The 144,179-nt window shown below is 46.5% G+C and overlaps 3 protein-coding genes across 10 annotated transcripts in view; all 3 read right to left on the bottom strand.

Annotated features, from left to right (window-relative positions):
- Positions 1-682: 682 nt before the first annotated feature.
- On the bottom strand, positions 683-116,745 carry LOC128134423 (protocadherin alpha-C2-like). Of its 8 annotated transcripts, none has more exons than XM_052772110.1 (5): positions 98,462-101,266; positions 44,035-44,093; positions 41,670-41,758; positions 2,980-3,081; positions 683-2,540 (listed from the first exon to the last, which is right to left on the bottom strand). In XM_052772110.1, exons 1-5 carry the CDS (start codon positions 100,964-100,966, stop codon positions 2,470-2,472), a joined length of 2,826 nt encoding a protein of 941 aa, XP_052628070.1. In that variant the 5' UTR covers positions 100,967-101,266; the 3' UTR covers positions 683-2,469. The 8 variants fall into 8 exon arrangements, 7 of the variants coding, with proteins under 7 accessions (XP_052628070.1, XP_052628069.1, XP_052628068.1 ...); XM_052772111.1 differs by lacking the exon at positions 683-2,540 and adding an exon at positions 40,441-40,472 and having other exon boundaries at positions 2,985-3,081; XM_052772109.1 differs by lacking the exon at positions 98,462-101,266 and adding an exon at positions 113,880-116,739 and having other exon boundaries at positions 683-3,081.
- Positions 116,746-128,681: 11,936 nt separating this feature from the next.
- LOC128134425 (protocadherin alpha-6-like) lies at positions 128,682-132,083 on the bottom strand. Its single transcript, XM_052772116.1, is given in 3 exon segments — positions 128,682-129,167; positions 129,169-129,264; positions 129,266-132,083. Coding segments are annotated over 3 exon segments (2,772 nt in total). The 5' UTR covers positions 131,758-132,083; the 3' UTR covers positions 128,682-128,983.
- A 10,203-nt stretch (positions 132,084-142,286) lies between these two features.
- LOC128134426 (protocadherin alpha-6-like) overlaps positions 142,287-144,179 on the bottom strand; it is a 3,423-nt gene continuing 1,530 nt past the window's right edge. Inside the window, exon 1 of the mRNA XM_052772117.1 lies at positions 142,287-144,179. This exon is cut by the window's right edge and continues 1,530 nt beyond it. Coding sequence (XP_052628077.1) covers positions 142,648-144,179 — 1,532 coding nt within the window. The 3' untranslated portion in view covers positions 142,287-142,647.

A 144,179-nucleotide genomic window follows, 5' to 3' on the forward strand; every position in this document is an offset into this window, starting at 1 on the left:
CTGTTCTATCAGATCTCCATACTGGAATGCTTACTTTCAGATATTCTGCTTTTGTCTACCAAGTCATGCAGGCATACAGTTCTCCTGCAGTAAGCACCTGCAACAAAGCCAGCATTGGCAAATTTTGTGTTAAAACAGGCAAATCAGAGACATACTGCTGCTTTTGGTTCATTCTGATAAACGCAAACCTTGGAAAACTAGCTGTGTATGACCACTGATGAAAAGTGAAAGAACCAGACTGGCCTGTATAGAGGAAAATGCAAGCACTCAAAAGAAAAAAAATAATCCAATTAAAATCTAAAAATAATCAAATGTTAAAGATTCGTGTAAGAATTAAATCTTTGTGCTGGATTTTTGCCAGAGGCACTGAGGAGAACTACTTTATGATGAGTACAAACCAACAGTATCCTTCTGTGTGTTTAAGTTACCACTGTAACTCCAGTTTATGAACATTATGGGAATTGTTGGATTAGTCACCAAATACAAAAGTAAGTCTGGATGTACTGGCATAACACACTTGCATAAAGGAACAGATCCCTCCCCAACTCTGAAGATTTTTCCTCTTGGCTAGCCTTTAAAACTGAATCAAGAATTCTCTTCCTCAAGTAGCATCTTTTTCATTGCCAGTAAGACAAGACTGGTAGCAAAAGAAAACTCTGAAGAGACCACATGAGGCCATTGGTGGTTTATGCTTCGAGATATGAATTCTTTTATTAGAGCTTTACCTTCTGTGATGTTTTAAGACTTGCTGCAGGTTCTTAAAAATGAATAGAAATTGTCTTATTCCAAACTGTCAGCAGTTTGGAAACTCAAAACATCCAGGACATGTCTCAAGAAATCCAGCTGTTCTCTTTGATCCAAGATTAAAGGGCCTGTTAGATATTTTAGAGCTATGTAGTTTCTTACACAGTTCCAATTAAGACGACACTTGAGCTTTATTCTGTGAACGTACAATAATGTAGAAAACCCCTTGGAAGTCCCTCATCAGCTATATTCTGTTTAAAAATACATGTATTGCTTTTATAGCAACATCCTCAACCACATTCAATACTCCATTTATACCCTTAGGTTTAGTAATTCACAGAGCTTTAGCTTCACAGATTCTTACCAATAAATCCCAAAATGCATGCATGGCTTGATTTAAGAAAGATATTTTACTTGTGTTTCATACACAAAAAACTGATAATCAACAGTGGCTTAAAAAATTAACACTACTCCACTTTTTCACAAGTGTACAAAAAGAAATAATGAATTTACATTCAACGGTAAAGCTTAAAGTCCACTCTAATAATAGTTGCATTGACATTCACATACACAAGCACAGAATAAATATTTCAGGATTCTTATAAGAGCATACAGCATACATACAGTACTTGAATTTTACATAATGAGTGTTAGTAGGGTCAGAAATTCATAATCTCATAGAAAAGTAAAACTAAAATCAAAAAAGGGTGCGTGGGAGGTAACACGAAGGTACTGCACAGAGCTAGCAGGTTAGTAAATCCATTTGTGTGAGGAGTTTGCTTCTGCTTCTTCATATTAGAACAGTTTGTTTGCAAAGGTGTATTCAAAGTGCAGATTAATGCAAAAAAAAAAAAAAAAAAGAGAGAGAGAGAAGATATTCTTGTATTTATTAATACATGCAAAAGGCAGCCCCCAAGTCACCCGACAGAATAAAGCTGTTATTGGCAAGTGGCCGATATAATACAGATGTTTCAGGCAATTTTTCTAAAGCACTTTAATAGCAGCAATTGTAATTCATAATGGCTCTAGATTGACTTCTGTTTGGGTTAAAGGGCATCATATTTCTTTAACATTTACAGCTATATTTCTTTATAAATAAATATCTCAAATAACAAATAGCATAGTTAACGTTTCTTTTTTTTCTCTCTTTTGCATAAGTGTCATGGAAAAACTCTGACCTTTTCAGAGACATAATGTGCAAAATAATGTCAGAGTGGAAACAGGGACACAGAGCATCACAGTTACATTCCTGGGATGTCAGCCCAGCCCTTCTTACACTCTGAGGGCTAGCCTTGCCAGGGTAATGCAGGGCTTTAAGGGTCAATTTTCCCAATGGCTTGCTTGGTAAGAGATAAAATTTATGGTATCTTAAAGAGCTGTAAATGTGAGGTTTTTATTTGCAGGAGTGTGTACAATACGTCATGTATAGGACTCAGTATTTCCACACAGTGACTTCTCAAGATTTGAAAAGTCTGGTCATCTCCTTTCAGACATTTCCTCCCCAGCCTGAACATCTTTGAACATTTGTGTTCATTAGGTGTTTCCTCTGTTGCATATTTACCAGCTCTTCTTGCATTTTATTATCTGATCTCATATCACCTAGCTGACATCTGCACACAAATATTTCCAATCAGATAGAGGGTGCACAACATTAAAACTTTTAAACCTGTCCTGTAAGTGTCATCAAGACAGGAGCACAGGAACCACAGTGCAGAGTCCAACCTCTCACTGGCTGTACTGTGAAGATTCTCCTTTTCGGCGTAGGAGAAAGGAAACTTGTGTCTGCTTTTTAGATTCTGAAAACAAGCCAGAGTGGAGAAAAAGAGTTAACACCAGACTTAATAAAGCTTTTAAGACAAAACCTGTTAAGCAATTTAGACAGACACTGTGAATTTCCTGCTGATTTTCTCAAGTCTGTACATACAGGAAATTTGTTAACAGTAGGAAGAAGTTGGGAGTTGCTACATAGGAGAAATCTGCCATTATTACAAAAACTGGCTAAGTGGGTTCTTTCAGTATAAACCCCTCACTGGTCACTGTTCTCAGTGGTGCTGTTGCCCTTTTCTTTTTTCTCCTGAGTCTTGTTTCCCTTCTTCTTTTTCTTCTTTTTCTTGGTCTCTTCCTTCTTGCCAAAGGTTATGAAGTCACTTTTGTCAATTTGGCTGTTTGGTGGCTCCTGCCGGATGGAGATGATTGCAGGAGATCCTGGGATAATGAATTTGTCTGGCAACTCACCAGGACCACCTTGTTTGGGATTGCCCGGTCCAAATTTAAAGGTCCAGCTGTTGCTGTTCACACCAGCTCCCACTGGGGGGGACACCTCTCCCGCCTCAGGTTCTGAAAAAGTCAAAATAGCAAGAAAAGCTTAAAGCACCATTAAATACAAGCACTCAGTGAATATCAGCTTCCTATTTGAAAGCTATGGCTTTAGTCTCACTCTACGTTGACTCTTGGTTGCCTGGCTGCTCATCTGGGTGTTACCGACTGGTTCTTCTCCAGCCTGCTCAATGCTAGGATGCACTGACTCACTCCACATACTGCTGGGCCCAACATGCTCTGGATCCCATGTTGTGCCTTAAAATACAGTTGTTCTCTATTTTTCTTTTGAATTTAAAGTGCATGGAATAAGAGATTGCTGTGATGCAGCCCATTGTAGTGTTTTATAGCATGAAACACAAGCATGTGTATTGCATAGCACAAGGGTATGTTTGAGGGTGTCAAGTCTTTTGGGATAAGGTTAGAGGAGTGTCTGGGGTAGGGGGAGTCAGCCTTGCAGTTTGCACATCCTTGCTGGTTATCTTAGCAAACCATCCTGTCAACTGTGTCCAGGATTCCTCATGGAGGGAATGAGTTGGTGCATCCCAAAGAGGAACCTGAGAACCAACTAGCATGTATGTATGTATGTGTGCAATGTGGCTGATCAGCAGACACTGCCCTAGAGCAAGAACAGGTGTGAACTGAATTGCCGGGGTAGAGATACCACAGGACTCCTTCAATCAGGGTGCAGAATCTGGTCTCAGAAATATTCATAGTCTTCTTCAAGGCGAGGGTCTAACAACCTGTTCCCTTTTGCCAGGAAATGGGGTGACTCTCACAAGATAGTTGTAAAGTTTTTCTAAACTATGAACTTATAAGCAAAATGGGAAATCAGAAAGGGCTGGTGCCAAATTTGTGGTAAGCTGTCAAGAATGGTTCAGAAGTAAATAACACTGCAGGGAGTTCTCAAACCGGGAAAGTCCTCACTATTATGTTTCTTTTTTCTTATTGTAATATCACAACATAAAGGCTGTCACCAGACTGGTGACTAGCTCTTGGTTCTTTGAATTGATATGGTAGAATGGTAGATCACAATATTTTATACAGGCAAATACAAAGTCAAGTTCTGTCCCCGGCTTTAGGCTTGCAGTATGAAGCAACTTTTAATTTTATTTCCATGATTTTGACAAGATTGAGCTAATCAGATTGAAATGTTTATGTATGTTACCCTGACAAGGACAATTTTCTAGCATAATGAATGCAACACAAATTGGGTTCTTCTATGAGAGAAAGTCTTAAAACTTGGCTGGTTTCTTTTTTCTTAAACTTTGAAAATTCTTTGTAATTTACGAAACTCCCAATTTTTAATAGGAACAGTATATACATTTTAGTGTCTCATTTTAAGTGTTTAAAGGATTGTGATCAGGGGAAAGCTCAATGCTCATGCATTGATGCTAAAACCTTCAAATCTGATGAAAATGTTCTTATTTACACTCTGAAAGTGCAGTATCACAAACATAGGACCTGTCACACTTGTAACACACCTACCCACGCGCAAATTTTTGCCATACCACACAAACAATGCCAATACCATCAACCTGATTAAGCCCCAGCATCATGTATTCTGCACCAGAGCTGTCCAGTTGAATAGGTAAAGATGTTTGGGGTAAAGAAGGAGGTAGGATCTGCATTACTACAAGGAAGGGTTGGAAAACCAGCTGAGAGGGACTCCATATCCCTTGGAAGAGGAGGCTAGGGGACAGAAAGAAGGAGAAGAAACAGAGAAATCCTAGGTCTCCTGCTGGTGAAAGAGGGCAGGAAGAGAAAACAAAGTAAACGATCTAAAGGGAGTTCTCCAACATTTTGCCAGACCAGAAAATGCTATTCAGTAAGCCTCAGCTGACTGCTCTGTACCTTTGTAGTAGTAATGAAGAATACTGCATTTACTTTTGCAGCCATTTCATGAAATGAACAGCATCACCTATACTTCTTATTCTTTTATGATTCTTCATCTTCTGTAATGTTGTTTGTACAATTTTTTGTATTTGTAAATTTTTTCGTACTATTTTGTGAAATAGAATGTGTCATACGTGCAGACCTAAGGCTCTCCTGGTTCAAAAGCTAAAGAACACTGCTTGACAGTCTTTCTCTTGCCTGGCAGCAAAATAAACACCACTGGAAAGCACGAATCCTTTTTAAGCTTTTCCATACTTACACAGTACGTCCATGTTACAGAGCCAAAGAAATGTGTATACATGACACATCAGAACTGTCTCTGAGACCATCTGTGTAATAGGTTTGGCACATGGAATCTTTGTGAAGGAGGTTGTATGACTGCTTTTACAATGTGATGTTTAACCAAGAATTAGAAGAACCTGTACACTTCTTTTCCCCCTAAGACTGTATTTAATGATGAAGAAGATTTGACTTTACGTTCTTTCCAGGAACTGCTGAAGTTGTTTTAGTGACCTTAACCTCCCTAGTCTCAAATCTCTTTTTTGAAGTTATTATTAATGTGGAAGTTCCTCTATTTTATCAGTTGTAGCTTTTCTGTAAATTTCCTACGGTCTTAACTATCAGCTTCAGATTTGTTACATGTTTGTTGTTGGTAATAACAATGTCCTAGCAAGCCCTTTCATACTAAATGCATTAATATGAACCAGCTTTCATTTCTGCTTAATCAAATATTTTGGTCAGATACCTTTTATATCGCTTTTGTTTCTTTGAGATGATAAATTACAAAGGTGAATGTTGTGTGTCTTGGCCTTTTTCCAAATTATTAATCAATTGTCTTTCTCCAGCAATACAAAAATGTGAGCTTTCACATTGTACATAATAAATTAAGCCCTATTTGACAAATAAATCCTTTCTCCTTCCCAACAAGCCCATGCAACATTCATTCCAAACAACATTGGCTTGGACCCAATGCTCTTTTCCTGTTCCTGGCAGGAAAAAAACAGCTGAAGGTGACCTCAAATAATTTTTGAACCATCCTTGCTCTGGCTGGGGAAAGCCCTGTAGCAGTGAATAGTCCAAAACCTGCTTTGAAGCGTACAGGGTTACAATAGTCTATGGACCGCAGTGCCACCACAGCACAGCTGAAACAACATGGTGTGTGGTCATGCCATTTTGACATGAGCATATTAGGCTGAAGACAGGACACAAGACAATGACAGTGACTTTATATTATTCATTTTACCACACAAATACAGTAACGTGCAAGAATAGAGGGTATCCTTAAGGTACAGTATCTCTTGCATGAAAACTCTTGCCAGTCTAACAGGGTGCACATACACGTCTGCATTATTGAAATCTAATTCAGAACAGGATACTGAGCCTTTAATCTGGTTCTGCCCAAACAAATCCACTCACCAGATGAAGTCAGTAATATTTATCACAAAGCCATCTGACATACTGTATCCAAACACAACAAACCCATCACATCTACCCTGGAATCAGGATTCTGTCAACTTAAAGACTATGGGGGTTTTCTTGCATTTCTATGTGTTTTTCTCCCAGCCCCCGAATATGTTCATTGTCCATACAAACTAAGCATTTTAATACTCCTTAATACTCAGCAAGCCAAAGGACACTAATTATCCTTACAGCTGTGTGGAGAGCTCACATACAAAAAGACAGAGTCAGACAGAACTTAATGAGTTAATAGCCATCATTTCCTACAAGTGGGGCTTCAAGAGTCTCCTCAGGAAATTTCCCTTCTGCGTGATTTACCTGATAACATGTGTGTTTATCTGTATTGGCAGGCTGGAAGGTCACAGTTCAGCTGTACTAAAAACATTGTATGTTTAGGCATTTCAGATCAAGGATAAATGTCACTTACCACCCAGTTTCCAAAGCTTCCTTAAACATCTCTTCTGTTTCTTATCAGCAGGAATTTAACAACAAAAACCTTCCACTTAGATGCTATTTTACATTTAACAGGATTAGTTGTACTTCTCTTGCATATTTTCTGGGTCTTATTGAATGCTTTAAAGTTGTATATTAAGCTTAGAGGAAAATCTAAATAAAGCAAATCTACCAGCTATACTTATAACACTTTATTTAAAACATTATACTTCTCTTCTTCCTACAGCTACACAGGGAGGTTTTGCCAGTGTTCCCACATAAAAGCGCAGAGTCTGGCCATTTCCTAGTGTAACTCAACGGATTACTTTGGAGACTGCCCCTTTGCTTTATTCTCAAGGAATACGGCAGTCTTCATGTTCAATGACCAAATGATTTATTTTTAAAATGCATGCATGCAGCAGAACACACAATCTAGGCTGCACCTGCAGCTTCTGATGCTTCTTCGCCTGAGTGTCTGCAAGCTAAAATGGGAAATGAACTTTTCACCCTTTCCATTTCCTCCTACTCTCACCAAAATACAAGTGTCTCAGTAGACTTTAAATGGAACCTAGAGCAACAGAGACTGCAGTCAAGTAGATCATATATTTAGTTGGGAGGAAAGGACTTCTAGGTTGTCTTTCAAAATACTACTTTTTCCATCCAGTGACTGTTGTCTGAAATGCACAGGCAGAATTACATACAAAAACCCCCCACATCCTAAAATCACCTACCTGAAAGCTTGAAGCAGTATGGTACAGTGCCTAGCTACTTTTGCCTCTTCCAGAGGCATTTACAGGTCATAGGCTGTAGCCTTCTACCTCTCACAGGACTTGAAAAACATACAAATCTCAGTCAATAGGCACTTGTTCAACAAGTCCTAATTGCTCTGAAAGCACCTGATTTCCTACACATTGTGAGATAGAAAGTGTCATGTGGATGTCATAGGCTCCAAGGTCCCAGAAAGGGAGCAGGTTGCAGGTGAGCTGTGTCACCTCGCTGAGCACAGAGCTTCTCTCTCCCATGTTGCAGGCAGTTCTGATCTCAGCACACAGGTTTTTCAGAGGTACCTAACTCTCCCCGTGCTCTGTGCAGGGAGCCCAGGCACTTACTACAAGGAACAGGGTCCCTGAAATTTAGCATGTAGTAGCTGTAGGCACCTAAATTTTTTTCTCAGATGTCATTCACAGAGTAAGGTATCCCTTTTCTAAATTCAGCCACCAAAAAAAGTAGGTATCCAATCTAAACTGTCTAATTTAGTTCTTGCTACAGTCTATAAAGAGAGACAAGCACCCTCAGAAGGCAGTTCAATCCACCTAGCTTAAACGCCTGGTTTTAGATGCACTGAATTTTCTTTGCTCCTCTCCTCTCTCTGCTGGAGCTGTATTACCTTTGCTTCTTGAGCTACAGATAAAGCCCAGACAGCCAATTTAAACTACACAGCTAACTCTTGGGTGCCTAGTGCAAAAGGAACTGAATTCCACCCTCAGGAGCAAGCTAAGCAGCATCAGGGTTTGGGGGATGCTGTACTGATGACCATGCCAAGGTATTAAAAAAAAAAAGTTTAAAACTAATCTCTTTAGCAGTGACAGCCACAAAAATCCTCTACGACTATTTGCAAGATGAGGCCACTTTCTCATCCCTAATCACTTTGTGGGATTTTCATTTAGGCAGGCACTGGCATCTTCTATTCAGAACTACCTGAGAAAGCTCAGCCATCTTGTTAAGGTTGCACCATTTCCGTCCCTTAAAAGGCCACATTTTAGTTATGACAGCAATACCACCAGTACAGTTTAGGTCTTGAATGACACTCTGCTGCAAAACTCCAAAGTACAGGTCTGTCACTGAGATTTACAGTGCTGTCTTTTCAGATGCAGCATTTGCAAATTCAGTCAATCGAAGGGTTGGCTTTCATCAGCTTGTAAAACCATCCGAACTGATATGTAAGTGGAACAAAGTCAAAGCGCTGAGTGATGGGTACAAACAGTCTGAAATTGAGATGTCTTCTAAATTTGGGGCAAAATGCCTGCTCACAGAACGTGTCATCACTCAGCCCACAAATCGATACCCTATCAGGTCTGGACTAAGACTGCAGTTTCTATCTCACTGACATTTTTCTCTCTTTTGGGGAGGCCATGTGTTTTTATTCGTGTCCCTGTATAGCCCCACAGCTCCAATCTGGTGTTTACTAGGAACAGGTGGTGCTCATTTCCCATAATGCGAGCTGGCCATATATTCTGAGTGTCATGTACATTGTCTCTACCTCCTATGCCTCTGCTGCTTTCTTAAAGAACCTTTGTCAGAAGAAGGCTAACTTGTGTTAGAACAGATGTGTCCCGGCTCAAGGGGGAGAGGAAGAAAGCATTTCTGTGCAGCTCTGTCTCCCTGAAGAGACATTTTTCACTGCATGACATGCTGAGCCAAGACAGCAGCTTGCTTTCACTCTGTTCCACCCCTCCCCACTCCCCACTTTGTCCCTGTCTTTAAAAATCTGGTAGCTCATGGACTCAGGAGATCATTTAGGTAAAAGCTTTCAATCAAACCATCTATTATTATTGAGTTTCAAGGAAATCTTTTTCCAACGTTTTTTTCTAGACACCAGAACATGCTGACTAAAGTCACCATGAGACTAGGAATACCCCATCGTTAATCACAGACCCTTCCATCCGCAGGTCAAAGTAGCAAAACACATTAATTAAATGAATTTATTTAAAACTGAGATCAGGCAATAAGCAGGAAGCAAATTGCAGAGAAAGCTAGTCATTAACCTGATTTCTCTCTTCTCTGCCTCCTCCACTGATGCTGTACTGACTGCAGCTTCTGCCTCTGGCAGGCTTAATGAATATTCACTGTTATAAGGAGCCTGACATTCTGCACTGATTCCGAAAGAGCATATCAAATGCAAACAGCATGCACTGAAAAACCCTCTCTGTGTCATTTGGAGGATCTCTGCGGACATTCTGGCTTCACTGATCATCCCTAAGCCTTTTTGGGATTAAAATGCCCATTTAATCTTTTTATTAAAAAAAAACCCCAAAACCAAACCAAACAAAACCCCCTCAACCAGAAACACAACAAAAAAGCAAATAAAAATCCATCATCAGCATAATAAAATGACAGATGATACTGAACTGAAAGACAGAGAAATGATTCAGTCAGAACAAAGTCGAACCATTTTAACTATTCGTTTCCCAAAAAATCCCAACGATCTCTAAGGACTACGTCAACTTGGAGTCTTAAAGAAAAACCAAATAAATCTCACTCTGCCCTTCCATCTGTTTGACCTGTTCTGCACTAACGATTCAGAGACAGGAGGAATGAACAAAATGAAAACTTCTCCCCACCAAGGAGCCTGTAGCTTTAATCCACTGCTTGGATTTAAAGTCACCAACATTAAACAGGGTAATTATAGCACATATGTTGTGGGAGATCTGTAACCCCCCACTGCTCCAACATGCAGATACAAAGCAGGAGGTGGGCACGGAGGTCACTTCCAGTTCAGTCTCAGGTTACTGTCCATGCTGACATTGAAATTGAATTTAAATAGAGATTATCGATCTCATTGTAAGAAAGCAATCTTACATGGCTGTGTATTAAAGCAATTGTCTCAGCTTCCAAATAGCTCTGCCAGCATATTCTGAGATATGTGAAAGCAAAAATTGATTTGCTTGCTACCACAGCCTGCTGTGGCCAGAGCACAACACAGGCTAAATGGCTTCTTGCAGCTGCTGAAGAAGCAAACAGAGCATGGTGTCTGCAGCTCCTCTCACTCTCTTTTCACTAAAAGAGGCTTTTCCTCCCACAAAAACATCAACTTTCTCAAGTAACATCCTTCTAGTGCTGTACTTGTGCCCAGTCCTGCTCCCACTGGTAGAATTTGGCTTGGAAAGCACCTGTTAGTACTTGCTCAGCACAAGTTTTAACATTTTCCTCACCAAACTGAGGACTAATCTGCTGCATCGCCGAGACAGCGTGCGCACACATCCAGGATGCTCCGAATCATCTTTCCAGCTCTAATCGGACACTGGACTCTGGAGGATGCAGCATGTGAATGTGTTGCAAGCAGAGGTTGTTAAGGAGAGACTATTCCTGCAAGATAAAGTAGATGGACTTTTATTTGGGCATCTCACCACGTCTGTAGGCCCCCAGTGACTATTTTTAAGAGTTCATAGTTGAAAACAGGAAAAAAAAACCAACCCAGATGATTTTCATTTTATAAATGCATTGTAAATATAGTGTGGACAGCTAAAGCATCAGCCATTCTGCCTTTGTTTTAATACAAACAGTAAGGTAAAGGGCAGTGAATCGTGCAGGAAAATGGGACTTGGTATTGGGGGGGGCACTGCTGTGCCCCTCAGTACCTGGGAAGGGACTGGGGAGAGGTGGTGTGGGCAGCGGCTGGGGACAATGTTCCCCTGAGGACCTGTGGTAGGTTGGCCTCGCTGCCACCTGCCCCACCTCCACAAAAGAAAAGGCTTTTCTTTGACTTTGTGTCAAACCAGGTGCTATGTAGCCTCCTTAAATGCCCTAAACTGAACAGACTGGAGCAGCAAACAGCTACCCAGACCTCTGCTGAGGGCTGATTTTAGGATTGCTAGGTGACACATCCCAAAAATGTGGACTTTGAGACAAATCTTTAAAAACTGGGATGTCTGATTTGTGGCTCAAGTCTTCCTCTGGATGTGACCAGGAGGGAGGTGGCATTCTAACTGCTTTCAGCTGACTGGTGCTGTGTGTGGGTGCTGCCTGCATTATATAAAGACATGAAATATTGCAAAGAGAGCAAAAGGCATTGCAGAAGACAAAGCTCTGAATGTCAGGAGGACAGGAACAGAGCTGTGCACTGCTTAGTCTGTATTATGGAAAGCCAATTCTGGTTACTGTTTTCTGTCAAATTCAAATAAAAAATAATGTAATTCTTAATATACAAGCACTTTTATGTGAAAGACAACAGGCTCACAGACCATCATAAATCCTGCTGTGAAGGTGAAAAGGAGGAAGCATTTCCTGGCTGCTGCTGCAGCCTTTAACAGCATTCTGCAGACAGTCAAACTCCGCCCGCCCCTTCCCCCCCCGCCCCGTCCCCTTGCTCTCTGCTAGATGAGCTATTGAACTGAGGCCAAGAGCACAGACTCACTATCTATCCGGTCGCCTCCTGCCACTGGAGGCCACTCTGCTTCTATGGGGTGATCACAGGATCAGCAGCTTGGACTCCTGTCTACAGCCACTACAGCCACCTTCTGCCTCAGCCCCCATCTCGATGGCTGGCTGTGATTGATTCCCCAAAGAAGGAAAATTTCAAGTTGGGGATTTCAGGTTACCTGACGGGAAGACAGAAGGCAGGATTAGATGTTCTCCTAGCATTGGATCTCCTGGACAGGACTAGCTTGTTTTTATTTGTGTCCACCTTGGAGAGTGAACACTCCTAAGAGAATTCAGTTCCTTCTGCTTCCCCTCAACAAAACTGTTCATGAAGTACCAGTCTCTACACTGTGAAAACCTTCTGCAGGTAAACTTACCTTAGCACAGTCCATATTACTACTGGTGCAGAAAGACAACAGAGCCCAGCATGGCTGCCCAAATCCAGTGCTGGCAGGCAAGAGACTCCCTACTTTTTAACTGAGCACAATTAACAGAAAGACAGTAACTATGGAAACTTGAAGCATCAATTTTAGTCTTTCAAAGCAGAACTAATTTTAACCAACTAATTGGATGCTTGAAGTGGTAGTGAAAGAAAAAGGGACACATGTCAGTGCTTTTAGAGGCATCTATTTTAAACATGAATGAATGTGTGAGCTTCACCACTTAGAAAGGATAGCCTAGTAATGGATCATGGACACCTAAGGAATAGTCGTGAAAGATAACTTATTTTTCTTTTTTCATCACCTATGTTTAGCTTACAGGCTTCAACCATTCCTCTTGTATATGGCTCCCATTCCAGCAGCCCAAACCATTGTAATCTCCAAGCCAGATGACTACAGTGTGAAGCTTTCTGCTTGGATCTTCTTTTCAAGAAACACACAAAGCTTCAGAGAGTAGAAAATGCAGTGCCTTGTCTCTCAGAGGTTGAAGGTGGCATTGTGCTCTGAACCTCAGAGCTGGAACCTATTTCCCTGGCTCCCTCTGGCTCTGATCACAAATAAAGGGATAATTTTACTGGAATTTTATGGATGAAAGCTGAAACTGCCCCTTCCTCTATCTGGACCATAAAGGGGAAGAAAGGATACTCTTACTGTTTAGTTTAGTTTGGGTTTGTTTTCCTCATGGGATTTCTTCATTTTAAAAATAAATGATATCATACAGGTATATAAAATTAATTTAGACCTACCTAACCCTTTCGCTGTCCTACTCTGACTAGTTTATCACTGAACCTCTGCAAACGTCTCCTCCTCTGAAAGCCAATTAACTAAATACTAATCAATCTCTATTTTGATTCTCACCGATATGGCTGTAAGCCAGTAACCTACCTAGGTGTGTTACTTTACTATTTTCCATGAGAAGGGCCTGTAAAACTGAAGGCATCGCAGGCCTCAAAACAGACTCTGGCAGTCACAGCCCTCTTTCCCTTCCACGATACGTGTGTTGCATTAGCAGCTTCCTATCATCTCCTATTAGGATCACATCCCATTATTATTCCTTTTTACTGATATGGGATGAATGGAGCTAATAATATTTCACATCAGCTAAAAAGGAATCTTAATTAAATGTGATGAGTAACTGCTAATACAATATGATAAGCCCCCTGGATAAGCACGCTACACAATTTCTCTATTTTTCAGAATCTTTTAAACATTCTCCGAGGAGAAAATGAAGGTGACCTTGCAGACTCCCCACATCCATTCTCCTACTGCAGAAACAGCTTTGCTCTTCCAAGTGGTTGCAAGGTCCACACTCGGAGGACTTTTTCTTAGGTTGTAGGTAAATCCAGATATTATGATCATCTCAAGTCATCTGGGTCTTTAACCCGTTAAAGTAGATTATTTTGGTACTGATGAGATGAACCAGACTGACTGCCCTGGAAGTCTGGACCTACTGTATCATGGCTCCAAGCCTTCTGTTTGTCCTTCCCTGCAGCTAAAGGTGTCCTCTCTTAATCGAGAGGACAGTACCTGCTTGAACCATACTACAAAAAGTTTGCATTAGGTTTTCAACAGAGGCATATCTGTGTAGTTCTGCTGATCTGCATGCTGTTCTGCTCTGACTGGCTGTTAAAAGCCAATTTAAATGTGTTTATGAACCTCCTAACTTGCTCAGTGCTTTATTCTACTTGGTCACAAAAATTGAAATCACAAACTGCTAGGTGATGTGCTGTAAAGGCCATATAATGTTGAAACAAAATAAATTTGACAAAGAGATTACTTGAGGGTGGATAATACACAACTATGGAATATTAAGGTATGGTTATCTAAGTAAAGATCAGATCAAAGTTGGCTTGAAATGGATGGCATCACATTGCAACAGCCATTTTAACAAAGTTACAGATGCCTTTTGTGTCTTGTCTCTAGGACTACAGTTTCTTAAATATTCATCAGATGGTAAGTTTTAAGTCTTGGAGGCTTAACAGATACAAAAAATGGGTAGAGCCATCTCTGTTAATTTTTGATCACTGTAACCTTTTCAGAATAGAGCCCTCATAACTCCAGTCTAAGAGTTAGTAAATGACCTACTTTATATTTCAATTATTTTGATTTTGATTTTATAGCCCCAGTCATACTTTAAGCCAAGAATTGTTCCCTTAATGGAACAATTGGAGAAATGACTCAGGCTTGTCCTTCCACGTAAAATGATGCTTTACATTATACTCAGGAACTGCTCATTTGCTAATGAACTCTCTTTCAAGAAAGGCATTGCTCAAACAGTTGTGGTAACATATCAGAAAGTTATTTATATAATATGCCTGCCATTTCACTTCTCTGAAGGAAATATTAAAAATGGAAGAACTGGCTTGAAATGAACTAGAAGATCAAACCTGGGAAATGAATTATTACATATAAAGTGTAATGGATGTAAAATGGATATCTGAGAGCAAAGTAAGGAAAATTAACTTCATTTCTATGTTATTGCTTAATGGAGGCTGACTTAGGAAAAAAATCCTATCTTGATTAAATTTTAGAAAATTCACATTTCTTACAGCTGTGATTCCTTTAGATGAAAAGGCAGGGAGAAAATCAAGGACAGACTGTATCTGGATTGATAGCACAGTTATTCTCCTTTCAGGAAATGTGTCATATGCCCAGGTAACTAGGACAAGCTGTCAAAGAATAGAGACATTTAAAAGATCTTAGTGTTTATAAAGGCTAAAAGGTGATGTTATTGCTTCTTGAATCCTTCACTTCAAAAGGAATTTTAAATTACCATCTGGTGGGATCTACATGTAGAATATTTTAAAAATATTTTAACACTGAATTAAACTTTAAACTTTTGTTTTCTCATTGCAGTTGTGCGTATATACATACATGTTAATATACAATTGGTTCATTTGTTTTGAATTTCTGTGATTGTTGAGGAGTTGACTGGCTTCTTAATTATTACCTACATGCTTGACATGTAAGTGCACTCAGAATGACGCATAGAGCAACTCCTGACAGTAACAGGGACCACCATGAAGTGTCAGCCTCATGTATGCCAGTCTGTACCATGGACACTGTGCAAGGCACTTCTTTAGCAGAAAGGAAACCAGTGACAGAGGTGTGTGCATTGACACATTCTTGGCATAAATTGTGTCCTGCTATTACTCACAGTAGTCCTTGCACAGATGTTGACATACATAATGTAAAGACAGTGTTTCTTTCAGAAACTGTAGGCCAAATCAGCTGCTTACACCTCAGGAACAATTTAAAGATTAATTTGAGTTGGAAATGTGAGGCGAGACCACATTATTTGCAATTCCATCAAAGCCATATGCAACCAGGGCCTCCTGAACCAGCTTTGTGCTTCCCAGGATGGGCCAAGCCCTCTCCCACCTCCAAGAACACCCCATTTCAGATTCTACATTCCCAGCATCTCTCCTCAATTACGCTGCTACCAGGTCAGATCATGGAGGAAAGGGCTTGTTACATTATAAACCCTGTATCTGGAACAGTAGCTTAAAGGGTATCATGTCCTGGTCCATTTTAAACCATGCAGACCACTCAAGTCACAGAGTCCTGATGTGTGGTGCAGCTCACATATGTCAGATCACATGATGATAAATGTATATTCCTGCTATACCAGGGAACTGTTCTCCCACTCAGGGATGCCCAGTGCCAGGCAAACCAACTCACCCACCAGCTCTCCAGATCTCTCATCTGACAGTATTTGGTGTATGAGTTGGCAACAGCAGCAATTCTTTATTGCAAAGGTGTGAGACCAGCATGTGTCAGCAGGGGAGCACAAAGCCAAAAGAGCTTCATTCTCAGACTGTGAAACCTGACAGTTCCATCAAGGGGGATTTTTGTCAGCTATTTCAGTATATTCCCTCACTGGAAAGGGAAAAAAAAACAAAAGGCAACTTCTGCAGCAAAATGCCAGTTGCCTGGACAGCAGCAAGAGCAGCCATGCATTAATCTGATATGCCCTGTCTCACTAAGCACTAGGTGTAAATGGCTGCAATCCTTACACTGCTTCACAGCCTCCCTATGATCCACAACTGCAGCACTGAACCTAATTTAAACATATTCCCTTTACACTGGACTTGAAGAATAAATGGCTTGGGGTAGCCAGCGGAAACACAGTTCATGACAATAAGGAGAAAAAAGCTCTATTTTTATCTCTTCCTGCTGACACATGGAATAGCACACACTTCATTCAAGCATACATGCAGCTGCTCAATGGCTGGAATTTCTGCAGTGGCTTAGAGACTGGAGGAAGTGCAGTCAAAGCACATATACTGTGTTCCAAGGAGAAGACAGCAAAAGGATGCTTTAAAATGCTGTGCTTAATCTAGTTCATTCTACTCACCAGAGAAGCATACAATTCTGAATTTTATTTTAAAAAATGTGTGTGCATATTTACTGAAACTAGCACTAATATTTAGTAACTCTTCCTGTAAAAACAGGTGCATGCAGATCTTCAACAAGCAGCTATTGACAATTTGTACATCAGCAATTATCCAATTTGCATCTCTAGTGAAACAACTCAGTGAACAGGCAAACGATTTGTATCTCTGTGGATGAGCAAATCTGCCAGTTGCTTAGAGCTGATGTGTCAGTGTTCAGGAAGGGACAATACCAGGAGAGAGGACAAATATTTAGGCTCAATAGCAAATACTGACATGAGCCCTATAGCCTTGCCTATAGTATCTGAGAGAAACAAAGAGCAGAAATAAATTATGATGGCTTTACTCTTTTTGTGCAGGGGCCAGAACTTTCTCTTTGGCACATAAATATTTTTGAGAGATACAGACACAATTTAAAAAAAAAAAAAAGGTGAAAGGGGAAGCCAACAATATGCCAACAAAACAACTGTTTATAAATACTGAAAATAATCTGTTAATTGCTCAGCTGCTCTCTTCAGGGCCTCAGTCATTCACCAAAGTATACCAAATGGTGCCAGGTGGGATGACTTTCTCCTTCCTGAAGAAGCTGAGATAAATTTACTGATCCAAGGCCACCCTAGGACCCAAAGTCACCTGTTTGGACAACTATATCTGCAACTGCACCCAAACCTGCAGAGCTTTAAGGCAAACCCTGCTATTTTTCCCCTCTATAAATAAGAATCAGTTCATACTCCCAAACACCCTTTCCAGTCCTGCCTGCAGTTCTGTTTTAGTGCTTGTCTTCAGAAGCCAAAGTGAATCACCCATTTCCTGCCCTCTAATCCTCAACTATCACAAGCCTTTCTGCAAATTTTCTGCTGCTTCTCCAAGTAATTCTGCTCTAGGCTCAGTACAAAAGCTGCATTAAGAAAGAAAAATGCTGAGCAGGTGGCACTGCCATAGTCTAACACACACAGAATGGAATCAAGCTTGTTCTCTTGTGGCTCTTGTATTTTAATCACAATTAAATAATGAAAGAGCATAAATTGCAGCCTGAATTTTCTCATGTAGCTTCTTCTACCCATGTGAGATTTTTGTGTCTCTACTCTCTGCACTGTGGGATCATGTCATGCCCATTCATCCTGCCAATTCTCAGAATATTTGTTGCTTTACTTAAGTATCAGTAGTTTTGTGAGAATCTCAGGTTTCACGGGGTGGGGGGGGAAGTTACTCTTGGCTGCTAATGCACCAGAAAGCAAATAAAAGGAACTCATTCTTTATTTAAAAAAAAAAAATCATAATTTTTAAAACAACCTGTACTTAAGGCTTAAGCTTTGAGTGTTCGGGATTGGCAGCATAGGACTGACTCAATGCAATTTCATGGTCTGTTTATCCATCCTATTGTCTACACCATCATGCATTTAATAACAGGTGCTCTCCCTTACCCAGGCATCTGTGACAAACAGAACATGCCATACATGTGTTACTGCTGCAGAGAAAGCAACTGCCTTCATAAATGTAATTCCAGTCAATGAAGAGCTCGTGTCTGAGAATCACAGAAATGAGTAATCAATAATCATGGTCTGCAAGAGAGAAAAATATCTTCCGCTGGCTTCCTTCAAAGCTGTGCACCGGTTTCTGGATTCTTTTTCAGTATTCCAGTATTATGTTGCTTCCCTAAAGGCTGTGTGGACCAACACTGTTATCCTGCATAACTGTATCTGGCACTTGACCTGAATATGTTTCTCCCGATTAGGCAGTGACATTCTCATCTGGAAATTCTGTACATTCAAACTGTTGTCTCAGCATAAAGGTGTGCCTGAGTTATTCTGAAAACCCAGCTGAATGTTTGCTTGGATGTACTGTCTGTATCCCCAAAACTTTAGTGATTAGTACGATTTGGAAGCTTTCACCTCCAGATTCCAGAATCTGCTGCAACTTACACCTCCCAGCCTAGGTGTTATGAAGTGATGGGTCTCTGTCAAGTGGTGGGAGGGACAAACCTCCACACCGTAAATAACAATTACAACACCTTTTTCCCTAACTGCTAAGAAATAGCCAGTGGCTACTAGCCTTGATTCCTCCAGGTCAAAGATGAAACACAAGCAGGTCTGCAAAGGAGGTAGAAATTTCCGCCCAGCACCTCTCCTCTGCAGTAAACAGGAGACCTCACTGCCAGGTACAACAATTTGTCCCCTTTTACAAATACTATATTTATCTCAACAAACAAATATTCCCCTTACCTTAATCCATGTTACATATTATTCATATTTACCATCAGAATTGCACAGTCTCAGACCACATGTTCTGTATGAAAAAAACCTGCAACAGTTGCCTCTTTTCAGATTGAAAAAAGGCCATTCAAAACAAACAATCCTCTCATCTCCTTAGTTCCCCTGTGAAAGTAGAAGGACTTTGTATACAGCCCAGAAGGCCAAAAACTCAGTATCTGGCAGAGCAGAAAGCAAGCTCTGCTCTACAGGAATACCTGTTCACCAGTTTCAAGAGTAATACTTTCAGCATCTGAGCTGACCTTAACTATTAACCCAACAGCAGTTGTGTGTCCAAAAGTCAGCACCAAGGATATCTAAAAATTTACAGTTCAGCAGCAGCACTATATGTTGAAAATTGGCTTGACTAGCATGCCAAAACTGTTGTAGAAAATTGTATTTATATGTTCACAAAAATTAATACCATGGAATTAATACAGCTCCACTTTTTTACCAGTAATTACGCTGAAGTGCAACATGGCCAGTTCTCTCATTTTGTGCTACATGATGGCTGCTAGACTTTTTGAAGGCTCAAATGCTGCTACAGGACTATATAATCTCAGAATGAAACAAAACTAAATCTATAATCCCTATGGCTTTAGGAAAAGGCTGGGGGGGTGTGGAAAGAGGAACAAAAAAGAATCATAACTCTGATGATGTAGAAAAAACAAACAAGAAGTTTAATTTTTTAAAATCAGATGATCTTTGGATGTTTGACTACTGAGCTCTGTACATGGGACTGGTAATAATTAGCTTTCAAATAACTTCGCAAGTATAATGCTCTGCACAGCTCAAAGGAAAGGTTCTTGCTGTGAAGCCAAAATGGTAGACCAAATATTTAATTACAGTTTTCTCCAATTACCAGCCTGTACCTCAAAAGTAGATGTATGAGCAGTCCATTCCAATCTTGTCCACTTTTGCCAGAATCCATGAACATACTACCCAAATCCCGGGCAGTAGTATCAAAGACTGTTGACATGCTTGGGAAAAAAAATAGTTTGGCCTTCCAGGCACTGTGTATCATTAAGGGAAGAGACATCAACTAGACTGAGAAATCTACATTCCATAAATAAGCTAAAAATAAAATTTAAAAAGATACAGGTAATTAGGAGTCTCCAAACAACCCTCACCATAACCTCAGCATTTTAGTTCTTCAACAGGAACAAGTACAGTTAAGAAGATGACTGGAACAGCCACTTGCTTGAGCAGTACAGAGTCTCACTTTCCATAGAAAGCACAGGCTAAACATGCATGTAAGATTTTCACTCATTTCCAGGATTCAGAAGAAAACCTGGGACTCGTCCACAACAGTAATTGGATAACCTGTTCATTTCAGTAGAAACAGAAAACAATGACATTTTGCAGAAGTCCAGGTCTCACTGGTCTTGGTCTAGGAGTGCTCCTACAGCATGAGATGCAGTGCATGAAAATAAAGCTGATTACCTAAGAGTGAGATACAAGTGCATGAAAATAGCACTGTCACTTCAACAGGATGGAAGAAAGAGAGAGAAAACTAGAGCAAGGTATTACCCGTACATGGATTACAGAAAAAAATTTATGGCCAAGTAGATGGAGAATTCACCAGAAGTGAAGGATCAATATACAAAGTTCTCCTCTATACTAAGAAATCATCAGAAAACCTGTAGCTAAAAGGGTTAATAGTATAGGAAGGAGAGTGGATATAGGCAGGAACTCTGAATGATTTTTTTTTTTTTTTTACTCTTTCAAGAATCTGGTCTTGTTGCATTATTGCAAGTCAACAATCTAAAGGGCTTTCTAGATACCGATTGGGAAGCACAGAATTTGGAAAGGCAGTTGGTGACACTATAAACTGCTTACTCCCTTCCTGTCCTTTGGTTTGGGCTTGTCCATTCAGGCTCTCGGTCCCCTGTGGCCTACTGGAGCTTTCAGATGTTAGCATTATTCAGTATAGGATTTCTTCTGCCTTCTTAAGCTTCAGCTTATCTGCCTGGCCAAATTTTCCTGTCTTGGGGCAGGTTTCATCTCACTTAGATACACTGTAAAGCTGAGTCTGCAATGAAAGGGAGATAGTTGGCTACATGCTTCCTACACTCATTTCTAGAGGCATTTCTAGGATATAATTTGGGGATTTTTCCCTAGGCTTTCTTTCTTTTCCACTAAAATGGTAATGCAGTGCCATTTCTTTAAATAGGTGCCATTCAGATGTCTTGGAGTTCCTCTATTGTCTGCATATATCAATACCAAAAAAATCTTTCAAGCCCTAATGCCCTTAAGCATTTACTCCCAGAAATGCCTATCAAAAGCTGAGACAAAGGCAGTCAGCTAGTCTGATGAGTCCTCTCATTCTGTCTGGCAGAACACAGTCCTTGCACCACAATCAGGAAAGTCTGCTTTGGGCAGATCAGTTTGTCCTCTGATGGTGGAAATAGCTGGTATTTTTTTCAGTGGGTTGTCAATGCTGATTCTCAGTTTACCTGCAAGTTTTTAAATAATTATTTGGCTGTGGATCTGCTTTTCTAATTTTAGTGGATATAGCAATTTCTTTTCTTCACAGACTGTGTTCTTTCTACAGTGGAATTACTACATCTGATAGCCATCTGCATTTCAGTAGTTTCATGAACTTCACAGTGGATTTGTTTTGACTTCAGCTTGCTCTTAGAAACATCCTTAGAGGGTGTAGGAAGGGCAGGAAGAACCCACGATGAGTTCTCCCTCCTCTCTTGTGAATATGCTCGTGCAACACTGCAACCACATGCAAGACTTACTCCATCTGCTATGATGAATTCCAGGCAATAGTGTCTCATGGTTAGTGGGTTTCTTCTCAACAGCCTGCAATTGCCCACTAGCCATTAAATAGTTCTGTTAATGCAACACAAGCATTTGGTCATGTTGTCCAAACCAATATTGCTGCTTATCAGTATTGCTGATTATATTGCAGCTGGCAGCACAATCCATCTGAAGTGGAATCAGCCATTGATCAAATAGACTGGCTGCACGTATGGCAGCTGAATGCCTGGCAGCTCTTTCTGACGAGCAGATCTACTGAGAATGTCTGGGTCTGCTAAAATCGTACCATAGGTCTCATCTTCATTGTAAGTTTCCACTTCACCAGGTGGATTGTTGTACCTAGTTGTACCTAGGCTGGATAGCTACAGTATCTAGACTTACAGTAAATGTTTCTACACACAGCGTCACTGCTTGTCTTCCCCAGCACAGGGCAAAGGTTATAGTCTTAAGAACACAGAAGTCATGGCTCAGTGTATTTTGGCCTTCATCTACACCACAGATGTCAGCAGTTCCAGTAATCATGATAGGTTATTCAAATAATAGTGAAAAAGGAACTTGGTGAACATAATTCAGCTGATCTGTTTTAGCTACCTGCTCTGGGAAGTGACAAACTAAACCTAACACGCCATTTCTCTCCACCAGAATTTGCTTGAGCTCACAGGTTTGTGTGACCAACTGGGTTGCTATCATTCACACCACAGGTGACTAAAGTTAAACCAAAAACCCACCCTCTGTTTTTTTCCTGATTCTTAGTTTCATACATGTTGATCTGGTACACTTGCTTTGTGTTTATGGCAGCCAAATGTTGATCCATCTCCTAAAGACCCGAGCATTTCTCTGATGGTGCATCTGGGTTTTTTTCTGAAAAAATTTTTTTTTTCTGAGTGGCCCCAAAACCAGATTCACTGACTGATGCAATGCTTATCCACACCTGAGGCTCTGCATAAGCAAACCAGTGAGCACAAATGGGAGAAATGTTCAGTATTTTTGCAAGTTCACTGCAATATGGAGGAGCCACACATGCTGAGCATAGCCTAAGTTGTTAGAGCATAGCTGTAACCCATCTGTGTCTCATCTCTCATTTCGGAAATCTGTGTCTCCAGTGCTGGAGTTCTATGTTCTTCATGCGGATATCTATTCAATATTCTACTTCATAGATATACTTGAAAAATAACATATTTCAGAAGAATTAATTCTGTCAGGGGACTGTACTTCTCAAACCCCTTATCAAATGCTTCATTATTCTTGGACATAGTATCTCTTTCATTGTTTGTGTTCTTCTTACTCAGATAATGAAAGTCCTTATCTTCCTTTTCTCTTCCTTATCTGTTATGATTAACTCTACAACAAGATCTGTTCTTGTTTCCTCTTTCTGCCACCATATTTTCCCAAGGTTGATTCTCTACAAGCACAACAGTCCTTTGTTCCATGCAGTTCCATGCATTTAGTTTGTGGTATCCCTACCTCTTTTTGTGCCAGTTCTCAAGCAGCAGCTGAGTGGAAAATTAAGTCTACACAAGCCTTTTCAAGCAGATTAGCTCCCTGAACCAACTAACTCTGTACTCAGAGGAGAAACAATGCTGATTTGAGAGAGGACTGGAATGTATGGCAGAAAGTAAAAGAAAAAGCAAAATAAAAAATTTCAGACTTAGACTGGCGTAAGCTGATATGGAACTACACAAAGCCCATCCATTTAGTCCACATAGACTCCCTGAAATGTAGGCAAGCTCTTCGCTGCTACAAGCCTCACTACCTTCCCTGCCAGCTGCCTCCATATTTCTTGGAATTCAAGCTGGGTAAGAGCAGGAAAGTATCCCATTGCCCTGAAGTTGAAAACTGACTCTTTTTTCAAATTATTGCAGTAAGCCTGCAACACAAGTAGGACTACAGACATCATTCAGCCAGCGGCGAGGCCAGCAGAGGCAACGGTAAGTCGGCGGCTAAGCGCTAGACTTCGAGGCAGACCGGGAGGTTCCCGAGGCCCAGGAGCGCCGGGCAAGAGCAGAGGGACCGTCCACAGCCGGCGGCTCTCGCGAGAGAGGCTGACGCGGCGTGGGCGTTGCCAGGGGCAACCGCGGGAGATTTAAACGGCCCTGAGGGGCGCCGGCGACCAAGGGCGTGGCGCGGCAGTTTGCGCGGGTAGGGCGCAGCCCCGCCTCTTCCCAGCTCGAGCAGGCTACTCAAGCGGTGGGCGTCGGCCCAGAGGGAGACCCAGGTAAGGTTGCCACTCGGGTGAAGGCCATTGTTAGGAAAAATGTGGTGACACAGACAGAGCTCCCATGTAAACGTGCAGCTGTCCAGGTGTCTGGCCACATCCAGGTGTCTGGCTGCAGGGAGTGCCTGAGTCTGTCACTGGTGACAGAGGGCAGCAGGGACACCTCTTGTGTGAGGTGTGACCAGGTGGATGATCTGCTCAGCCCGGTGGCAGAGCTGAAGGAGGAAGTGGAAAGGTTGAGGAGTATCAGGGAGTGTGAGAGGGAGATAGATTGGTGGACCCACACCCTGCCATCCCTGAGGCAGAGGCAGCAGATGGAGGCTCCGCAAGAAGCGGACGTTCCCCTGCCCTCTTGCTGCCAGGCAGGAGGGGACCTAAGAGATGGAGGGGAATGGATACAGGTCCCTGCTCGGGGAGGCAGGAGAATCCCCTCCCGGTCTCCCTCACCTTCCCAGTTGCCCCTAAACAACAGGTATGGGGCTCTGGGACTTGAGGACCAGGTCAATGAAGATCAGGTTGTAGATGAAGCCCTATCCAGGGAGGTGCCTAGGCTCAGTCGGGCAGCCCCACGCATTCTCACATCCTCTGAAAAAAGAAAAAGGAGGGTAATTGTCATAGGTGACTCCCTTCTGAGGGGAACAGAGGGCCCAATATGCAGACATGACCCATCCCACAGGGAAGTCTGCTGCCTCCCTGGGGCCCAGGTAAAAGACATTACCAGGAAACTCCCTGGTCTGGTTCGGACCTCTGATTATTACCCATTGCTGGTTGTGCAGGTTGGCAGTGATGAGATCGCAGAGAGAAATCCAAAGGCAATCAAAAGGGACTTCAGGGCACTAGGACAATTAGTGAAAGGGTTGGGAGCACAGGTAGTGTTTTCCTCAATCCCTTCAGTGGCAGGGCAATATACTGAAAGGAACAGGAAAACACACCTGGTTAATACATGGCTCAGAGGCTGGTGCTATCAGTGGAATTTGGGGGTTTTTGATCATGGGGATGTTTACGTGGCACCAGGCTTGCTAGCGACAGATGGTATCCAGCTGTCTCAAAGGGGTAAAAGAATCCTCGCTCGTGAGACGGCGGGGCTCATAGAGAGGGCTTTAAACTAGGTTTGAAGGGGGTAAGGGATGAATCTAGGTGCACCAGAGATGAGCCTGGGGGCAGCATGCCGATGTTAGGGGTGGATTCAATAGGCCAGTTCAAATGCATCTATGCCAATGCACGCAGCATGGGCAATAAACAGGAGGAGCTGGAAGCCATCGTGCAGCAGGATAGATATGACTTAGTCGCCATCACGGAAACATGGCGGGATGACTCCCATGACTGGAGTGCTGCAATGGTTGGCTATAAGCTCTTCAGAAGGGATAGGCAAGGTAGAAGAGGTGGTGGGGTGGCTCTCTATGTTAGGGAATGTTTTGACTGTACAGAGCTACACTATTGTGATAAGGTGGAGTGCTTATGGGTGAGGATGAGAGGGAAGGCCAATAAGGCAGATATTGTGCTGGGAGTCTGTTATAGACCACCCAACCAGGTTGAAGAGATAGATGAATCATTCTACAAGTGGCTGGCAGTAGTCTCAGAATCGTGTGCCCTTGTTCTCATGGGGGACTTCAACTTTCCAGATGCCTGCTGGAAATACAACATAGCAGTGAATAAACAATCTAGGACGTTCCTGGAGTGTGTGGAAGAGAACTTCCTGACACAGCTGGTAGGTGAGCCAACTAGGGGAGGAGCCTTGCTAGATCTACTGTTTACAAACAGGGAAGGACTGGTGGGAGGTGTGATGGTCGGAGGCCGTCTTGGGCTTAGCAACCATGAAATGATAGAATTCTCAATTCTTGGTGAGGCAAGGAAGGGGGTTAGCAAAACCACCGCTATGGACTTCCAGAGGGCAAACTTTGGCCTGTTCAGGACACTAGTTGAGAGAGTCCCTTGGGAGACGGTCCTGAAGGGCAAAGGGGTCCAGGAGGGATCGACGTTCTTTAAGAAGGAAATCTTAATGGTTCAGAACCAGGCTATTCCCATGTGCCGCAAGTCAAACCGCCGAGGAAAACAACCAGCCTGGCTGAACAGGGAGCTTTTGCTAGGAGTCAAGAAAAAAAGGAGAGTTTATCATCTCTGGAAGAAAGGGCGGGCAACTTGGGAGGAGTACACGGATCTTGTTAGATCATACAGAGAGAAAATTAGAAAGGCAAAAGCTCAGCTAGAACTAAATCTGGCCACTATTGTAAGGGACAGCAAAACATGTTTTTACAAATATGTTAACAGTAAAAAGAATCCCAAGGAGAATATCTATCCTTTAAGGGATACAGAAGGGAATGCAGCCACCAGAGATGAGGAAAAGGCTGAGGTACCTAATGCTGCCTTTGCTTCAGTCTTTAATAGGGAGACCAGTTATCCTCAGGGTACTCCACCCCCTGAGCTGAAAGGTGAGGATGAAGAGCAGAATATACCCCCCTTAATCCAGGAGGAAATAGTTAGTGACCTGCTATGCCACCTGGACACTCCCAAATCTACAGGACCCGATGGGATCCATTCAGGAGTGCTGAGGGAACTGGCAGAGGTCCTTGCCAAGACACTCTCCATCATTTATCGGCAATCCTGGTCAACGGGGATGGTCCCAGAGGACTGGAGGCTTGCCAATGTGACTCCCATTTACAAGAAGGGTTGGAGAAAGGATCCGGGGAACTACAGGCCTGTCAGCCTGGCCTCAGTACCGGGGAAGATTATGGAACTGTTTGTCTTGAGAGCACTCATGCGGCAAGTCCAGGACAAGCAGGGAATCAGGCCCAGTCAGCATGGGTTTCCAAAAGGCAGGTCCTGCTTGACCAACCTGATCTCCTTCTATGACCAGGTGACCCACCTAGTGGATGAGGGGAAGGCTGTGGATGTTATCTACCTTGACTTCAGCAAGGCCTTTGACACTGTCTCTCATGGCATACTCCTTGAGAAGCTGGTGTCTCGTGGCTTGGACAAGCGTACTCTTCACTGGGTGAAAAACTGGCTGGCTGGATGAGCCCAGAGAGTTGTGGTGAATGGGGTGAAATCCAGTTGGCGGTGGGTCACAAGTGGTGTTCTCCAGGGCTCGATGTTGGGCCCCATTCTGTTTAATATCTTTATCAATGATTTGGATGAGGGGATTGAGTGCACCCTCAGCAAGCTTGCAGATGACACCAAGTTGGGAGGCAGGGTCGATCTGCTTGAGGGTAGGAAGGCTCTACAGAGAGATCTGGACAGGCTGGATCGATGGGCTGAGGCCAGTTCTATGAGGTTCAACAAGGTCAAGTACCGGGTCCTGCACTTCGGTCACAGCAACCCCATGCAGCACTACAGGCTTGGGGAAGAGTGGCTGGAAAGCTGCCCAGCAGAGAAAGACCTGGGTGTGCTGGCTGACAGCCGGCTGAGTATGAGCCAGCAATGTGCCCAGGTGGCCAAGAAGGCCAATGGCATGCTGGCCTGTATCAGAAATAGCGTGGCCAGCAGGAGCAGGGAGGTGATTGTTCCCCTGTATTCGGCACTGGTGAGGCCGCACCTTCAGTGCCGTGTTCAGTTTTGGGCCCCTCACTGCAGGAAAGACATTGAGCTGCTGGAGCGTGTCCGGAGAAGGGCAACCAAGTTGGTAAGGGGCCTGGAGCACAAGTCTTATGAGGAGCGGCTGAGGGATCTGGGGCTGTTTAGTCTAGAAAAGAGGAGGCTGAGGGGAGACCTTATAGCTCTCTACAACTACCTGAAGGGGGGTTGTAGTGAGGTGGGTGCTGGTCTCTTCTGTCAGGTGGCTGGAGATAGGACGAGAGGAAATGGCCTCAAGTTGAGGCAAGGGAGATTTAGGTTGGATATTAGAAAAAATTTCTTTACTGAGAGGGTTGTCAGACATTGGAATAGGCTGCCAGGGAAGTGGTTGAGTCACCATCCCTGGAGGTATTCAAAAAGGGTGCAGATGAGGTACTCCATAATATGGTTTAGTGGGCATGGATGATGGTTGGACTCAATGATCTTGAAGGTCTTTTCCAACCTAAATGATTTTATGTTCAGGACAGAGATCAGCCTCCTAGTGCTCCATCCATCTTCCACAACCTTGCTTAACCATCACCAAAAAAGAAAGGAAAAAAAAGAGGAATAGCAGCAAAAATGTCACACTTATGATATCACTGTGCTTTACAAAGTAGGGATTTTTATTTTCGTTTCCTAGCAACTCTGCAGGCCAACTTGGCAGTGATTTTGTACTGAGCACTCGTTAACATAGGGTTGTTGCAGCTCTTCTCAAAGAGATACTTTGGACTCTTTATCTGCCTCTTTCTCTCCTTTAATGCACAAGTGGAGTGCACTCCAGGGCTGCCTGCGAGATTAGTATGAAGCAGGATGAAACACCTACATTTTACTTTTACCTACATTACATCCTCTGATGATTTTTCACTCCACATAAAGGAACTGTGAAGAGCTCTTAAACTAGTATTTAATTCAAATTAATTGGGGGAAATGAACAAATGGAAAGGAGACTTTGCAGATCAGAGTGAAGTTATCATCAAAGATCTCCAGCCAGGGCTGACTTTACATCATAGCTATAAAGGACCCAGATGCAGTTTCTACAATGTCTGTTACAAACACTTGCCATCTGGGAATGGTAAAAAGAGAAATACCAGGCAAGAATAAGGAGTTTAATTGTAAACCTTGATGAAGATTAAGCTTTTAAAATTATATTTGACATGTAATTTTAAGATTCATAAAAATGCATCAAGAAATAAACACTCATAGCATCAGTATTCACAGTTGGGAATATATTTTCCACTGGGAACAGCTACAAAGCTGGCAGAACGCCCCCAAGCTTCTCATCATGCTGTCTAGCCAACATGCCTCAGAAAAGATCAGAAGTTGACCTGAACGGATTTAGTCTGCATGACCCACTGGCCTCTCTGCCAGGGCTGCCAATTAGTTTCAGTTGTGATAGCGTTTCCTCCAATGTGGCAAATTGCCGGTGGGGAACCGGATTAGGATCACCAATGTATTCTTCCTGTCCGCCCAGAAGTAAGTAGTTCTCTTTCCCATTAACCAGTCTTCTAGATAGGTTTAGCTGCAGTTTGAAAGTCTATGCTGAAATGGATATACTGATTTGCAGTGTGGAACAACAGAAATGTGCTTTCTTCTGTCTCCAGACTTCACTGCTCGAAATAGTTTTACTATATAACTGCACCTGCACTCTTCAGAGTGGTAAAGACGGGGATACAGAGTGGACCACAGTGTGTGTGGTCCTTGTGAAACTCTGTAATCTTTCTTCCCCCTCAGGAAATAAGCTCAATTAAATGCAAAAGGTGATGTTCATCATGGTGTTTTATTTCTCCCAACTGGAGTGAAGCCTGGGAATAACTGGGGCAGATAACCTGACACTAATATTAATTTATTTTAATTCTTCTGTTTCCAGCTACGCATGTGGGAGACTACGCTACCTACTTAGCATAAATTTGCAGCAAGATAATAATCTGCCAAGAACAGGTAATTTTTGCCATGAAGAGATGACATTACACATTATAAGTAGAGAGAACAAATCCCTCAGAAACCTAAAGAGTAGGGTGGTGCTAGCACACTCCTCCTGCTGATAGTCTATGCGTGCCGCTGTTGCAGGTTGCTTCTTTGGGCCAGCTTGTCCTCTATATGTGACTGAATACATTTGACTCCAGGCATTTGGAAAGGACACTGCTTGCCATTACAGTCTGTCTGCTTATACTGTCTGAAATGACAATGGGAGCAGTTTGAAATGGTATGGTGAACACTGAAGACAAAGTATTCAGTTACTGTAGTTATTAATTATGACCACTTAAAACACCACTATAGGCATGCAAGTTGATTTACCACCAAGATGACAGCCTTCTGCTCCTGGGAGCATACAGGATCATGGAAAACTAATAGAGCACAAGATAGTGAAAAACTGAGAGTAGGAGGAGAATGTAATTTGCAACTGCAGATCCTGAGATGTGTTTAATGTGTAATGTTTCTTGGTAATGAAAAATCCAGTTTGGATTTTGTGTCTTAAAAGCAATGTTGTGAGGTCTGCAGGCAGACTTTGAAGGAAACCTGGGGGAGGAATTGTTCATTCTGCATTTTTCAGTATTATGATAATATTTTTAATATGGGTTTTGCCATTTTTCACTCACTGCCTTTGTTCAAAACCCCTCGGATTTTATTCTGAGTCTTACAACATACTGTTCTTCCTTTAAGCTCAGCTACCATATTCAAGTGATTATGTGCAACAAAAATATCAGAAAATTGAATCAAGAGAACTAAAGAAGGTTCAGGACTTTGTTGATTGTTTTTGAGCTCAGTCTATGGTTTCTTGATTTCCAAGTGCCTCCCAACATATTAAAAGTCTGAATGTGAAAAACCTGCTGAAATTACTTGAAGACCAGAGCTCACCTCTTGGAAATAACAAGGTATTTCTTTTTCAATGTTTGAATAACCTAGCTAGAATAAGCAATCCATAGGACCAGGCACTAGGCCAAAGAGGTGTGATTACAGGATAAGAAGGTATAAACTAAGGCAAAATCCCTCAGCCAGCTCTAGTAACCACAGGGACAAATGCAGAGAGGGAAGGGCAAAGGCCTTCTCTTGCCATTAATTGTCCAAGTGAGCCTAAGGAGATTAGCTGCACAATTAGGTATTTAATCAGTGCCACTCCCAGCCCAGGCAGCAGCCTGGCTTCTGTGTGCTTCAGTATTACATGCCCGAGGTCTGACCTTTACATGGAGATTGAACTCCCTTTGCAGCCCCTCAAATCCCACTCTATGCAACAGGGTAGCACACCCCCCCCAAGAGAGCCTGTGAATCCATCAGCACAGGATTTGCTTGCCAGTCAACAAATCTTACTTGCTTTTTCAACAGCTCCTTTTCTTAACAGTCAAAAAACAAGTCATGGGAGGCAGGCACAAGACAGAACTGGGCCACTAACAACAGCAAATGCTCTGTTCCTAGTAACAAACTCAATCAAAATACAAGCAATCTAATTTCATCACATTCAAACCATTACCAGTGAATCCTGTTCTAGCTCCGGTCTCCTTGATAGCGTTGTGGGATGAACTGCTGCTATTAACAGTTTTGCTCTGGTCACCTCTTGGTATGTGATACCGGCACTGCATGCTGAGCTGGGGCCCTTGTGCAGGCTCTGCACAAGGTCTCACAGGCTGCAGTAAGTCTTCTCTGCCTTCTCTGAACCTGTCCTATCTACCTGTGCAAGTAGAAGCAGCACACTATTTTTCTCAGCATAAACACATAGAAACAATTTCCACAAGACCACAAAGGGGTTGTGGTGGGTTTTTTTTTCTTCCTAATCAACCTATTTATTTTGCTAGCTGCGTGTGCATGCAAAGAGGGGATGCTTTTAGGGATTGGTGACTGCAATTATACAAGACAAGAGCAGAGAAGCTGTACTCAGGTTCATTCCCTCCACTGCCAGAGCCTTGATTTTTCTGACAATTAAATCCCCATAATGAAAGGGATGCCTTTGTGTGCTGCTGTTACTGTTTTACATCTCTCATTACGCCCTCTGAGTGCACACAAGTAATGACCGAATAAATTCAGAGTTTAGCTCTCAAAGTAAATTCAGCATCTCTAGGTCAATGTTACATAAACAGCCAGAATGTGTGCTGGAAAAATATGCACAGTATTGCAGTATTGGTCTCTCTGCTTTGTGCAGCCCAGTCCTATTCTGGCAGTCCCACCAAAGCAAGGATATGGCAAAGAGATCGGGGGGTGCAAAAGAGAGAAACATAACAGCCAAGAGGAATGGGAAGCAGCCTCTGCCTACATCTTTAAAAGCAGGGCTTCTGAGCTGCTAAAGGTCTGACATCGCAGGCAAAGGGCCTGTAAGCACCACAGTGAAACATGAAGGCTGAAACGATAATCCCATAGTGTTCAGGAAGCCCTGACCTAACGGGCTCTTGCTGGCTCAGCAGGCTGGAGAGGAGCAGGGAAGGATGGCCCTGAAACAAGGCTCACAGCTCTGTTATTCTTTGCTCACCCCTGCCACAGTGAGAGTATCTTGGGCCAGGTGGATGCTGATCCAGTCCTCAGCATCACCACAGAGCACTCTGTGATAAGAATAATTTTAATTTTTCTGCACCTTGTTTTTTTTTCCTTTTTAAAACAGGATAATGATCATGTCCTTTCTGTTGTGTTCCCAGACCTTGCCTGCCCTGCTCATTTAAGTGGTAAGTTCCTTAAGGCAACGCTTGTCTTTTGCTATTTGTATGGGCTTCGTGTAGCACTGTCTGACCTGAGAGGCACTGCCACACTATGACGTTAATAACAGATGCTGAAACAATGCCCAGTTACAAAAATAAACACATGAAAAATACATGCATAACCCTTGTGTACAGCAAAGTGCTGCACACAGACATCCATTAGGGGAAGATCACAGAGTAGTCTGTACTCCCTCAACCTCTTTTCTCCTTCCATTGCTGCAATATAAATACATTCCCGATCAAAATTTCTTAGAATTGCTTAGATCCTTCCTTATTTTATCCACCTATTTTCTATCAGATAGTGAATTGTATATTGCAAGAGATAACAGGGTTGAAATTCCTCTGGGATCATGAATATCTCTGGCTGTTTTAACATTTACTTGAGTATATTTTCTTTTAAAAAAAATCTAAAAAGAATAAAATTAAGCCCAGAGCAGTAGAGAAAGAGAAAACAAACAAACAAACCCCCCCCCCCTACAAAAGGGAGGCAATAAAGCAGTGGTAACCTCATGTGGAAACAATTTGATTACCATCAATTCCCTGAAGTACTGACCAGATAAATGCTTGTTTAGCTTACTTATAAGTTCTGACAAGATCACAACCCAAGGTAGTACAGCTGCAACTGAGTGATTTTTTCTATTTATTTATTGAAACCTCTGAGAAAATAATAGTGTTGGAAATCAAAATTCATGTCTTCTGAGTAGCTACAGAATATTACCAGTAGGCACGCAAGACAAACTCACTGGTATTGTTACCAAGATCACAAAGAAACACATGCCTAGAGCAATGGACAAGTGAAAAAGTTGCTTAGATTTGAAAATTGGACTTTATTTTATTTACAAAATAATTTCCTACCAGATGTCTAGGAACCAGTCACATCACCTGGCAAATCTATTTTTTTTTTGTACAAAGTGTTGTGTGTCCCCCGCCCTTTTTGCTCTGTTACAGCATCATTTGGGGTATGTCTAACTTCTAGATGGTAGGTTAATCAGGGTGGGAAACCTGATGAACTACCTGGAGTTTTTGGTGTTTGATTCAAAAGAGTTAACAAACTATTGGCCATTACAGACATAACAAAATTAACCATAATCAAGATCAGGTACTTTTCAAGAGGTGTTACTTTGTTCTTAAAACAAAGAGTACAGCTAGTAACAGCTATCAAATGAGAAACATTTTTTAGGTGCAACTGTTACTTCCATTTTGAGGAAGCAAAGAGATTATTACAGAAAAGGATGAATTAAGTAGACAAGGAGTTATTATCATTAAAATTTCTCCTAGCACCTAAATATAGAAATTATAGCCAGCTAGCTAGCTAAACTGCTTGTATGAAATCTCTTTATCACTCCTTAAAATGACAAAGTCTTGAGCTGCAGCAGCTTTTGTCCACAGTTTGGGAAGACCCGCTTCATATTACTCAGTCACAGAAAAACACTAGCCTTTTGACCCCATTACTGTTATTTTAGTCCTGGTTTTAGAAATGTTGCAGGTCTCCTGTGTTACCAGTATCTCAGCTGGAGCTATCAGTCTTACATGAACATTCAAGAAATCTGCACTGGAGCAATCACCCCATGTGGAGATCAGAAATTGGACATAGTCATATCCACTTTGGCAAATTCAACAACTGTCTCCAGTCAGGGACAAATGTGGCCCTAATCTAAATGGAAGGACTGCACATGGACAGGGACTTGACTAAATGACAAGATGCACAAATGCATTCTGCATTGCCTGGGGCTAATGAGAAAGGTTAATTCCTCTCACAAATCTTTACGGCAAGTGGAATCAAGAATTCTCCGCAGTATATGAAGACATAAACTCTTCCAAGACAATTTGCTTTCATAGCCAAAATGAAAACAAAGTCTTATTCTAATATATCAAGACAGACCAACCACACAACTTTGAAGTTTCCAGCATTAGCCTTTTTCAAATTCTGATGAGTCCTTTTTTTCCTTACACTGAGTCTTCACAGACTAAAGTATCACACACTATTAAATCTCTCATCCATGTCATCTAATTTACTTGGTACACTCCACTGAAAAATAATGGACCCTGTGATAAAGATCACAAATGCTATTTCACGTCAATCATGGGTTTTTTGCAGCTAAGAGGAAAATAACAAAAAAACAGAAAGTAAATTTAACATTAGCCAAGTCATGACTGCAGTTTTCGTATAATATAATCTATCTTTCCCTCCTTTCTTTGCCCACTCAGCTGAACAGGAATATAAACTAACCTACTCATTTACCTAGTCCTGGCTGCAAATACTGAAAGCCCAAACTCCTGGTTCAACTATAGTTTGCATGTGGTGAAGCAAATGAGTTCTTGGTCAGAACAGTCATCAGCCTTTGAAAAATAAGTATCAGTATGTCAAGCTGCATCTGTCATAAAAATATTTATTTTTTTGACATGTTCTTTTGAAAAATCTTTCTGATTTCAAAATGCTTTTCTTCAGCCCAAGCAGCATCTGAAATTATCAGTCCTCTCCAGCATCCATCAGGCTGTCAGAAATGAGAAGCATTTATCACAGAAAATTCTCAGTTCAGTAGGAAATATTGAAAAGGTGATGCGTGGCCAAGCCAGTTATCTACATTTCAGCAGTCCTGGAATAACAATACAGAAGGGAGACATAGTGGACAGATCAGCAAGAAGAGACCAGAGTCATTAGATGAAAGGAATAAAGAAGTTTTGAAGAGAAATAGGGAAGAGAGAGGTGCATTCTTGGCAAACAAGATAGGTAACAGGAAAGAGGTGAAAATGGAGGAAACAGAAGTGGAAAGCCGAAGAGCAGGAAGTATACAGGGAGTATCCTGGGAGTAAAGTGTGCGGGGAGTAGGAGCAAAACTGAGGACTGTGCATCACGTTGAAGGTCTCAGCAACTAGGTAGAATTAACTTGAGAATTCAATGACCAAGGTCAAAACATGAAATAAAAGAAAGGTATTTAGCCTTACATGGTTCTTGCAGATTATTTCTATTTCAGTATAGTGTCATTGCTCTGCATCTATAGGTTCTTCCCCTGGACTCTACTGAGCTAGTAGACATACTGCAGCTTTAAATAGTGATTTTAGTGTGCTTTATGGGGATGTTTTTCTCCATGATTACAAGCAGCTGTGAACCAAATCTCTATGATACTTTACTATGTAGGCTTAGGAACTAGTTAAACTGCTTATGACTTTCATTTTGGGGATTTATTAGATCACAGATTTGAAGACTAATTTTCAGGAGAAACATGAATAACTTGGCTGTTCCATATTTTCTCCTTTAAAAATATTACACATATTATCACAGTGTTTCTTAGACCACTTAGGGTATGTTTCTTAGGGCTGGTATTTTGACATGTAGATAATTCTGGTTTTGAAAGTTGGAATTATGAAATTCTATAGAAAACTGGTTATTAATTAAAATAAATATAGAGGATATAAAAGCGCACAGCTGCATTTTCTAGCTCCTTCCATTTTAAACAGCTGCAGCATTCTGCAACAAACCAAGATCCCAGTTTTGTATTCTGGGTTGCTAATTAGTTATTATCTTTTATAGCTTTAATCAATGAAGTGCTAAAGCTAAGCCAGACCAGTGTACTCTGCTGTTATTTGTAAATTAACCTTTACCAGTCTCAAAGCAGCACTTTCAGCCCCTGCACGTTTTTTGCAGTGACTGCTTGAGGAGTCATAATTAGACCCTTTTTCTGTAGGAAGAAGGTGAATAGAAACTCACTGACATTTAGGAAGAAATTGTTCTCCATTTACAACCACAGTGTAAAGCTGTATCATATGAAATATGTTGTACCTCAGGTCTCATAACTCTCAGAGTTATTGTCTTAGGCTCTTTCTCTTTAAACTGAATTTTTAGAAAAATACTTCAGAGGCCAAGAGCTTTGTGACAGTACTGTGCCCCCCTGTGAGCTTTTACTGGAGTGTTATGCCTGCTGAATTTCAAGAACAGTGCCTGTTGCAACAGTAAAGAGTCAACCTGAAAAAACCAAAATCACTGAGTCCATTTAACATCAGCACAGAAGGAATGGAAGACACAGACAGATCAAATGATTATTCCATGAAAAGAACAACTAACTGCAGTGTGGCTTTCTGTCCCCCTCATCACAATCTATTACCCAATCTTGGTGTGCCAATCTTCTTTCCAGTGACGTGTGCTCAGTAGTCACTTAAGAGTCTACATTGTGCCATTCCCAATGCTGTCTGCCTCCTGTAGACCTTCTAGCATCCTTTTCCAATTTTTTCCCCTACCAGGTCTTCTGTGCTCACCTTCCTATTCCAAGATTTCTACTGGTGTCCTCTCTCATGTTCTTAGATTTCTCTGCTCAGATCTCTCCTCTGTCTCATCTGGGCCCTTCACACACTGTTCTGTTGGAAGAAAGTGTCTCTTTCTGACAGAATGGTCCTATTAAAGTAGGATTTACTTGCCTGACATACAAATTAGTCTGTGAAATACAGAATTGTATATGCCACGACTTACACTAGATAATTATAATAATTTCTTCTCCTGTCAAGGCACTCCTGGACATTTTTGTTCAAATCCATGCAAGCATCCCTTTTCTTCACAGCTTTCCCACAGTCATTCCATTCACAACACTCTACCCCAAACCAGCAGTATAAAACTTACTAGGAAGACTGACTTGCCTTTCAGATAACTTTGCTTATTTGCCATATTTATAGTTGCTTCTCATTTAATTTTCAGTATTCATCACTTATTCTACAGCCCATGCCCCATCAATGGACTTCTGCATTCCAGATGATTGCAGCAGGAACCATCCTCTGAGAGCAACATAAATCTATTCCAGAGCAACTGTAGTTCCCACCATAAAATCTAAGAGTCTCTATAGTCTTTCAGGACAGTCTGAAAGTATACAAGCATGGAATATCCCTAGCTAGGGATGTGTAAAAAGGTCACAGTTAGGTGGGAGGTAAGGAACAGCAGGAAAAACTGAATAAAGAGAGGAAAGCTGTGACAGACAAATTTCAGAAGACAAATGTTGAAAGAGTCAGAGCAGGGGTGATGGGACAAAAGGAGCTATATGTCTTTGTATAAAGATTTTATATATATACAAACATATATATATTAAAAATATATACACACATATATACTTATATAGCACATACAGTCCTCTTCAGACCTAGAGTTGAAATCCATTCTTGGTTATAATATTCCTGTGCCTTTTCAAGTAGCTATGAAACCCACAGCTAACCTGTCTCTCCTGCTTATTTCCCTTAAGGAACAGCAGCCAATATTACTACTGCTGTTTACTTGGCCAGTTCAAGGGATAAACATATGCACCATGAATGTCAAGCACGGAGGACTGCCCATGTCGAGGTCAGTAGATTCTCACACAATGTAATTGCTTTTTTCAATAAAAACACTTTAAAAAACAAGGCTACCACCTCTCTTCCCCAGCTAATTACCTGGGAAAAGGAAACAAAAATGACAGATATCCTTAGAAGAATGTTACCACTGCAGAATCAGAAGCATAAAATTAGTGTATGTTAGGATGGCATTTGCCTATGCAACCTTAATTCAGTCCCTTGTGCATATTTGTAAGGCTAGACACTGAAATCCTGGCTTCATTGAAGTCAGAGGGCTATTTGCCATGGACTTCAGAGATGCCAGTATTTCACCCACGGTCTTCACCTACATGCTTACAAATTTCAGATGCAGATTTTTTCATCAGGTCCTTTCCTCTTGTGTTTACAGAGCTGTCTGAATTGAGGTCTTTTTTCCCCCTCTATATATGTGGCGTGTGGCCCAGTGCCTTATTTACTGCACGTATATAAAGCCTACATTGCATACAGGATTTAAAATTTCTCATGGATATTTTTCATCACAAAACCTTATAATTTTCCTGATTCTTATATGTGCTATGAAAGCATCTTTAGACTGTTTTTGTGAAGCACTTGCATTTCCAGTTCTGTTTTGTAGATTGGAACCAGGAGCATAGAGAAATACACACAGATTTGTCTAATGCCCACTAATTCTAAGCTCTGAATTATGCATAGGTCTGATTTATTCAGACATGTTCAGTGTTGTATGTTTAGAGCAAAGTTGCTGTTCATATTGGTTTCTATTATGAGCCCCCACCATTTCTGTAAATCAAGCTCCATTTATTCCGAGTTAGGCATCCAAAAAACAAAGTTCACTCAGATTAGTGGTCACCTATAGAAAGTCTGATATAATTGCCGAATCTGTCAAAGGACATAAAGCAGAAACCAGAAATCTGTCTGCATTTCCTGGACTCACTATACAGCACGTGGGGGACAAATGAGATGCCCCAGAGCTAAACCCAACATTATCCTCTACCCAGAGGGAGTTTAAGGCTTCTTGTCCCACCTCACTTGGAAGTGTCTTGACTACAAACCTACAAACTATTGGACTGGTGGATAAGAAAATGCAAAGACAATTTAAAAATGAACGGAGGTTCACTGTCCCCTGCATGGGTGAAATATGCAATAAAGTCAATAGGAGTGTTGTCAGTCAAATGAGGACCAGGTTTTGCTTGGGCAGCACATATTTGCTCAAACATCATGTGATGTTTGAGTACAGCTATGCATTAGGAATTAAGGATTTACTGATTTAATACTTGACTTTTCATCCTTCTTAAAGTGTTCCTATGACATCAATTTGAATGGTCTCATTGATTAACTCTGAATCTGTCTCTGTGAGGCATCTTACCCCTGGCTTTTGTGGATTGTTAAATTAAATGAATGGTTTAGTGACAAACTGATTGGGATTAATCAATTAACTAAAACAACTGCATGGAGAATGTGCACAGAACAGGCTTGGAAGTGGTTTCTAGTATTCAGAAGTCAAGACCTGCAGCTGCCACAGTATGCTGATGATAACAGAGATAACAAATAGCTTATCTAGGAGTTTATCTGGACCCAGGTGCACTTCATTCATATGCAAATGATATGTCAGGAGCAAAGGCATTTTTTGACTCAATTGACTGCAATTGACCATGAGTTGAATCTCTTCTGAAAAGCATCAGTTATGTATGTTAACCTGATGAAAAATATTACAGGTCTTGAACCTAAGCCAGAAAAAGAAAGAAGCATTGAAAGAGATATTTGTGGGAACTGCAGATAGGATTCTAAAACAGTAGTAGTAAATTGCTGAAAATGTGATGCATGATGAGGTACTTAAGCTATGAAAAGTAACACAATCATTAATCCTAACTGAGATTTCCCAATGAATTGCCTGTTTGCTATTAAGGACCGGGGATATCTCTAGCTTTTGCTTACAAAGAGTGGAGAAGAATATTACCGGAAATCCACTAAAAAAAGGGCTAATTAATGTTATGTTGGGGTCGCTAATCCCTTGGGAGTGGACAAAGACAAAACAAATGAGTCTTCATTGTGCAGGAAAAAAGATATTCATTTACAAAGAACCTGGTTCACAAAAATTGGATTTAAAGGTAGCTGTAACTAGCATGAATATACCCTAATGCAATTTTAATTAGTCACATTTTCCTGTATGGCAGAAAAATTTCCTGTTGCTGAAGGTATTTCTTACAACCTGTTTGAATACATTGCCTAGAAATAAAAACCGCAGAGAAACAGTGATCTACAACACTCAGTCCAAGGGCCAAAGTAAACAGCCTTGGCACTTGGACTCTCCAGCTACCCAGCTCCACAGGGCCTCCTGCCAGCTTCTCCTCTCACTATGCCTTACAGTTTTCTCCACCCTACATAGCCACCAACATACGGAGCAGCGTGTGTGACAGGGATGCATGCATTGCACAAGTGCCTCATTGCATGGTCATGGAGGGAAAGAGCAATAAAAGCCAAGGGTTACTGCTGCTCCTCAAACAAAGAGATGTTCGGGTTCCCCAGGTGAGTCTAAAATAATAAAACCCCCAAAGAATAGCAGGGAGGAGTCCACATAGTGGAACAGGGCTCTGGGACCCAAATGCCAACGGACCTCCTCAGAAGACAGGACCATGCTACCTTTGCAATTACATTCACATTTTTAGAAATCTGCATTAACAGCAAGCAAACATCTGGGTGAATATTTGCATCCATACCAAACTTGGCATGAGGTAGTACACTAAGCACTCAGTCAAGGATGATTAGTGCAGCTGAAAGCCTGAGGGAACCTCCTGTAAAGGTTAGAGTGTACTTGTGATGACATTTTCAAATGCAAGGTCAACAGTTACGCACCCTTCATAATAAGCTGTGGCTTCCTGCAAAGCCTGCAACAGAAGGAAGAGCACACGAAAACCAGGTAATTATAGCCTAGGGGCTCATTATATATTATATTAATTTCCAAATCTGTTTCTGCAGACAACCCTTCTGCAACACCAATGCAGGTCTTGCTGGGCACCATTAATTCATGGCTATGTTGTAACTGTGATTGCAAATCCTGAAGTTGCTTCTCAGCCCTTTATCCAGGTAAAATTACCATTTAAGCCAAGGGAAAGTTTTGCACCAAGAAGTATTAAATAAAGCAGCTCTTGCATCTTTTCTGCTGGAGACCCCACTTCTCAGCCTTTGACCTGCTTCGGTGATATGACTGTCACTCCTCATTTGAATTTCTGGAGGACTCACAATGCTCACAGAGCTGTCATACAGGGCTCACAACCCTACACAGGGCATCCACTAAGTTGACAGCTTAGTTTGGGCATGACTGAAACCACTGATCACACCAGTGGCTGGCTACTCCACTACATCTCTATATTATTCCTGCTCCAGCATAAAAAGTGAGAATATTTTATTGCCTGCACTGCAAAAGATACAGCTGGTTTTTCTTTTCTTAACTCAATGAGGACTTTTTGTCAATTCATATTGACTGCTGTGAAGGCATCAGTCAGTGACTGAGTAAATGAAGCTACATTCTAAAATGTGGTTTTGGTCATTTATTTTGACAAACAAATAATAGTTTAGTTTCCATCATCACATACTAGTGAATGAAAATAGCTAGCAAAAAAAAATAGGCCTGATTTCACCACAGAAAATGAGACGAGACATTCAAAGGGACTTACTGGGTTTGTAAAAATCATAAAGGGAGAACTGATAAGCTCCTACCCCACTTTTACTGTTCTTTTGAAATGGAGGCCAAATCAGCTCTAGATCCAAGCATTTTGAATCTGAATACACACATCAGAACTGAAGACCTTCCATTATTCCATTAAACAAACCAATAACCTCCAAAGGCAGGGTGAAAGCTGGGATCAAGGCCTCTTATCTCCAGTGCTCATCTGAGACTGACTAAAGAAAAAGCTGTATTTTATGCTTTATTATTCCACTCTATTTAGATTCCACAGATTAATTTACAAGAACTTCACTCAGAGACAAAAAAAACCAGAAGAAAAACTAAGACAAAAGCATTAGGAGACCTACTTCAGTTAACATTAGTTCCTCGCATATATTCTGGATTTTCACACCCTTACCTGGAGTAGCACTGGAGACTGTTGGCCACTGCTGATCAGGCCCTCCTGGTCCTCCACGTATGACTCCTGCCTCCTCCATATGCACAGCACTGAATAAGCATATATCATAGTTAGATTATACAGTTCGCCTCTGCCCTGAGCTTTATAACAGTTCCCTTTCTTGTCATTGTTCAAAGGTCATAACTGTTTGTCACTGTGCAACTACTACTATAGTACTGCCTGATGCTAACAAATTCTGCTGGAGCATTGGAGAACTAGCTGTTTTAACTTGCAAAAAATATCTTCGATTATTTACTAAAACACACTTGTGACATAATTTATAAACCAAACATACCTGCAGGACACTTTGCTTTCATTGACTGGAAGCTGCTAATAAGGAAGTTACACACCTTCTTTGCTATTATGATGTATTACCATTAAAGCAAGTGACAAAAAGTTGGTGGAGTTAGTTCTGTCATTATGCCACTTTAACAGATCCCACCTTCCTCGGCTACTGCATGCTTCTCATGAGCAATTCAGAAAGAGAAATACATTTTCTCAAATGCAGAAACTAAACACAGCAAATTTTACGGTGTCACATCGTGAGCACTTGGCCTTGCAAGTACCAATTTGGGTATTAGGCAGCACCTTACATGGAAGGAAAAGAAAAAAAATCTGCCACCTCTAATGCAAAACTAGGCACATATTTATGTGAAATTCCTTCGAGAAACAGGATTCTGTGACTGTGTCCCTGTCTCTGCTCATCTGCTTCTCAGCTCCATTCCACACTCCCAGTTGAACTTAATGGACAGTTTTAACCAAATGTAGCAGATGTCAAGGGTCCTACGGATACCAAATTTCTACAAGTTTTATGAAAAATCAGCATTTTATGAAAATCATCAGCTGTGCAGGTCACACAGGCTCAGAACCTGAGATTTCAGGTAAGGACAGGGGGCTGCTGATTTGAGAGAACAGAGGAACATGTACAATTTCCCAGAAAGGCTTCATTAGCTCCTCTGCTTGTGGGATGAATTCCTTTAAATGAGCTCTGACTTTTCATTAATTATTCAAGTAACTTCAGGCAAGATCTTGAACCCTGTATAGAAAGGAATGTAGATCCACAGGATCACACAAGAGCACGCCTGACTCTGAGGACCAGTAAATAAGATGGTCAGGTAGGCAGGAGAATTCCTGCTTCAGGATCCTGCTCCCTGGACCGTTTATTCATTTTGCAGTAAGCAGCCAGGGATTTAAAACAAACAAACAAACAAACAAAAAAACCCAGCAGGAACATGAAAGCAAACAGTTTGCCCAACAGGCCACAGAATCAAGCTTGCTCTTTCTTCCTTTCCTTCTGGTCCCTGAGGTTTAGGTTCCTTTTTTATACAGCAGCCCAAAGTCAGCTGGAGAGGTACACTGTGCCCTCACCCACATGAAGAATAGTCTCAGGGATGGACAATCTGAATCTGAGATTTGGATGTCAATGTTATGAAGATTCTTCAGCCCTGTGGATAATGGATAAAAGGTGATGACTACAGTCCCATTGCACCAACAATTTTGGGAAAAGCATACCATCCTGCACTTTGTAGTGCCACTAGGAACTACTGCAGCCTTATAATTGTGTCTAAACCTGTAAGGTAGTCTTATTAATCACATAAGATTACACCTGAATATAAAACCAGTTTTCTAATCTGCTCAGGAAGGGAGAGCAAAAATATTTTATTTAGGCTCTACAAAAACAACTTTATTATAATTATCTTTTTCCAGGTGTACTGAGTAGCAAATTATAGCAGAGACTGCTTGTAATGTTAAGGCAGAGGACTTTTCAAGATGTCTAAAGAGATTCAGACACAGCCTCACTTTTCCCGCTTTGAAAATCTGTCTCATATCTTCAAAATGTCCTTTAAACTGTATTTAACATCTTGATTGCACCATGTGGTTAATAAACTGACTGCAGGAGCAGCATACTTTTATGGTAATGAGAGACAACAAGATGGAAAACGCATCAGTGCTGCAGACAGTCTATTGAAACACCAGCATTGATGATTACAGGGAGCTTTAAAGTAAACAAAAAGTGTATAATCACAGTTAAATAATTCAATAATTGGAGCAATTATGCCTTGACAGTCAATGTATAAAAAAGCAGGAGGTAAACACAAAAAAGGACAGATCTACGGTAGTACAATAATAGCATAAGATGCAGTCAGACTGAATCTGTAACACTTGGAGATTGGAAGTGACAGCAGCAGAACTCTCCCTCTCAGTGCTTTCCCTCTCAGTGTACAGATATCATCAGTCTAGGGCATCAGAGGAGACAGACAGCTTTGTCCTTTTCACAGAGGACAAGGACAGAATTCTCCTTCATGTGGGGAAACACCATACCTACCTTTGCATTCCTGCCCTTAGGGATGCAGAGTAGCGCCAGTCAGGATTGGGGTGTTTTGGCTGTAGAAACAAAAGCCCAGGATAACATTGTTAATGTATGTTAAGTGTGCTGAAAAGCATACGCATCTGGCTAATTTTGTCAGAAAAGTCTGTATGGAGCTACTCAATTTTTGTGAACATTCAGAACTGCCAAATCTTTCTACAAATCTAAAGAAACTTTCAAATGGACACACAGAGAGTGTCTCTGTAATAGAGAAACTTGTTTGCATGCCAATGCCTTTGGCTAGAGATGATCTCTGTAGAATGACATTTAATGCTGGAAACTGGTAGACAGTTATTTCGTACAGTCATCAACATTCTGGGCATAGGAAAAAAAAACATCATATATCCATAAAACACATTGTTTGTTTACCTGATAAGTTGAGGAAACTCGAGCTGCTGCACTGAATAGCACCTGCCTGAGGACGTACAAAAAAAATACAGCCCCCTGTGAAGAGGACATGCGGGGTAGTCTGTCTGCTGTGAGGTTTCTGCTGACATTTAGTGTACTGCAGAGGACCGCACTAGATTGTATCAGATTTGCAGACTGCAGCAAGTCTTTTATCAAAGGCAGACATGTTCTTTCATAATATCAAGAACTACTACATTCTCCATATTCATGAGAGGGTGTAAGAGATGGAAGGGGAAAACAACCAGCCATACCCTTTGACCAACAAACCTCAGCATATGCTGACCTACTGCAGAAAGGCTTGCTAAATAAAAAGATAATTAAGAAATCCTTTGTTGATCAAAAACTGCTCCAGAAAATCTCTTTTGCATTGTCAGGGCACCATCACAACAATTTTCAACTACAGCCAATGAATGCAAGCTCAGGTCCTTTAAAATTAAGCCGTAAGCACATAACAAGGTTACTTCTCAGGATTCTCAAGATGTTATTCTGTAGGTGATATCGCAGCCAGCGCTTAACTTCAAGCACTTGAATTCAAAGAGAGAACTTATGTCCAGAAACATAATGGACTACACTCATTCCTGGTCTGTCTTGTACAGTGCCAAATACACAAATAATATATGACAGTAATGGTTTAATTCTCTTCAAGCTATTGGAGGCAGATCAGCAATGAATTTTGTCCCATTACTTGAAAGAGAAAAAGAAAGTGTTGAATGCTTTGAATTATTTAAAGTCAACTCTGCCTTTCCTCTTGAGGTTTGGGGTATGCTTTTCCCTGGATCAATAGGTTTTATTCAAATAAAAATGGAGCAATTACAACTTACGCTATCGCTCTATCACCATATTTCCCAGGTCCAGCATCACTCAAGAGCAAGATGCTCTCAGATGACACACATCCTAGCATTCTTTATGGTCCGAGTTACACAAAAGGGAGGAGGCTGCTATTTGCAACCACACATTAAACATCTGTGCTAGCAGCTTCCTTCCCATTTAGCCCCCAGTTCTCTGGCATACTCAGGTTCTGCTGAGTTTAGTAGAAAGTGGCTTGACAAGGAGCCCATTATGCATGGTTCTAGTATTTTCTGATTCATTCCGTTTTGGCCCTGGTCCCAGGGACGTCAAAGCAACTCTAAAGTCAACCATGTAGTAATAGTCAATGAAAGAGGATAGAAAATAATACACACTGATCAGATCCTCTCCTGAGTTTGCCTTTCTTAATGTATGAAGGGTGCTGACACCAGAAGATTTGGCTCTGCTGGAGATTTTCTTCTAGCAGGGAAACTGCTAGACTGGGGGTGGTGGGAAAGCCCCTTTGCTCTTTTTTGCAATTTGACAGGTGCAGGTTACTAATTTGTACAGGCTTATAGGCAGTGTGAGGAGGAAGAGGAGTCTTACCAGTCCCTGACAAAACACAGGTGAAGTGAGATTACATCAAAGAGCTGAAAAGTCTGACATGAGTTGGATAGGAGTAAGAAAAGAGGAAAACAGCCACTCACTCAAAGTATATAGATTTTTGTTTTTCAGCTGAAGGCTTTCCAGCTCTTGGCTAGAAGACAAAAATCTATGTTCTGTTGCAGTGGGAACCTTCAGAGACCAGATCATAAATGGGTGATGATGGCAGGAGAAACTCATCAGAAATTCATCATTCATTCACTCTACATGCATGGACCAACATTCACCATGTCAGTATAACAGAAACAGCAGCAATTAGGAGATTGTGGTATTTTCAAAGGTTACTATCCAGAAGCTGTGGCTTCTTGTGGCTACTCCCAAACAGTTCTCTATTTGCTACTACTCTTTAGGCAGGGCTGTAGTGCTGCTCCCAGAGGAGCAGAAGGAGGAAGGAGGGGACAGGATCAGAAAAATATACTCTGGAGATGGAAAGATCTATTGCCACAGTTGACTTTCAGACCTGTCAGGGGCTGTTTTTTTGTTTTTAACTGTAAAAAATTCTATGTCTGGGACTTGTCTACTTTTTTAAGTCTTCACATGAAGAACAGGAGGAGCAGGCAGTTGGGCAGCAGTCTGCCTTTGTCCAGACCTATTCTCACCCAGTTTTACCATGTGCACGCTGCTTGACTGGGAACTTTGAGGCCTCAGCAAGAGGTGCATGTTTGTCCCATACTTGTGTTATCACAAGGCAATGTCCTACAACAGGCAAAATTGGTGAGATTCCAATTTTATCAGTGTAACTGGCTTCTCCTTTTGTTCTGCTACAGACTGTAGTTCTTTAAGATCCTCTGGTCATAAGAGAAAAGATGTTTCAATACATCTTTAAATGAGGTTGGGCAAATAGGAGCAAGAAAAGCAAAAAAGCATGACCAATAATAGAATTGACAGCATAGTAGATGCAGCAAACCTGTTCAGTAATATCCTTCCCCAGTTCAGACGCAGCAGTGTTGCTTCTTATAGACTTATCAGGCATTCACAGTCTGCACGTTTGGGTTGGCTTGTATCTCTGGCTATGAACAGTCCACCTTTACCAGATCACCCACTGAAACCTGCCACATTGACATGTGCTGTCACACAGCACGCAGTCGCTGTGTCGTGACACGATATGACCCATCTCAAAGAAGAGCAGTCTTCAGCACAGTCCCAGGGGACAGGAGTCTGCAGAGGAGCTGTCAAGGGGCTCCTCTGCAAAGCCCTCTCTTAGACTTTGCTGTGAGCCGTGTAGCTGTGTCATAAATCAACACCACCAGGACAAGGTACAGCTGGCCAGGAAGCATGAGTACAGAGAGGAAGCACAAAGAGGAATACAGGCCCTGAAGTGGTCCAGATGCTTCCCAGTTGTACATCCCCATGCTCTCTCTATATCACGCAATGCTGACGAAGATAATATTGCTCCTTTTACCTCCCCAGCTCCCAGCTCATTCCAAGACCCTGTTTATCACATGCCAGCCCATTCTACTAACTTTAAGGTAATCTTAGCTTGCCATTTCCCTCAGAGATTTTTGGAGGCCATGTATGGTCCAGTGGTCCTGTCATTACCACTCATCAGTGGAGGTGAAAAAAATCACACGATCCAGCACAAAAGTAATCAAACATTCCCTGTTTCTCTCATCACCTGCTTTTTCTGATTTAGTAACAGCACACACCATCATAGTTGTGAGATGAGTCAAAATCTATCCAAGTGCCTATAGAGGTGGTTGTCACTGCATTAGGTGAGCACCTCGTGCCAACAGTTTGCTCCTGCCAGTTCTTTCAGGCACCAGGGTTACATTCTGCCAACCACATAACCACAAGCATTAATGTGACTAGTCATAAACAACCAACTCTACTGGAAAGTCTGATAAGCCAAGTGACCATATAATATAGAACAGAGCCACCTCAGTAGCAAAAAAGCTCATGCAAAATTTCACACAGTTGTTTTCAAATTGCACAGCATGGGTTAATTTAAGAATAATTTCATGGGTTCGTGGAGAATAAATTCAGTTGAAAATACATTGTTACAAACATTTTGCTCAGTTCTCTTTTTTAGCTAATACTTTAAGGATTTGTCCCTGGGATAGAAGGAATTTCTGAATTTTTTTAAAGTTGCCCTGATCCCATATTCATGAAAATCAGTGCAAAGGCTACCATTCACTTCAGTGGGTGTTAGAATAGGGCCTGTTTGAGGTAGTGTGAATTAAACATTTGCAAACAGTTACCAGATGATGAGACTGCTAAAAGGATCCCACTCCATTCCTATTTCCACACAAACGCACAACAGAATGACATAAGGTATATTTATCAAATATATCTGCTTTGAAGCAATAATAAAAGGCCTTTTAGAACCCCTGACCACATACAGTTCTGCTTATTTTCCAGTGAGACAATGCTGACAGATGTGGGGAAACAGAGGCTTCTCTTCCTGACTTCCTTCTGTAAATGTTTAGAATTAACTTGATGTGGAGAACAAACTATTTACAGACTGAACATGCGTTTATCATACAAGAAATCAGAATGGAAACTGGAAAAGCATGTAATTAAGAAGCCCAAACGTTTTCTTCCTGGCAGTGTTCATTTGTATTGCTAACTCTAAGAAAACTAAGGTGAAGGGAACAGGCAAGTGCATTTGAAAGCACCTCTGCTTAATATTGGCTGCAAATTTCTGCTGGCACAGCCGTAAGCATCAAACTAAGAGTCTGACTGCCCTATAGCACAGAGCACTGTCCCTGCTTAGCAGAACAGGTTCAGATGCTGCCACTAAACAAACCAAAAAAACCATTTATAGTTAACCTTTACAATGTCAGTGGGGCTGGAGAATTTCTTAAAGGCTTAAGTTCTTGCACTGAGATTGTAAGATATTCCACCACTAATACCTTTAAAGCCTCTGTGAGAAATCTCTTGGAAAGACTGCTCCAGACAATGCTGTGGGTTTACTAGATTTAGACACTTCAAAACATGCTTGTATTTTAAAGCAGTATCAGGAAGTGTTCAACTCAAGTGTTGTCTGTTTTTTTCCGTGTGTTTAGCAAGCTGGTTTTGAAGTGCAAAATACAGAGAAAGAGCCAGTAGCAGAGCAAACAGCCATAGAACTCCAATGAACCCCTGGGTCTTACCATCACTAATGCACAGCTTTTGTTTCACTTTCTGAAGTGTCCATAGACTACCATGGAAATTTGTTTCTGAACATCACATGAAACATCATATTTTGTCAGCGACATGTGTCAGCACACAAAAAAAGGGTACAAGGAAATGTATAATCAGGAGAGTTTATATGTAGTTCTATCAAGTATCCAGACTGCCCACTCATCTTTAGGAATGTGCCAGGCTGCCTTCTGGGGCAGAAAACACCTCTTAAAATATATGTTGGCTTGATTGTTATTCCATGCATTGAAGGGAAAAGGTTGTCATGAGGTGCAAGACATAATGAAGGAGCTTAACCGCGCAGAACGTAAGAACAAGACAGGAGAGATGAAAAGACAAACCAAGGACCAGACGCTACCCAGACATCACTCGGCACCTTCACAGGCATATGAGGAAAGGGACTCCAGACTAAAGCACTGAAACCTTGCCTGAAAATGACAGATCATCGCTGCCACAGTGCCCAGTAACAAAATCACATCTTCATGCACCCCCTTCATAGCTGTGTACACCCCTCTTTTGAAAGGCAGGAATCCAGACTGCCCATAACCTCACACAGTGCCAGCAATGAAGCCACAGTATTTTGCTATCCCTATATTTTTGCCCACACTGCCTGCCTGGTCACCCTGCAGTAGTTATCTAGCTGATGAAAGTGTGATACCAATTAACCCCACGTTCTCATCCTTATCACCAGACTCCTGCCAGCAATAACTGTTTCTAAGGTTTTCAGTGCAGCTGTGTTAGTACATTTCTTCTTTTACAAAACACACTTGGTTTGAGATATTCTTATAAACCTATAAAGGACCATACAGGCAAGCAGCGTGAATGCAGAAGCACAGGCTGTCTTGCAGAAACAAGCTCCCATTCCCCCATCACAACATTAGCAGTACAAGTCAGAATAATCACACAGGAATCAGTGCTTCAACCTTCATACACTGGGTTTGCCCTTCCACTGCATCCTTCTAATGACCCAATGAAGTCAGTCACAATTTAGTGGAAAGTAATTATTAACATCTTTGACCTTACTAGTAAATATGAAAAGGACTAAGACCTTATTGCATCGAGTGTTACCGAGATTAATCCCAAATAACTTTGAAATATTTTTCCTCTCACTGTATAAACATCTGCAAAATATTAGCCTTCATGAAACCCTATGTACAATATGCATACACAGAAAGCCCATTCACCCGGTCTCATCCTCATCACTGAACAACTAATAGAAGATCAATTTCCAAAAACTGGAAAAAAAAAAAAAAAAGACCTGTTCTCATTATCCAAAAGTAACATACACATCAGAGATTAACTTTGTAAATCAACACAAGGACAATGATGCCTATTGCTATGCTTCACAGGTGAAGGTGTGGGCTTTTACAGACGGATCAAAAGTTCACTTTAACTAAAAAGAGAAACACAGTTGTCTGAAGATCTAATAATACAAAGATCATTATTCTTAGAAAGTAGAATTCAGTGTTGCTACGCGATGGGTGGCATCTTCAGTGCATATACTGAGCTTGAAACAAGGGAAAGACATGATTTTGTAGTATGTAATTAGCTAGGAACTAGTAATTAGTGAATACCATTACACTCATCCATTTTCTCATGTACACTTGACATTTCTACATCTTCATAGTATGTACTACCCCAGGACAGTTTAAGAAGCAGAGACCTAAGAAAAGAACTTGTGACGAGTAGAACTTGTCAGAATTTCACCTCTGTTTATATCATATAGAACTATTTGAATAATTGATTCCTCTTTTGGATCATAACTCCACCCAGGCAGGCATTCATTAGTTTGTTCTATACATCTCTCTACTTTTGTACTTCAAATTTGGGATGGCTTTGCTGCCACTGCCTGATCTGCACCAGTGTTCAAAACTTGCTAATTCATTGCATTCAGTGGAGTGACTCCCAAAATGTGATAGGAATATGTCTGTTAAACTAATTTCCTACCGGTCTTGCATCCAAAGTAAAGCCATTTTCCATTACTGATTCCCTTTTTTCCCCTGGAAAATCAGGGGATATTTCACTCTTAGATCCTTCAGCATACATAGTTACAGAGTATGTCTCATGTTCCGTCCTGTGTCAAACAGATTCCAGGCATTTTATTATACTCAGAAAGATTTTAAGGTACAAGAACTGTGTAGAAAGAGGAAAAATACTTCCCCCACACCCTGTCACTATGATTTACAGAAAAACACTACATTAATTTTAAATGGATTAATTTTGAATGGATAATCATTACTCTCTAAAAGCATTCTTATGTAACACTTGCTAGTCCTTAAGATTTGTGCATCTTTGTGTACTAAACAACAGGTGCAAAAGATGCTAACATCTTCATATGTGAGTAAGTATAAAGAAATAAATTCTATTTCTGTGAAAAGAATACACAAGTCAGGGTCCTTTCTATCCCACCACAGTTACTCCCCTAGCTTTCCCACATCTGGAGGCATAGCACACATAATGCACAAACTGATCTTATGTCTGTCACAATTGTAGGGTATAAAAACCACACAGTAATTGCAAAATTTTCCTTTTGTGAACCAGAATTAGTCTCTCCTGTGAGTGCTTCTGGATTTAGTTCCAGTATGTGCAGAAAGGAAACTATACAGAACATGCAAACCACACACTAATTGCAGACTGCCTGTATGCTGGCATAAAGCAACCATTAATTCTTCACTGTGGGAAAATATTGAAAAGGTTAATACACTGCTGGTCAAACCATAGGTATTAAACAGTTTTCAATAGCAACCCAGCAGGTTAGAAGTTGTCACACTGTAATATCATGATGGTAACTTGCTGTAATTATCTACAAAGATGTCACTGGATTGTCACTGTCCAGAAAGCATGAAATGCAGCATTAGGTAGAACAAACATTATCAAAGGAAGGACTGTAGTTTTCAGACAACTAAAATATGCCCACATTAATAAGCAAAGCATATTATTGCAATGATCTAAATTCAACAGCTTTGCCTAGGGATCCAATCAATGAAGTAGCAAACATCTATAACTGGCATAAAGTAATCTATTGATTTCCAGGCTAATCACTTTTTTTTTTTCCTGCAATATGAGTTTTAGCATTAAAACTTTAAGACCACGTGTGTCATTCCCTAGCACTCTGTGGCAGCAGGTGATTTTAGATCTGTAAGAGAAAAGGGAAGGAGGCAATACTCTATACAGCATAAGCTGCAAAAACGAAGTGAATCTCAAACAACAGATACACATATTGAACTTACCAAATGGACCCTGAAAGTTTCAGTATTTACCTAGAACAAAATGCATTGCACAGATTAGATTCGTTAGAACCATGTTACACAGCTGTGTGTCAGTGAACCCAAAAGGGAATACGCTTAATCTGAGTTTTCCAGTCTGAACCTCTGCTTAAGTGCAGATTTGCTCCGAGCACTGTGCTGACCATTTATCAATGTAGCCTCACCTCATTAGGAGTAATGGAGTCATTTTTAAGTATGATCAGGTTTTGTGCACTCTGCCCACTCTGTCCTGTCAGATGCCTCTCAGTCATCACTGCAGAGGGACCAGTAGTTCCTGTTGGGCCACAGGTATTGTAAAACATAAAAGTGTCACTTCCTGATCCTGCAGTTAGGCATGCCTTATAGCAGTAGGTCTTAGTGAGAGACCCATTGCCCCTCACTTCAATGAAATGGGGTTGTACTTTTAAACCGTGGGGCAACCTAGCATCGATGTTGTTGTTGGCCTGCTTGTATAATTCAGCAGGGCACCGTTCTCTGACCCCACAGAACCCTGCACAGCAGGAGTCCCCATACAGACTGTATCTGTAGCACTTGATAACAGTAAGCCCAATGATTGTGAAAAGAAAAACGAAGGAGATGGCGCTCAAAGCAATAATGAGATAAAGAGTGATCTCTGAGTAATTGCTCGGACTTTTAAAGTGCCTTCTTGTATCAGGGATGATTTTGGAAACTCTGTCCACCACAGCAACAGTGATGGCTACTGATGAGGACATCGGTGGCTCTCCATTGTCTCTCACCTCCACCGTCAGGTTGAAAGTAGGTGCACTGTCCTCCCCCAGTTTGCGAGTAGTCCTAATCTCCCCAGTATGGAGCTCTACCCTGAACAAACCTGGATCTGAGGTTTGCACCAGGTGGAAGAACAACCAGGCATTTTGTCCTGAGTCCCCATCAATGGCTATAATTTTGGTTACCAAATATCCAGCATACGCCAAGCGTGGGATCATCTCCAGGGCTGCTGAAGTGTTGGTTGAGGTAGGATACAGAATCTGTGGAGCATGGTCATTCTCATCTACCACGTAGATGTGGACAGTGACACTGCTGCTCAGTGGTGGAATCCCGGCATCCTGGGCCTGGACAACCACCTGGAACTCCCTTAGTGTCTCATAGTCAAAGGACCTGACAGCATACATGTTGCCACTATCGGATTTAATGGAGACATAGGAGGCAACAGGTAGCCCTTCAATCTCCCCATCTAGTAGAGAATAGGACACATAGGCATTTTCGTCAACATCTGGGTCAGTGGCTTTGATAGTGCACAGCAAGGCTCCAAGTGGGTTGTTCTCAGGGATGTAAACTGAGTACACAGGTTCCTCGAAGTGTGGAGGATTGTCATTGATGTCGGAGATGTCCACATGGATCACCTTCTGGGAGGAGAGAGGGGGGCTCCCAGAGTCGGTAGCCGTAACCGTGATATTGTACGCTGCTGCTTTCTCGTGGTCCAGTTTGCCCTGGGTGATCAAGGTGTAGGAGTTCTTGAAAGAGTTGAGTGTGAAGGGGAGGCCAGGGGGAATACGCAGACTCACCTGCTTGTTCAGCCCTGAGTCCTGGTCAGTGACACTCATCAGGGCCACCACAGTTCCTGCCTTTGCATCCTCTGGCACTGGGCTGTACAGGGAGGTCAGGACCACCTCAGGAACATTATCGTTGGCATCCACAATGTTGACCAGCACCTTGCAGTGCCCAGCCATAGAGACAGGGCCCTGATCAGTGGCTTGCACATAGATCTCATAGGAGGATGCCTCTTCATAGTCCAAGGTACCATTAACCCGCACCTCCCCTGAGTGTGGGTCCACACTAAAGAGCTGCCTCACCTTCTGTGGGGTGTAGCTGCCAAAGGAGTAGATCACATCCCCGTTGGAGCCCTCATCGGGGTCTGAGGCGTTGAGTTTGACCACTAGCGTGCCAGGCAGGGCATTCTCCAGAAGGCTCACAGTGTAGGTGGAGCGGTCAAAGGCAGGTGGGTTGTCGTTGGTATCCACAACTCGCACAGAGATCTGGGCCGTACCGGACTTGGGGGGGTCCCCACCATCCACAGCAGTGAGCACCAGCTGCTGCAGGGCACTCTGCTCCCGGTCCAGCGGCTGCTGCAGCACCAGCTCCAGGAGTTTGCTGCCACTCTGGAAGCCTTTAAGGTCGAGGGCAAAGTGGCGGCTGGGGCTGAGCTGGTAGCTCTGCACAGAGTTGGTACCCACATCAGGGTCCTGGGCACTCTCGATGTGGAAGCGGGCCCCGGGCACGGCAGACTCACTGATCTCCAGCCGGTAATCCTGGCGGGGGAAGCGTGGCGCGTTGTCGTTGATGTCCAGCACCTCCACCTCCACGTTATGCACCTCGATGGGCTGCTCGATGACCAACTCCAGGCTGAGGAAGCAGGAGGGGCTCAGCTCACAGAGCGCCTCGCGGTCCATGCGCTCCCGCACCAGCAGCGCCCCGCGGCCCAGCTCCAGCTCCAGGTACTGCCGGCCGCTGCCCGAGGTAAGCCGCGCTCCCCTCGCCGCCAGTCGCCGCGGATCCACGCCCAGGTCGCTCGCCACGCTGCCCACGAAGGCGCCGTGCGGCAGCTCCTCCCGCACCGAGTAGCGGAGCGGCCCGCCCGCCGCCCGTCCGGCGCACAGCCCCAGCAGCAGCAGCAGGCCCAGCACCACCGCCCCGCCGCGGCTCCGCCGAGCAGCCGCCGCCATGGCCGGGGCGGGGGAGCTGCCGGAGCCGCCTCGCCCGGCCCTGGCCCGGCCTCACTCGCCGCCGCCGCTCGACCGGCTCATGCAAGCGGCGAGCAGCAGCCGCCGGCCGCCTCCGGCCCCGCCACCGCCCGGTCCATGCTCACCGGCTGCGCGAGGCGGCGGCTCCGGGAAGGAGGAGGAGAAAGGAGGAAGAAGGAGGGACCGGGACTCGCCGGATCCGCTTTCTCCTGCTCCAGCTGCTGCGCGGGAGGAGGCGGGGGAGGAGGCTAAGCCGCGGCTGGCGCCGGTTCAGCACCTGGGCAGGGAACAGCGGCACGGCTGCCGGCGGGAGCCGCCCCCGCTGCCTGCCGGAGCCCGCGCTCCCTGCCCCGCCGCCCCGTCCTCACCCACGTGTTGCGGCCTCTCGGTGAGCCGGGCCCCTCGCTCCCGGTGGCGGCGGGCTCTCGCTGCCGAGCCGGGAGGGGTGCGGCTCCCGCACCGCCGCCGCCCCTCGTCTCCGCCCCAGCTTCGCTGCTGAAGCTTCGGGGGCGAGGGGAGGGGGAAGGGCCGCAAACCGCCTGCACTCCTGGACCTGCTGCTGCTGCAATGCTAAAGTACATCCGCTTGGGAGGGTTAAATCAGCGCAGGGCTCCGAAAAAAAATGGGCCTCCGGCCAGGTCTGGTGCCGTCTGTGTGGTGCTGCAGTATGTTTGACGACCTCTTTCTTGGAGAGCTGCCCCGCTGCTCCCTCGGAGATTCATCCTTGCTGCAGCACAGTCCCTCTGCCCAACCCTTGTGGACCACCCGGCCCCGCTTCCACCCTCCTCCTGCTCAGCTCCCTCTCGCCCTTGCTGCAGCCGCTGTGCCCCGACAGCAGCTCGGCTGGTACAATTCTGCAAGTCACACCCACGAGTTATGAGCATTTAAGGTGGGCTTCAGTTTCTCATGCAATGCAATACACAGGCTCAAGGTGATCAAGTGCAGCTGGAGAGAAGATGGAACACGATCTCTTTTCCAGTTACAGTTTTTTTCCTTCTCTACCCTTGTGATGGAGGACTGACAAAAAACAGGGCCATGAAATTGAACAAACTCAACAGCAGGGGTGAGGGTGCTGCAGCTGCAATGAGTTTTACCCCAATACCACAAATCCCAGCAAAGACAATAAACGTAAGCATTCATTCATACAACAGCTAAGTCACTACGGTGACATATTTAATGAGACAACTCACACAGGACATAGTCCTTCAGGGGTGCAACTATGTTGTACTACTCCCCAGTGCAGAAACTGCTTCTCCGCTAGTATTTCTCTCCCAGTTGGGTTGGGGTTTTTTTCCTTGCTTACCCCACAAAGTCTTTTGGAATGTTCAATGAATCCTCTCTGGATTGGGCTGGTCTATCAAGGGGAGGGGGTGACCCTAACATTCAGCTAAAACCTCTTTCATTGCCCTTTGTGGGCCCGGGCACCCTTCACCATGTAGGCTGACTTTTGAGAGCACAACCTTACACTACAAATCCCCAAAGTTTTTACTATAATGTACCTGATGCACAAACCCCAGAGAACAATTGCCCTAATTCTGACTCAGCACTGCTAAGAACAATTACCAGTCTATCAGCCTTTATCAGTGGCCGCCATTATCAAAAGCGACAACATTAACAGCAGGATTACCCCATTTATGTTTTGGCTGATAGGTTCATTTACTTCTCAGCCCATTTTTATGGCCCAAATATTTGCCCTCATATTTATTCTAGTGTGCCCAGTAGCCCAGTGTCTGCAAATACCGCTGTGGAACCACCCAACCCTGTTTATCTTTTTAAGTAGGATAAAAGTAGGTGCAGACCAAGAAGGGCAGATAGAGATGCCAAGTGCCTAGAACATCTGGAAATTTGTCCATTTCATCCAGTTGTCTAAATAGGAACCAAACACTTAAAAAAAAAAAGAAATCAGCTTCAAATTTTTGGCTAGCTACCCACCTTCAAGATCACAATATTCAGATTCAGAACAAAATGTCCTGACAGCCTCACAAAAAAGCGGCCCCAAAAAACCAACACCCTGCTAAAAGCTACAAAAAAAATTATAGCAGCACTAATATACACGGACTATGTGGCCATGTGGCAAAACAACTTGCAGTCATTGCGTAAAACAGAAGCCTGAAGGGACACACCCTCAGTTTTCCAGATCAATCAAATAGCAGTTTCATCCAGACAGTCCATGGATCATCTCTGCCCCACACCTCTTGTGTACAGCCACAAAGTCCTCTAACAAACATACAGCACACCAATAAAAGGCCAAAAGCCACAGCAACATTGGCAACATCTAAGGCCCTGCCTTCAGGAATGTGTTGGTAGAGACTCTCCTGGAAATGGACAATGCCCATGCCAAGAGGTGGTGGGAAAACAAAACTCATCTCTGTAGGCAATGCCTTTCTAGCCACAAGTTGATTTTACTTACAGTGTGTGAATGAAACACACCAGTCACACATCCAGGGGTTTTTAATGCCAGCGAGGAATCTTTCACACTGATCCTAGACCCCAGTGTGTTACTTCTGATAGACATTCAGACTCTGCTCTAGTGCATTTCAACTGGGTCCCCCAGCAAGGAAGGGCTGACAAACGCTCAAATCCTGGCCCACCTCACTATTTACACGCTACCTAGATTCATCTTTCCTCACCACCTGACTCTCTGTGGACAACTAAGACTGCATACATCCAAAGATTTGCAAAACACCACAGAATGTAAAACAGAACAGAGGTAAGACACACACACTTAACCAAGCCATTCTAGAACATATTCCATAATCTTTTCATTCCCATCAAACATATTGCTAAACCTCAGGTTCTTAGAAAAAATTTTCTCCTAATTTCAGAATCATAAGTCCTAGGATTGTCTGGCTTCTTGCCTTTTAGTAAGTTTTATAGCACCAATAAAATGGGTACTGTGATTTTCATTTTACAACTTAATACTGTAGCTTGGCTTATACACAGTAGCACTCTACAAATGTAACAGTCTATTTCAAAATATTAGCTTTATACAGTTTATGCTGACTACACAGTTTATAAGTGATATACTGAAACTTCTTCTGTTTGGATTAAACATTCCCCGAGCCCCTTTAAATCTACATAAAATTCATCAATGGCCACAGTAATTTTAGTTATTTCCATCAGCTTCAGTGGTAATGCTGAGTCAGTCCTGCAGGCCTCGATTTTTAATTCAGGAAAAACTTCCATTGAGAAAACACTTCAGGATCTGGTCTGTAGTAATATGGATTTTTCTAGTGAAAGGCAAAAATTGAAACACAGAAAAACATAATTTCAGCTTCAGTTGCATTGAGGCTTAGGGGCTTTCTAGTTTTCTTTTTCCCAGAGTTTTGTTTTCCAGTAATTTCTTGAAATTTCATCTAAGCATCAAATTTTGAAACACTTTCAAAGCTCACTAAATAAAAATATACCCAGTGAGTTCAGATCAACGCACATGAGCAAGAGAATCAGAATCCGTTCCTGCAGCAAAACCAGCTGATAAAACATAACAGGCCCAAATATCCATTTGCTGATAAACCTGATAACCTCTGAAGTGATGGGATACTGCCTGTATGCAGTATCTATATACACAGGCCTATTGGGCTTTGCTGACATACAAAAATTGCACCACTTTAATTAGCTTGGTTAAATTAAATGGTACGCGTCCTTTAATGTGAGTACAAACATACAAGTGGAGCAAAGAATACACTGATTTTATCAAGTCCTGCAGAAGAAAATTAAGTATATATCAAGATAGTAATACAATGATATATATCTATGCTAAAGGTTGTAGTAATATAACTATTTTAGTCTGAAAAGTCCTGGCGTTCCTATGTAAGCCTTCCTTGAAACAGTTCTACATACAGATAGGCCTGAGTTAGTAGCTGTGTAATGCAGTGCCACAGAAATATTTCTGTGCAGATATTTCTCTTGGGAGTGATACAATTATATACAGATATAGTTCTGTAGGGCCTTGAAAAGTTCATCCATTTCAAATCACACCTGTACAAGGAATGTTTTTATATAATTTTGTAACTAGAATCACCTAAATTTGCTTAAGCAGCAATAAATCTGTGTTCAGTTTGTTCATTGCAGAACACTATGCAGAGTCCTTCCTCTGACTATTTCTGAGTCTCACACAGCAAAAAGAGAGAGAAAGGCATATAGAAAACAGGAAGATGTGAAAATACAACATGTTAAATGAAGAACTCTAAGGTATTTCAACATCTGAAAAGACATTTTGCTTCTTTGTAAATAATTTCACCTTCAGTAACTCACATCCCTTAAACATGATATCCAACGACTCAATGTCATGAAGTAGCTCCTTTCTGAACTGATGGCAAGTCACCGGCTCCAAGGATCGGGCTCTAGATTTTTGCATGTAGTCTTGTCAGCACGTAGGATTTTAGCAACAATGAGATTATTTGCATACCATATAAATGCACACACAGTTTCTGCCTACTGATAAAACAATGTAAAAAAATATGGAAACAAGTCTAGAGAATCCATACAGTTCAGCCATTAACAAGAAGGTAAGCGGTGTCATTCTCTAGAAAAAACTAGATTTTCTCTATGTGCCTGCTTGAATGTGCTGCCTACAATTTGTCTGCCTTACTTAGAATTAAATCAAGTCAAGAGGAAAGGAACAGCCATCAGTCACTGGCCAAATTACATCAACCACAATGGAAAACAATACCCATAAACTGTAAGGGAATGACTCAAATTTGTGGAGTTTCTTATATACAGTTTTTTCCAGTGAGATGGTGGACTGTAGCACCATCTTCTAGCCCATGGGTACTCATGACAGCCATGGAAAAAACATCTTGATAATTTCAGGGGATGCTCAAACTACTTCTTCATTCCAACCCCATCTTTCACCTCACTCTCTTGGGATTCCCGCATTCTTCTGCATCCTACTTACTTCAGTCATGTCTCCCTCTCCGCTCTTCCCTGAAGGAGAATATGTACAGGATTGTTTCTGGTGACTTTCCATGTCTCAAGTACTATCTGGTCAGGAAGATACTACCTAGAGATGATAAGGCAACGTAAAGGCAGAAGTGAAAGGGACTCATACCCTACAGCGGCTCCCTGCCTGAGAAGCCTCCATCAGTCTTGATTTAGCAATCTGAGCTCAGAGATCCCAAAATATGAGAGAGCAGGTTCTGCAGTCAGAACAGAGACACTGAGCAACCCCTTAAACAGAGCCCTGCAGCTGAACCAGATCTCTTTCAGTATATGGTCTGCATTCTCTGTATGGGATTTTCTGGGGACATGGGATTCTCCCTCTTCCTAAAAATACTGCAGAATGCCTCCCTGAGGTAATGTAAACTTCTTGTTTCTACACTTTGAAGTAGATAGGTCTGGTGCCAAATTGCTCAGTTAGATTGGCTCTCTTCTTTCATATCTTTCCCTAAATCCGTTTTTCACATTGGTATGAATCTAACTGGTGAGAATTTTTTTTTGGATCACAAACATCTGAAGCCAGACTATTTAAAACCTTGCTGTTATGGGAACCAAGGCTGCTAAACAGCCAGAAAAAAATCTTGTTTGTATTTAGGTCACAATTTCTTTGCAGTAGTGTACTTGCTCTTATTCTAGAAAACAGCATGTAAAGAAAAAGAGGTGGTGGGTTGGGGTATGGAGAGGGGGCTGTGCTCTAAATCTGTATTCAGACAAACTACATATAACAAAGATACATAGAAAATAAATTTCTTTTCATCTCCTGGTTGCCAGTGTACATTCAATTATTTCTCACTTCTAGTCCAAAATTTAAGGATGGCTATCTCTGACTCATTCTGTTTGTCTTCTGCTATATTTTCCTGATGACTTAAAAAATCCATTCAGTAATTTATTGACCTTAATGTCACATACTGCACCATTCTAAACGGAAGGACATTAACAACTTGGACAATGACAAAATAACTTTCACCTTTCTAAACACACCACAAAGCCTGTAAGTGCTACTTCTACTGCCAAATGTTTTCTTGAAGGTTTTGGTTGGTGTGTTTTCCTTGATCACCATTGTCTCTCTTCAGCACCACAGCCTTTGTCACTCTTCTATGCAGGCTGTTATTCTTGAGCTCAAGCAATCACCACTAAATTTCAGCTCAGTGAACTGGTTGTGAGGCGCACTCTAGTCAAACAAATCTCTTGCAGATGATTATAACTTCATTTGTTTCCCTAGATATGGTTACTGCCTCACCCCATGCTTATATTCACACGTGTTGCACGCTTCTCTTTAGAGTTTGAGGACTGGGACAAAGGTACAAGGTAATTGTCCCCCTCTGGAAACTGTGTATGAATGTGTCAGGGCAGTTGCCCAGAAACTGAAGACTCAATTTCATTTTCAGCTTTAAGGAGTTCAGACTTCTTTCCTCCCCTCCCTAGAAAGTGCCTTCATCATAAGCCACAGGACGTCCTCTACCTCCTTACTGAAACAAGGCAAAAACTTATGCCATTCTAGGTCAAAGAGAGCAGCAATGTAAGTATCACCCTGTATCCTAATACGTGCGGTACTCACCTGGAAAGGAGATGGTGGTAGAAACCTGGCTTTGCTCCAAGAAGTTCTATTAACTTCATACTAAACCACCTTGGGATATAATTCACAGTAGAACTAGTTCCAATGTTTCATAGCTTTTGTGTTACTTCCTATACACACATCCATGTTTTAGTGGTGATAAACTACTTTCACAGCACGAGCCCTCCCATTTCATCTCATTGTACCAGAACCTAATGACACAGTGTCATAGACAATGCATAGCCAGTATCATTACAACTGCAATAGCACCTTTTATTCTTTGCTATTTTTTTAATCTTTTTTTTAAATACATAAACGTTGAGCTCTATGGTTTTCACTTATGTCACCTTTTTCCTATCCTACCCATGAAATTTAATTATTAGTCAGATAGTCCTTGACTTATCTTTTGGGGAGCCCCATTCATACCTGTACATGAAGCATTTCATACATATTATTCTCATGTTCAGGCATATTAGTATTTTGTTAGCTTTACACCTCCTATGAGAAGATCTCAAATCTGAAGGGTCTATTTTCCATCTTTTTCTCTTGAAAGCCAGTTCTCCTGGAAGATTTTCTAACTTGTCCAGCATCATGCATGTATCTGGCAGTAAGCCATATTTCTGAGGAACAGATACATTCTGGCACAAAGTGACTTCAAACATTGCTTTATCTTATTAAACAAGATTTTCTACTAGATTTGGATGGTCCTATCAGTCCAAGTCTCTGCTGATGACTCCTGAGTTCTCCTAACTGGACATCCAAGTTGGACTGACAGCTCTAAATCTGCCAGTGTTGTCCTCCTGTTCACAGTCTGGCTCTTAAACCCATCCTTTTCTTCTTTTCTTGTCTATCTATTCACCCTCTTAAATATTTGTTCCCTGTGTTTTGGTTTTTTTTCTTTTCCTATTACTAGCCACAGCTTAACTTCAACATTCTATCTTTTATTTATACTAACCTCCCCTTTTTTCATTTTGGTTTCTATTCCTTTCTCCATCTTGCCTCTTTCCACTGAATATTATCCTCTTTCCTTTCCATCTTCTACCTCTACTGCATTCCTTTATTTTCTACTCCATATTCCATTAGTAGTCCTGCTTCTTTCCTTTTTCATGAGTCATCCACTCACTTCCTCTCTTCATGTTGATTTCCCATATTTATTTCCCCTCAGTGTCCTAGGGCTTTTGTATTTGTCCTTCTGGATATACAAGAAATTTACTGTGTTCCAAAATGATGCTGACAAGGGATGCTGATGTCTCCTTTTCCCTTCGTTTTTGTCTACACAATTCAGGTAAAGTAGGAAGCTAAGCACCAAACAGTGGCACGGAACCAATGGAAACAGAGACCTAGGTATAAAAATAGATAGTGAGAATCAAAAGTACAGGCAAGGAGTAATATGAGGAACAGTCACCTTCTTCACTGCTGAGAAAGACTGACAGCATTTTCTTTAGAGCCTGTCAGTGCCTCTCTTTAATAGGCAAAAGAGGTCAGGTTTGCATTATAAGGGACTATACTACTACCCAAGTACTCTGTATTCACTCTCTTGAAAACACATACTGAGTTACATCTATTAACTTTATTTCTGCTCCCTGCTTACTCCTAAATCTCTCTTAGAAGTTAACCACCTAAATCTGAAACTGCCTAGTTTGGATCTGAAAAGGAGCTGAAAATCAAACAGGTTTGTTATCACACTGTTTTAATGATGACCTAAGTTTGCCTTTGAGCATGTTAGAAGTATTGACTGTCAATGCCCTAACTATAACCTGTACATCTTGTGCTAGATCAGGTTTTGTATTTTGGAAGGTCAATACTTTCTCCTCCTTCATTTGCACTTTTCTTTCTTGCTCCACTGCTCACCTAATGACTTTTCCAGGTTTGTTGCATTGCCGAATAGCAACTCCAAGAATTCTCTTAATCTGTGAAAGTACATCAAGTTAGAAAATGATAAATTCAAGCTGTAAAAGCATAACTCGAGCTTTAATTTCAATACTTAATTTATTGAGCCCTGTATCGGGGCAATCATAGTCAATTCAGAGCCACAAAACTGCACAAAGAGACATTGTGAAGATCTCCTTTCCTCAGCACAGTCGCCCTTCTAACATACTAACAAGATTACCACTGGTACCGAATGGTTAACTCATGCTTTTGTTATTCAAAGATTCTTTCACTGCAACTTTCTTTTACAAGCCTGCCTAATCCATCCTTAACTCATCTTCAGGTTACCTAAAATGTTGCAGACCTTCTACTGACTAAATAAAAAAAATTTTAAAAAAAGGAGGGGGGGGGGGGGGAAGAAAAACCAGACTCACCTCTCACACCTGCTGCCGCTTTGTTTCCTGGTATTTTCAAAAAATACACACCACCAGCTGAAGCATGCATTAACCTATCACACTTGGCTGCTAATACCGAGTGCATTTTCTCAGCACAGCAGACCTATGGATAACTTCAGTCCCATATGACATCTTAAATGTGACTTCAGTGGTTTGTGTTTATTCCCTACACAGGAATGCATTCCAATATACATTCAACATACTGCCTGCAGCCATTCCAGACAGCCTGCAAAACAAGTAGAAGTCTAAGATGCACAATGTGAAGATGGATGGATCATCCAATGGTTACAACTAAGCAGTTTTCAGGTTGCTCTAAATTTCCTCCAGCAGCTGAGAGTCACAGTTCTGTCCTTTCTTCCTGGCACATCCCCATTCTAAAGCTATACGGAAGGTTAGCACTGAGCTACAAGTGTCTGTTCTAAACCACCATGATATTCCTACACAGCAGCAAGCTACAGCTTGTTCCTGAAGCTAAATATGTAAAGCAGCACAGAAATGATGAAGGACAGAGTTTCTCAATCTAAAATCAGACCTAAAATGCTACTGTACTGAGTTGTACAGAGCTGCCCTAAATTTCAGCAGTTTCTCAAGTTAATAGAACAAATTATACTTAATCAGAGTTAAAAGTATAGAGATTACTTTCCTTTGCAAGGTTTTATTTTAGGATTAACTGCTTAGTTGCTGTTTTCTTGATGCTGGAAAGTCAATGTCAAATTTGTGAGGAAATTAAATCATTAGAGCTATGCTTTTTAAAACATAGGAGCGAGGCAAATCATCCCCTCTACCTCTGGCTGTTGTACTTGGACACAATTCCCATCCTTTCTGCAGCCAGAGGCTCAGTCACCACTATGGTACTGTCTCCAAGCCAAAGTAGGCAGAACTGTCTAGATATCATGAAAGTTCCTTGCTGCAGAATGGATGAGCAACCGAAGGAACAATGAAGATATTGCTCTGGGCTTCCAGAGTTCACTACAACAAACACAGGTTGACTGCAGATTGGCAGCATACCTGCCATGACAGAAGAGCCAGATGTGGTGTGGAGTGAACCTCTGCACATCTGGTTCCAGGCTTTCACAGAGTTCTCAGGAGGAGTCATTGTTTAGACTTGCAATTCTCTATATGGTGGGAAGGAAGAAATTTCACCCCAAGAACAAATGATTGAGGAAAATCTCCATCACAGAATCTACCCAGCTTTTAGCACAAATGGGAAAGACTTTGCTCAGCAACATGGCCAAATACCTAACAACGCTCTACTCTTACCACCCTTGCAATTGCTCTTTCAGCTGCAGGTCTTTGCCTACAGTTCTGATACATGTACCATGATGTCAAGTTGTCGTGGTTTAACCCCAGCCAGCAACTAAACACCACGCAGCCGCTCACTCACTCCCCCCCACCCAGTGGGATGGGGGAGAAAATCGGGAGAAGAAGCAAAACCCGTGGGTTGAGATAAGAACGGTTTAATAGAACAGAAAAGAAGAAACTAATAATGATAATGATAACACTAATAAAATGACAACAGCAATAATGAAAGGATTGGAATGTACAAATGATACGCAGTGCAATTGCTCACCACCCGCCGACCGACACCCAGCCAGTCCCCCGAGCGGCGAATCCCTGCCCCCCACTTCCCCGTTTCTGTACTGGATGGGACGTCACATGGTATGGAATACACCGTTGGCCAGTTTGGGTCAGGTGCCCTGGCTGTGTCCTGTGCCAACTTCTTGTGCCCCTCCAGCTTTCTCACTGGCTGGGCATGAGAAGCTGAAAAATCCTTGACATTAGTCTAAACACTACTGAGCAACAACTGAAAACATCAGTGTTATCAACATTCTTCGCTCTGAACTCAAAACATAGCACTGTACCAGCTACTAGGAAGACAGTTAACTCTATCCCAGCTGAAACCAGGACACAAGTACACAGACAGAACATGAAAACCCTTCAACTATTATAAAGAGCAGCTGAGAGCCATAAAAGAGGCAGGAGTGGATTAGAGCACAGGTCCCATAAAACATACTGAGTCTGTGAGGATTTTTTATGAGACCAGTATGCTGCTCCACAGTTTTCTGTATTTCATGTGTCTGCACAGGAATGGCTGAGCAGGGAAAGTAGGGCAGGAAAATATTTTGTTTTGTCTGCTAATTCTCAGCAGGCATTTCTGAGCTTAGAAGATTTTTACTTCAAATCCTATTTAAAAAAAATCCATCTGCCCAAACTGTTCTGTGCTTGGACTATTTTTAACCTATAACCCCATATATGAGGGGCAAAATGTTAATACTGCAGATTCTGCTGATATTATCTGACCTCAAGACAAGTCCTATTGATTTTCTTACTCAGCAGAACCAGGAACAGCATTTGGCCCTAACTTACACTCTCTGCCAATAATTTTATTTTATGTTTGTGTTTCTCTTCAGGGTCCTGGCAGGCAGTGGGATCCCACACGCTCCTTGCCCCCCAACTCTCTCCTAAATAGACATGCAAAAACTTGTTCTTTTTTCCTCTCTTGACTTGTAATCTATGTTCCAGGTATTTTATGCCCTTTACTTTACTTCTACAATCTCAGTCGTATCTTTCTTTTAATAAGGTTATCGGAACAGCACAGAGCATTGGATTCTAACTGTGCACTTAGAAGTAGTACCTGGTAACGTGCCAAAAGATTGTCTGCCAATAATTCTATGCAAAAATACAGCAACAATTTTGCTTTCACACTTCTTGTGAATACTTTATCAGTAGTTTGAGTTCACTACCCACAACTAATCTGAGTTTTTCCTTTCTGTAATCCATGGTATTTTACCTGTACCCATTTATTATCTTTCCTTTTACATGTCAAGATTTGCTGAAAAAAATATATATTTAAGATTAGTATGAAGGAATTATGAATATAAATGTGTGCACATGTGAAGGCACACAAAGAAAATACAAAATAAGGATTAACAGGAAAAGTATGCATTAATTGCTACAGAGCACCCTATATGGGGATTTAATCCAAATGAATGAAGAGGAACAAAATTACCTAAAAGGGGTGTCAAGAAGATGGAGAAGAGAACTGGAGCCTTAAAATGCACAGCTAAGGAATACAAGAGAACTGTGAAATTAAAGAATTTTACCTAAGAGTTAGAAAGGGATGAGACAAAATAACGACACAAAAGATCCCAAACAGTACCCATTCCTAAAGGGAATCAACGGCAAGTCCCAGATCAGTCTATTGTCACCAATGAATGACAACCTATGAGCCATGATAGCCAGCATCTCTTGTCTTCTGCACTGCACACAAGTGATCCTGGTCACCAGTAATCATCGCGCACGTGAGCTGATGCTTGTGAGTATGTGGGTGTGAGTGAGCAAAATCTATAAGAGAATGAGTGAGAGTGGGAAACTTTAGAGATGTTGCAGGAGAAACTCACTTTTCCCTCCCACAAGATCTTGCATTCAGTTCTGTTATACTAATTTCCTACATAACAATTCCAGATTCTTCTGTGTGAGACAGCATTTGTACATAAGGTCAGATCTTGAGAGGGTAATGGTTCAGTCAGAAAGGATGAGACATAGCAATAGCCAGACGATGCTATGAGGAACCAAGAAAAAACAAAACCAGACACCACTATGTGGAAGGGCGCAGAGAAGATCAAGCAACAATAACTTTTGCAACCCAGAGAAACTTTAAGAAAGGGTTGAGGGCACAGCCATATTAACTCTCTGCTCCAGGTCCACTTCCTCACATACATACAGACATCAGCACCAGCTCCTGCATCCTTCTCCACAGTTCCTCACAGCTTCTACCACTCGCTGCTGCTATTGCTGCTGGAGAACAGGACTAGTTCCAGGTAGCTGGAAGGGTTGTGAGGAGCAGAGCAGGAGGGAGATGAGATGGGAGCAGTCAGCAGCATCTCTCAACTCACTACCTGGATGGGAACAGCAGCAGAGAATGAGGCAGTGGTGAACAGACCTTAGAAAAAACAAGAACTGTAATGTTGCACACAGTATTAAAAAAGGATTTGGCAGCATGGCATGAAAAAAATCCTGTGCTGCACAGGTTGACAGGCACACCTCTGGGTGAAACAGTGGTCAAGTTATTAAGAAGATGACAGAAAGCCACTGACCACAGCTGCCCAGTTCAGGGCCTGTATGCCCACCTTCAGCACTGGTGAGATAGGTCTGTTCAGATTCACCAGTGCAACAAGTTCACCTCTGATTTACAGCACGTAAGACCATCTGAGAGTACTTGGAAAGTGAAGCAAAGAAAAGGGGAGATGCAATGTATGTGGTGGGACAGATTGTGGCCAGAAGCCCAGAGGAAGGACTGAGAAGCAATGGGTCTCATGCAGTAGCAAGAAGGGGGAAAAAAAGCTCACTGGAGCTAAGCTAGGGCTTTTGAAAATGGGACAAGATAGAAGTGAGATGGTGACAGAAACAGTTGACCATATAAGCAGGAAGTCAGGAGAACTGGGTTCTGTTCACTGTTACATCAAGGACTTCATGATTTTTGGCAAGTATCTTAACTGGTTCCTAAGATGTCAGCAATATCTGGGCTCAGATGGCCACTGCAAGGTTTAAAGCACTACTGTAAAGAATGCTTGGATATTCTCAAGGAAAAAGGAACATATACATACGTATAATTTATTATTTGTAATGGGTGCTGAAAGGAGACAACTGTTTGGCTATTTTAAGTATACATTAAGCAAATCTGTTTTCAAACTTCTCTTCAGAATTCTTAAAATCTCAGCAACATGAAATATTTATGTTTTGAATTATTAAGAGTTCAATATTTCTTTCCTTGAGCACAAAAGTTCTTACTGAACAGGTCAGCGTAGCTGATCTTATACAATATTCTTTTAAATGCTAGACTATATCCAGTGTTTAGTGCTAGTTAGTACTATAATATTAATTCAGATTTACCTTATGCATTTTGTACGGATCATACACGTGGCAAACTCATTCTTTGGTACTGAGGGAAACCCACATTGTATGTACCTGTTCTGCAACAGCAGGCAATGGTTCTGTGATGCAGAGGGCAGGGTATCCTGCCTGGTCCTCAGCTGCTCTTCCAGAAAGGCACAGACCTCCCACAGGTCCTATCTGCAAACCTTACAGGGATACATCTGTTAGCCCTGGTATACCTCAAATGACACTAGACTTCTAGCTTTTAACAACTCAGCTGAGCTCAGTGTATTTTTTCCATCCTTGAACAGAGAAACCACAGCAGGACACGTGAGACTGAGTGATAAGCAATGATGCTATCAAATGTACCCACTGAAATCAATCCCCACTTCTTGTATTAATCAAAACATTGTCCTCCACAACTAGGTAGACCTGCAATGTCTCAGCGTGATTCTTATCATTTAATGTTCTTTTAAAACTATGCTGTTTAGAGACAGATTTCAGGATTACTGGCCACGTGGTTAGGAAAAAACTAAAGTAATATCCAGCAGCAGCACCAGTGTTCCTCCTGGGTTTCTTTATCACACTGAACTGGGGTTGAAGGCACAAAGTTCAGAGACCTTCAAGTCCAGTCCACTGAGAAGGTGGCCATATCCCCCCTAACCATTAGCACAGCAGTCAGGGGAGTCATTTTTGTAAGAAACAGAGCCAGTCTCCAGCCAACAAAGTCAAGGTTCGTGAGGTCAAAAAAGGTATCCAGGTTCTGTGTCCTGGAAAGGACACAGTAGGAACAGGAGACTGGGTTTGGTCCCTCTCTCAGGGGTTTATATATTTTAAATCAGAGTACAATCTGAAAACATTTCTAGGAGTAGGAACAAGATCTCAGGAGAAGGTGAGGAAAGAGGGACAAGAGCTGGGGGGGACAAAATGAAAGCAGAAAGAGCCAAAAAGAGGTTTGGAAAGACAGGGAGGCACAACCCAATCAGTATTCCTTATCCTTTGGGTACTTAGTCCTGCAACCGTGAACACCATAGTCACACTACATACACTGTACATACACTGGGAAAAACCTTGACATTTTATTTTCACCAAAGACATTCAGTTCTTTTTTAGTTCTTTGTTCAAGAATTCTGGCAGATAAAACCAGCCACAATGGGAACTCTGCCAAATGTTAATACTACTGACTTATTTTCTGGTTTTATACTGCTGCAGTACAAAAGCCTCTACACTTTTCAGTCCTGCTAGAATCTCTGTGAAACAAAGCATCTTGGCTCCAGGTAAAAGTATTAAAAGAAAGAAGCTATTAGATTTCTGAGCTATCAAACATTTTATCTATTATCTTCCATTATGATACTTCTGTTTAATTACTATACTGTTGCATCATGCAATGACTTAGTTAAGCTCTGTTTATTTATTGTCATCTTCGATACTTCTGATTTGTTCACTTCTCTATTCTTAGTTTCTTACACTCCTTTAATGTGTTTTTAGTGATACTGTGAAACTAGTCCCCCACATGAAGCTTCATATGGCCCATTTGTTCAAGATGTCACATTTCCTACTTATGAATCTCCACTATGTGGTAACTGACCCTCAGGACTTAACAAGCCTCTAAAGTTTTGAGCCAAATTTCCTCATAAGATTGTCCTTGTCCAGCCAAAACACATATCCAATCACTGGAAGACACAAACAGAGGACAATGGTGTAGTAAATAGTTAATCTAATTAAGTATTCATTATACCACTGTATTCCATTTGTATATTCCTAAGGATTGGATTTTTGATTAGCAACTGATCTAAAATTCAAGCACTGCATGACCCAAACATGTATTTCTAATGTACTTTTATACCTTATAAAAGGAACCCGTTAGAAAAACATACAGAAAACAAATCTTTGACAGTAACAATGCCAAGCTCTGCAAGGGTGGAGAACAGAACAATCCTGGGGACTCTTGTTCCATTTGAGGTCAACTCTCTTCTACATGCAATAGGAACATAAGATTAGAGGGAGAGGTTGGGCCCTTCAAGACTATCTCCTGAGATACCAGGTACCACTTCATATGACACCTTTCCTACTGAACTCAGTCTTAAAAGCTGGTAGGTGCTGAACCCCAGTGGAAAGCTCTCTCTAATTATTACAGTCTTTCTTCTCTTACCAGTCTACATGTATCACGGCTATTTTATGCCCATTTGTAGTTGAGAAGCACTGGCTTTTAGCATAAGTAGCTAAAGGAGTTCTTCTAGAGAATAAAACAGTACTTGCTAAACATTCCAAGCCCTTCTACTGCATTCTCTTTTGACACTCTTCTTTCCTCAGTCACACACACAACCCTTTGCAACTTCTCTTACATTTTCTGGCTGTCCTTTTTGAACATAGTTGGCAAAAATCAGAACTTGCCACTCCATGGGTACCATGTTGTCAGTACTCCCCCAGAATCACTACAAGTACCTTGACTAATGTGTCCTCCAATACATTTTCTTACTGATGCAGACATCTTCTGGGCAACTTATGAGTCATGCTGTAATCCATGTGTTTTCCTCCTCAGCCACAGTTCATTCATGAAACCCCACTTGTATCAAAATAAACTATTTTAATTCCACCCCAAAATTTTAATTGCATTTTGTTAAGGGATATCAGGACCTCTCCTGCTTGGCTGCTGGAACCCAGCCCAATGCCCCAGGAAGCAGGGTCTCTGCCCAGGCTGAGAGACGCAGCTGCTGCTCTCCCATTTGCAGGTTCAACCAGTAGCAAAGCTGAGTACGTACCCCAGAGACACATGCAGGTACACACACACACAACACTGACATGGCTGGTCAGACAGACTGCCACAGCCAAGGCGCTGCCTTCAACACCACCCACATACAGGACTCGCATAAGACACGAGCACAGCCAGCCAAGTCTGTTTCTCCTCTTCAGCTGGCAGAGACAGGAGGTCACCAGTGAAAGCACACATGCATGCACAGCCCCCCCCCCCCTCTGGATTCACAACTTTCTGGGATCACACATTCATGGATCCCCCAAGTACTGGCACAGTCCCTCTGCTGCTCAGCACCCCTGCCCCGTTCCCAGCCCTCTGACCCACCCCACAGATCCCAAGCTGGCTGGCCCAGCTTGATGCTCGCTGCAAACATGCAGCGCACTCATCCAATAGGTACCCCACATTCATGGGTCCCCTGGATACCATGAGCCCCTGCCTGCCTGGATCCAAGGCGCCCTGTACTGTCCAGCTTGAAGTTTGCTGGTGAACACGCATGCACACCCCACATACACCCATATGGGGAATATACAAGACACTTGCCCCCCAGCACCAGGTACATGGGCTGTGAACTGCCATCCCACTCCAGCCACTGGTACTGAGGGCCTCTCTCATACCAGTCCCCCAATAAGCTGGTTTCCAAGACACACACCATTCCTACCCCACTAGCTGGCACTGAGACCCCCACTCACTCCAGCTGCTGACACCACAGGCCAGGGGGACCTACAGCCCCCTCTCACTCTAGTAACAGGCACCCAGTCCATTCATGCTGGTCTCCCCAGTAGCCAAGACTCCACGTACAAAGTCTGTAGGACCCCTCAAGATCCAAAGGGCTATGGCATCTTGAACCACTGATGCTAGGACCTCAGGTTTACATCCTTATCAGCTGCAAAGTCCCGGTTTGCCTGCAGTTTCTTGACAGCCCATCAGTTAATGGGACTGACTAGATTTGTTTCTGCTATTGTCTTTGTTATGCTTATTGGTTAGGTTTTATGTCTCCATGTGTTTGCCTCCCACCCTTTCCTTATCATCCCCATCTGGCAAAGTCCTTAGTCACATAATCTTACTGGAAAAACCAAACATTCTTACACTCCACTTATCCTAACCAATTAGAGTGACTGACCAGATTTGTCCTTATCACTACCTCCCTTATCATTTGTCCATCAGGTTTGTCTCTGTATGTTCTTGTTTACGGTTCCTTTGACCAGATACCTTTAAAGGAGCAGACACTGTCCTTCCACATACCCTTCCACATTCCACTTGAATCCTCCAGACTCTGTACTCCTTGTATGAAATGCCAGCCTTCCTCTATAGGAACTGCATCTTTCATATTTCTGTATTGAACAAACCATACTTTTACTTTTTCTGTTATGAACTTTCATAAGCCTCTACTGTAGAAAAATCCCTCTGGAGAGTTTCGCCTCTAGTACAAGTCTCTGGAATTTAAAGTCAGTTCTTTATTTCTCTGTTCGTCATCATTATCTCTAGCTTCTCTAATAGTTTCCCAAGTGGCACTTGATGTTTTTCACTGATGTCCAGATAAATGGCTCTTCTTAAGTTCTACATACCACTCACACCACTGCAGTCAGATAATGAAATCTTCATAGAGCCTCCTTCCTTCCACTCCATAAGAAGACAATACATATAACAGCTCTCCAAATACACATACTGCTCTTGATTTGATGAAACTCTTAACTTGCTCTTGGATTTGGATTCTCATGTGTCTTTTTTTTTCCCACCTGTTCCATGTCTGTCTTTCCTCCCTTCAGTAGTTTCTTTGTTAGCACCTCCAAGTCACCTCCCAGCTTTCTCCCTTCCTCCTGTTCTCATCCAACTTCCCTGAAACACATAATATTCACCAACACTTAGCTTATATTTGGTGCTTCACTTTGGAACATCTCAAAGTACTTCACAAAGGAACAGTCAGCATGACTGACATAAACTTACAATGGGAAAATGACTTACAACGGCAGAAGGACATGTCAAGACCATGCAGGAGAACCAAGAACAGATCCTGCCTGTCTCCCACAACCCAGTTCAGTGGTCTGCTTGTGAAGTCACTTGGTCTCCTCCTGTGCAGTGCATTTCTACACCTTCTGCACTGAAATTAGGGACCATCCCCTTTCCTGCACCCTGGTCCTGGTCTAGGCATTGGGTTTTGGTTCGGGGTTTTTTTTTTTTTTTTTCTCCCAATCTTCCTGTTCTCAGTTCCAGCCCAAGCCCCAACTTTGGTCAGAGCCACAATCATACAACTGCAATTATAGGAAGGTCCCGCCAGCTCTTGGCTGAAGCAAGGCTCTGTGCTGGCAGGACTCAGAGGGAACTGAGCTTTCCAGATCTTGCAAGTATCTATCAAGTACAGTGAACAAGAATTTCTCAAAAAGCTTGTAACTCAGCCAAACTTGGCAGATCTTAATGGCTATCAAACATGACACAAAGACCACTTCATAACAAATATCAAGTCATTTTTCCAAAATATACTTCAGCAAGACTTTTAAAGGAAAGATCAGACACATTTTTATTATAGGCAAAAAGAATATTTTTCACTGCCTTCAGCCTGAGGAATGACCAAACTGTCCAGTTGAACTTGTCTAACAGGCAATCCCTGGTTCACACATATCATCACCCTGAGAGACTAGAGGGTTTTTACAAAAAATAGCATCAGATGAGTTTTATAGTAAGCAGTGGTATGAACACAGCCTAAAACACTGGAAAGTTTTCATTCATTCAGTAATGGACAGAGCTGGAAATATAGAAGACCATAGCTCCAAGATAACCAATCGCAATTGCTTTCATTATACAAAAAAGAGTAATTTGAAAGTTGCTCACACTGCTGAATTTCCTTCCACCTGTCACTGAGGTGACAGAGTTCTCTTCAGATGGCACATTAACCTACTGTTTGGTTTAAGCAAAACATCCCCCATATAAATAATATAGGTTTGCTACTAGAAGCAAATTCAGTTTGAACATAAGATGCTACTATATACAGTAATTACTACTGTCCAGTTTCTCTTTGTGAAAGTATTTTGAAAAACATTCCTTTTGGAAGAATTAATTTTACATTAAAAATGCATAATATTAAGTGACTCAACACTACTTATGATAGTGACTAAAAAGTGTCTTTCAGGCAGAACACTTTTATATATAAAACTTTCCCAGCTTTATTGGAAGCAAACCAGGCTTAAGCATTAGCAGTAGCCAAACATATACTTGGAACAGTCTAATTGTACAGCATCATGGATGATAAGAAGGATAATTCTGCTACCTCTGTGGAGGTGGCTAGAAGCCCTTGGTATAGAGAGATGAAATATATTATGAGATAATGTCATACACATTTGTTTGGGATTTTTAATGTGTTTTAAATGGCCACAAGTCATGGAGATTTTCCAGAGCGCACATGAAAAACGCTTATGCCAAGACTATGATTATATAGAGAGCCAATGTTTTTGTGGTGGTTTTTTTTTGTTTTGGGGTTTGGTTTGGGGTTTTTTTTGTTTTTTTTACAAATGAGAAAAAAATATGGCAATGTTTTCAGGAAAAAAAAAAACACACCAAAACCATAGCTATTGTAACTCCACTATTCTGCTACTTCTGTTCTAACATGACTTCTATTCTACAGAATCAGTTAGGAGGGAAAAGGGACATTTAAAAGTATCCTTTTCTTTTTCAATATTTTGGACTGCCATGAGATGGAATCCAAGACTCCCCAAAGTCCTACAAGTCCAGAAGTAAGTGCTGTCTCATTAAATAAATTATCATCTCCCTTCTCTAATGGCAGAATAGCATCAATGGTAGCCCTGAAAATCTGCAAGCTATCTAATCTCAAATACTAGATCCAGTGCAGAAGTTCAATGTCTCCATGAGTCTTACAATAGTGTCATCTCAGATAAGAATCCCCTGTGAGAGGGGGCAGGGATAAGGCAGCTGTGAAGTGAGGTGAAATATGGTTGCGGATGCTCAAATGCTTTTTTCTTCCCCCCATGTACAGTTTGTACTACCGACCACAAGATTGTTAAAAGCACAATGAATAAATAAATTCTGATAAAATTAATTGGAATCTTGATTGCAAGTAGATAATTAAGCATTCAAAAGGTCATTACAAAGAAAGCCTATGGATGGCATTATCATTTCATATTTTAAAGGAGAGATTTATGAATTATTCCAAAAACTTCCTTGCTATCTGGCAGAAGGGAAAAGGAATTAAAAACTCCTTACAGGACTTCAGTTTGGAAGGATTGGTGCAGTTGCCACCATCACAGATAATTAGCTCTCAGCTGGTATCAATGATACAGTGCAGGCATACATCTAGGCAGGTGCAGGTTCATTTTGAAGTATTAACAATGATTTTCAGTAAACTGAATTTTACATTAAATCAGAATGATACTTAATCTAAGTGCACTAGGGAAAAAAAAAAACCCAACAACCCACTTCTCTTTTGTTCTTTTATCTTACTGGTATTTCTAATCTGGCAGGTATCTCTACCCCGTTAATTTGTCTGCCTCTTTAGCACTGCTTTCAACAGTTCACAAAACGTCATCCAGGAGAAGCAAAAAACAACACAATGTACCGTTTCAAATTAGGCCATACATAGAAGATTAAATTATTCAGTATGTATCATGTATGAAAACTGACATTTCCTTTAATCAACTTCCTGATGCCATTCATCACTGCTTTTGTCAAACAGTGACCCAGACTACAATGATTGTGTATAATCCCTTTCCATCAACTTTGGTTGGGTGCTAGAGTTACCAACAGGTTCAAGACAGAGTAACAGAACCTGTGAATTTCACAGTAGAAAAAGTAGAGTAGGATCTCGTTGCAAAGGCAATATATGTGCTACAGATTCTTATATAGTACACCACAAACTAATAGCTGCAGTAAAGCCATTTCCACAGCTTCCCATTGAATCAGGTTACTACACCATTGAGTATCTCTCCTCTTCCCTGTTTGCAGTTATCCTAGAACCCTGAGCACACATCTCCAACAGCTGTTTCCCCTCTGTCACTAGGCTCATCATTTACATAGTACTGTTTTATCTAAGGAACTCTCATTTTATAAGGTGTGAGAGAGAGAAGAAAATTTAAGTCTTCTCAGTTATATGTAGCTGAGGATAAAAGTAAGATCTGGACTTCCTGTGGGAGCTGAATTATTAGCATAAATGTTTTCTAGAAAAGGAAAATAGCTATTCTATTGCAGAAAAAGGTTCCTTCAGAAGAGAACTCAAGAATAAATTAAAATTACAAAGCTGGTTTCAGATACCAAAACTTTCCCCAAAGCTAGATATGTGTGGTTTTGATCTCATGCTTGTGTGGCAAAGCAGAGCTTCCTAAACTTATGTTACTTGGGTATGATCATCACTGTAGTTGCAGCTGGAGACAGCTGGGTACAACCCAGCATTAAGATCTAAAACAGGGGATGCCACCAGCTGCGCATCTGACAGGGAACAAATTCAGATGTTGTGGCATGATTTTCATATCTTTCACAGTGGGATTTGAGCACCTATTGGGAAATATACAGTAGTTTCAGAACCCCCGTGAACACCTCAGTACAGCTTTTGAAAAGAGAATGAAGCATCATTTTTGTAAACATTTAAAAGTTGTTATAGCCTTTCCATTTTGCCACATTTCAAAGAATCACAGAAAAAAAAAAATAGGTTGGGAAGGATCTCAGGAGGTCTCTACTTCAACCTCCGGAGGGCTAACCTGAGAGGTAGATTAGGTTGCTCAGGACCTTTGTTCAGTCAAGCTTTGAGTATTTTCAAGGACAGAGATCCCAACACCTCTCTGTGTCCTGTCCCTGGGTAGCAACACTCTCACAAGGAAGAATTTCTTCCTCACGTCCAGCAACTATTTCCCTTGCTGCAATTTGTAACCATTTCCTCTCTTTCCGTTGCTGTAATGCCTGTTAGGTAGTGGAAAACTACTGTTATTTCCCCCCTTCATGTTTTTTTGTTAGGTTTTAGGGTTTGGGGGGGTGGGTGGAGGGGGGAAGGGGTTGTTTGTTTATGTTTGGGGTTTGTTGTTTGTTTTTTTTCCAGTCAAGTTTAACTCCAATATTGGCTGTTTTCCAAGTTTTCCAAGAACATAAATTACCTACATGAAGGAGCATTGGCCCCATATCCTAGATGATAATACAAACAATACAAGAGAGAACCACTTAGTGATGAACTATTAATTCATACAATGGTGACTTACAGCTCCAGGGCTCAATGGTCCAATTCAGATTTTATCCAAAAACATTTGGGTCCTCTTTGAGCAGTATGAGTGAAGAAAAGCTTTTTCATGAAACATAACATTGCAATAGTAAAGGGCCTCACCAGATTAAGAGCTCCAAAATGATAACATTCTTCAGTGCAGATTTGTATTCTACAGCTATGTTCTGACCATGGTTAAACTGGCATCTTTCCATGTTCTGCATTAGCTCGGGTTAATTTTTCTTGTAGTTTTTCAAATAAGATGAGATACATTAAAGAGATTGAATGCCTTGTAGAGAAGCATGATGTTGTAAAAGAGAAGATAGGAACTTGCTAATTCTAATCCCTAGACAAATATATAATAAGATTAAAACAAAGATGAAAGTGCAAATAGCAGTCCTAAATCAACAACCCAAAATCCTTTGAAGGTATTCCAGCTGGCAACTCAGATTCAACAAGTCATTTGCTAGGGTGATTTTACTTCACCAGCCCAAAAAAGGTGAGACAAGGTGGCAGTTCTCTCTCCTCTGACTGGAAGAAGTCACTTTTTTTCCTCCAGATTTCCTTCCTATGAATATTATATTGAAAATGAATATCTTTAGAGTTCAATTATCTTTAGGGTATTCATGATTGCCCAATCAAAAAAAAAAAAACAAACCAAACCGAACCCAAAACCAAAAAACCCACAACAACAACAACAACAACATAAACCAAACAAGTGAAGGATTCACTTGAAGGAATATATATAGACAATAGAACTGTTATAGGCCATGCTCCATGAGACTAGGATTCTACAAAGAAGAAAACTGAGTCAACAGAAGCAAACATGTTTACAACATCACATTTTAATGATTCCTGAAATATTATAAATTTTCTCATGATGTAAACCTATTGGAGATAAATAGCAGGCTGACATATAGAGCAGAATTAAGATTATTTGAATAAATTTGGCTAGACTTTTTTTTTTTTTTTTCTTTTTTTTTTTAGGGGCTGGGCGTGTGAGGTGTATGAGAAGAATGGGTAATGCAAGCAAATGGTATTCTGGCTACAAATCTGAAAACCTTAAAAAAAAAAAAAAACCAAAGCAAAAAACCCCCCAAGACCCACCACCACTACCACCACTGAACACCTCAGCCTGCATTGTTGCAGGGGTCATTGGGTTTACAATATAAAATATTAAGTCAAGACCCATGCCCTTTCACAAGATTTAGTCACTGAACATTCAACTCATCAATGACCCTGAGTAGTACCGTTACTGGCATTTATCAGTATTCTTAAATTTCCCATTTCCTACTAAGCAAAACTTCAAATTCTGCAGGTTTTAGGCCTAACCAAATGACAGATGTTTTGAGTTCTTGGTATCTTAAGACAAGTGAAAATGAAAAACACAGAAAAGGTCTCCCTGAGCAAACACATAATTGAGGGTTTGAGGTTTGGGGTTTTTTCCATTTTCTGTCCAAAAAAAGATGTGCCAAAGTACATACAAACAAAAATTGACTCTCATAGAAGTCTATGGAATGTGATGTTTCAGATAGAAATTCCTTGGCGACACAGAGCCTATGGATAGATCATCCTCTCACAGAGTACCTACTTGCTAAAAACTTTTGTTACATTATCCCATTCTATCCCCCCCCCCAGACTCCACTGTGCTAATTTTGACTGAGCAATAAATGCCCAGGATCAATGCTTTTTACAGACCAGCACACTTGGTCATGTTGTAGGCACAAACATGAAACCCAACAGTTCTGCTAAATCCTGTAACTTTACAATGGCCTAATTTAGTTGTTATTATTATCTCAATTATGATAAACCAAAGGCTTAAACTTGTTAAGTCTAAAAAAAAAAAATATCTCCCCAATGTCTCTGCAATCCTCAAGCATTTACCCACACACACTTTAGCACATCTATCTCACATTTGTAGCCCAGCACCACCCTCTCCCCCAGGAACTGCCCAAGAGTCTTTCATCCAATGGAAACCTACTAGAGGATATACTTCACATGCCCAAATTCACACCTTTTCTCCACTGTCATCACACAGCTCTGTAAGGTAGGGTACACCCAGCACACTCTTCCATTAAGGGCAACACAGAATCACAGACCAGTTGAGGTTGGAAGGGACCTCTGGAGGTCATCTTGTCCAACCCCACTGCTCAAGCAGGGCCAACTAAAGCAGGTTGTCTGGGACCATGTCCTGATTGCTTTTGAATATCTCCAAGGATGGAGACTCCACAACCTCCATAAGCAACCTGTGCCAGTGCTCAGCATCCTCACAGAAAAGAAAAAGAAAAAAAGAAAAAGGTTTCCTTACACTTAGATAGAACCTCCTCTTTTCCTCTCGCTGGGTGCCACTGAAAAGAGCCTGGCTCCATCTTCTTTATATCTTCCCTTCAGATATTTACATACATTAATGAGATTCCCTCCTCAGCCTTCTCTGGGGTCTCTCAGCCCAGCTGTCTCATCCTTTCCTCATATGAGAGATGCTCCAGTCCCTTAGCTATCTTAGTGGCCCTTTGCTGGACTGTCTCCAGTAGCTCCGTCTCTCTCGTACTGGAATTTGTGGAGTGTCACAAAGTTAGAAGACTGAAATCAGGCTTATGTTGAAATGTCTTCATGTCTTAATACTATAGGTCTGATCATAACCATGCAACGAAAACTGCTTTAACCCTAAGGATATTGTGCCAATCTCCATATAACTATTGGCTAGAAAGCAGAACCTAATAGCTATCTAAAATATATTCCCAAGACACATAAGGAAACAGCTATGTAGTTCAAAAGATGAAGAGCCCATTCAACTGTAAATCTTCCTTGCTCGGCTTATACCCCCTACAATGGGATTGGAAAATGTTGAGGAACAACAACACAGAACTTTTTGGAACCAACAGCCTCAGGTTTCATGAGTGAAAATCATAAACTTTGATTTTGCACATCAATCACGCAAAGATGTTTGACTGAGAAGGCAGCTGTTGCAGAATAAGAAAGAAATTAAAAGCAACTAAATGAGGTGTCAAGACCCATTATGCTGGGACAAGCTTAGGGGGAAATAGAAGAAATAACAGGTTAAAATATAAAAATCATTCCTTTGGAGAAGAAAGAATCCAAAGAACAAAAATGTATTCCTTTTCCTTAGAGAGACTGCTCAAAGACTAGAGACTACAAAACTCTTCTTTATTTCATAATGTACCTTCTTTCTCTGATATTTAATTTCCACTTGCCATATTTGTCAAATTTGCTTTTATTCTCCAAACGCCTCTGATAGCATCAAATCTTTGAGCTGTTGCACTGCCCTTTTCTTCGCCTTACAAATCTCAACTGAATATCTTCATTCCCATGTGCCTGCTTGCCTCCCTTTTCAGTTCTGGTATTGGATTTTGTTGCTATTCTTTTGATTAACTGTGACTTTAAACAGTCCTCAGGAAGTCACACTCTTAGCAGAATTCCTTTCATTACATTGAAACAAGCTACCTGGAATCCCAAAAATACATAGTGTGAGTGCAGGTCTATTGGGCCACACTAGAAGTCCAGCAGCCTCTCTCCAACAGGATACAGAGGATGAACAGGCCAATAGTACAAAAACACGGTACATGCAGATCAATCATTCCCTTGAGATACCGTCCCATCTTTTGCCAATAAATCTATATTTTCCTCTATTTTCAGTATCTTGAGTATGATGTTGACCATGTGACAAATTACTCTGAGGGAATGCAAATTGCTGTCACCAAGGCAGAATTAAAATGCTGGGAGTTCAGCATCCTCAAATCCCCGCTACCTGATTTCCATCACAGATTTCTAAAAGAACTAACAAATAAAAGCATAGGATTGAGGAGGGTTTGGTTTGAGTTTTGTTTCTTTGTGGGTTTTTGGGGGGGTTGGTTGGGGGGGGGCTAAGATAAACCTGTCAAGTCTGGAGTAGAATAACCAGATTGGAGAGAAGCAACCGTAGTGCCAGTGTTTTAGAATGGTAAAATCCAGCCTATGTGACCACAAACCCACTACCCTGCCTGTTTGGATAAAAATTTGGAGGAAGGAATAAATGAGAAATGAAGGTACACTAAAAGGAAGAAAATTCTCATAGATTTATCTTACAACTATTTGCTAGACTGGTCTTCAATTCTCTTCAATGAAAACACAAACTGAAATTCATCTCATCTATTCTGATTTCAGTAAAATATTCCATACAGCGCTACATCAAAAAGTTGAACAATGGCACAAGAAGTTGGGCTATTCTAAGAACAGTTGTGGAAGACAACCATTTGGCATCATTCACTGCAGGAACAACTTGACACCTGTCACAGAAATTGATGACATCTAATAACCCAATGTGCAGACTCCCATAAGGTACTACTTATATCAACTAGTTTCAGTTATTTAAAAGTTGTGCATCTGGTCTCAGCACTATTTGTAGACTATGTCTCAACACTTATGTCCAAGATGAACAGGATGAGTTGCTCTCAGCAGGTGGCTATGACTTTTTAACATCTAAGGTTCAAACACCAAGCATTTAGATGGATGAAGTTAGGCAGAACCACCACTATCTGGGGAACCAACCTTCCCCCACCCATCTCTACCACAAAGAAGTTCTGCAATACTACTTACATGACATTACAACTATGGAGAAGGTAACTGCCATCTCAAGAAGTATGCGGTGATGTATTCCCTATCCCCTGAACCAGGAAGTATTCCTATCACTGTGTAGGAAGCCCTTTGTCTGAAATATTATATATAATTCTGGTCACATATTTGCAATATATATCCACAAAGGAAGAACAGATGCAGAGAAGGGATATTAGCATGATCAGACAAGCGCAGAGGTGACTGTAGAAAAAAGACTGAAAGAGATTGACTTGTTTAGCTTAATCAAACAAAGCCTAAGAAAAGATGTGGTTGCTCTCTAAACTATGAAGAAAGCAAGGCCCAAAGAGGGAAGAGAACTACTTATACTAAAAGGACATTGCTGGCACAAGAACAAATGTCTATAAATTCATGGCAACTAACTGTTGACATGATGTCAGAAGAGGGTTTCAAAGCTTTAGAGGAATGACTTTATAATAGGAATAATGGGCACAACCTAGTGAATTCTACAATTAAAATGAGTATTTTTACAATTAAAATTTAAATCTTTGAATTTGAAGATTTAAGATTAAATGGTGGCTGATATAGGAAAGGACTGGACTTGATCCAAACTGTTTTCTTGTTCTATACTTTCATACAAGAATTACTACTTGCATCTACCCTCCCTCAACCCAGGCCACCATCCAATCCGTCGATCATTGCCTTTGCCTTACACATCTCCAAATACAGTCACAATACCCTCTACATCCCCTCAAGCCCTTTGTCTCAAGCTACTCCTTCTGTCACTTTCCCTTCCACTACCTCTAAAAATAATACTCCAAGGCAGACACCAGACAAAGAAAGTTTCAGCCCAGGCATTTGTAGCCTTTCCTGGACACAGTGTCTTTTTGTTGAACATTGGAGCTGCATCCTTCCTTGCAAAAGGTAATTGGAGTGGTCAGAAAGAGGGAAATCTACAGCAGTTTCCCTTGCTGAATTTTCTTTGATGATCACTCTTTCTAAGATTTTCTTGGCCTGACCCCAAGAGCAACTTCTGTAGCCAACAAATCTGCCTACACAACTGAATTCTTACAGTGTGGGCATATGACTGCTGGTTCTGGGCAGGTTGTTATCAGCACAGACAGAAAAAATTAGGAAGGTGCTTCACCCTTATATTTAGCTTTGTTATGGGGTGTGCTCCCATCAGAACAAGATGCAGGGAGGGCTTACTCACATGGCTGGTCTTTACTTGTGTGAGTAAGCTGCTGATGCTTAGCCTGCGGCAGTTCAGCCTAGATTGCATGCCACTGTCTCAATCTAAGTGCATCCATTTTTGTCACTGGAAATGCATGCCACGTTGCACAAAATTATTCCACTCCTATTAGAATTTAGCAAGAAATATTCTCCCTTGCTAGGTTTCTGTCTATTTTTGGACATAACCTAAATATTGAATGTCAAATCACAGAGTTCACTATACCCTAAATGTAGAAATATCTTACAGGCCTTTTGCGTAGCACAATGGACAGCACAAGCAAGCAAAAGAACTGTAACAATCCATGGCCGCATCACGATCCCAGAAATACTCAGTGAACTACTGCTGACTTCAGTAATCCCACTACTGCCTTTGTCTCTCATACAGCACAGTAGCATAGCAGTGTGACATGCTTTTCACTTAGCTGTCACTTATGCTACATTGCAGAAAGACACAGCAAAATACTGAAAGAGATACAATTACAGTTTACTATACTGCTATTATGGCCATACATAGTTCTATTTTTAGCTCTAACCTATATAGAAGATGTAGAAGCATAAAATGCTGCATGCATCTGCATATATAAAAATCATTCAAACCTATCGTTTAATTCAGTAGCAAATGAAGACCAAGAATAAAGAAGTTAAATTTTGAAAATACATATAATTTCTGGAATTTCAATTAACTTTTGATATATGTAGACTTTTTCTATCTTCCACATACTAAAAACTGTAATATCCACCTCAGGTTAAAAAAAAAAAAAAAAAAAAAAAAAATCAGGGATATTTAAGTTCTGCTAAAATTGTAATTCTGGAGTAATTTCCAGTGTCTTGAATTATAACAATGGAGTTTCTCCCAGTACCTTTTAAATATTTAATGTTTTCTTTTTGTTACATTTATATTCTTATGGAGAAATACAATGATCCCTCCTCAGAAGTTCAAAGGGTCACTTATGCTTATATTTTTACCTCCAAATGAGTCAGTCTGAAAGCACTTAGACAAAATTTAGTCAACACCCAAACTTAAAATTTCATTTTTTACTGAAATTTCTATTGGTAAACACTGAAAAATTATAATCCTCTCACTTTAATATAAAATGAGTAAAAATATTCCTCACTAATAAAATCACTGTAATCTTTCTGCATAGAAATCATACTGAAGTCCACAGGGATTTGGACTAAGGAATAATTTTCAAGAACACGTGACACCTCAGATGAATGGAAACTATTTTCCAAGCATCTCTAACATAATTATACTTTATTTTAAATCTTGGTGAGTCTAAAGCATGTACAGACATGAAAGTACAGAGACTGCAGCTTCCACCTACTCCTGATCATTTGAATATGAATGCCATTTTAATAACTTGCAAATTTTGCAAGAAATATGTAAATTGTATATATACGCATATATGTGTGTATACATATGTAGTTGATTCTCCAGTACACTAGCCACTGGAATCATCAGCACCAAATTAACAACAACTGACATCCTTCTGTTTCTAAGGATAGATAAGTTTTCACAGTCATTGTCTCTGCTCCCCTACTCAGCCCAATTAACACACAGCCTTTGGACTTCTCATGTAGGTCACATCTACGGTTACCCATTTCTGCATATTAGGAGCCAAGAAAATAAAATTGCCAAAGGTGACATCTCGGATTTATTTTGCCCACTCGCAAAAGCTCCTAAAAAGGTGTCTCATATTATAAGTTTAAAAATTCACCTGAATGACTGAAATATAGCGAGATGTAATGAGATACATTTTGGTTGCTCTCATTACAGAGATCAGGGATACTTTTGCATTTTTATCATTGTTTAGTCCATTAATGTGTTGGTAACCCGAGTTTCAAGATCTTGCTCAAGAAGAACACAGAAATTAGTTGCGCCAGGGGTTTTTTTGTATCACCTTTGTTATAGAAGTTTTGCAATTTTGAACTACTCTGAAGCCAAGGATACACATGCCCCCAAGACACTGTCGGGGTTCTTGCAGACACCTTCTGAGTTAAGAGATTGCCAAAAAGGTTTTTAGCTCCCCATTACGAAGGTCCTAACTCAGCCTTTTTTTTGGATTCTCAAAATAACCAGTGATATTCCCAAAGAACACCAATGTATTAGGCACAAATTCTTGCTTACATACTACCAACTGCTATTTTCCTGGACTCTACAATTTCTTGCTGAAAGACACTGATGCTTCTGCTTTTGCAAGATTTATTCCACACCCCCAGCTTTGCATAGTGAGAGACCCCTAACATGTGCAACCCTCTGCCACTACAGAGAACAGAACTTAAAACTGATTATGACTTTGATTAAATTCTAGGTAAACCATCATGAGTAAATCACATAACAAATATGAGAAAAGATCTTTCCTTGTCAGGAGGATTTATGTGGACAAGGTGTTCAGAAAACAGTGAGAGGGCGGATAAAAAAACTACAACCCACAAACCTATTTCACCTTGCCAACAGATAAATAAGAGAAGGCATGATAAACTAATTGCATAATTAAGAGCAAAACAGGAACCTTTTCTAGAACAAGGGAAAACTTGCTAAAAATCACTACTTGGAAACTCAAGAGTTATAAAAGGAGGTGCTCTATAGTTAAATATGTATTTGATTATCCAAAGAATTTGCTGAAGCTACCTTTATATCAAGGTTCAAAAAGGGGCTGGCTATTTACATGTATTTAAAGGTACAATAATTATTTAAAAAATGAAAATAAACATAATGGTTACAGACTTAGGACAACCTTTAATAATTGTAAACTAGGATAAAAACAACTGCAGGAAGCAGATTATACCATGTCTGTCTAACATGGGTTCTTACATTTTCCTTAGAAACATCTGGAATAGCTCTTATGACAGAATACTGGCCTGGGCAGAACCAACAGTGGTTAATTACTGTTACGCACACTAAGGAAATTTGACAGACTGCAGGCAAAACATCTCAAAACTTCAGAAAAATATAAAGATGACTCACAGCACCTATTAAAAATATAAGCAGCATTGTTTTCCATATAAGAAAACTGAATCTTGGACAAGTGACAGCAACACCCAACAGATCAGACCTGCAGACATATCCCACATTGTAGCCCTACACTGTGATCAAAACAAGATATCTTCTCCTGCAAATTCATCCATCACACTGCTGAGAAGAAACCAGCTTGGTCAAAGGCTCAGAAGAGAATTATTTTAGGTTCCACAAAACCTGTGGATTGCTTAGAAAGAGAGATGAGCACTACAATTTACATTTCCTAAAGAGGTGCTGGATATTGAATTCCTGTTACTCCACCACAGGCTTACCTTGGGCATTGTAAACCAGCATCTTGGCTCAGGAAAATACTTACCCCTCAATGAAAAAATCTCAGGAATGGGGGGGAGTGTGTTAAAAAATAATAAACAAAAAAAAATCACAGGCTCCATACAGTGTAGATTAGAACCATCCATGGATTAGAAACTTGCGTGGCCTTTTATCATGCGCCTACTTAGCTATCTGAAGACAACGGCTCAGCCTGCAAGGTATTTAGTTTTCACTTACATTTTCTTTACCTGAAGGTCCTAAGTGTTTGTGAGAAGAAAAATCTCTTTTTTCATCCCATGACCATATTTCACCCAGAGATCCTGGCTTTCAGAAAGATATAAAAGGAACTCAAATTTCCTCCAGGTGCCATGAAGGTCTGATGCCTGCTCTCCTGCAAATACCCTCAGCACCTTCTTCCGCACTGACAGCAACCCAGCGTAGATGCAAGGCCATGTGCCTCAAAGAAAAAAAGCGAAAGGAAAAAGTACTTACCACGAGGACAGCACTCAACCGATCACTTTGGACCTGCTGCACTTGGATGCGTCCTGGCACTTGCAACCTTGAACCACTGGGAATGTTCCCAGCATCACCATTTGGGATGCTGCTGTTACTAGGCCCAAGACCTACAGATGCCCTGTACAAGTAGGTATGCGTCAGTTTACCCACACCAGTGACCTCCAGCATGTCTGGTGGGAGGTGGGAGCTGGGAAGCATGTGCACGCTATAGCAATATTTTTCATACTCATCAGCTGGGCAGCAGCAGCCACTGCAGCAGCAAGTCTGGCAGTGGCACAGACGCACAATGGCAAGAAAGAGGAGGAACGCTGCAAAGATACAGGAGACACAGGCAAGGGAAACAATCAAGTAGATGTTTGTAGCGTTGAGCAGTGGTGGTGGCTCCCCGCTGTCATCAAAGTCCGGTAGTGCCTGGGGCAGGGTGTCAGCCAGCAGGATGCCCACCGTCACAGTAGACGAGAGCGGCGGATCCCCGTGGTCCCGCACCACCACAACCACCTTGTGCTTGAGGAAGTCAGTGGAGCGCATGGAGCGCGTGGTGCGCAGCTCACCAGAATGTGGTGCCAAGCGGAACAGGGTAGAGTCGGAGGAGTGGGCAAGGTGATAGGAAAGCCAGGCATTCTGCGCATTGTCCTCATCATCTGCCACCACTTTCGTCACTAGGTAGTCCTCATCAGCCAGGCGGGGCACAACTTCCACAGCTACTGAGCCATTCTGGCTGGTAGGATACAGGATGGCTGGGGCATTGTCATTCTGGTCTGAGATGTAAACATTCACAGTTATGGCAGCACTCAAGGCTGGTGACCCATTGTCCTTGGCTTCCACTTGGAAATAGAAGCTCCTAAGCTGCTCAAAGTCAAAGGCACGTTTTGCATAGATGCTCCCGTTGGCCAAGCTCACAGACAAAAAGCTGGCCAGGGTACTGCCTGCAACTGTGGAATTCCTGAGCATGTAAGAGACCCGTCCATTCTCCCCCATATCAGGGTCAGAGGCTGAGACCTGGTAGAGAAAAGCACCAAGTGGATTGTTCTCCTCCACAAACACATCACATGTGTCAGCACTGAAGACAGGGGGGTTATCATTCACATCAGAAATCTGCACCCAAAGGGTCTTCTGAGTGGTGATGGGTGGAGAGCCCAAGTCTGTGGCAGTTATGGTGATGTTGTACCCACTGATCAGCTCTCGGTCCAAAAGCCCGCTGGTGACCAGGCTGTAGTAGTTTTCAAGGGAAGGTTTTAACTGGAAGGGAAGGTTATCAGGGATCTGGCAGGTTACTTTCCCGTTCTCGCCAGGGTCCTTATCCAAAATACTCAGCAGAGCTATCACTGTGCCAGGAACAGCATCCTCAGGAATGGGACTGGAAAGGGATGTAATTGTTATCTCTGGGCCATGATTGTTCACATCAGTGATTTCCACCAGCAGCTTAGCTGTGCTGGACATGCCAAATGCCCCGTTATCCCTTGCCTCAATAAGCATCTCGAGGAGAGGTCTCTGAACAGCTAAAACGCCATTGACTGTCACCTCCCCAGTGTGCGGGTGAATAAAGAACATTCGCTGTAGATCAGCAGAAGTAGTATTGCTAAATGAATACCTGATCTCTCCATTTGGACCTTCATCCAAGTCCGTGGCATGCACTTGCACTACCAAAGTGCCACTGGGGGAGTTTTCCAATATACTCGCCCTGTAGACTGAGTGCTCAAATTCTGGTGCATTGTCATTGGTATCCAGCACAGTCACAATGACTGGGACATCACCGGACTTTGGAGGATCCCCACCATCTTTGGCTGTAAGGACAAGTCTGTGAGTGGCTTGCTGCTCCCTGTCTAAGGCTTTCTTCAGCACCAATTCAGGATATTTACTCCCGTCCCCGCGTGTCTGCATTTCCAAATGGAAATGTTCATCGGGACTCAGAGTATAATTCTGGACACTGTTGGTACCTTCATCAAGATCTTGGGCGTTGGGGAGTGTAAACCGTGCCCCGGGTGACAGGAACTCAGGCACGTTTATATGATATTCACTTAAGGGAAAGCTGGGGGAGTTGTCATTTATGTCCAAGACTTTAAATTCCATCCTATAAAGCTCTAGAGGGTTTTCTAACACAAGTTCATAATTCAGAAGACAGGCAGACTTTAATTCACAAAGCTGCTCTCTGTCTATGGGCTCGTTAACAGACAAAGCCCCCGTGCTTGCATTTATATTAAAATATTGCTTACTTGAACCGGTGATCATGCGAAATTTCCGAGCTGAAAGTGTAGCTGCGTCTATTCCTAGATCCTTTGCTATGTTCCCAACAGCCGCTCCACGCTCTGTTTCCTCGGCGATGGAATACACTACTTGCCCGTTCGCGGTGCAGCAAATAAGACAGAAGACCATTAAATAGACCCGCATTCTTCCTCCCCTGGCTCAGCTCCCCGCAGACCGGCTCAGCAGGAACATAATCCAAAATTTCAGCAAACACCGCAAGTTCCCAGCGCGAAGAGAACGGGCACCGGGGAGCACCGGCGGCAAGGCGAGAAGTTGGCTGCAGGCGCGGAAGGCTCCGCGGCGGCTCCCTCCCCCCCTCTCCCCTCCGCGCCGCCGGTTGCCGTGCGGGGAGAGGCAGCACCTCCGCTCCGCCGCGCTGCGCCCGCCGCCGCCGCCGCCGCTCGCTGTGACCGGCGCGGCGGCCCCGCGCGGTTCTTAGACTCGCGGCGGCGGCGGCGCCACCCAGAGGCCGCGGCGCCACCTGCGCCGCCGGGGGAGGGGGCTGCGCTCCCCCCGCCGCCGCAGCCCCGCCGGACGGCGGCTTCTCCTCGCTCCCCCTTACCCCCATTTTTTCCCCCCTCTTTTTTTTAACGCCCCGACGGAGATCCGGGGGACGGGGAGGGGGTGCTCCGGGCCTCCCGAGTCCGCGGCAGGGATGCGTTTCCGTGAAGGAGAGACGCGGAGCAGACCCCGCTCCCTCCCTCCCTCCCTGCTCTCCTTGCAGGAGGGGCAGCGAGAGGATGCGCTGCAGCACGCTGTCAGAGTACCGCGGGGGAAGAGAAACGCCTATGAGAAGTGACAGGCATCGGCTAAACATGGGTCAGCACAGTCCAGGCACGCTCCGGCTGAGCACAACATTTCCCAGAGGGGTTTTAAGAGCACAATTAAAGGAGGCAGTCGACTCTACCCCTGGTAAACTTAAAAAGAAATTTAAAAAAAAAAAGGAAGGGGTGGGGAAGGAAAAAAAAAAGCGCCTCTTTCCTGCTTCGCCTTCTGGACAAGGTAAATCAACACGGCTTATTGGAGAGAAGGATCTCTCTGACAGTCCCCAGTCGGATCACCCGCAGCCACAGACGAGCTCCCATCCAGCCCGACAAAGCAGGATGGGGATGGCTCAGGTGGGCGGGGGAAAGTGGGAGGCTACAGCAGTCGAATTACTTGTAGAGAAGTAAATATCGGCGCCAGAGAGGTCTTGCATTTAGGACATGCCCAGAAACTGTGGTGAGAGATGAGCTGATACCGCACAGAGATAGCGGATCACGAGTGAAGGGGAAAAAAAATAATAATAAATAAATAAATATCAAAGCACTCTGCTCCCCCAACTTTCTGCACCGAGGGCACAGTTAGCAACTACCCCCTAAGCAGGTGGGAGAGGGCAGAAAGCATTTCAAAACACCCTCCTGGAAAACCTTCCTGGAATGACCTTCAGCAGCAATTTACACAGATGGGCCTCAAGCCCTGACGACCCCTCTGGTCTCCTTCGTTTCCAGCTTCCTTCTGTTAGAGCTTATTATCATGAGATCCTGATCGATCAAAAGCAAGAGGCTATACATGTGCCACAAGGACAGATCTTAACTCTTCTTGCATTCATTGTGTTTCTTTATGCAGCTGAGAATTTCCGGGCAAGTGAAAAAGAACATTTCAATTATACATAGTATAAGGGCCTTTCAAAATAGGAGAAAATTGGGAGCGCAGCCAAAAGTTGTACATTAAATAAAAAAATCGATACATCTGTTTGCATCCTCACAACTCAGCAAAACCTTCCAGTGAGGCTCCTATCCTGCCGGCACCAGAGCAAGCCTTGGTCAGCCCCAGCACAAGTATCTGCCGTTCTTATGATTTTTTTAACTCCAGGTGCCTCTGGCAGCACCTGAATGTTGCATTTTACTTCTACTGCGTTGACACTACAGCACCCGTTAGAGCTGGAGGGGATGGGGGGGGAGTGCAGGAGCTGCGCAGCTGGTGTGCATCCACCTTAATTCACACACTACATAAATTTGTTCAATGCACCATTGCACACGGTATACAATGTAAGTATTTATGGTACGCTGTTTACCTTGGGGTTTTTTGTTTTGTTTTGTTTCTTCCTTGATTGCTAACTGCAGAAATCCCCAATTCCCACTTAGTCATCATAAAATTGTCATCCAGACTCCCTCCGCCCCAAATTAGCCCTAGACTCCCCTTGTGCCAAGATATGATGTCATCTACAATATATGAAAAAGTTGCTAGTTTTACTGCTCTGTAGTGATGCACAGTCATTATAAACACCCAGAAGCAATGCAATAACACCTATTAAAGTCACAGGAAAGACTGATAAATTTCCCTTAACATTGCCCTGTGGCAAAGATAAATCCATCTGTCTGGGAAGGCTTGGGCAGCTGGGTGTTGGTGTCCCAGGTGCACACACAGGTAAAACACACAGACTATTCACCTGTCTGTGACTGGGTTTGCAATGAAGAAACCCAAGAATTTGGGGCCCAAGATCCTCCTGTTGAACAGATGAACCCACTCAAAGATAGATTTCCTTTAAATCTTAATATTGGAATAACAAGCTGTGGTTATGCATTCCAGTGCCTGAAATACCAGCAGTGCTAGCAGAAACTGATTAACAACAGCCAAAATCAATCAAAGTAATTGTACATTTGCCTCTTTCCAAGATGTACTCACCTTTTGAGAAGTATCTGGCAGCCTACACCAATTTTGTCTTTAATTCACTGTATTGGGTTTCTGTGGCAAGGTTTTGGTAGCGGGGGGGTTACAGGGGTGGCTTCTGTGAGAAGCTGCTGGAAGCTTCCCCTATGTCTGACAGAGCCAATACCAGTCGGCTCTAAGATGGACTCACCACCAACCAAGGCCGAGTCCATCAGTGATAGTGGTAGCGCCTCTATGATAACATATTTAAGAAGAAAAAAAACTTGCAGGGCACACAGAAATGGCAGCCAAAGAGCAGAGTGAGAACATGCAAGAGAAACAACCCTGCAGACACCAAGGTCAGTGAGGAAGGAGGGGGAGGAGGTGCTCCAGGCGCTGGAGCAGAGATTCCCCCACAGCCTGTGGTGAAGACCATGGTGAGGCAGGCTGTCCCCCTGCAGCCCGTGAAGGACCCCACGCCAAAGCAGATGGGTGCCCAAAGGAGGCTGTGAGCCCATGAGAAGCCCACGCTGGAGCAGGCTCCTGGCAGGACCTGTGGCTCCGTGGAGAGAGGAGCCCACAGAGCAGGTTTTCTGGCAGGACTTGTGACCCTGTGGTTGGAGCAGTGTGCTCCTGAAGGACTGCACGCCATGGAAGGGACCCATGCTGGAGCAGTTCATGAAGAACTGCAGCCCGCGGGAAGGACCCATGTTGGAGAAGTTCGTAGAGGACCGTCTCACATGGGAGGGACCCCACATTGCAGCAGGGGAAGAGTGTGAGGAGTCGTGCCCCTGAAGAGGATGAAGCGGCAGAGACAACATGTGATGAACTGACCATAACCCCCATTCTCTGTCCCCCTGTGCCGCTGGGGGGCTAAGTAGAGAATCCAGGAGTGAAGGGAAGAAGGGAGGGGTGGAGGGAAGGTGTTCTGAGATTTTGTTTTATTTCTCATTACCCTACTCTCGTTGATTGGCAATAAATTAAGTTAGTTTTCCCCAAGTTGAGTCTGTTTTGCCCCTGACAGTAATTGGTTGAGTGATCTCTCCCTGTCCTTATCTCGACCCACAAGCCCTTTGTTATATTTTCTCTCCCCTGTCCAGCTGAGGGGAGGGAGGAGGGGGGTGATAGAAGGGCTTTGGTGGGCACCTCGTGTCCAGCCAGGGTCAACCCACCACATTCACTCATTTACTACTCATTTACCATCCAAAATAACTTCTTCAGCTTTCTGCTACATCTCTTTAATTTTGCAGCATTGCCTAATGCTTGTTTACAGGGCTCTAAGGGAACTTGCCTTTGATCCTCCTTCTTTTTAGCAACATTTTTAAACCTTACAACCCTACTTTAGTATTTTGGGATCCCTTGCCCTACTCTCCTTTTCCACACTCTGCTGTGGACAGTCAGGCAGCTTCGCTCACTGGAACACCCATGTTGCTGGCACCATCTCAACACCCAGCTCCTACCACACTGCGTTCCTAGTCCAGCCTGGAAGAGCACCTGATCCACACACCACTCAGGTAGACAGCTCTGGGCCTCGGCCAAAATCCAGTGCTTAGTACTATTAAATATCCAGGGCTGGTTACACTACAGCCACTCCTGCCATGAAGGGAGTAACACCATTGTGCCGTGGGGGCAGAATCCAGCCTTGCCCTGTGCGTGAAGCCACCGCTCTGCTCGGCAGAGTCCCAGGCCCCTTCCTCCCTACCTGTTCGTGCTCTACCTCCCATATCCAGCTGCCCTGGGGGTCTCAAGGGTGCCTTTACACTCAGTTTCTCCACTCTCACTCTTGTTTGGCCACCCTTCCATCCAACCCCTTTTTTCAAGGTCTCCAATCTCAAAGGTCTCCTCTCCATCTCAAGTCACTTACCCTAATCACGTTATCTGCACATCAGTCGTATTAAACACCTTTAATGTAGACACTTCACTTGGTATCATAGTGGATAATGTAACCACTGTTTAAAACCCCTCGTCTTTGATCTCACGTTCGCCTTCAATTTGCCATCTCCAAACCGTTCCCTATTCCCTTCCCTCAGCTTGACCCGTTCTTAAAGCCGGTTTGACCCAAGTTGCCAAGAAATTCAACTTTTTGCGATCCTGAGGGCATGGTCCGGGACCTCCGCGGTGTCACCCACCGCTACACAACCCCTCTCATCATCTCCTGCTCCCCGACGTGCTCACAGAGCTCTTCCTCTCTGCCCAACAGGCTGTTGCAGCGCTGCATTTACACCGCCTCAGAGCCCGGAGCATCCCTTACGTACTCTTTCTCCCGCCCCGTCTTATCTTTTCAGCCAATCGTCTCCTTTTTCGGCAATGAGACGTCATTAGTCCAGCCGTGCACGTTGCACTCGGAACAATGGTAGCGGCCAGAAGAAACCGTTAAGCGAGCAAAGGAGAAAAAAATAAAGGTGAGTAGCAAAACCGGGTTACCTCGGGGCTGTGGAGCACACGGCTGCACCACACGAAGAGCCGCTCGTGTTTCAACATCATCATCTACGTCAAGGATGATTTTAAGGCGCCGTTTCCGCGGGCAACGCATCAGAGGCGGTGCAGATGTGGAGCAGTGCCTTCGGCAGAGGTTTGCAGGATACGTCCCGCTCGGTACCGAGGCTTGGGAGAATCCCAGGGGCGCCCACCAGAACCGAGGGGCGCCCAGTCGTGTTAAATTAGGACACGGCGCTTCAGCGGGAGGCAGCAGAAGGGGCTGAATCCGTTCGGGGGAGGAGACGGAGCGACAGCCCTGCGGTTTCTCCTCCGAGGGGAACCGATGAGCTCTCCGCGGTGGCCGCTGTCCCCGGACCCACCGGCAGCCCCAGCCCTCATCTCCACCCGGAAAGCAGCACGTGAAAAACTCGTACACTGACGGCAGCTCCACAGTAAATAGGATCTGCCCGCGGACTGAGGAAGACCGGAGCTCCTCCTCGGACCGAGCCCAAGTCGCCAGCGCGGAGCTGCCGACGGAGGTGCAGGGATCCCGCTATCGCCTTTCGTGTGCGGGCTCCCCGGGCAGAGATGAGTGCAAGGACGGCGATACCCCCAGCGATCCGAAACACCAGGCTCCTCCCGCTCGGGACCCGGCGTGGCAGGTAGGCCACGCTGTCCCCCGCGTGAGCTGTCCCCCGGGGGACCCGACCCCCCCCCCGCGCCGGCTCACCCAGCCCTGCGCCTACCCCGGCGAAAGGAGCGGGCAGAGCAGCTCTGCTGTTGGCCGCAGTGCCGGGCTGATCCGCTGTTGTTCCCGCAGCTCCGACCCCCCCCCCCCGCAGAGGCAAGGCAAGGCAAGGCAGCGATGTCAGGATGCTCTTTCAACAAGCCACGGGAGCTCGCAGCGGCTACGTGGGGACGGCAGGAGCGGAGATGACTAAAAGGAGCCTGGGAGAACAATCTCGTAGGCAGAGGATTTCGAGATTTCAGCGAAGCGAAAATCCTCATTACCCACGTCAAGCCACAGAAATGCAGACGCACGACGCGCTATTCTGTATATCGCAGGCAAGAACTCGCCGCTTGAACGCGAGGACATAGATTGGTCTATTTACCCCCAGACAGAGACCACCGGGCTTGGCGGAAACTGCCCGGGGAGGGGGGGACACCAGCGACAGCGGGTACGGGGGACCAGTCCCGCTCGTGCGGCAGAGCAGCTCCGAGCCCAACACCCGGCGTCTCTCGCAACTCCTCCGGCAGCCGTGCCAGGTATTTCCCTGCCTGTAAAATTCCTAGTTCCCAGGCTGCAAAACAGCCTCCGGCCACCACGGCGGTGCGGGAGCTGCAGCCGCTGCTGCACCGCCCCTCCCGCTCCCAGAGCCGCCCGCGGCAGCGCTCTGCAGCGCACCCGGCTGCGAGCCCTGCCTCAGCAGCCACGATTACATTCTGCCTGATAACATGGCTGTTAATCAGCATTCATTCCGCAAAACGATATGCAGCGGGAATGAGAGTCTCGGTTTGCAGCGACTGACAACCCTGCATGAAGTTGTTCTCTTTTATTCAAGACACTGACAGGATGTTCTAGCGCGTTCTGTTAACGACTCCTGGCCAGACTATGCTACGAAGTAAAAGCATCCACGAGCTCTGTTTCTAAAGTTAAGATCGCTTTGTTTCTAAAAGAAATGCTGAGATAATTCCTGATAGTGTACGTCTATAATAAATCCCGTTCAGATCTTCAATTCGTTACTGCAGAGAAACCAAGAAAAACCATACTGAAGCCAAAGCGTCCCCTGCCCCTAACAATCGGCATTAAAGAGACTCCACATCGCCCTTAATCATAGCCCAAGGAAACGATTTGCTTCCCACACCTGTGCGCAAGTGCTGTGGTTTTCCTCTTCTACAGAATTAGTTAAACCTTCTTATAAATTTAACCAGAAGCTTCTCATTTAGGAGATCGCGGTTTGCTGTTCCTGCCTTCCATCACATCCATGGGAATTAAGGAAAGAAAACGACAGCTCTACAGCTCTGGGATAAGCCTTACTACTCACAGGTGAAGGTAGTTCACTTATACTTAAGAGGTGATAACCCACTCCCCTTAAGCACATCAGCTATCGGACATGATCAAAGGAGACTAGAAACACAAACCCCAGCAAATACACAAAGAACTCAAACGTAAAGCCGTTACTAAGTGATCTAAGATAGATGCAGGAAGGATAGAGAAATTCGTGGGACATGCTCACATTTTTCTATGGATCAGGGGGAGATAACCCACTCCTACGATTTTTTCAAAACGGACATGAAGTTTTCAACTTTCTTTACTGGTTTGCGGTACACCTTTAAGCACCATTCTTGTCAATTTGGAACCAATAACCTGCGATTTTAATTTTTAGTCCGCATCTGTCATCTAAAACACTTCTATTGGTACAAACCCCAACGAAATGTACATTCTCAGAAGAAATATACTATGTTACAGATATCCCTTTGCCATAAAACTATAGTAGTTATCCAAACAGGTGTCTTTGGCGAATTGAACGCATAACATGAAAAAGAATTATATAAAAGTACTGCTTGTTCTTAATACCCCGGCAGCCCTACAGACTTCGGTTTTATGCTGATATAACACAAACTAAGTCAGGTATAAGAGATCTTCGCTTTTCCCTGTAGAAGTTATATCCCGTTTCTAACATCGAACAAGGAACACTAAACATGACCCTAACATCTCATCTCAAAGAGTACTTTGGAGCTAGTGTCGATGAGAACAGAGTTGATTCAGTGCATGGCCAGGATCAGCTAAACTGCTTCGATGACAGTGGTAAAAGAACCTGGTAATTAAGCAATCACTCTCCACACAGGGAAATCGATGTGGAAACCAGCATCGAAACCTTCTTTCTAGCTGAATCTGTGTTTCCCTGTTTCTTCTGCTCTACTGCTAGGAGAACCAAAAGTTTTTAACCCACCATCTCTAGACTATTCAATACTGAATATAAAAGCTCTCCCTTCTACTTTTGCCTTAACCAGTCTTCCTCCCTCTCTCGACTCTGACCAACTTTCGACTCTTACTTTCCACAGCACACTTCTGGGTTGAATGAGGTAGAATGGAAGCCACAACACTACGAAGAGAGCGGGATCGGGTCGTGGAGAGAGGTGCAGGGAGGCCGGGGAGCACGCCTTCCCTCAAAGTGTTCTCCACTTCTTCATGAAACATCCTGTATCTCACTCCACTTTCCCCTACGTTATCACCGGACTTCTAGAGACAGAACAGTACTCACGACCTCCACCAACGTTTCTTCCTCTCACTGCACCCCATAACTGTCATTCCATGTATTTCAGCTTCTTAAGAACCACCAACCCGCGAGCTTCAGAATCAATAAAAACCCGAGCGAGCCTTGCGCAAATGAACACAATATTCATCAAACCAAGCAAAACCACACCTGGTTTCAAAGGTAACTGGTACCCTAATTACAGTCATCCTGAGGGAGCTACCAGACTTCTGGGCACCTCCCCGGTGTTTTCACACGTTGAAAGGCACTAAAAAAAGGGGGAAATAAAACATCTGCTAACACCTACCACCACCATTTGACGCCAAGTAGTAGATGGGGGGGGGGTAATCTTACAACACTAAGGATTCGTTTAACCATAATGTCCTAGGCAAGAAAAAAAAAGGGGGGGGGAGGAGACATGGAAATATTGCGAGACGTTCAGGTAGTCAAAAAATAACATTTCAAAAGGCGAACACACGTCTAACACGGATCACTATGGCTACACCCAACAGCAATACAAGGCTAGGACTCGCATGGCAGAATTATTACCATAGAAAAGGTATTTTAATATATCAGATGGTCCATGAAAAGTGACAGGTAAATAGAACTACCCAAGAGAGAAAAAAAATACAGTTGCGAATAAACTTACCATGCCTGAAGCAAGTGGGGAGAGAGACAGACCCTTCCCAGCAGAACCGTTTTCTGTCGCGGGGCCGGGCGGCGGCGGGAAGTTGGGGCTGAAAACCATCAGGTCGCTCTTGCCCGCGCCCTCCGCCACGCACAGGCTCCGGCTCTGGCGCTGCGAGTACGACCAGCTCCCCACTTCGCTGGCGCACACCAGCGTCGCCGGCCCGGGCCCCGACAGCACGGCCGCCCGCGGCGCCCACCGCGACGCCCCGTACAGCACCACCGCCAGCAGGAACAGGCTCGACACCGCGCAGATGGCCACCACCAGCCACACGTTCGTCGCCGCCGCCGCCGCCGCCGCCGCCGCCGCGCCGCCCTCCGCGCCCGCCGCCGGCCGCAGCCCCGCCCCCGACGAGGACGAGCCCGCGGCCGCCAGCGCCGCCTCGGCGCCCTCCACCAGCGACACGCTCAGCGTGGCCGTGGCCGAGCGCGCCGGCTCCCCGTGGTCCCGCACCACGATCACCAGCCTCTGCCGCGGGCCGTCCGCCTCCTCCAGCGCCCGCGCCGTGCTCACCTCGCCGCTGTACAGCCCCACGCGGAACGGGCCCTTCCCCCGCGGCTCCCACAGCTCGTAGCGCAGCCACGCGTTGTAGCCCGAGTCCGCGTCCACCGCGCGGATCTTCGCCACCACCTGCCCCGCCGGCGCCCCCCACGCCGCCCACGCCCACAACGCCCCCGAGCCCGAGCCCGAGCCCGAGCCCGAGCCCGGCCCCGACGCCGCCGAGCCCGCCGCCCCGCCACCCGGCCCGCCCCCGGCAGGCGGCAGCAGCGCCGGCGCGTTGTCGTTCTCGTCCACCACGAAGAGCTGCACCGTGGCGTTGCCGCACAGCGGCGGCTCCCCCGCGTCCACCGCCCGCACCTCGAACTGCAGCACCTGCACCTCCTCGTAGTCCAACGGCTGCAGCGCCCGCAGCCGCCCGCTCTCCGCGTCCACCGACACGTAGCTCGACGCCGCCCGCCACCCCCCGCCCGCCACCGCGCCCCCGCCCACGCCCTCCGCCACCGAGTAGCTCACGCGCCCGTTGCCCGCCTCGTCCGGGTCCCGCGCCCACAGCCGCGCCAGCTCCGCGCCCGCCGCGTTGTTCTCCCGCGCCAGCACCGTGTACACGGCCTGCGCGAACGCCGGCGCGTTGTCGTTCACGTCCGACACCGGCACCCGCAGCCCGCGGCTGGCGCGCAGCGCCGGCGCCCCGCCGTCCTCCGCCCGCACCTCCACCTCGTACTCCGACACCCGCTCCCGGTCCAGCGCCTCCCGCAGCACCAGCGAGTACGAGCCCGCGAACGTCGCCACCAGCCCGAACGGCGCCGCCGGCCACACCGCGCAGCGCACCCGCCCGTTCGCCCCCGAGTCCCGGTCCGACACGCTCAGCAGCGCCACCACCGTCCCCACCGCCGCGTCCTCCGGCACCGGCACCGACAGCGACGTCACCCACACCTCCGGCGCGTTGTCGTTCACGTCCAGCACCTCCACCAACACCTTGCAGTGACCCGACAGCGGGGGGTTTCCCTGATCCGCCGCATCCACTTGCAGGCGATAGAGACCAATAACCTCAAAGTCTAAGTCACCCCTAAGGCGGATCTCCCCGCTATTCCTGTCGATCCCAAAAACATCTCTTCCATTTGGAGGGAACAAATTCTGGAGAGAATATGAGATATTCCTGTTCGACCCCTCATCCGAATCCGTGGCGTTTACTCTGATCACAAGAGACCCGCGTTCCGTATTTTCCGGCAGCTGCACTTTATACACCGACTGGTTGAACTGGGGCGCGTTGTCGTTGGCGTCCAGCACCGAGATCACCAGCTCCATCGTGCCCATCAGCGACGGACGGCCCCCGTCACTCGCCGTCAACACCAAACGGTGCTCAGGCATCGTCTCGCGGTCCAGCGGTCTCCTGAGCACCAGAAATAACGATTCAGAGTCCTCCTCTGTTTTTTGCCGGTCCAGAGAGAAGTGCTCGCTGGGGCTGAGGGTATAGGAGAGCTGCGCGTTGGCTCCGACATCTGCATCCGACGCGCCCTCCAGCGGGAACCGAGAACCGGGCAGGGTGGTGAATTCCGCGAGGCTGAGGTTTTTCCGGGCGGCGGGGAAGAGCGGGGCGTTGTCGTTGATGTCGGTCACCTCCAGCTCCACGTGGAAGACGCGCAGCGGCCGCTCCACCAGCACCTCCAGGCGCAGGGCGCACGGCGCGCTCTTCCCGCACAGCTCCTCCCGGTCCAGCCGCGAGCTCACCACCAGCGCCCCGCTCGCCCCGCTCACCTCCACGCTCGCCCGCCGGCCCTGCGCCACCAGCCGCAGCCGACGCGCCTCCGGCTCGCCCGCCTCCAGGCCCAGGTCCTGCGCCAGCCGGCCCACCACCGTCCCGGCCTTGGCTTCCTCCGGCACCGAGTAGCGCACCTGCCCGCCGCCCAGCGCCCAGGCCGCCTGCAGCACCAGCACCCGCACCACGGGCCCCCAGCACACGCCCATCGCCGCCGCCGCCCGCACGGGCCCCGCACGGCTCCCCGCCGCCGCCCGGACGCACCGGCTCTCCTGCCCGCCCCGCGCCGCCCCCCCGCGCTCACAGCCGGGCTCTCCGCCGCACCGGGGCGGAGCCGCCTCACCGCTCCCACGCCGTTTCTGAGCCTGCAGCGACACCGTGTGCTGCTCCGACGCCTCGCACGCTCCCCACGATCGCCAGCCCGCCGCCTCTCGCCTCGCTTCCTTCCGTGCTCCTCCTGCTTTGCCTCCTTCCTTTCTTTTCCCCTCCTCCTTGCGTCTTTCCTCTTTCCTTCGTCCTTTCTTCTTTCCTCCTTCAGTTAATTATCTCTTCTTATAACGCGTTTCTCGCGTTCTTCCTTCCTTTCCTGCCGCTTTTCCTTCTCTTTCTTCTTTCTCTTTACAACCTCTTTCTGCTTTCTTCTCTTTCCACCTTCGATGTCCTCTTTCTGCTCTTCCTTCTCCTTTTCGTTCTTGCCCTGACGTGCCCAAGTCTTTACTCCCCTTTCCCTTCTCCTTCCATCCTTCGCTCTTCTTTACCCCCGCTGGCAGCTCGCCAGTCGCCTCCGGCGCCGCGGCGGAGACCCTCAAAGACGGAGCCAGCAGCGCTAATTTCGGGCCAGCAGCGCCGGAGCGCGGTACTCTAACCAAGGCGGACGCCGTTAGGGACCAACTCTCTCCAGCGTCTAGAGGTGACGTCGTGCTCGTCCTCTCCTCTATCTTCTCTTCTTTCCTTTCTTTCTTCCTCTTTTCCTTCTTTTTACTTCCACCAATTCCTTCCTTGTCTTCTTCCTTCCCTTCTTGCCATTGTCTGTTTCCTTTTCTCCCTTTTTTCGTTACCCTTTCTTCTCCTGATTCTTCTTTCTTCTGCCTTTCCTTAGCCCTATCCCTAGCTCTTTCCTTTTTTCCCTGCCCTGCCTCATCTTTGCGTCCTAATCCTTTCTGTTTATACACAAACAGCCGAGCCGTTGTATCTTCCTTTCTTTTTCTCCTTCACCAAAATAATTTCTAAATGGCTACAACACACCCACAATGAAGCATGGACACCCCTTCAGGCAAGACCTCTCCTTCCTCTTCCTCACCACTTTTCACCAAGCCTGACACAGCACCCTGAGTACCGAGGGTGCTGAGGTCCTCCACTCCATTCATCGTGTCAATACAACGTTGGTGCATGCTGGTAATCTCTGCTATCATCTCTTCCTTTCTTGTTTCGTCTTTCTTTCATTCTTTCTTGTTTTCTTGCTTGCTTGCTTGCTTCTTACTTGCATAGATTACTTCCTGTCCTTCTTCCTTTTCCTCTTCCTTCCCGTCTCATCTCCCTTTTATTTATTTTTTTTCTTGTCCTGCCCTAGCCTTGCATCCCATTCTTTTCTACTTCCATCCTTCTATCTTCTGTTTCATTTTTCCATTACCAAGAAGTTTTAAAAATGTCTACACCACACTCGCCATGAAGCATGGACATGTCCTTTGGCAAGAGCTCTCATTCCTCATCCCTATCACCTTCCATCCTCCCATACAGTAAACAACCTTCCTGTTTTCCTCCAGTCTATGAATCTGCACCTGCCCTTATCTTCCTGAAGAAGAACACACTCTTCAGCATACCAGTCATCTCAAGGACCCAGCAAATCACAGAGTGAGGCAATCAAATGGCAAAGAACATCTCTGCCTCATCTGTTACGGATTTGTGTGGCATGGGGGGTTTTGCTAGCAGGGGAGGGGCTGCAGGGGTGCAGCTGCTTCTGCTCCCCCAGCTCCAAGCCAGACCCTCCTCTGGCCCAGGCCGACCCAATCAGTGATGGTGATAGCACCTCTGGGAGAAGGTATTTAAGAAGGGGAACCTGCAGTGAGTGGGGGTATTGGAATGTGAGAGGAACACCTCTGTGGATGCCGAGGTCAGTGAAGGAGCAGGAGGAGGGGCGCCTGAGGAGGTTGATGCCCCTGCAGCCCGTGGTGAGACGGCAGGCTGTCCCCCTGCAGCCCGTGGAGGTGAGCAGGGGAGCACATGCCCCTGAAAATGGCCATGGCTCCATCCGAAAGCCCGCGCTGGAGCAGTGCGTGGCTGAAGATCGGCCCGCGGAAAGGACCCACGCCAGGGAAGTTTGTGAGGAACTGCGGCCCGCGGAACTCACGTTGGAGAAGTCCGCGAAGGACTATCCGCCGTGGGAGGGACCCCACGGTGGAGCAGGGGAAGAATGAGGGGTCCTCCCCCTGAGGAGGAAGGAGCGGCAGAGACAAGGTGCGGCGACCTGACCCCAACACCCATCCCCTGTTCCCCTGCGCCGCCGGAGGGGGGGGGTAGAGAGAAACGGGAGTGGGGTTGAGCCGGGAAAGAGGGAGGGGTGGGGGGAAGGTGTTCTAAGATTTGGGTTTACTTCCTAATATCCTTGGTTTGATTTGACTTGTAGTCAATTAAATTGATTTTGTTTCTTCCCCAAACTGAGCCTGTCTTTTACCCGTGACCCTAAGTGGTGAGTGATCCCTCCCTGTCCTTCTCTCGACCCACGAGCCTGCCTTTACATTTTCTCCTCAACCCACCGTAGTTGGGAGGGGAAGGGGGGGGGCAGTGAGGGAGCAGCTGCGTGGTGCTTTGTTACCAGCTGGGCTGAAACCATGACACTCATCAGAACACAATCCACCACTCTCTGAAACACAAGCCCCAGATACAGGGATGTCTCATAAAACAAAAGCCTCCACAGTCCAAACAACACAGGCGAGTCTCTCATTCGGGAATTCAAACCCAGCACAGCCGAGCACAACAACCCTCCAGGAGGGCCGAAAAAGCACAGGGCAACCACAGCTCCCAAGCACCCTAAATATACCTCCATTCTTCCAGACTCATTTTCCAACTACATGCTGAATGGCAAGCTCTTGCTTCCCATTCAGGCAGGCATGCACTGCCAGAACAACACAGCAAGAACCTCAGTACCCAGGGGCATTAGTCCCCTTGGAATAGCATGACCCACCCATCACACAGCCAAACAAAAGCCACGAGGGTAACACTATGGCATTTTTACTGACAAAATCTGCTCGATGCCCAAAACATCCACCCCATGTAATGGATTGTGATCCCTCCTCCATATACACTTGCTGCCACCCACTCAGGCTGTGCCTCGAAGCAGCAGGAAAGCTACGAGAGCAGGCAGCGGTGCTTTGTTCCTCCAAACCTACAGGCATTACAATCCTGGCAACATTTGGTTGATCCAACAGCAAGACACCACGACAACACAGGAACAAAAGTACATCTGCCTCTCAAACTCATCCTCTTCAGGTATGAACAACTTAGCTGTAGAATCACTGGTTGCTTCTTCAAAATAAAAATTGTTTTCAGGACAGCACAAACAATGGCTTTAAGGGACATTTGCAATCAACATTATGAGAGATTCCTGGGGAAGCTGGACACAAAAAAAATAACTCATGTTCTGCAAAAGCCTGGAAAATGCTCGACAGTGCACAGTGCTCCCTTATGCACTTCTATCACAAGGAGAGTAGCAGGGAGACCTGAAAGCCAAGGACATTCTGTCAATGTCAAGCTCAGCTCAACAGAGTGGAAAAGCCATCCCCCACACTGATGACAAACCGCCCAAATGTCTGCAGCCTGACAGCTGCCACAATTCCGCCTCCTGCATCTCATCTGCTGTTACCAACACATTGCCAATGCGAGAGAAGAGAAAACAAAACGATGGGACGTTTTGCTAAAAGGAGGGAAGAAAACCAAAGGAACCCGTTCCACTGTATTGAAACACAAGAGGACAACAGGCACAAGGCTATGCCGAAATTCTGGAGGCCCTGAAAGGATCCCGGGCAAGTAGCACTGTCTGCGGAGCCTCTTCTTGAGGTTTTCTACTGGCATCCTCTATCCCACACCCGGGGCAATGGCATCTCCAGCTAAGTGGACATTCTCCACTTCTTCCCCAAGGACACAGACCATGTTCTAACCAGCATCTCCATTTCCCTCACGCAAGACTTTTCCCCACTCAAGGTCACATTCCCCATGACGCATGCCCAGGCCACACTTCAGCCACTCACAGGATTGCTGCCACAGCACCTGGGTATTGCTCCAGCCCAACAACATGCCCCACCTCTAAGCCCCGTTCTCAACATGACCCAGGCCTTTGCACATCCTCACTTTCCCTCACAAATGGCACAGAAAACATACGGAGGGCTGCAAAGCTGCACAGTGTCTGACAGACTCTTCCCAGCTGCCTGAACTTCACCTTGAATATTTTCTGACTTTTCAAGCAATCTCAGAGGGAAACAACACTGCTGTGCATTAGAACATAAAGATTCTTTGATTAGAGCTTGACAGCTCTGATTCCTGTCCACACGGAATTTATTCTTTCAGAAAACCACACCAAATACCGAAGCAGAAGCACACTCACAATGTAGACAGCGTGGGAGAATTTGTACCAGAGAAAACCACAGCTGGGCGGGCTTTGGCGTGTAAGTGCACATCTCTGAATGACTTAAGCATAACAGGACACACCATCTATCCTGAGGCCAACTGTGCAAGTGAACAGGTAGAGGGAATCAAGCACAGAAAGATTACACCCACCTCCCTACATTCCCTTACAAATCCTGCCCAAGGACGATCAAGGAACCATCATAGCAACATCAACGGCTATGGAAGCTGCTATGGATGCCCACCACTGCACAAGGACAGCAGGTTGAAGCACCACCCTCCCACAACACCCTGCCAAAACACAGGAGAAAAAAAGTTCATCAGACAGCATTCACCAGTCTGCATGTCACCCCTTCTTAACAACACGTTGCCTACATCAGGCAGGCTGCAGGGAAACCTACTGACCCTGGTGGGAGATATTCATAAACTCAAAACACATTGTGGGCATTTCAGTTTCACATACTGTCTCAAGATCCAGAAGGCCTCATACTCCAGACCCTTGGAGACTGGAAAGGATCCTGGGCAGGAACACTCTCTGCCCATCCTGCCTCATGCTTTCCTCTAGGCAGCCTCCACTCCCCACTCTGCAACATGCGTTCTCAAGACAAGCACATCATCTCCCATTCTTGTCTTCTTACAACATGGCCCATGGTCTTCCCAAGGATTTCCACTTCCCTCAGACAAGTCTTCCCACTGCTCAGGGTCAACCTTCACAGCCAGAAATGGCCAGGCCCTACTCAGTACCACTGCCACGTTCACCTCCGCGACATGCCACACCCTCCTGTGGCTTCAGCAACCTCGGACAGAAACGTTACACAACTGGGAGCAATAATAGTTATAGGGGTGATATCAGAACAGCTCTAATGGCAATGGGAATAAAATGCATGCTATGCAAGAACCCAAATGCTGACGAACACACCAGTGTCACCGATGATATCTACCATGTACAAAAATTTTCTCTTGAGTTTTTGGGGTGAGCTGTTCAGGTTTTTGGGGTTGTTTTTGTTTGGTTCTTGTTCTGAAAAGAGGTTTTTCCATCGGTTTTGTAACGGTATGGCTGGTCATGCAAATATTGAAGGAACATCAAAACAGGCCAGTGTACAGTCACGCCTCCTCTCGGGCCAGGAACTCAAGCCCAAAACCCAGCAGGGGAGGGCAGGACAAGAAAAAGGAAATACCTGCCTTGGGTCACACACTTCTGCCTCAACACTTTATACGACTAATGACAGTTAAAATACACTTGGAAAAAGAACACTTGGAAATGTCCGTACCACCTTCCCTACTTTTATAATAACCCTGTTGGGCAAATAAAAATGGAGAAACTACGCTATAGGGTAGACTCCTGATTGTCACCTTGCATCACGTCTCTTGCAGAAGAGAATCAAACAGGGTGAGGACACAGTTTACAACAGGAAACCACAGCCGATACCAGCATGATCTGCAGTCAGCAAAGGTAATAAGTTCTCCTGCTGCTCATGGTCACCCTTCACATCAGGAGATGCCCAGGCCCTACTCAATGCTACTGCCACATTCACCTCCATGAACATGCAACAGTTTCCTTGCCCACCTCAGGGCTCACTCCAGATTTTGCAGACCCTTCCCACCAAAGGCAGCACCATAAATAAACATACAGATGGTATCACACACACAGCATCCAGCAGAGTCTCTGCAGCTGACCCTTCCTGTTTGGCAATGCTTCAACATTCTCAGAAGGAAATGTGGCACACCTGGGAGCAATACTCTTTATAAAGGTGACTCTGGGACAGCTCGAGATGGCCACGGAAATGGTTTCATGCTCTGAGGGAAAAACAAACATGTTGACGGGCACAGCACTGTAACAGATGATATCGACTGTGTAGGGGAATTTGGTTTCTGTTCTGTTTGGGAGGGGCAGTTCCTTGGATTGGGGTTGGGTTTTTGTTTCTTTGTTTGTTTTTTCTTGAAAGAAAAGAAGATTTCCAGGCCTTTTGAAACAATGTGACTTCTGATCCAAATATTGAAAGAACATCAAAACAGGGCAGCATACTTCATGACACTTCACTGGCAAGGAATGCACTCCAGAACCTGGGGGAAAGGGGAAGCAGGAAAAGAAAAAGAAAATTCCCGTTCCTAACACCTACCTTGTGGGGTGACACTCCTCTCCCTCAACACTTTATCATACTAACTATGGTTACAACACACTTGGAAAAAGAACACTGGATTACAGCCTCCTCCTCATCACTTCCGCTTACAAATCCTGCCTGAGGAGGAGAAGGAACCATCATGGCAACATCAACGGATGTGGAAGCTACTATGGATGCCCACCGCTACACAAGGACAGCTGGTTGAAGTGCTACACTCCCTCAACACCTTTCTCAAAACAAGCAGGAAATCGATCAGCAGACAACATTCAGCAGTTTGTGTCTCAACCCCTCTTACCAACACATTGCCTAGGTCAGGAAGGCAGCAGCACAAATGACTGTCTCTGGTGGGAGATATTCATAACCTCAGATGACACTGTGGGCATTTCAATACCATGTAACTGTCTCGAGACCCAAAAGGCCTCATACTCCAGACCCTTGGGAGCCTGGGAAAAGATCCTGGGCAAAAACACTCTGTGCCCTTCCTGCCTCATGCTTTCCTCTAGCAAGCCTCCATTCCCCACTCTGCAACATGTGTTCTCAAGACAAGCACACCACCTCCCATTACTGTCTTCTTATGACATGGCCCATGGTCACCCCAAGGATTTCCACTTCCCTCACACAAGTCCTCCCACTGCTCAAGGTCACCCTTCACATCAGGAGTTGCCCAGGACCTACTCAATGCCACTGCCACATTCACCTCCATGAACATGCCACACTTTCCTTTCAGTCCAGCTTTTGCGGACACTTCTGTCAACGAGAGCACCACAGAAAAACATACAGATGCTATCGCATACACCGTGTCCAGCAGACTCTCCGCAGCTTACTCTTCATGGTTTGCAATGCTTCAGCAACCTCACATGGAAACCTTACACATCTCGGAGCAATACTATTTCCAAAGATGATCATAGTGTCATTGATGTTGGAGAAGATCCTTCAGACCATCGAGTCCAACCATTAACCTAACACTGCCAAGTCCACCACTAAACCGTGTCCCTAAGCACTACATCTTCTAAATATCCCCAGGGATGGTGACTCAAGTACTTCCCTGGCCAGCCTGTTCCAATGCTTGACAACCCTTTGAGGGGAGAATTTTTTCCTAATATCCAATCTAAACCTCCCCTGGCACAACTTGAGGCCATTTCCTCTCGTCCTATCACTTGCTACTTGGGAAAAGAGACCAACAACCACCTAGTTAAAACCTCCTTGCAGGCAGTTGTAGAGGTTTCCCCTCAGCCTCCTTTTCTCCAGACCAAACAACCCCAGTTCCCTCAGCTGCTCCTTGTACGTCTTGTTCTCTAGAGCCTTCATCAGCTTCATTGCTCTTCTTTGGACACGCTCCAGCACCTCAATGTCTTTCTTGGGGTGAGGGGCCCAAAACCGAACACAGTCTTCGAGGTGCGGTCTCAACGGTGCCATGTACAAAGGGATGATCACTTCCCTACTCCTGCTGCCCACACTATTTCTGATACAAGCCAGGAGGCTATTGGCCGCCTTGGCCATCTGGGCACACTGCCGGCTCATATTCAGCTGGCTGTTGACCAACACCCCCAGGCCCTTTTCCTCCAGGCAGCTTTCCAGTCACTCTTCCCCAAGCCTGTAGCCTTGCACTGGGTTGTTATGACCCACATGCAGGACCTGGCACTTAGCCTTCTTGAAGCTCATCCAGTTGGCCTCGGCCCATCGATCCAGCCTCTCCAGACCCCTCTGCACAGTCTCTACCCTCAAGCAGATCAACACTCCCGCCCAACTTGGTGTCGTCTGCAAACTCACTGAGGGTGCGCTCGACTCCCTCGTCCAGATCACTGATAAAGATATTAAACAGAACTGGCCCCAAGAATGAACCCTGGGGAACACTGCTTGTGACCAGCCGCCATCTGGATTTACCTCTGTTCACTACAACTCTATGGGCCCGGCCAGCCAGACAGTTTTTTACCCGGCAAACAGTACACCCACCCAAGCCATGAGCAGCCAGTTTCTCCAGGAGAACGCTGTGGGAAACGGTGTCAAAGACTTTACTAAAGTCCAGGCAAACAACATCCACAGCCTTTCTCTCATCCACTAAGCGGGTCATCTTGTCAAAGAAGGAGATCAGGTTAGTCAAGCAGGACCTGCCTTTCCTAATCCCATGATATCGGGACAGCTCTACTGGCAATGCGCATTGATTTCATGCTGTGAGAGAGCAACCCAAATGCTGACGAGCACAGCACTGTAATGGATGATATGTAACGTGTCGGACAATTTGGGGATGGTTGGGGTTTGGGGGTTGAAAAGAAGGCTTACGTGGATTCTTTAAGGTTGTCGCTGCTGATCCCAATATTGAAAGAACATCAAAACAGGCCAGCATATGTCATGACACTTCACTGGTGAGGAACGTAGTCCACAACCTGGGGGAAAGGGGGAGCAGCAAAAGAAAATTCCCTTTTCTAACACCTGCCTTATTCGGTCACACCTCTCACCCTGAAAAAATTATCTTATGAACTAGACTTACAACACAGTTGGAAAAAAACATAGGAAAAGTCCGTATTGCCTTCCCTACTTTCATAATGACTCTGGTCAGCCAACCAAAATGGAGAAATTACACCATGGGAAGAGAAAACCCTGAAGTCTCAACTGTCACCTTCCATCACGTCTCTTCCAGAGGAGAATCAAAGAGGAGGACGACAGAGTTTGTGACAAGAAAGCACATCTGATCCAAGCACAGTCAGCAGTCAGCAACGGAAATGGCAGAAAATAGTGCCTGGGGCCTGCCACCACCACAGCCTGCATGTCTCACAGTTCTTCATCAATCTTGAGTGGAAATGCTACACGCCAGCAAGCAAGAGCATCTGCAAAGCTGGTGGTGTGGCACCTCTAACGCAATCGGCAGTGATTTTATTCTACGGAAGAACAATTCACACCCACAACAGCAAACCTCAGCTGGGAGAATGAAGTACTGCCCACCGTAGAAGAAGGTGAGGTTGGAGACTGTGAATGTGCACAAGTCCATGGAACCTGATGAGATACATCTGAGGGTCCTGAGGGAATTGGCAGATGAAGTTGCCAAGCCACTATCCCTCATATTGGAAAAGTCACGACAGACCGGTGAAGTTCCCAGTGACTGGAAAAGGGGAAACATAACCCCCATTTTTCAAAAGGGAAAAAAAGGAAGACCTGGGCAACTACAGGCCAGACAGTCTCCCTTCTGTGCCTGGCAAGACCGTGAAGCAGATCCTCCTGGAAATTATGCTACGGCACATGGAAAACAGCGAGGTGACTGGTGACAGCCAACGTGGCTTCACTAATGGCAAGTCATGCCTGACAAATTTCTGGTGGTCTTCTATTGCAGGGTTACAGCATTGGTGGATAAGGGAAGATGACTGACATCATCTACCTGGACTTGTGCAAAGCATTTGATACTGTCCCACACAACATCCCTGCCTCCAAAATGGAGAGACATGGATTTGACCTGTGGACCATTTGGTGGATAAGGAATTGGCTGGATGGTCACACTCAAAGAGTTGCGCTCAGCGGCTCAATGTCTGGGTGGAGATCAGCAACGAGTGGTGTCCTTCAGGGGCCTGTATGGAGAACAGCATTACTTAACATCTTCGTCGGGGCCATGGACAGTGGGATTGAGTGAACCCTCAGCAAGTTTGCAGATGACACCAAGCTGAGTGCTGCGGTTCATACTCCAGAGGCAAGGGATGCCATCCAGAGGGACCTTGACAGGCTTGAGAGCTGGGCCCGTGCAAACCTCAGGAAGTTCAACAAGGCCGAGCACAAGGTCCTGCACCTGGGTCGGGGCAATCCCAAACATGGATACAGCCCTGGCAATGAGTGGATTAAGAGCAGCCCTGTGGACATGGACTTGGGGGTACGGGTGGATGAAAAAGTGAATATGAGCCAGCAACGTGTGCTCACAGCCTAGAAAGCCAATCATGTCTCGTGCGGCATCAAAAGAAGTGTGGCTCCCAGGTTGGGGAAGGTGATTCTCTCCCTCTACTCTCCTCTTGTGATGCCCCACCTGGAGTACTCTGTTCAGCTCTGGGGCACACAGCATAAGAAAGACATGGTCCTGCTCGAGCGGGTCCAGAGGAGGGCCACAAAGATGATCAGGGGGCTGCAGCACCTCCCCTATGACAGGCTGAGACACTTGGGGTTGTTTAGCCTGGAGAAGAGAAGGCTCCGCGGAGACCTTATAGCATCCTTCCACTACTTAAAGGGGGCATACACCAAAGATAGGGAGGGACTTTTTCTAAGGGAGTGTAGTGATAAGATGAAGCGTAATGGTTTTAATCTGAAAGAGGGTAGTTTTAGATTAGATACCAGGAGAAATTATCTGCTGTAAGGGTGGTGAGACACTGGAACAGGTTCCCAGAGGACTTGTGGATGCCCCTTGCCTGGAAGTGTCCAAGGCCAGGTTGGATGGGGCTTTGAGCAACCTGATATACTGGAAAATGTCCCTGCTCATTGCAGGGGGTTTGGAACTACATCATCTTTAAGGTCCCCTCCAACCCAAACCATTCTGTGATTCTACGATCATGGCAGCATCAACAGCTGTGGAAGCTGCTATAGATGCCCACCGCTACACAAGGACAGCAGGTTGAAACACTACCCTCCAACAACATCTTTCCCAAAACAGGAGCAAAAAGGTTCATCAGACAGTATTCAGCAGTCTGCATGTCACCCCCTCCTACCAACACACTGCCTACGGCAATCAGGCAGCAGCACAAGGGACTGTCTCTCCTGGGAGATAGTAGTACTACATTGTGGGCATTTCAATACCATGTAACTACCTCAAGACCCAGAAGGCCTCCAGCTCCAGATTCTTGGAGCCTGGAGAAGAATCCTGGGCGGGAACACTCTCTGCCCATCCTGCCTCATGCTTTCCTCTAGGCAGCCTCCACTCCCCACTCTCCAACATGCGTTCTCAAGAAAAGCACGCATCTCCCATTCTTGTCTTCTTATGGCATAGGCCATGGAATTCCCAAGGATTTCCGGTTCCCACAGACAGGTCTTCCCACTGCTCAAAATCACCCTTCACATCAGGAAATGCCCAGGCCCTACTCAATGCCAGTGCCAGAATCACCTCCATGACATGACACAGTTTCCTTTCCCGGCTCAATCCAACTTTTGCCTATGCTTCCCATCAATGAGACCACTGTAGAAAACACACAGAGGTATCACGTACACAGTGTCAGCAAACTCTCTGCTGATGACCCATCACGTCTGGCAATGCTTCAGCTATCTCCAAGGGAAATGTTGCAGACCTGGGAGCAAGACTATTTCTACGTGTGACATTGTGACAGCTCTAAATGGCAACAGCATCAATTTCTTGCTCTGAAAAAGCAACCCAACTGTTGATGAGCACCCCACTGCAACAGATGATATTGACTACGTAGGAGAATCTGGTTTGGGTTTTGTTTTGCTGGGTTTATTTTGTTTGGGCTTGTTCGGTTTCGATTGTTTATTTGTTTGTTTGTTTGTTTTCCCCAAGAAGATGTTTCCAGGGCTTCTGTAACCATGAGGCTGTTGATTCAAATATTAGAAGAACATCAAAACAGACCAGTGTATGTCACATGACTTCTCTGGCCACGAACAAGAGACCAAAACCTGGGGGATGCTGGAAACAACAAAATAAAAAGGAAATTCCCGTCTCTAATACCTACCTTGATGGGTGACACTCTTCTCCCTCAACACTTTACACTAGCAACTAGTATTACAACGCACTTGGAAAAAAACAGAGGAAAAGTCCGTATTGCCTCCCCTACTTTCATAATTCCTCCAGTAGGCAAATAGAAATGGAGAAATTACACCACGGGGAGAGAAGACCCTGAACACCCAACTGTCACCTTCCATCACAACGCTCGCAGAAGGGAATCAAATAAGGACGAGGACAGAGTTTGCGACAGGGAACCACAGCGGATACCAGCACGGTCAGCAAAAAGCAACTCTAAGAAGCAGTACATAGTGCCTGCGGGACTGCCACCACCACAGCCTGCGTGTCTGGCACCCCTTCAGCAAGCTCGGGTGGAAATGCTGCACAGCAGCAAGCCCAAGCGTCCGCAAAGCTGATGTCGTGGCACCTCACATCGCAGTCGGCAGGGATTTCATTCCGCGGGACAACAGCCCACAGCCACGACCACAAAGCTCAGCTGCGGACGGCCACCGCTGCGGGGTGCGGCAACACCTTGCTTGCTTCCTCCCCCACAGCGAGACCCCGGGCGCTCCGGCAAGGACGCGAAGGTCCCGTGAACACCCTTAAGAAGCACCCGCCAAGCCCCCGCCGCCCGCGGGCCCCGGCGGCTGAGCCCGGCTCCCACCAGCGCCTGCCCAGGGGCCGGGCGACAAGGGCCACAAGAAGGGGGAAGGGGCGAGAGGCGACAAAGGGAGGGCCACTGACCGTGTCCACGAGAGCGGGCGGCTCCGGCTGCGTCTCCTTCGCCGCGGGGCCGGGCGGCGGCGGGAAGTTGGGGCTGAAAACCATCAGGTCGCTCTTGCCCGCGCCCTCCGCCACGCACAGGCTCCGGCTCTGGCGCTGCGAGTACGACCAGCTCCCCACTTCGCTGGCGCACACCAGCGTCGCCGGCCCGGGCCCCGACAGCACGGCCGCCCGCGGCGCCCACCGCGACGCCCCGTACAGCACCACCGCCAGCAGGAACAGGCTCGACACCGCGCAGATGGCCACCACCAGCCACACGTTCGTCGCCGCCGCCGCCGCCGCCGCCGCCGCCGCGCCGCCCTCCGCGCCCGCCGCCGGCCGCAGCCCCGCCCCCGACGAGGACGAGCCCGCGGCCGCCAGCGCCGCCTCGGCGCCCTCCACCAGCGACACGCTCAGCGTGGCCGTGGCCGAGCGCGCCGGCTCCCCGTGGTCCCGCACCACGATCACCAGCCTCTGCCGCGGGCCGTCCGCCTCCTCCAGCGCCCGCGCCGTGCTCACCTCGCCGCTGTACAGCCCCACGCGGAACGGGCCCTTCCCCCGCGGCTCCCACAGCTCGTAGCGCAGCCACGCGTTGTAGCCCGAGTCCGCGTCCACCGCGCGGATCTTCGCCACCACCTGCCCCGCCGGCGCCCCCCACGCCGCCCACGCCCACAACGCCCCCGAGCCCGAGCCCGAGCCCGAGCCCGGCCCCGACGCCGCCGAGCCCGCCGCCCCGCCACCCGGCCCGCCCCCGGCAGGCGGCAGCAGCGCCGGCGCGTTGTCGTTCTCGTCCACCACGAAGAGCTGCACCGTGGCGTTGCCGCACAGCGGCGGCTCCCCCGCGTCCACCGCCCGCACCTCGAACTGCAGCACCTGCACCTCCTCGTAGTCCAACGGCTGCAGCGCCCGCAGCCGCCCGCTCTCCGCGTCCACCGACACGTAGCTCGACGCCGCCCGCCACCCCCCGCCCGCCACCGCGCCCCCGCCCACGCCCTCCGCCACCGAGTAGCTCACGCGCCCGTTGCCCGCCTCGTCCGGGTCCCGCGCCCACAGCCGCGCCAGCTCCGCGCCCGCCGCGTTGTTCTCCCGCGCCAGCACCGTGTACACGGCCTGCGCGAACGCCGGCGCGTTGTCGTTCACGTCCGACACCGGCACCCGCAGCCCGCGGCTGGCGCGCAGCGCCGGCGCCCCGCCGTCCTCCGCCCGCACCTCCACCTCGTACTCCGACACCCGCTCCCGGTCCAGCGCCTCCCGCAGCACCAGCGAGTACGAGCCCGCGAACGTCGCCACCAGCCCGAACGGCGCCGCCGGCCACACCGCGCAGCGCACCCGCCCGTTCGCCCCCGAGTCCCGGTCCGACACGCTCAGCAGCGCCACCACCGTCCCCACCGCCGCGTCCTCCGGCACCGGCACCGACAGCGACGTCACCCACACCTCCGGCGCGTTGTCGTTCACGTCCAGCACCTCCACCAACACCTTGCAGTGACCCGACAGCGGGGGCGTCCCCTTATCCGTCGCTTCGATTTGTATCTCGTATGAACGGACGTCTTCAAAGTCCAGGGTGCCCGTGAGACGGATCTCCCCCGTCTTCGGATCTAAAAGGAAAAGGTTTAATCCATGTGCGGGAAATGTATTGCTCGCAGTGAACGTCATTTCGCCATTGCTTCCCACGTCCGGATCTGTGGCGTTCACCTGCGCCACCAGCGTCCCCTCTGCAGTGCTCTCCAGCAGCTGCACTTTATACACCGACTGGTTGAACTGGGGTGCGTTGTCGTTGGCGTCCAGCACCGAGATCACCAGCTCCATCGTGCCCGTCAGCGACGGACGGCCCCCGTCACTTGCCGTCAACATCAAACGGTGCTCAGGCATTGTCTCTCGGTCCAGCGGTCTCCTGAGCACCAGAAACAAGGATTCTCGGTATTCTTCACTGCGCTGTAAATCCAGAGAGAAGTGCTCGCTGGGGCTGAGGGTATAGGAGAGCTGCGCGTTGGCTCCGACATCTGCATCCGACGCGCCCTCCAGCGGGAACCGAGAACCGGGCGGGGAGTTCTCCGATAAACTGAGGTTTTTCCGGGCGGCGGGGAAGAGCGGGGCGTTGTCGTTGATGTCGGTCACCTCCAGCTCCACGTGGAAGACGCGCAGCGGCCGCTCCACCAGCACCTCCAGGCGCAGGGCGCACGGCGCGCTCTTCCCGCACAGCTCCTCCCGGTCCAGCCGCGAGCTCACCACCAGCGCCCCGCTCGCCCCGCTCACCTCCACGCTCGCCCGCCGGCCCTGCGCCACCAGCCGCAGCCGACGCGCCTCCGGCTCGCCCGCCTCCAGGCCCAGGTCCTGCGCCAGCCGGCCCACCACCGTCCCGGCCTTGGCTTCCTCCGGCACCGAGTAGCGCACCTGCCCGCCGCCCAGCGCCCAGGCCGCCTGCAGCACCAGCACCCGCACCACGGGCCCCCAGCACACGCCCATCGCCGCCGCCGCCCGCACGGGCCCCGCACGGCTCCCCGCCGCCGCCCGGACGCACCGGCTCTCCTGCCCGCCCCGCGCCGCCCCCCCGCGCTCACAGCCGGGCTCTCCGCCGCACCGGGGCGGAGCCGCCTCACCGCTCCCACGCCGTTTCTGAGCCTGCAGCGACACCGTGTGCTGCTCCGACGCCTCGCACGCTCCCCACGATCGCCAGCCCGCCGCCTCTCGCCTCGCTTCCTTCCGTGCTCCTCCTGCTTTGCCTCCTTCCTTTCTTTTCCCTTCCTCCTTGCGTCTTTCCTCTTTCCTTCGTCCTTTCTTCTTTCCTCCTTCAATTAATTATCTCTTCTTATAACGCGTTTCTCGCGTTCTTCCTTCCTTTCCTGCCACTTTTCCTTCTCTTTCTTCTTTCTCTTCCGTCTTCTCTTTCCACCTTCGATGTCCTCTTTCTGCTCTTCCTTCTCCTTTTCGTTCTTGCCCTGACGTGCCCAAGTCTTTACTCCCCTTTCCCTTCTCCTTCCATCCTTCGCTCTTCTTTACCCCCGCTGGCAGCTCGCCAGTCGCCTCCGGCGCCGCGGCGGAGACCCTCAAAGACGGAGCCAGCAGCGCTAATTTCGGGCCAGCAGCGCCGGAGCGCGGTACTCTAACCAAGGCGGACGCCGTTAGGGACCAACTCTCTCCAGCGTCTAGAGGTGACGTCGTGCTCGTCCTCTCCTCTATCTTCTCTTCTTTCCTTTCTTTCTTCCTCTTTTCCTTCTTTTTACTTCCACCAATTCCTTCCTTGTCTTCTTCCTTCCCTTCTTGCCATTGTCTGTTTCCTTTTCTCCCTTTTTTCGTTACCCTTTCTTCTCCTGATTCTTCTTTCTTCTGCCTTTCCTTAGCCCTATCCCTAGCTCTTTCCTTTTTTCCCTGCCCTGCCTCATCTTTGCGTCCTAATCCTTTCTGTTTATACACAAACAGCCGAGCCGTTGTATCTTCCTTTCTTTTTCTCCTTCACCAAAATAATTTCTAAATGGCTACAACACACCCACAATGAAGCATGGACACCCCTTCAGGCAAGACCTCTCCTTCCTCTTCCTCACCACTTTTCACCAAGCCTGACACAGCACCCTGAGTACCGAGGGTGCTGAGGTCCTCCACTCCATTCATCGTGTCAATACAACGTTGGTGCATGCTGGTAATCTCTGCTATCATCTCTTCCTTCTTTATTGTTTCTTCTTTCTTTCAGTCTTTCGTTTGCTTGCTTGCTTGCTTCTTACTTGCCCAGATTACTTCCTGTCCTTCTTCCTTTTCCTCTTCCTTCCCGTCTCATCTCCCTTTTATTTATTTTTTTTTTTGTCCTGCCCTAGCCTTGCCTCCCATTCTTTTCTACTTCCATCCTTCTATCTTCTGTTTCATTTTTCCATTACCAAGAAGTTTTAAAAATGTCTACACCACACTTGCCATGAAGCACGGACATGCCCTTTGGCAAGAGCTCTCATTCCTCATCCCTATCACCTTCCATCCTCCCATACAGTAAACAACCTTCCTGTTTTCCTCCAGTCTATGAATCTGCACCTGCCCTTATCTTCCTGAAGAAGAACACACTCTTCAGCATACCAGTCATCTCAAGGACCCAGCAAATCACAGAGTGAGGCAATCAAATGGCAAAGAACATCTCTGCCTCATCTGTTACGGATTTGTGTGGCATGGGGGGTTTTGCTAGCAGGGGAGGGGCTGCAGGGGTGCAGCTGCTTCTGCTCCCCCAGCTCCAAGCCAGACCCTCCTCTGGCCCAGGCCGACCCAATCAGTGATGGTGATAGCACCTCTGGGAGAAGGTATTTAAGAAGGGGAACCTGCAGTGAGTGGGGGTATTGGAATGTGAGAGGAACACCTCTGTGGATGCCGAGGTCAGTGAAGGAGCAGGAGGAGGGGCGCCTGAGGAGGTTGATGCCCCTGCAGCCCGTGGTGAGACGGCAGGCTGTCCCCCTGCAGCCCGTGGAGGTGAGCAGGGGAGCACATGCCCCTGAAGATGGCCATGGCTCCATTCGAAAGCCCGCGCTGGAGCAGTGCGTGGCTGAAGATCGGCCCGCGGAAAGGACCCACGCCAGGGAAGTTTGTGAGGAACTGCGGCCCGCGGAACTCACGTTGGAGAAGTCCGCGAAGGACTATCCGCCGTGGGAGGGACCCCACGGTGGAGCAGGGGAAGAATGAGGGGTCCTCCCCCTGAGGAGGAAGGAGCGGCAGAGACAAGGTGCGGCGACCTGACCCCAACACCCATCCCCTGTTCCCCTGCGCCGCCGGAGGGGGGGGGTAGAGAGAAACGGGAGTGGGGTTGAGCCGGGAAAGAGGGAGGGGTGGGGGGAAGGTGTTCTAAGATTTGGGTTTACTTCCTAATATCCTTGGTTTGATTTGACTTGTAGTCAATTAAATTGATTTTGTTTCTTCCCCAAACTGAGCCTGTCTTTTACCCGTGACCCTAAGTGGTGAGTGATCCCTCCCTGTCCTTCTCTCGACCCACGAGCCTGCCTTTACATTTTCTCCTCAACCCACCGTAGTTGGGAGGGGAAGGGGGGGGGCAGTGAGGGAGCAGCTGCGTGGTGCTTTGTTACCAGCTGGGCTGAAACCATGACACTCATCAGAACACAATCCACCACTCTCTGAAACACAAGCCCCAGATACAGGGATGTCTCATAAAACAAAAGCCTCCACAGTCCAAACAACACAGGCGAGTCTCTCATTCGGGAATTCAAACCCAGCACAGCCGAGCACAACAACCCTCCAGGAGGGCCGAAAAAGCACAGGGCAACCACAGCTCCCAAGCACCCTAAATATACCTCCATTCTTCCAGACTCATTTTCCAACTACATGCTGAATGGCAAGCTCTTGCTTCCCATTCAGGCAGGCATGCACTGCCAGAACAACACAGCAAGAACCTCAGTACCCAGGGGCATTAGTCCCCTTGGAATAGCATGACCCACCCATCACACAGCCAAACAAAAGCCACGAGGGTAACACTATGGCATTTTTACTGACAAAATCTGCTCGATGCCCAAAACATCCACCCCATGTAATGGATTGTGATCCCTCCTCCATATACACTTGCTGCCACCCACTCAGGCTGTGCCTCGAAGCAGCAGGAAAGCTACGAGAGCAGGCAGCGGTGCTTTGTTCCTCCAAACCTACAGGCATTACAATCCTGGCAACATTTGGTTGATCCAACAGCAAGACACCACGACAACACAGGAACAAAAGTACATCTGCCTCTCAAACTCATCCTCTTCAGGTATGAACAACTTAGCTGTAGAATCACTGGTTGCTTCTTCAAAATAAAAAAACGTTTTCAGGACAGCACAAACAACGGCTTTAAGGGACATTTGCAATTAACATTATAAGAGATTCCTGGGGAAGCTGGACACAAAAAAATTACTCATGTTCTGCAAAAGCCTGGAAAATGCTCGACAGTGCACAGTGCTCCCCAGTACACAGTGCTCCCTTACGCACTTCTATCACAAGGAGAGTAGCAGGGAGACCTGAAAGCCAAGGACATTCTGTCAATGTCAAGCTCAGCTCAACAGAGTGGAAAAGCCATCCCCCACACTGATGACAAACCGCCCAAATGTCTGCAGCCTGACAGCTGCCACAATTCCGCCTCCTGCATCTCATCTGCTGTTACCAACACATTGCCAATGCGAGAGAAGAGAAAACAAAACGATGGGAGGTTTTACTAAGAGGAGGGAAGAAAACCAAAGGAACCCGTTCCACTGTATTGAAACACAAGAGGACAACAACAGGCACAAGGCTATGCCGAAATTCTGGAGGCCCTGAAAGGATCCCGGGCAAGTAGCACTGTCTGCGGAGCCTCTTCTTGAGGTTTTCTACTGGCATCCCCTATCCCACACCCGGGGCAATGGCATCTCCAGCTAAGTGGACATTCTCCACTTCTTCCCCAAGGACACAGACCATGTTCTAACCAGCATCTCCATTTCCCTCACGCAAGACTTTTCCCCACTCAAGGTCACACTCCCCATGACGCATGCCCAGGCCACACTTCAGCCACTCACAGGATTGCTGCCACAGCACCCGGGTATTGCTCCAGCCCAACAACATGCCCCACCTCTAAGCCCCGTTCTCAACATGACCCAGGCCTTTGCACATCCTCACTTTCCCTCACAAATGGCACAGAAAACATACGGAGGGCTGCAAAGCTGCACAGTGTCTGACAGACTCTTCCCAGCTGCCTGAACTTCACCTTGAATATTTTCTGACTTTTCAAGCAATCTCAGAGGGAAACAACACTGCTGTGCATTAGAACATAAAGATTCTTTGATTAGAGCTTGACAGCTCTGATTCCTGTCCACACGGAATTTATTCTTTCAGAAAACCACACCAAATACCGAAGCAGAAGCACACTCACAATGTAGACAGCGTGGGAGAATTTGTACCAGAGAAAACCACAGCTGGGCGGGCTTTGGCGTGTAAGTGCACATCTCTGAATGACTTAAGCATAACAGGACACACCATCTATCCTGAGGCCAACTGTGCAAGTGAACAGGTAGAGGGAATCAAGCACAGAAAGATTACACCCACTTCCCTACATCCCCTTACAAATCCTGCCCAAGGACGATCAAGGAACCATCATAGCAACATCAATGGCTATGGAAGCTGCTATGGATGCCCACCACTGCACAAGGACAGCAGGTTGAAGCACCACCCTCCCACAACACCCTGCCAAAACACAGGAGAAAAAAAGTTCATCAGACAGCATTCACCAGTCTGCATGTCACCCCCTCTTAACAACACGTTGCCTACATCAGGCAGGCTGCAGGGAAACCTACTGACCCTGGTGGGAGATATTCATAAACTCAAAACACATTGTGGGCATTTCAGTTTCACATACTGTCTCAAGATCCAGAAGGCCTCATACTCCAGACCCTTGGAGACTGGAAAGGATCCTGGGCAGGAACACTCTCTGCCCATCCTGCCTCATGCTTTCCTCTAGGCAGCCTCCACTCCCCACTCTGCAACATGCGTTCTCAAGACAAGCACATCATCTCCCATTCTTGTCTTCTTACAACATGGCCCATGGTCTTCCCAAGGATTTCCACTTCCCTCAGACAAGTCTTCCCACTGCTCAAGGTCAACCTTCACAGCCAGAAATGGCCAGGCCCTACTCAGTACCACTGCCACGTTCACCTCCGCGACATGCCACACCCTCCTGTGGCTTCAGCAACCTCGGACAGAAACGTTACACAACTGGGAGCAATAATAGTTATAGGGGTGATATCAGAACAGCTCTAATGGCAATGGGAATAAAATGCATGCTATGCAAGAACCCAAATGCTGACGAACACACCAGTGTCACCGATGATATCTACCATGTACAAAAATTTTCTCGAGTTTTTGGGGTGAGCTGTTTAGCTTTTGGGGGTTGTTTCGTTTGGTTCTTGTTCTGAAAAGAGGTTTTTCCATCGGTTTTGTAACGGTATGGCTGGTCATGCAAATATTGAAGGAACATCAAAACAGGCCAATGTACAGTCACGCCTCCTCTCGGGCCAGGAACTCAAGCCCAAAACCCAGCAGGGGAGGGCAGGACAAGAAAAAGGAAATACCTGCCTTGGGTCACACACTTCTGCCTCAACACTTTATACGACTAACTACGGTTATAATACACTTGGAAAAAGAACACTTGGAAATGTCCGTACCACCTTCCCTACTTTCATAATAAACCTGTGGGGCAAACAAAAATGGAGAAACTATGCTATAGGGTAGACTCCCGACTGTCACCTTGCATCACGTCTCTTGCAGAAGAGAATCAAACAGGGTGAGGACAGAGTTTACGACAGGAAACCACAGCCGATGCCAGCACGATCTGCAGTCAGCAAAGGTAATAAGTTCTCCCGCTGCTCAAGGTCACCCTTCACATCAGCAGATGCCCAGGCCCTACTCAATGCCACTGCCACATTCACCTCCATGAACATGCAACAGTTTCCTTGCCCACCTCAGGGCTCACTCCAGATTTTGCAGACCCTTCCCACCAAAGGCAGCACCATAAATAAACATACGGATGGTACCACAGACACAGCGTCCAGCAGAGTCTCTGCAGCTGACCCTTCATGTTTGGCAATGCTTCAGCATTCTCAGAAGGAAATGTGGCACACCTGGGAGCAATACTCTTTACAAAGGTGACTCTGGGACAGCTCGAGATGGCCATGGCATTGATTTCATGCTCTGAGGGAAAAACGAACATGTTGACAAGCACAGCACTGTAACGGATGATATCGACTGTGTAGGGGAATTTGGTTTTTGTTCTGTTTGGGAGGGGCAGTTCCTTGGATTGGGGTTGGGTGTTTGTTTCTTTCTTTGTTTGTTTTTTCTTGAAAGAAAAGAAGATTTCCAGGCCTTTTGAAACAATGTGACTTCTGATCCAAATATTGAAAGAACATCAAAACAGGGCAGCATACTTCATGACACTTCACTGGCAAGGAATGCACTCCAGAACCTGGGGGAAAGGGGAAGCAGGAAAAGAAAAAGAAAATTCCCGTTCCTAACACCTACCTTGTGGGGTGACACTCCTCTCCCTCAACACTTTATCATACTAACTATGGTTACAACACACTTGGAAAAAGAACACTGGATTACAGCCACCTCCTCATCACTTCCGCTTACAAATCCTGCCTGAGGAGGAGAAGGAACCATCATGGCAACATCAACGGATGTGGAAGCTACTATGGATGCCCACCGCTACACAAGGACAGCTGGTTGAAGTGCTACACTCCCTCAACACCTTTCTCAAAACAAGCAGGAAATCGATCAGCAGACAACATTCAGCAGTCTGCGTCTCAACCCCTCTTACCAACACATTGCCTAGGTCAGGAAGGCAGCAGCACAAATGACTGTCTCTGGTGGGAGATATTCATAACCTCAGATGACACTGTGGGCATTTCAATACCATGTAACTGTCTCGAGACCCAAAAGGCCTCATACTCCAGACCCTTGGGAGCCTGGGAAAAGATCCTGGGCAAAAACACTCTGTGCCCTTCCTGCCTCATGCTTTCCTCTAGCAAGCCTCCATTCCCCACTCTGCAACACGTGTTCTCAAGACAAGCACATCATCTCCCATTACTGTCTTCTTATGACACGGCCCATGGTCATCCCAAGGATTTCCACTTCCCTCACACAAGCCTTCCCACTGCTCAAGGTCACCCTTCACATCAGGAGATGCCCAGGCCCTACTCAATGCCACTGCCACAATCACCTCCATGAACATGCCACACTTTCCTTTCAGTCCAGCTTTTGTGGACACTTCTGTCAACGAGAGCACCACAGAAAAACATACAGATGCTATCGCATACACCGTGTCCAGCAGACTCTCTGCAGCTTACTCTTCATGGTTTGCAATGCTTCAGCAACCTCACATGGAAACCTTACACATCTCGGAGCAATACTATTTCCAGAGATGATCAGAGAGTCATTGATGTTGGAGAAGATCCTTCAGACCATCGAGTCCAACCATTAACCTAACACTGCCAAGTCCACCACTAAACTGTGTCCCTAAGCACTACATCTTCTAAATATCCCCAGGGATGGTGACTCAAGTACTTCCCTGGCCAGCCTGTCCCAATGCTTGACAACCCTTTGAGGGGAGAATTTTTTCCTAATATCCAATCTAAACCTCCCCTGGCATAACTTGAGGCCATTTCCTCTCGTCCTATCACTTGCTACTTGGGAAAAGAGACCAACAACCACCTAGTTAAAACCTCCTTGCAGGCAGTTGTAGAGGTTTCCCCTCAGCCTCCTTTTCTCCAGACCAAACAACCCCAGTTCCCTCAGCTGCTCCTTGTACGTCTTGTTCTCTAGAGCCTTCATCAGCTTCATTGCTCTTCTTTGGACACGCTCCAGCACCTCAATGTCTTTCTTGGGGTGAGGGGCCCAAAACCGAACACAGTCTTCGAGGTGCGGTCTCACCGGTGCCATGTACAAAGGGATGATCACTTCCCTACTCCTGCTGCCCACACTATTTCTGATACAAGCCAGGAGGCTATTGGCAGCCTTGGCCATCTGGGCACACTGCCGGCTCATATTCAGCTGGCTGTTGACCAACACCCCCAGGCCCTTTTCCTCCAGGCAGCTTTCCAGTCACTCTTCCCCAAGCCTGTAGCCTTGCACTGGGTTGTTATGACCCACATGCAGGACCTGGCACTTAGCCTTCTTGAAGCTCATCCAGTTGGCCTCGGCCCATCGATCCAGCCTCTCCAGACCCCTCTGCACAGTCTCTACCCTCAAGCAGATCAACACTCCCGCCCAACTTGGTGTCGTCTGCAAACTTACTGAGGGTGCGCTTGACTCCCTCGTCCAGATCACTGATAAAGATATTAAACAGAACCGGCCCCAAGAATGAACCCTGGGGATCATTGCTTGTGACCGGCCGCCATCTGGATTTACCTCTGTTCACTACAACTCTATGGGCCCGGCCAGCCAGACAGTTTTTTACCCGGCAAACAGTACACCCACCCAAGCCATGAGCAGCCAGTTTCTCCAGGAGAACGCTGTGGGAAACGGTGTCAAAGACTTTACTAAAGTCCAGGCAAACAACACCCACAGCCTTTCTCTCATCCACTAAGCGGGTCATCTTGTCAAAGAAGGAGATCAGGTTAGTCAAGCAGGACCTGCCTTTCCTAATCCCATGATATCGGGACAGCTCTACTGGCAATGCGCATTGATTTCATGCTGTGAGAGAGCAACCCAAATGCTGACGAGCACAGCACTGTAATGGATGATATGTAACGTGTCGGACAATTTGGGGATGGTTGGGGTTTGGGGGTTGAAAAGAAGGCTTACGTGGATTCTTTAAGGTTGTCGCTGCTGATCCCAATATTGAAAGAACATCAAAACAGGCCAGCATATGTCATGACACTTCACTGGTGAGGAACGTAGTCCACAACCTGGGGGAAAGGGGGAGCAGCAAAAGAAAATTCCCTTTTCTAACACCTGCCTTATTCGGTCACACCTCTCACCCTGAAAAAATTATCTTATGAACTAGACTTACAACACAGTTGGAAAAAAACATAGGAAAAGTCCGTATTGCCTTCCCTACTTTCATAATGACTCTGGTCAGCCAACCAAAATGGAGAAATTACACCATGGGAAGAGAAAACCCTGAAGTCTCAACTGTCACCTTCCATCACGTCTCTTCCAGAGGAGAATCAAAGAGGAGGACGACAGAGTTTGTGACAAGAAAGCACATCTGATCCAAGCACAGTCAGCAGTCAGCAACGGAAATGGCAGAAAATAGTGCCTGGGGCCTGCCACCACCACAGCCTGCATGTCTCACAGTTCTTCATCAATCTTGAGTGGAAATGCTACACGCCAGCAAGCAAGAGCATCTGCAAAGCTGGTGGTGTGGCACCTCTAACGCAATCGGCAGTGATTTTATTCTACGGAAGAACAATTCACACCCACAACAGCAAACCTCAGCTGGGAGAATGAAGTACTGCCCACCGTAGAAGAAGGTGAGGTTGGAGACTGTGAATGTGCACAAGTCCATGGAACCTGATGAGATACATCTGAGGGTCCTGAGGGAATTGGCAGATGAAGTTGCCAAGCCACTATCCCTCATATTGGAAAAGTCACGACAGACCGGTGAAGTTCCCAGTGACTGGAAAAGGGGAAACATAACCCCCATTTTTCAAAAGGGAAAAAAAGGAAGACCTGGGCAACTACAGGCCAGACAGTCTCCCTTCTGTGCCTGGCAAGACCGTGAAGCAGATCCTCCTGGAAATTATGCTACGGCACATGGAAAACAGCGAGGTGACTGGTGACAGCCAACGTGGCTTCACTAATGGCAAGTCATGCCTGACAAATTTCTGGTGGTCTTCTATTGCAGGGTTACAGCATTGGTGGATAAGGGAAGATGACTGACATCATCTACCTGGACTTGTGCAAAGCATTTGATACTGTCCCACACAACATCCCTGCCTCCAAAATGGAGAGACATGGATTTGACCTGTGGACCATTTGGTGGATAAGGAATTGGCTGGATGGTCACACTCAAAGAGTTGCGCTCAGCGGCTCAATGTCTGGGTGGAGATCAGCAACGAGTGGTGTCCTTCAGGGGCCTGTATGGAGAACAGCATTACTTAACATCTTCGTCGGGGCCATGGACAGTGGGATTGAGTGAACCCTCAGCAAGTTTGCAGATGACACCAAGCTGAGTGCTGCGGTTCATACTCCAGAGGCAAGGGATGCCATCCAGAGGGACCTTGACAGGCTTGAGAGCTGGGCCCGTGCAAACCTCAGGAAGTTCAACAAGGCCGAGCACAAGGTCCTGCACCTGGGTTGGGGCAATCCCAAACATGGATACAGCCCTGGCAATGAGTGGATTAAGAGCAGCCCTGTGGACATGGACTTGGGGGTACGGGTGGATGAAAAAGTGAATATGAGCCAGCAACGTGTGCTCACAGCCTAGAAAGCCAATCATGTCTCGTGCGGCATCAAAAGAAGTGTGGCTCCCAGGTTGGGGAAGGTGATTCTCTCCCTCTACTCTCCTCTTGTGATGCCCCACCTGGAGTACTCTGTTCAGCTCTGGGGCACACAGCATAAGAAAGACATGGTCCTGCTCGAGCGGGTCCAGAGGAGGGCCACAAAGATGATCAGGGGGCTGCAGCACCTCCCCTATGACAGGCTGAGACACTTGGGGTTGTTTAGCCTGGAGAAGAGAAGGCTCCGCGGAGACCTTATAGCATCCTTCCACTACTTAAAGGGGGCATACACCAAAGATAGGGAGGGACTTTTTCTAAGGGAGTGTAGTGATAAGATGAAGCGTAATGGTTTTAATCTGAAAGAGGGTAGTTTTAGATTAGATACCAGGAGAAATTATCTGCTGTAAGGGTGGTGAGACACTGGAACAGGTTCCCAGAGGACTTGTGGATGCCCCTTGCCTGGAAGTGTCCAAGGCCAGGTTGGATGGGGCTTTGAGCAACCTGATATACTGGAAAATGTCCCTGCTCATTGCAGGGGGTTTGGAACTACATCATCTTTAAGGTCCCCTCCAACCCAAACCATTCTGTGATTCTACGATCATGGCAGCATCAACAGCTGTGGAAGCTGCTATAGATGCCCACCGCTACACAAGGACAGCAGGTTGAAACACTACCCTCCAACAACATCTTTCCCAAAACAGGAGCAAAAAGGTTCATCAGACAGTATTCAGCAGTCTGCATGTCACCCCCTCCTACCAACACACTGCCTACGGCAATCAGGCAGCAGCACAAGGGACTGTCTCTCCTGGGAGATAGTAGTACTACATTGTGGGCATTTCAATACCATGTAACTACCTCAAGACCCAGAAGGCCTCCAGCTCCAGATTCTTGGAGCCTGGAGAAGAATCCTGGGCGGGAACACTCTCTGCCCATCCTGCCTCATGCTTTCCTCTAGGCAGCCTCCACTCCCCACTCTCCAACATGCGTTCTCAAGAAAAGCACGCATCTCCCATTCTTGTCTTCTTATGGCATAGGCCATGGAATTCCCAAGGATTTCCGGTTCCCACAGACAGGTCTTCCCACTGCTCAAAATCACCCTTCACATCAGGAAATGCCCAGGCCCTACTCAATGCCAGTGCCAGAATCACCTCCATGACATGACACAGTTTCCTTTCCCGGCTCAATCCAACTTTTGCCTATGCTTCCCATCAATGAGACCACTGTAGAAAACACACAGAGGTATCACGTACACAGTGTCAGCAAACTCTCTGCTGATGACCCATCACGTCTGGCAATGCTTCAGCTATCTCCAAGGGAAATGTTGCAGACCTGGGAGCAAGACTATTTCTACGTGTGACATTGTGACAGCTCTAAATGGCAACAGCATCAATTTCTTGCTCTGAAAAAGCAACCCAACTGTTGATGAGCACCCCACTGCAACAGATGATATTGACTACGTAGGAGAATCTGGTTTGGGTTTTGTTTTGCTGGGTTTATTTTGTTTGGGCTTGTTCGGTTTCGATTGTTTATTTGTTTGTTTGTTTGTTTTCCCCAAGAAGATGTTTCCAGGGCTTCTGTAACCATGAGGCTGTTGATTCAAATATTAGAAGAACATCAAAACAGACCAGTGTATGTCACATGACTTCTCTGGCCACGAACAAGAGACCAAAACCTGGGGGATGCTGGAAACAACAAAATAAAAAGGAAATTCCCGTCTCTAACACCTACCTTGTTGGGTGACACTCTTCTCCCTCAACACTTTACACTAGCAACTAGCGTTACAACGCACTTGGAAAAAAACAGAGGAAAAGTCCGTATTGCCTCCCCTACTTTCATAATTCCTCCAGTAGGCAAACAGAAATGGAGACATTACACCACGGGGAGAGAAGACCCTGAACACCCAACTGTCACCTTCCATCACAACGCTCGCAGAAGGGAATCAAATAAGGACGAGGACAGAGTTTGCGACAGGAAACCACAGCGGATACCAGCACGGTCAGCAAAAAGCAACTCTAAGAAGCAGTACATAGTGCCTGCGGGACTGCCACCACCACAGCCTGCGTGTCTGGCACCCCTTCAGCAAGCTCGGGTGGAAATGCTGCACAGCAGCAAGCCCAAGCGTCCGCAAAGCTGATGTCGTGGCACCTCACATCGCAGTCGGCAGGGATTTCATTCCGCGGGACAACAGCCCACAGCCACGACCACAAAGCTCAGCTGCGGACGGCCACCGCTGCGGGGTGCGGCAACACCTTGCTTGCTTCCTCCCCCACAGCGAGACCCCGGGCGCTCCGGCAAGGACGCGAAGGTCCCGTGAACACCCTTAAGAAGCACCCGCCAAGCCCCCGCCGCCCGCGGGCCCCGGCGGCTGAGCCCGGCTCCCACCAGCGCCTGCCCAGGGGCCGGGCGACAAGGGCCACAAGAAGGGGGAAGGGGCGAGAGGCGACAAAGGGAGGGCCACTGACCGTGTCCACGAGAGCGGGCGGCTCCGGCTGCGTCTCCTTCGCCGCGGGGCCGGGCGGCGGCGGGAAGTTGGGGCTGAAAACCATCAGGTCGCTCTTGCCCGCGCCCTCCGCCACGCACAGGCTCCGGCTCTGGCGCTGCGAGTACGACCAGCTCCCCACTTCGCTGGCGCACACCAGCGTCGCCGGCCCGGGCCCCGACAGCACGGCCGCCCGCGGCGCCCACCGCGACGCCCCGTACAGCACCACCGCCAGCAGGAACAGGCTCGACACCGCGCAGATGGCCACCACCAGCCACACGTTCGTCGCCGCCGCCGCCGCCGCCGCCGCCGCCGCGCCGCCCTCCGCGCCCGCCGCCGGCCGCAGCCCCGCCCCCGACGAGGACGAGCCCGCGGCCGCCAGCGCCGCCTCGGCGCCCTCCACCAGCGACACGCTCAGCGTGGCCGTGGCCGAGCGCGCCGGCTCCCCGTGGTCCCGCACCACGATCACCAGCCTCTGCCGCGGGCCGTCCGCCTCCTCCAGCGCCCGCGCCGTGCTCACCTCGCCGCTGTACAGCCCCACGCGGAACGGGCCCTTCCCCCGCGGCTCCCACAGCTCGTAGCGCAGCCACGCGTTGTAGCCCGAGTCCGCGTCCACCGCGCGGATCTTCGCCACCACCTGCCCCGCCGGCGCCCCCCACGCCGCCCACGCCCACAACGCCCCCGAGCCCGAGCCCGAGCCCGAGCCCGGCCCCGACGCCGCCGAGCCCGCCGCCCCGCCACCCGGCCCGCCCCCGGCAGGCGGCAGCAGCGCCGGCGCGTTGTCGTTCTCGTCCACCACGAAGAGCTGCACCGTGGCGTTGCCGCACAGCGGCGGCTCCCCCGCGTCCACCGCCCGCACCTCGAACTGCAGCACCTGCACCTCCTCGTAGTCCAACGGCTGCAGCGCCCGCAGCCGCCCGCTCTCCGCGTCCACCGACACGTAGCTCGACGCCGCCCGCCACCCCCCGCCCGCCACCGCGCCCCCGCCCACGCCCTCCGCCACCGAGTAGCTCACGCGCCCGTTGCCCGCCTCGTCCGGGTCCCGCGCCCACAGCCGCGCCAGCTCCGCGCCCGCCGCGTTGTTCTCCCGCGCCAGCACCGTGTACACGGCCTGCGCGAACGCCGGCGCGTTGTCGTTCACGTCCGACACCGGCACCCGCAGCCCGCGGCTGGCGCGCAGCGCCGGCGCCCCGCCGTCCTCCGCCCGCACCTCCACCTCGTACTCCGACACCCGCTCCCGGTCCAGCGCCTCCCGCAGCACCAGCGAGTACGAGCCCGCGAACGTCGCCACCAGCCCGAACGGCGCCGCCGGCCACACCGCGCAGCGCACCCGCCCGTTCGCCCCCGAGTCCCGGTCCGACACGCTCAGCAGCGCCACCACCGTCCCCACCGCCGCGTCCTCCGGCACCGGCACCGACAGCGACGTCACCCACACCTCCGGCGCGTTGTCGTTCACGTCCAGCACCTCCAGCTCCACGCTGCAGTGACCTGACAGCGGGGGCCAACCTTTGTCTCTCGCGTCGATCTCGAGGTCATACGACTGAACGTCCTCGAAATCCAGGTCACCAGCAGTCCGTATTTCCCCGGATTTCCTGTTAATTATGAAAAGGTCCTGAACTTTGCTTGGAACAGTGTCGCTAAACGAATAATGTATCTCCCGATTAATTCCTTCGTCTTTATCTGTCGCTGTTAGCTGGAAAAACACAGTTCCCGGGGCAGCGCTCTCCGGCAGCTGCACTTTATACACCGACTGGTTGAACTGGGGCGCGTTGTCGTTGGCGTCCAGCACCGAGATCACCAGCTCCATCGTGCCCGTCAGCGACGGACGGCCCCCGTCACTCGCCGTCAACACCAAACGGTGCTCAGGCATCGTCTCGCGGTCCAGCGGTCTCCTTAATACAAGGACTACAAGAATTTTATTTTCGTCTTTGGATTTCACTTCCAAACCGAATTGCTCGCTGGGGCTGAGGGTATAGGAGAGCTGCGCGTTGGCTCCGACATCTGCATCCGACGCGCCCTCCAGCGGGAACCGAGAACCCGGCGGGGAGTTCTCCGGTAAAGTGAGGTTTTTCCGGGCGGCGGGGAAGAGCGGGGCGTTGTCGTTGATGTCGGTCACCTCCAGCTCCACGTGGAAGACGCGCAGCGGCCGCTCCACCAGCACCTCCAGGCGCAGGGCGCACGGCGCGCTCTTCCCGCACAGCTCCTCCCGGTCCAGCCGCGAGCTCACCACCAGCGCCCCGCTCGCCCCGCTCACCTCCACGCTCGCCCGCCGGCCCTGCGCCACCAGCCGCAGCCGACGCGCCTCCGGCTCGCCCGCCTCCAGGCCCAGGTCCTGCGCCAGCCGGCCCACCACCGTCCCGGCCTTGGCTTCCTCCGGCACCGAGTAGCGCACCTGCCCGCCGCCCAGCGCCCAGGCCGCCTGCAGCACCAGCACCCGCACCACGGGCCCCCAGCACACGCCCATCGCCGCCGCCGCCCGCACGGGCCCCGCACGGCTCCCCGCCGCCGCCCGGACGCACCGGCTCTCCTGCCCGCCCCGCGCCGCCCCCCCGCGCTCACAGCCGGGCTCTCCGCCGCACCGGGGCGGAGCCGCCTCACCGCTCCCACGCCGTTTCTGAGCCTGCAGCGACACCGTGTGCTGCTCCGACGCCTCGCACGCTCCCCACGATCGCCAGCCCGCCGCCTCTCGCCTCGCTTCCTTCCGTGCTCCTCCTGCTTTGCCTCCTTCCTTTCTTTTCCCTTCCTCCTTGCGTCTTTCCTCTTTCCTTCGTCCTTTCTTCTTTCCTCCTTCAATTAATTACCTCTTCTTATAACGCGTTTCTCGCGTTCTTCCTTCCTTTCCTGCCACTTTTCCTTCTCTTCTTTCTCTTCCGTCTTCTCTTTACAACCTCTTTCTGCTTTCTTCTCTTTCCACCTTCGATGTCCTCTTTCTGCTCTTCCTTCTCCTTTTCGTTCTTGCCCTGACGTGCCCAAGTCTTTACTCCCCTTTCCCTTCTCCTTCCATCCTTCGCTCTTCTTTACCCCCGCTGGCAGCTCGCCAGTCGCCTCCGGCGCCGCGGCGGAGACCCTCAAAGCTGCAGCGCGGTACTCTAACCGAGGCGCAGGCTGTTAGGGACCAACTCTCTTCAGCGTCTAGAGCTAAGGTCGGTGCCTTTTGGTAATCTCCTCTACCGACACTTCCTTCCTTCCTTGCTCTCCCTCACCACCTTTCTGTGTACAGTCATAGCGTCCGTGCATGCTAGTAAACTCATTTATCGTTACTTGCTTTATTTTCTTTCTCTCCATTGCTTGCTTCCTTCTTGTTTCATTTTCTTTCTCTCTGTCCTGTCTTCCTTCCTTCTCTGCTTTCTCTTTCTCCCTTCCCCTCTTTTCCCTGTCCGTCCCTCCCCTTCTCCTTCCCTCTTTGCCTCTTCCTTGTCTCCTTTACCAACATGTTTTCCATATGACTACCTCACCCTCGCCATGAAGCACGGACATGCCCTCTGGCAAGAGCTCTCATTTCCCTTCCTCACCACTTCTCATCAAGCCTTGCACAGCGTCCCTTGGTCCCAAGGATGCCGAGGTCCTCACCTCCATTCAGCGTGTAGAGATAACAGCAGTGCATCCTGGTAATATCCTCTATCGCCTCTTCCTTACTTACTTCCTTGTCCTTCTGTCTTTCTTCATTGCGTACAGTCCTTTTCTTCCATCTTCCTCTCTTTCATTCCTTCTTATTTCCTCCTTCCTTTCTCATTACTTTTTCGTCCTTTTTCTTTCATCTCTTCCTTTCATCTTTTTCTTTCCTACTTCCCTTCCTTCGCTTCCTTTTCCTTTTTTGCCTCACCCTGCCCTAGCCTTGCTTCCCCTTCTCTTCTGCTTCCACCCTCATCTCTTCTATTCTTTTTCCCCTTTACCAAAAGATTTTCTACATGTCTACACCGCACTCGACATGAAGCACGGGCATGCCCTTTGGCAAGAGCTCTCATTCCTCTTCCCTGCCACCTTCCATCCCTCCAGGTGAGGAAACAACCTTCCTGCTTTCCTGCAGCCAATGCAAGACACACAAACTGCCCCTGCACTTCCCATCCCTCCCTTCTGGAAGAAGACCACACTCGTCAGCCCCCAGTCCTCTCAAGGACACAGCAAATAACAGAGCAAGGCAATCACATGGCAAAGAAAGATCATCACTGCTACATTAGAAAAGAATCCCCCACCCTCTGAAACACAAGCCTAAGCCCCACAGACTTGGACATCTCTGCCAGCAGGCTCCAAAGAGGCCAAATAACCCAGGGGAGTCTTTCTTTAGGGAACTCAAACCCATCACAGCCCAGCATGACGACCCTCCAGGAAGGCTGAAAAAGCAGGGGCCAACCACAGCTCCTAAGCACTCTTCATGTATCTCAATGAAGAGCTATTCTTCCAGCCTCCTTTTCCACCTGCGCGCTGAATGGCAAACTCTTGCATGCCCTTTCAGGCAGCATCCACTGCCAGAACAACACAGGGGCATTAGCCCCCACGGAATACCTCTCACTCATTAGCATGATCCACCTGTCACACAGACAAACAAAAGCCACAACAGTAACACCACAGCATTCTCACTGAGAACATCCCCTTGACTCCCAACACAGCCACTCCATGAAAGGGATTGTGGTCCCTCCTCCACACGTGCTTGCTGTCATACACTCAGGCTGTGCCTGGAAGCAGCAGAAAAGCAGTGAGAGCAGGCAGTGGTGCTTTGCTGCTCCAAAGCCACAGGCATTACCATCCAGGCAACATTCGGTCCATCCAACATGAAGATACCACGACTAAACAAGAACAAAAGTACAGCAGCCTCTCAAAACATATCTTCTTTCTGTAAGAGCAACTTACCTGTAACATCACTACGTGCTTCTTCAGAAAACAAACATTTTCAGGACACAACAACTGGTTTTAAAGGATTTTTTCCCTTAACAGTATCAGAGATTTTGGGGGTTGCTGGACAGAAAATAATTACTCCGGTTCTGCCAACATTTTGCAACCATTGTACAGTCTGCTCCTTGAGCTCTGACAGGCTTGGTGCCTTGACCCCTTCCCTGGGGAACCTGTTCCAGTGACTGGCCACCCTCCCAGTAAAGAATCTTTTCCTAATGTCCAATCTACCTTCCTCTGACACAGCTTCCAAACATTTCCTCGTGGCCGATTGCTGGTCACCAGAGAGATGAGATCAGCACTTCCCCCTCCGATGCCCCCCTTGAGGAAGCTGTAGACTGCGATAAGGACACCCCTCAGCCTTCCCTTCTCCAAGCTGAACAAACCAAGTGACCTCAGCCACTCCTCATACATCTTGCACTCAAGACTTTTCATCATCTTGCTCATCCTACTCTGGACACACTCTAATAGTTTGACATCCTTCTTATGTTGAGGCACCCAAAACTGCACACAGTACTTCATGTGGGGCCACACCAGTGCAGTGCAGAGTGGGACAATCACCTCCCTCAACCAGCTAGCGATGCTGTGCTTGATGCACCACAGGACATGGTTGGCCCTTTTGGCTGCCACAGCATACTGCTGACTCATATTCAGCTTGCCATCAACCCAGACCCCCACATCTCTTTCCGTGGGGTTGCTCTCCCGCCTCTTGATCCCCAATTTGTAGGTATAACCAAGATTACCCCATCCCACACGCCGAATCCGGCACTTGCTCTTGTTACATTTCATACGGCTGGGGATTGCCCAGCTCTCTAGTCTATCCAGATCTCTCTGTAAGGCCTCCCTGTCCTCGAGGGAGTCCACAGCTCCTCCTAATTTAGTGTCATCATCAAACTTACTTAATGTCCATTCAACTCCTGCACGCTGAATCCACATCATCTATAAAAACATTCAAGAGCACTGGCCCTAAAATTCAGCCCTGTGGAACCCCACCAGTGAACTGGCCGCCAACCTCATGTAACCCCATTTACTATAACTCTCTGACCCCAACCCACCAGCCAATTGCTCACCCAACACATTCTGCACTTTCTTATGACAAGTAGTATGACAGCTGTATGCCAGACATTTTATCCAGAAGGATACTATGAGAGACAGGGTCAAAAGCTTTGCTAAAACCCCCAAAAACCAACATCTACTGGCTTCCCTTTGTCAACTAGATGGGTGACCTTGTCACAAAAGGAAATTAAGTTAGCTGAACAGGACTTTCCCCTCGTGAACCCGTGCTGGCTACGGCCAATGACTGCAGTGTGTCTCAAGTGGTTTTCAATAACTCCCAGAATAACCTTCTCCATAATTTCACCACGCATTGAAGTGAGACTGACAGGCCTGTAATTACCAGGCTCTTCTCTCTTACCCTTCCGGAAAACTGGGACAACATTTGCCAGCTTCCAGTTGCCTGGCACCTCTCCAGACTCCCAAGACCATTGAAAAATAATGGAAAGAAGTCCCGCAATGACATTGGCCAGCTCTTTCAGTACCCTGTGATGAATCCCATCGGGCTCCATAGACTTTCATGCCTCCAGCTGGAGCAGCAAGTCTCAAACAAAGTCACAGTTCACTGGGAGTTGATCATTGCCCCAGTCACGATCTTCCAACACAGGGCTCTGGGCGTCCCAGGGCCCATCATCAGTGTTAAAGTACAGAGGTGAAGGCGGCATTAAACATCTCTGCTTTGTCTACATCCCTATTTGTGAGGTGGACAACCTCATCCAGTAACAAACCAATGTTATCTCTCATCCTCCTTTTGCTGTTAACACGTTTTTAAAAGCCCTTTTGGTTGTCCTTCACAGTGCTGGCCAGCTTGAACTCTAGTGGAGCTTTGGCCACACAAATTTTCTCCCTACAGGGGCAAACAGCATCTCTGTAGTCCTCCCCTGTCACCTCTCCTTCTTTCCAGTGTCCCTACACTTTCCTTTTCCACCTAAGTTCTAGATGGTCCCTGCTCAGCCAAGCCAGCCTTCTGCCCTGCTTGCTTGACCTCCGACACTTTGGAACTGCCTGCTCCTGTGCTCTTACAAGATGGCTCTTCAAAAGTGACCAGCATATATGGACCCCAATACCTTCAGAAGCAGATTCCCAGGAGACCTTACTAACTAGTTCCTTCAGCAGCCAAAGTCTGCTCTCCCTATATCCAGGGCTGAAGTTTTGCTGGCAGTTTTTCTCCTGTTGGCAACCATTTGAAACTCAACTGTTTTGTGGTCGCTGTGACCAAGACAGCCACCATCACCTCTTCGCCCACGAGTCGCCCTCTGGTTACAAACAACTAAGCCAGGAGGGCACATTTGCTAGTCAGCTCCCTTACTACCTGCCCCAAGAACTTATCTTCAACATGCTCCAGGAATTTCCTGGACCTGTTTGTGTCTGCTCTATGATATTCCCAGCTGACGTCCGGGAAGTTAAAAGCACCCATAAGGACAAGGGCAGCTGATCTAGAGATATCCCTTGACTCCCTGTAGAATAATTCATCAGTGTGGTCATCCTGGCTGGGTGGTCCAGAGTAGACTCCCACAACAACATCCGCTTTATTTGCCTTTCCCTTATTCCTTACCCAGAGGCTCTCAACTGTGTCGTCGCCAACTGCAAGCACCATACAGTCCAGCCCCTCCTTTATGTACAGCACCACCCGCCCTGCCTACCCCTCCAGAAGAGCCTGTAACTGTCCATCATGGCATACCCGTCACAGGACTCATCCCACCACGTTTCCCTTATGCCAGTGATGTCGTAGCTCTGGCACTGGGACAAAGCTTCTAGCTCCTCCTGTTTATTCCTCATGCTCCATGCACTAGCATGGAGACATTTCAAATGTGTACCAGTGTCCTCAGCATGTCATGGAGCAGACTGAAGGACCTCGCTAGCACACTGTCCCTCAAATGCTGACGTGCCACGCTGCGGCTTATCGCTAGCAAGCCTGGTGTTACCCCTTTCCCCTTCAAATCTAGTTTAAAGCTCTTTCAAGAAGCCCTGCTAACTGGGTTTTTTTAACAACATCAACAGCTTTGGAAGCTGCTACAGGTGCCCACCACTACCCAAGGACAGCAGATTGAAGCGCTACCCTCCCATAACACATTTCCCAAAACAAGAGGGAAAAGGTTCATCAGAAAAAATTCAGCAGCCTGCATCTCACCCCCTCCTACCAACACCTTTCCTATGTCAATCAGGCAGCAGCACAAGGGTCTGTGACTGGTGAGAGATACTCATAACCTCAAAAGAATCCCAGTCCACTGTATAGAAATGCAAGAAGAGAACACCAGGGCACAAGGATATGCAGAACTGCTGGAGGTCCTGACAGGATTCGGGCCAAGTAGCACTCTGTGCCAGAACTCTGCTCAAGGTTTTCTACTCGCATCCTCTTCCCTAGGAAATGGGATCTCCAGCTAAGCAAACACTCTCCGGTTCTTCCCCAATGATACCGTATGTGTTCTGTCCTGCATCTCCATTTCCTCAGGCAAGACTCTTCCCTGCTCAAGGTCACCCTCCCTGTAATGAATCCCTCCAATGGAAGTCATGCCCTTCTGTGACAGAAGGCCTCCAACTCCAGACCCTTGGGAGCCTGGGAAAGGATCCTGCAAAAGAACACTCTGTGACCTTCCTGCCTCATGCTTTCCTCTAGCAAGCCTCCATTCCCCACGCCGAGACATGTGTCCTCAAGACAAGCATATCATCTCCCATTCTTGTCTTATGACATGGCCCATGGTCTTCCCAAGGATTTCCAGTTCCCGCTGACAAGTCTTCCCACTGCTCACAGTCACTCTTCACAGCAAGAGATGGCCAGGCCCTACTCAGTGCCACATTCACCTCCGTGACATGCCACAGTTTCCTTGCCCACCTCAAGGCTCACTCTGGCTTTTACAGGCCATTCCATCAACAACAGCACCATCGAAAAACACACAGGTGGTATGGTGTGCGCGGTGTCAACCCGACACTCTGCAGCTGACCCGTCATGTTTGGCAATGCTTCAGCTCTCTCCCATGAAAAGTTACACACTATGGCGCAATACTCTTTCTAAAGGTGATGTCGGGACAGCTCTAACGGCAACGGCATTGATTTCATGCTGTGAGATAACAACCCAATTTTTGATGAGCACAGCACTGTAATGGATGGTATCTTCTGTGTTGGACAATTTGATATGGATTTGGGGTTTTTAATTGTTTGGTTGGTCTTTTCATCAAACTGAAGATTTCTGAGTCTCTTGTACGGTTGTGCCTGCTGATGCAAATATTGAAAGAACATCCAAACAGGCCAGCGTACTTCACGCTACTTCTCTGGCCGGGAACGCAAGTCGACTGTTTTGTCTCCTTTAACAGAATTTTTTCTCAAGGACTACACCACGCTCGACACAAAGCACGGGCATGCCCTTTGGCAAGAGATCTCATTCCTCTTCCCTGCCGCCTTCCAACCCTCCAGGTGAGGAAACAACCTTCCTGCTTTCCTCCAGTCTATACAAGACACACAGACTGCCCCTGCACCTCCCCGTCCCTCCCTTCTGGAAGAAGACCACACTCGTCAGCCCCCAGTCCTCTCAAGGACACAGCAAATAACAGAGCAAGGCAATCACATGGCAAACATCATCACTGCTACATTAGAAAAGAATCCCCCACCCTCTGAAACACAAGCCTAAGCCCCACAGACTTGGACATCTCTGCCGGCAGGCTCCAAAGAGTCCAAACAATGCATGGAGGGGATTTTCTTTGGGAACTCAAACCCATCACAGCCCAGCATGACAACCCTCCAGGAAGGCTGAAAAAGCAGGGGCCAACCACAGCTCCTGAGCACTCTTCATATACCTTGTGGAAGAGCTATTCTTACTGACCCTTTCTCCACCTGCACGCTGACTGACCTGCTCATGCTTCCCCTTTCAGGTAGGCATGCTCTGCCTGAACAACACAGCAAGAGCCTTGTTACCCGAGGGATTTAGTACCCATGGAATACCTCTCCGTCATTACCATGACCCACGCATCACACACCCAAACAAAAGCCACGAAGGAAACGCCACGACTTTTTCACTGAGAACGTCACCTCGATGCCCAACACAACCACGCAAAGAAAGGCATTGGGGTCCCTCCCATATATCTCCTTGCTGCCGACTGCTCACACCGTGCCTGCAAGCAGCAGGAAAGCAATGAGAGCAGGCAGTGGTGCTTTGCTGCTTCAAACCTACAGGCATTACAATCCAGCCAACGTTTGTTGATCCAACATAAAGATACCACGACTGAACAGGAACAAATGTACAGCTGTCTCTCAAACACATCCACTTCAGGTCTTGAGCTACTTACCTGTAGCATCACTGGTTGCCTCTTCAGAAAAGAAACTTACTCAGGGGAGGGGAATTGCTTTTCAAGGATATTTTAAATTAACATCATAGCATTTCTGGGGAAACCGGCAAAATGACTCATGTTCTGTAAATCTGGACAGTGCACAGTGCCCCTTATGAACTTCTATCACAGGGGAAGCAGGAAGGAGCCCTGAAAGCTAAGGACGTTCTCTCAATAGGAAACTTAGCTCAGGAGAGTGGAAAAGCCATCTCCTACACTGATGGGAAATCGCCCAAACATCTGCCACCTGACAGCTGCCAAAATTCAGCACTCCGCATCTCATCCACTGTTACCAACACATTGCCAATATGACAGAAAAACCAAAAGGGTGGGCAGTTTTGGTGAGGGGAGAGAAGAAAACCAAAGGATCCCATTCCGCTGTAGTGAAATGCAAATTCTGGCAGTATCTTGAATACGGAGACCACTTCTTCCCCTCCCTAGCAACACTAAGAGCAGAGAGGTAACCAAGGAGAGGTTCAGAAAAGGCTGGCAGCATGATCCAAATTTGGAAAAGCTTCTCTTTGAGCAACAACATTCCACACCAGAAACAAGTGATTAAAGTCATGAGCAGTAGATGTCTTCGCAAGCAGTAATACCACAAAGAACAACAGCGCCCTAAGCTATGCCAAACTTCTGGAGCTTCTGAGAGGATCCCAGGCAAGCACCACAGTGTGCTGGGACACTTCTTGAGGTTTTCTGCTGCAACCCACTATCTCGAGCCTTGGGAAATGGAATCTCCACAGCTAAGCAGACATTCTCCAGTCCTTCCCCAATGACGCAGACCGTCTTCTAACCAGCATCTCCATTTCCATCAGACAAGACTGTCCCCGGCTCAGGGCCACCCTCCCTGTGATGCTTGCCCAGGCCCTACTGGCTGCCACTTGCAGGATCACTGCCACAACACTCACATATTGCTCCAACACAGTAACATGCTCCAGCTCTAAACCCCGCTCCAAGCATGACCCAGGCCTTTGCACATCTGCACCTTCCCTCCTGATCAGCACAAAGAACATATGGAGGCATGCTAACCCACTCACTCTCTGGCAGACTCTTCCCAGCTGCGTGAACTCCACACAGAATGCTTTTGCTTTTCAGCAGTCTCAGGTGGAAACACCACAGAGCTGCACATTAGAGTGCTTAAACAGTCTGTGATTAGAGCTGTGACAGCTCTGATCCCAGTCCACAGGGATTTGACTCTTTCAGAAAACCACACCAAATGCTGAAGCACAAGCGGTCTCACGATGGCCAATGGGTGAGAGAACTTCTACGACAGAAAACGCAGTGCTGGGCTGCTGTACAGGGTTCGCCGTGCACATGCATGTATCTGAACATGTTAATAACGACAAGACAACACACCACCTCTACCGCGGCCACCTGTGCAAGTGCACAAGTAGGGGAAGTCCAAAGATTACAAAGATTACACTCACCTCCTCATGTGCCCTTACAAATCCTGCCTGGTGAGGTTGCCATCAGGGCAACACCAACAGCTGTGGAAGCTCCTGCAGATACCCACCACAACACAAGGACAGAAGATTGAAGCACTATCCTCCCAAAACAACTTTCCCAAAACAGCACCAAAAATATTCATCAGAACAAATTCAGCAGTCTGCATCTCAACCCCTCTTACCAACAACACATTGCCTACGTCAATCAGGCAGCAGCACAAGGGACTGTCTCTGCTGGGAGACACTCATAACCCCCCAAAAGACACTGTGGGCATTTCAGTACCACATACTATCTCGAGATCCACAAGGCCTCATACTCCAGAACCTTGGGAGCCTGCAAAAAGATGCTGGGCAAGAACACTCTGTGCCCTTCCTGCCTCATGCTTTCCTCTAGCAAGCCTCCATTCCCCACTCCGAGACACATGTCCTCAAGACAAGCACATCAACTCCTGTTTTTGTCTTCTTACGACATGGCCCATGGTCTTCCCAAGGATTTCCACTTCCCTCACACAAGTCCTCCCACTGCTCAAGGTCACCCTTCACATCAGCAGATGCCCAGGCCCTACTCAGTGCCACTGCCACATTCACCTCCATGAACATGCAACAGTTTCCTTGCCCACCTCAGGGCTCACTCCAGATTTTGCAGACCCTTCCCACCAAAGGCAGCACCATAAATAAACATACGGATGGTACCACAGACACAGCGTCCAGCAGAGTCTCTGCAGCTGACCCTTCATGTTTGGCAATGCTTCAGCATTCTCAGAAGGAAATGTGGCACACCTGGGAGCAATACTCTTTATAAAGGTGACTCTGGGACAGCTCGAGATGGCCATGGCATTGATTTCATGCTCTGAGGGAAAAACGAACATGTTGACAAGCACAGCACTGTAACGGATGATATCGACTGTGTACGAGCATTTGGTTTGGGTTTTGTTGAGGAAGGCTGGTTTTTTGGGTTTGGGTTAGTTTGTTTATTTGTCTTTTCTTGTACGAAAAGAAGATTTCCAGGGCTTTTGAAACGATGTGACTTCTCATTCAGAGATTGAAAGAACATGAAAACAGGCCAGTGTACTTCATGACACTTCACTGGTGAGGAATGGGCTCCACATCCTGGGGGAAAGGGGGAGGAGGAAAAGAAAAAGAAAATTCCTGTTCCTAACACCTACCTTGTTGCGTGACACTCTTCTCTCTGAACACTTTACACTAGCAATTAGCGTTACAACGCACTTTGAAAAAACAACAGAAGAAAAGTCTGTATTGCCTTCCCTACTTTCCTAATTCCTCCAGTAGGCAAATAAAAATGGAGAAATTACACCACGGGGAGAGAAGACCCTGAACACCCAACTGTCACCTTCCATCACAACGCTCGCAGAAGGGAATCAAATAAGGACGAGGACAGAGTTTGCGACAGGAAACCACAGCGGATACCAGCACGGTCAGCAAAAAGCAACTCTAAGAAGCAGTACATAGTGCCTGCGGGACTGCCACCACCACAGCCTGCGTGTCTGGCACCCCTTCAGCAAGCTCGGGTGGAAATGCTGCACAGCAGCAAGCCCAAGCGTCCGCAAAGCTGATGTCGTGGCACCTCACATCGCAGTCGGCAGGGATTTCATTCCGCGGGACAACAGCCCACAGCCACGACCACAAAGCTCAGCTGCGGACGGCCACCGCTGCGGGGTGCGGCAACACCTTGCTTGCTTCCTCCCCCACAGCGAGACCCCGGGCGCTCCGGCAAGGACGCGAAGGTCCCGTGAACACCCTTAAGAAGCACCCGCCAAGCCCCCGCCGCCCGCGGGCCCCGGCGGCTGAGCCCGGCTCCCACCAGCGCCTGCCCAGGGGCCGGGCGACAAGGGCCACAAGAAGGGGGAAGGGGCGAGAGGCGACAAAGGGAGGGCCACTGACCGTGTCCACGAGAGCGGGCGGCTCCGGCTGCGTCTCCTTCGCCGCGGGGCCGGGCGGCGGCGGGAAGTTGGGGCTGAAAACCATCAGGTCGCTCTTGCCCGCGCCCTCCGCCACGCACAGGCTCCGGCTCTGGCGCTGCGAGTACGACCAGCTCCCCACTTCGCTGGCGCACACCAGCGTCGCCGGCCCGGGCCCCGACAGCACGGCCGCCCGCGGCGCCCACCGCGACGCCCCGTACAGCACCACCGCCAGCAGGAACAGGCTCGACACCGCGCAGATGGCCACCACCAGCCACACGTTCGTCGCCGCCGCCGCCGCCGCCGCCGCCGCCGCGCCGCCCTCCGCGCCCGCCGCCGGCCGCAGCCCCGCCCCCGACGAGGACGAGCCCGCGGCCGCCAGCGCCGCCTCGGCGCCCTCCACCAGCGACACGCTCAGCGTGGCCGTGGCCGAGCGCGCCGGCTCCCCGTGGTCCCGCACCACGATCACCAGCCTCTGCCGCGGGCCGTCCGCCTCCTCCAGCGCCCGCGCCGTGCTCACCTCGCCGCTGTACAGCCCCACGCGGAACGGGCCCTTCCCCCGCGGCTCCCACAGCTCGTAGCGCAGCCACGCGTTGTAGCCCGAGTCCGCGTCCACCGCGCGGATCTTCGCCACCACCTGCCCCGCCGGCGCCCCCCACGCCGCCCACGCCCACAACGCCCCCGAGCCCGAGCCCGAGCCCGAGCCCGAGCCCGGCCCCGACGCCGCCGAGCCCGCCGCCCCGCCACCCGGCCCGCCCCCGGCAGGCGGCAGCAGCGCCGGCGCGTTGTCGTTCTCGTCCACCACGAAGAGCTGCACCGTGGCGTTGCCGCACAGCGGCGGCTCCCCCGCGTCCACCGCCCGCACCTCGAACTGCAGCACCTGCACCTCCTCGTAGTCCAACGGCTGCAGCGCCCGCAGCCGCCCGCTCTCCGCGTCCACCGACACGTAGCTCGACGCCGCCCGCCACCCCCCGCCCGCCACCGCGCCCCCGCCCACGCCCTCCGCCACCGAGTAGCTCACGCGCCCGTTGCCCGCCTCGTCCGGGTCCCGCGCCCACAGCCGCGCCAGCTCCGCGCCCGCCGCGTTGTTCTCCCGCGCCAGCACCGTGTACACGGCCTGCGCGAACGCCGGCGCGTTGTCGTTCACGTCCGACACCGGCACCCGCAGCCCGCGGCTGGCGCGCAGCGCCGGCGCCCCGCCGTCCTCCGCCCGCACCTCCACCTCGTACTCCGACACCCGCTCCCGGTCCAGCGCCTCCCGCA

The sequence above is a fragment of the Harpia harpyja genome, chromosome 20 (assembly GCF_026419915.1).
Source record: "Harpia harpyja isolate bHarHar1 chromosome 20, bHarHar1 primary haplotype, whole genome shotgun sequence".
Taxonomy (NCBI): Eukaryota; Metazoa; Chordata; class Aves; order Accipitriformes; family Accipitridae; genus Harpia; species Harpia harpyja.

What these genes read in the sequence shown, in the direction of transcription:
- LOC128134423 (XM_052772107.1), bottom strand. Translation starts at nt 55,000, where the DNA reads ATGGCGGCGGCTGCTCGGCGGAGCCGCGGCGGGGCGGTGGTGCTGGGC. An exon ending in CTAAGGGCAGGAATGCAAAG is followed by an intron (nt 41,759 to 44,034) that starts GTAGGTATGGTG and finishes ATGCTTATTCAG; the next exon opens with TGCTGTGCATATGGAGGAGG. An exon ending in AGTCTCCAGTGCTACTCCAG is followed by an intron (nt 3,082 to 41,669) that starts GTAAGGGTGTGA and finishes TGACTTTTTCAG; the next exon opens with AACCTGAGGCGGGAGAGGTG.